This window comes from Trachypithecus francoisi, unplaced genomic scaffold (genome assembly GCF_009764315.1).
Source record: "Trachypithecus francoisi isolate TF-2019V2 unplaced genomic scaffold, Tfra_2.0 Lachesis_group8, whole genome shotgun sequence".
NCBI lineage: Eukaryota > Metazoa > Chordata > Mammalia > Primates > Cercopithecidae > Trachypithecus > Trachypithecus francoisi.
The window spans coordinates 45,734,261-45,871,353 of NW_022681473.1; the positions used below are offsets into that span (position 1 = coordinate 45,734,261).

At 42.5% G+C, this 137,093-nt stretch overlaps 2 protein-coding genes, 1 long non-coding RNA gene and 1 pseudogene across 6 annotated transcripts; 3 read left to right on the forward strand and 1 right to left on the reverse strand.

Annotated features, from left to right (window-relative positions):
• Positions 1–23,220: 23,220 nt before the first annotated feature.
• LOC117080219 lies at positions 23,221–72,880 on the reverse strand. Its single transcript, XR_004435760.1, has 3 exons — positions 72,034–72,880; positions 33,980–34,164; positions 23,221–23,731 (listed from the first exon to the last, which is right to left on the reverse strand). It is a non-coding gene; the product is annotated as an uncharacterized LOC117080219 (long non-coding RNA).
• Positions 40,336–41,431, forward strand: LOC117080218 (annotated as a pseudogene).
• A 351-nt stretch (positions 72,881–73,231) lies between the features above and the next one.
• E2F8 (E2F transcription factor 8) lies at positions 73,232–90,579 on the forward strand. Of its 4 annotated transcripts, none has more exons than XR_004435759.1 (13): positions 73,232–73,452; positions 74,721–74,844; positions 76,802–77,080; positions 77,464–77,620; positions 79,890–80,204; positions 80,427–80,588; positions 82,285–82,422; positions 83,831–84,034; positions 84,337–84,424; positions 84,679–85,213; positions 88,804–88,936; positions 89,124–89,447; positions 89,824–90,094. XR_004435759.1 is itself a non-coding variant. In XM_033205018.1 (13 exons), exons 2-13 carry the CDS (start codon positions 74,830–74,832, stop codon positions 90,004–90,006), a joined length of 2,604 nt encoding a protein of 867 aa, XP_033060909.1. In that variant the 5' UTR covers positions 73,237–73,542; positions 74,721–74,829; the 3' UTR covers positions 90,007–90,579. The 4 variants fall into 4 exon arrangements, 3 of the variants coding, with proteins under 3 accessions (XP_033060909.1, XP_033060906.1, XP_033060908.1); XM_033205018.1 differs by having other exon boundaries at positions 73,237–73,542; positions 89,053–89,447; positions 89,824–90,579; XM_033205015.1 differs by having other exon boundaries at positions 73,237–73,452; positions 89,053–89,447; positions 89,824–90,579.
• Positions 90,580–111,103: 20,524 nt separating this feature from the next.
• On the forward strand, positions 111,104–131,401 carry CSRP3 (cysteine and glycine rich protein 3). The gene is made up of 6 exons (XM_033205019.1): positions 111,104–111,252; positions 121,048–121,187; positions 125,162–125,330; positions 127,424–127,556; positions 128,730–128,823; positions 131,060–131,401. The coding sequence occupies exons 2-6, from the start codon at positions 121,076–121,078 to the stop codon at positions 131,134–131,136; spliced, it is 585 nt and encodes a 194-aa protein (XP_033060910.1). The 5' UTR covers positions 111,104–111,252; positions 121,048–121,075; the 3' UTR covers positions 131,137–131,401.
• The last annotated feature ends 5,692 nt before the right edge of the window (positions 131,402–137,093 follow it).

The window sequence follows — 137,093 nt, forward strand, 5'->3', positions numbered from 1 at the left end:
CCACTTCGATGGACCACTGCATGAACAAATGCCCAGGGACCCAAGAAGGACCAGGTGAGAGAAGACGCCAGAACAGCCTATGTCATCCAGGCTAGGCCACAGAGGCCCGAATCCTGTGGAGGCTCCTGCTGGCCCTGACCCAGCAGCACACTGCTCTGATAATCAGTCCACAGACATCACTGAGGAAGCTGAGAACTTCAGCGACAGATGCAGGGGTGCTTGGTTGGGGCAACTGGATGCCTGGAGGCCTGCAGCTATAGACCCGCTCTGTGTGACCTTGGGCAAGTCACTGCCTCTCCAGGCTTCAGTTTCTTCCTCTGTGAAACAACGGACTTAGAGGATACCAGTGATTCTTTAACCCCCAGGTTGGGGGATTACAAATCCCTCTGGTAACTTGAAAGTTACAGATTTGTGTTCCTTGGGGAAAAGAATGCATACATATTTGGCATAAAATGTCACGGATGTTTCCGCCACCATCCACCCTCCCCCAAAGGACCCCAGGTAACAACTGTTGAGCTAAGAGATCTCCAATAATCATTTTAGGTCTGGACAAGGTAGGTTGAGGTTCTATTTGTAGGAGGCCTTCAATGCCAGGTTCAAGCGGGGTTTAGGCTCTTAGGCTCAGGCCGTAGGAAGCCACAGAAGGTAATAAATGAGAAATGATATGCTCAAAATGTCACCAGTCCAAGTTCTGTGACTTCTTCAACAAGGACCTAGGACTAAGTAAGCCTGCAACAGACACAGAGATGCCCATTTGCTGTGGAAGCCGAAAGATTTGTTGTTGATCTACAGTGATGTAATGACCCTGAATTCCTAGAAGGATCTCGCTGAGCCCATAACAGCTGGATATATTCATCTCATAGGGCCCATATGCAAGCATGAACCCTAAGCCTTTTAGATGCAAGATGCTTCCTGGCTCTCTGGGCAGCTTGTGGACTCATATGCTTACCTGTACGTCCTGCTCAGAAGACATCTGTCACTAACTCCAGTCCAAGCTGCCAGTTGGCTGAAAGGGTTGGAACAGAAATTCAGGACCCCGCGGACATTGTGAGTTAGGTTTTACATCTCCTGCTTAAGACATCAAGTCAGAGCTAAGGTCTTGTCTTAGTGGAAACTCATCTCTTTTTCCACGTCGTGAGGGGAAGGGGCCTGTGAGTTGCAAGAACAGATGCAAGAAAAATTCCACGCATAAGCCGGGAGGAGGTCTCGGTGCACGGCTCTCACTCCTGGTTGCACATTAGAACAACCTGGGGAGCTCTCGAAATATACTGATGCTGGTTTCCACTTGGCCAGGTGAGTCAAGGCTCCCCAGGTGGTTCTAATGTGCAGCCACGGCAGGAAACCACCATCGTAGGCAGCCCACACCTTTAACAAATCAGCTACAGAGCTCTAAGACCAAAAGAACCCTGATGCAAAGCAGTCAGCAGTGAAGGGCAAAAGCCATGTGCAGTGTCTGAGAAAAAGCATAATTCTGACTTGGAGAAGGTTCCAGAAAGCTTCTTGGAAGAGGGGTCCTAGAGGCAGCAAATCTTCATCAAGCAGACATGGAGGTGAAGGGCACTCCAGAGAGAACAGCTTGAGCAAAGAAGATCCAGAGGCAGAAGAGTGCTGGGGAATCAAGTCCCTGTGCTTTTTCAGGGGAATATCTCACCAAGTGAACTCTAAAATGCATTTTATATGAAACCTGGCCCCACAGTTCCTGCATTCTTTGAGCCTGATTGAAAATGTTTCTGACTTTAGTGCTTAATTTTTTCTTCTTTAAAGGGCTGTTCTTAAACTTGAACTGGAGGTGAAAGAGGATGAAGTGATAGATTTCTGAGTAATTTTTAAAGGCTTTTCACAGCTTTTTAATTTGCTTCCCAGGAAATCATCCTTGGGAGGACGGCAAGAGAAATGTAACTGATTTTCTAGAGGAGGACAGGAACAAAGGTAAGTTCCCCACACCCAAGGCCACACAGGTGGGTACCATAACAGCATCCTGTTACCAATTTTACCAATTCTGCTTACGCTGGGCAGCCTGCCCTTCAGCACATAGAGCCCAGCTGGCTGGATCACCCAGAAATTTGGAGAGAGGAGCCACAGTGCTATGCCGAGGCTAGAGACGGCAGTGACAGAAATTCTCCATAATTCACCAGTCTCATCTGTTCATTCAACCAGGAACAAGAAACTAAGAAACCAAACAACAAAGTGAGCCTGGCTCTGCTGTAGTTTGATAAATGGGGAATCAAAGTAATCTGTGTAATCTTTCAGTATCCAAAACTGCAGGCATACCCAACACATGCTTGGATGTCCATACCCCAGATTATTATCAGCCATTTAAAATGATGCTTTTGAAAAAAAGTATTGACATTGAAAAATGCTCCCTCTGTAATATTAAATAAAATTACATCTGATGTCATGGCATTGTGAATTCATTCATTCATTCTGTAAATGTGCCAGGTATTGTTCTGGGAATTAAGGAACTTGCAGTGAACAAAACATGAAATCCCTCATCTTGTCAAGCTCCCATTCTAAAGAAGGAGACAATAAAAACCTAAGTAAAGGACAGTGTTAGATAGTAATAAGTGCAGTCGAGAAAAATGAATCCAGAATGAAAGATAGGAGAAATTTTTTATCCTTTATGCTTTAATGTATTTTCTAACAATTTTTTAAGAGATGGGGTCTTTCTATGCTATCTAGGCTGGAGTACAGTGACCCAATCATAGTTCACTGTAACCTCAAACTCCTGGACTCAAGGGATTCTCCTGCCTCAGCTTCCTTGAGTAGCTCAGATGTGTGCCACTGCACCTGGCTCAGAAAATATTATATTTAGGATCAGAAAGCATACATATTTTTTAGAGAAAAAAAGCAATACCAAAAAAGTTATTACATTAAGAAGTTGGCTCACAACTTGGACCTAAGCTGGGATGTGAACATGTGACTCTTTTGGTAGACTGTTGTCCTACTGCCAGATGAGGGAAACAGGCACTGGCTAAAGAAGGCAGGGCCCTGGTCTGCAGTGACCCAAGAGATAAGGCATTTTGTGAGGCAGCACCCTGAGTCCTAGATCCAGGCTTGGATTGAGGAATGTGGCATTAGTGGAGTTCTTAGAATCAGGATGGTACTGACAGCAAGATGCCCCTGGTGCCAATATCCCCAAGCCCATCCCAAAAGTTTCAAATATGCTTGGATGTGCTTCCCTAAATAAGGCCAGGATTGATCTCTGAGCCCAGGGTAGAGCTGAGGCTGATGGAGGTGAGGGGCATTCTAATGTGACCTTCCAATGTGACATAATTACCTCTCACAGTAGGCAGATAAATCAATGACTTCCATAGTGAGTACTTGAACATTCCATACAAGTTTCTGTTATCTTTCTTTTTGCCTTTTTCTGGTGTTGTTCGACGCTAGCTACCTTACCCCGGCTCGGCCGACGATGGTGCATAGACCTGTGAGCCAGTGAACTGGCTAAATCTAGCAGGAGACTCGTGGCCATCAGGAGACAGTAGTCCGTACTAGAAGGACCATTTGCCTTCCCTTGGGTCCAGGACACCCCCCAAGGATGTTCTAACTCCAGGTGCACCTTTCTTCCTCCTTCCTGGAAGGGCACCATAACACAGAGGGCAGAACAGGTAAGGGTCTAAAATGTGGTTTGCCCCTCCCTTAGTCATGTGATCATGGACAAGCTATTTAACCACTCTGGGATCCTGTTTTCTCATCTGTAAACTGGGAGTTTTCCCACCTCAAGCAGTCTTTGAGAGAATGAAAGCACCTTAACAGAGGGCCTGGCACCCTACAGGGGCTGGGGAATTGTAACTGTTGCTGTTAGCATTATTATCTTCCTTCTTGTTCTCAGAGCAGCCTGGCATCCAGCACAGGCTTTTCTCCACCTGAACCCCAAATAAAGTCTCCCTCCAGCCTTTCTTGCTGTGCCCTTGGACCACATCACTTGTGGGGACAATAGTCTCAAGAGTGAGTCCACATGGATTCGGTTTTGAGGAAAGAAGATTGGAAGTTTTCCTAGGTCTGGGTCAGCCCACGCCTACCAATTCTTCTCTGCTCTCTGCTGCCCCCTGTTGATTCCAAGCCTGAAGAGCCAGTTGCCCGCTCGTCCAGTGTTACACCTCCTGTGGAAATGAGGGTGAGAGAAGAGAAACTGTAAGCAGTTTAAAGAAGACAATTAGCAAACAAAAAACTGGAAATTTGTAGACACGCATCCCTGAGCCTGTCCTGCTCTGCCATTGGGATACTAATGGCTCAGGTGCCCCTGTGATCTGAGGCTTTGACAAAAAAATTGCAACCAGTCTTTGCTTTTTACTCATTTGGGTGGGGGTGGGATGGGTGGGGTCCTTATTGTATCTCTAAAGAAAATGAATTTGAGAAAGTTCTGCAAAAACCTGGCAGGAGGGTTACCCTTTTCCCGATTCTCAGGCCTATATCAGGCATTACTGAACAATTACTTCATTTCTTTGCTGCTGAGTGAAGACCCAGCCTCAGAATCCTTCTCACTACAGCTGTACTTCTAGCAGCCAGTCGTAGTCATTGGTCAGAGTTGTTGTACAAGAGCTGAGGCCTGCAGCCAGAGAGAGGATGCGAATCAAAGCTTCCTGCTGTGTGCCTGCTCTTACATCAGCTTTCTCCAAGTGGCCTGGATACTTCATAGCTACAATAGGGCAGCACTGGGCTTCAGTTCTCAAAATATACAATCGTTCCTCAGTATCCACAGGGTTCCAGGGCTCCCTGCAGAAACCCGTATCTGTGGATGCTTAACTCCCTTAAATAAAATGACATACTATTTGCATATAACCTATGCATATGCTCTCATATGCATTAAATTATCTCAGGATTATTTATAATATCTAATACAATGTAAATGCTATGTAAATTGTTGTTAAAATTTTTATTGGCTTTTATTTCTATTATTATTATTGTTTTATTGTTCTTTTCCTTCAAGTAGTTTCAATTCTTGGTTGGTCGAATTCGAGGGTGCAGAACCCATGAATATGAAGGGTTGACTGTATTAGCTATTTTATTTAGAAAATCTATAAATAAGGTATCACTAAATTGGGACTTAAAAGCATCACTGAGCCACAGGGTGTGCTGGTATTTTCTTGAGGGAGCTGAAAAGATTGCTGGTAGGCAGGAGTATTGCCCAGGCTGACTCACCTGAGAATGGCAAATAAGTGGGTACTTGGATGATATTAAGTTATGTATTTTCCTCCAGTATCTCTTGTTATTCCCTTGGAGCTGCTAAACTGGACCATGAAGCACCTGTTGCCTCCTGATTGGGTGATTACAGCAGAACAGAGCAGAGTTGTAGAGCTTAACGCTTGGCATTTAAGGCTGCAAAACCTTTCCGGACTCTTGAGCTCCAAGACCTGGGCTTTTGAGCTTCAGATGCCTGAGTCCTGGAAGCAACCTGGGCATGAAGTTGATGCTGTAAACAACAGACCTGGAAGAAACTGTGACTGGTCTGAACCGCTCCTTATCCCTCCCCAGACGAAATAAGAATTGCAAGTGCTGTTGTGAGAAGAGGAGGGACAAGCAAAGCAATGATCTCCAAGGCAGGGAGACCTCTGAGGAGGAAGCCTGCACATTGTCCATCCCCAACCCCTGATCCAGCCAGGCCCCAGGGCAGGACAAGTTGGGCATTTGAGAACAGATGAGACTGAGGCTCACTTCCTGGGTAAAGCCTGGGCAGGTGACAAGTCTGACTGAAGTTTACTTCCCAGAACCCAGTAGAGAAAGGAAAGTTAAGCAGAAATGGTTGCAAGAAATGTGACCTTCTGTATTTTTGTATAACACCTGGGAGAAATCTAATCTCGGTCAATTTAATAAGATATTATTTAGTCCGGTGTTTCACTAGCTCTCATCCCTTGTGGGGGTGGTTTTCTTTTATTCTGTTTGAGGTTGCCAATGCAAGGAGGAGGGAGGGGGAATATGTTCTTGATCATCACCTGTCCCCTTCTCATCCGCAGAGCCGTCCTGGCCTGCCTGGTCTCTGGGCTTTAGTTTGCATAAAGGGCTGCTCTAGTTACCTTGACCCACAGCCTGCTGAGTCTCCGTGTCCTCATGCACAAGACCACATTCTATTGCTTTTCATGCTTTGTGTGGGCATGGGAGGGCCCTGGGAGACTTCTACTTATTGCTAACTCACAATGTTAGCTTAGGCAAATTACATAATTAGATAACTTATCCATGACTCAGTCTCCTCATCTGTAAAATGGGTATAATAGTAGTACTTAGTTCATAGGGCTGCTATGAGGATTAAACAAGTTAACATATGTTAAGCGTCTAGAACACTACAAATGTGTCAGTTTATATTATTATTTGCTACTATTAATAAAGGGGTGAATGTAAAAATGACTCTATATACAAACACGAAATATTTAATACTCATCACAGGTATTCTGATGTGCCTTCCTGGGTAGGAGAAAAAAGGAAGAGTTACAACCAGGGCTTTAGGAACAGCACATCGTACTGGAAAGTGCTGATATTCTAAATCAGAACCAACAGAGGAGTCCTAGAGGTGCCTCTGTGCCAGGCATGACCCCTTCAATTGCTAGATGGTAAAGAGCAAGTATTGGAACGAAAGGGCAGGTGGCCAGGCAATAGGTGGAGTGGGAGGGGTGGGGACCTCCAGGGGATCAGGGTACTGGCTCTTTAACCAACCAATGTTACAGCACTTTACTCTTTTAGCAACCAGTATTGCCTTACCAGTCTGAGCTGGCTGACTCGCCCCCACGCTCCAGACCTGGACATACCCACAGTAGCATCCTATGCATGTGAGCATCATTCCTTTATTGTCATGAGACTGGACCCACTCAGGTGAGAGTAGGAAGAGTGAGGAGTGGGCAGAGGGGCTTGTTTGGCTGCCCCTTGGCCGGTTGCTTAGCCAGGGCACCTAGGAAAGAAAGGGCATAGGCTCGAATCTAGTTAATACCAGATGTCCTGCCTGACCAAGCACCTTGAAGCCAGTTTACATGTCCTCTTTGTGCAGGGCCAGCATCCAATATGAATAGCCTCCTGGAAACCAGGCTCTGTCCTAGGCCAATCCAGATTCAGCTAGCCTTACCCTACATATATAGCTCCTGGATTCTGCAATCCTCAGACTCTCTGCCTGGCCTGATGCCTGAGGTACTTCATTGGCTAACCCTTACTTTCTGCACATGGATTTCTATCCACAATGGTCCCTTGGGTCATATCTGCTTCTAGAGCAATGTCTCAGCCCAACAGCAAATAAGTATTATCTATTGTGCCAAGTTATTAGAAGCACCCACCTGGAATTCCATGCTTGAAAAGTGGCCCACTTGGAGGCTGGAGGGTGAGAGGAGCGGACGATCACTTAGCCTGTCTATCACAGGATCAGGGAGTAGAAGAGACAAGAAGCATGTGGTCTGTTGGTCTTCCCTACCCCAGGCCCATCAGCCCAAATGTGAATTCTTCAGCTCTTGTGGGAGAGAATTGAGCACATGGATAATTAAGAAGAAAGGAACAGATCTGGGCTCTGAGAGACTCATGAGGTGGATTCACCAAAATCCGGAAGCAATCACCAAAACATCCTAGGGAACCATTAGCAACTTACTGAGCCATGGCCTAGGACCGCCTGTCTTGTCCCATCAGTCCTTACAGGTGGGGTTACTAACAGTCTCACTCAGCCTGGGACTGTTTCCGTTTCAGCACTAAAAGTCCCACATCCCAGAAAACCCCTCAGTTTCAGGCAAATTGGGACAGTTGATCACCCTACAGACAGAAGACACATAAGGCCTTACCTGTCCCTATGCCCAGAACTGATGCTGCAGCCTAGTAACCAGAAGAACACACTCCTCTTCAGAGCGAAAGATCCCTGCAAGCGCCTGACTGTGAGGATACTCAGTGGGTCTTAGATAAAATATGTGCCCAGGATCCCACGGACTTTCAATTCCCCTGGTGCCTTTTTGTGGATGAAGATGAAGCATGGGGGACTGTGGAGAGAGATCCATCTGGAGCCAGGGGACTGAGTGGCTCTTCCCTTCTCCAGGAAATAAAACCTATGAGACTGCATTTGCACAGCTCATCTGCTAGCAACTGACTAATCACAAGGAAAGCAGAGAGAAAACGCAAGATGCTCTGACTACAAGGTAGGGCAAGCATCTCTCTCTCGCAGAGGAAAATACACGTGGAGTCATACTAGTTTCACCCTTCCAACTCTTATTTCTCCAGCTCAGCAAATCACTAACGAGTACCACCCCTCTTTAAATTCCTAGTCAACTGCCCTCGCACAATAAGCTACCTGCAACTAGGAAGAAAGCTATTTAGGTGTCCCAGAGATTCCTGGAAACAAGAAAACATTCCATCTTGCTTGTAGAAATTTTACTTTTCAAAGCTAGAAAAAAGGAGGAAACAGAAGCAGGGCACACAGTAAAATCATTTGCATTGGTCAAACATCCAAAATGAGCCATCCAAAGGGAAGGAGGAAATTGAAAATTAACTGCAGCTCCCTGGTTCATGTCCTTTCTGCCTTCAACTTGCTAAGAAAAAAAATATCCATTTGCACTCAGCTATGTCTGCTCAGGGGGACATCTGTCAACCTGGAAGTTTAATTGTTGGTAATAGTATTTCCCTGTTATTCGGGCACCGCACAAATAGCATAAATATGATTTAACCACCCTTGCCAGAAATCACAAATTTGTGTCGTGCATGCTGAACGCTAAGGCTGATTAGCACAAAATTTAATTTTCGTTAATATCAGCCTAGGACAAGTAGAGCATGAAATTAACCTGATGTGTTAATATTGTGCTTCACCATTCTGACTGTATCCTGTAGACGCTGTCACTGGAGACAGGTGCTGCTCTGCATGGGAAGAACTCTAGCAATCGGCACAGCCTGGCGGTTGCAGAGCGAGCTGGCTCAGGAGGTGGTGTTCCCTGCAGCTGTAGGCAACCAAGGAGGCATTGGATGACAATCTCTGAAGCACGGGATAGCAATCGGATGTTATGGTGGGAACTAAGGACTAGTAGCCTTTGAGGCCCTTTCCAATCCTGAAGTGCCGAGATTTTAAATCTTAAAAGTTCCACAGGTCAGATGCTGTTACCCAAGAGAGGAACTGGCAAACTATAGCCTGCAGACTGAATCCAGCCCACTGTCTGTTTTTATACAGCCTTCAAGCTAAGAATAGTTTTTACATCTTTAAATGGTTGAAAAAAATCAAAAAAAAATTTCATGATGTGAAACGTATATGAAATTCAAAGTTCACTGTCCATAAAGTTTTACTGGAATTCAGCCATGCCCATTCATTTTTGTATTGCTTATAGCTGCTTTTTGTACTACAACAGCAGACTTGAGTAGTTGCAACAGAGACTATATGAACTGGAAAGCCCTAAATATTTACTGTCTGGATCATGGCTGGAAACATTTGCCAACCCCTGATCTAAGACAATAATGGTTTTCAAATGGGCACTTTGGAGAAGGGACTAGGACATTAAGAGAGAGGAAGGGGCTTCAGGCTTTAGCCAAGGCAGCTGCCCTTCTATCAGTTATACATAATGTGCTTTTGTTTGAAAAGGGATTGTAGCTAAACAAGGTCCAGGACACACATAATAGTTCAAAACACATTACCTTTGGAGAGGCATATTGTGGTTTGAAAATGCTGGGCTACAAGGTGGCTTCAGGAGAGCTCCAGGAAATTGAAGACTAGTCCAAAATTCAGCTGAAACCAAATCTACATGTGTGCCTGCATGCATGCATGAACACGTTACTCCTATAAACAAGGGGTCTGAGGCCAAGAGCAAGTACACAGTGAAATATATTATAATCCTCATGGAACACATTTCAGGAATTCTTCTCTGTAAGAGGCTTCCCTTCCCTCTTTGCCTGGCAAACACGTACTCATTTTAAAATAAACATGCTCATATTATTAATCTATTAAACCATTCATGGTAGACCAATATCTACCACAAATCCCTAGAATCTGTGCTCATCAGCTTATTTCGGGAAAGGGTCCTTGCATGTGTGATTAAGTTAAAGACCTTGAGATGAGGAGATAATTCTAGATTATCTGGGTAGGCCCTAAATGCCACCACAAGAATCCTTATAAGACAGATACATAGAATACAGGACACGCAGAGGAAGCGAAATGACAACAAAGGCAAAGATTAGACCTGCTGGAGTCTGGAAGTCTGGCCTCCAGAACCCTGACAGAATACATTTCTCTTGCATTAAGCCACCAAGCTCGTGTTAATTTGCTGCAGCAGCCTCCAGAAACAAATCACAGTTACAAAAGGGTTTTATCATAAATGGTTCCACAATTCTGATACAATTATTTTCATTACTTTGCCACACTCAAAAGTATCACTCAAAAGCCCAGTTAAATTTCCTTTCATATACTGTGAAAAGAGTATGAGGTAATTTAAAGCACCTGGCACATACTAGAGACTTAATAAATAAGAATTTCTTTATTTTTTAGAGGCAGAATGAGTTGCTCCAACCTTTGAGGTCACATGACACGACACTTTATACATCTTTTAATGAGCACTTACCTTTCTCAACTATACTTCTGTGTTCTCGATGTCAATCGCCCCTACTACAAGGCTATAAACTTCTTGGGGACAATAATCATAATTCATTCTTCTTTTTATTGTAATTTACTTTTTATTGAGTTTGACTTACTGCTGTGGTTTGGATGTTTGTCCTCTTTGAATCTCATGTTGAAATGTGACCCCCAATATTGGAGTGGGGGCCTGGTGGGAGATGATTACATCATGGGGGCAGATCCTTCACGAATGGCTTAGCACCATCCCCTTGGTGATGAGCAAGTTCTCGCTCAGTTTGTTCACATGAGATCTGGTTGTTTAAAAGAGCCTGGGACCTCCCCCTTCTTTCTCTCTCTCTCTCTCTCTCTCGCTCTCGCTCTCGCTCTCGCTCTCGCTCTCGCTCTCACTGTCTCCCTCTCGCTTCCTCTCTGGCCATGTGATGTGCCTGCTCCCCCTTCACCTTCTGCCATGACTGTCAGCTTCCTGAGGCCTTCCCAGAAGCAGATGCCAGCACCATGCTTCCTGTATAGCCTGTAGAACCGTGAGCCAATTAAACCTCTTTCTTTATAAATTACCTTGTCTCAGGTGTTCCATTACAGTGATGCAAAAATGCACTAACACACTGATATACAGTAAAGTGCCCATATCTTAAGTATATATCAAAGACTGTTTACAAGTGTTTACTTCTGAGCAACTATCACCCAAGTCAAGAGATAAAGCATTTCCTGAACTCCAGAAGCTTCTTTCATGCCCCCTTCCAGTCAATACCTCCTGTAAGAGTGACTTCTATTCTGATTCTTTAGACGTTAATGAATTTTGCCTGCTCTTGAATATATATACATTCTGTTGAATATGGCCTGTCTCACTCAGCATAATGTTTTTGACATTTATCCATCATTTTACTGGATGGACTCTGGAAAGTTTCCAGTTTGGAACTATTACAACTAGTGCTGCTAGGAAAATTCTTGCACTTACCCTGCCATCGAAGAAAGCACTCATTTCTTTTGGATATTTATAGGAATAGGATCACGGGGCAGGTATACAACCAGATTTAGTAAATAATGCTGAATAGTTATCTGTAGAATTTAACTATGGGCATATCTTGTTTTATTGTGCTATATTTTATTGTACTTTGCAGTTATCGCATATTTTACAAATTGAAGGTTTGTGGCAACTTTGCATCAAGCAAGACTATTGGGACCATTTTCCCAACAGCACGGGCTCACTTCATGTCTTGGTGTCACATTTTGGTAATCCTTACAATATTTTAAAGTTCTTCATTACTATTATACCTGTTAAGGTGGTCTGGGATCAGTGACCTTCGATGTTGCTGTTGTATTTGTTTTAGGGTACCACAACCACACCCATACAAAAATGTGAAGATAATCAATAAATGTTGTGCGTGTGCTGACTGCTCCACTAGCCAGCTGTTCCCCTGTCTCTCTCCATCTCCTCAGGCCTCTCTATTTCCTGAGACACAACAATATTGAACATAGCCCAATTAATAACTTTACAATAGCCTCTAAGTGGCAAGTAAAAGGAAAAGTCACACATCTCTCCCTTTAAGCTAGAAATGATTAAGCTTAGTGAAGAAGACCTGTCAAAATCTGAGATATGCCAAAAACTAGGCCTCCTGAACCAAACAGCCAAGTTGTGAATGCAAAGGGAAAGTTCTTGAAGGAAATTTCAAGTGCTACTCCAGTGAACACATGAATGATAAGAAAGTGAAACAGCCTTTTGTGATATGGAGAATGTTCTAGTGGTCTGGAAAGACAAACCAATCACAACAGTGTCTTAGGTGAAAGCCTAATCCAGAGCAAGGCTCTAACTCTCTTCAATTCGATGAAGACTAAGTGAGGTGAGGAAGCTGCAGAGGAAAAGTTTGAAACTAGCAAAGATTGGTTCACGCGATTTAGGGAATGAAGCCATCTCCGTAATATAAAAGTGCAAGGTGAAGCAGCAAGTGCTGATGGAGAAGCTGCAGCAAGTTATCTAGAAGATGTAGCTAAAATGATTGATGAAGGTGACTACACTAAACAACAGTTTTCAGTGCAGACTAAACAGGCTTCAGTTAGAAGAAGATGCCATCTAGGACTTTCATGGCTAGAGAGAAGTCAATGCCTGGCTTCAATGCTTCAAAAGACAGGCTCACTCTCTTTTGAGAGGCTAACGCAGCTGGTGGCTTTAATGCTCATTTATCATTCCAAAAATCACAGGCCGCTTAAGAATTATGCTCAGTCTACTCTGCCTGTGCTCTATAAATGAAACAACAAAGTCTAGATGACAGCACACCTCTTTATAGCATGGTTTACTGAATACTTTAAGCCCACTGATGAGATCTACTGCTCAGAAAAAAAGATTCCTTTCAAAATATTATTGTTCATTGACAAGGCCTCTGGTCACCCAAGAGCCCTGATGGAGATGTACAAGAAAATAAATGTTGTTTTCATGCCTGCTAAGACAGCATCCATTCTGCAGCTTATGGATCAAGGAGTAAATTTGAACTTTCAAGTATTATTTCAGAAATATATTTCATAAGGCTATAGCTGCCATGTATAGTGATTCCTCTGATAGATCTGGACAAAGTTAATTGAAAACCTTCTGGAAAGGATTCTACATGTCTTCAAGAACATTCTTGGTCCATGAAAGGAGGTCAAAATATAGTGGAAATTTGAAAGAAGTTGATTGCAACCCTCATGGATGACTTTAAGATCATTGACTTTGGAGTTCAAGACTGCAGTGAAGGAGGTAACTGCAGATGTGGTGAAAATGGCAAGAGATTTAGAAGTAGATTCTGAAGATATGACTGAATTATTGCAACTTTATGACAAAACTTGAACAGATGAGGAGTTGCTTCTTATGGATGTGCAAAGAAAGTGGTTCCTTGAGATGGAATCTATTCCTGGTGAAGATGCTGTAAATATTTTTGAAATTCCAACAAAGGATTCAGAATATTATGTGCGCTTAGTTGATAAAGCAATAGCAAAGTTTGAGAGGATTGACTCTAATTCTGAAGAAGTCTACTGTGGGTAAAATGCTACCAAATAGCACCATGTGCTACAGAGAAATCTTTTGTGAAAGAGTCAAGAAATTACCACAGCCACCCCAGCCTACAGCAACCACCACCCTGATCAAGTCAGCAGCCATCAATGTCAAGGCAAAACCTCCACCAGCAAAATGATTACAACTCATTGATGGTTCAGATGATTGTTAGCATTTTTCATCAATGAAGTATTTTTAAATTAAGTGAATGTTTTAGACATAATGCTATTGCACACTTAGTAGACAACAGTATTGTGTAAACATAACTTTTATATGCACTGGGAAACCAAAACAATTGTGTGACTCACTTCATTGTGATATTCACTTTATTGCAGTGGTCTGGAACTGAACACTCCAATATCTCTGAGGTAGGCCTGTACTTATGTTGTACAGTTTTTCATTTTCATTAGCAGTGTTTGAAATTTGGAGCAATGTGTCATATCCTCACCAACTTGTCAGTCTTTTTAATTTTAGTCATTCTGGTGGTGGATAATTTGTCTTTATATTCCTCATGTACAAGGTCAAAATTTGTAGTACGTGACCCTACCTTCCTTCCTAGCCATAGGGATCAGGTACAGTTATCTAATCAAAGGCCAGGTAAACCACAAACCAGCTACCATCTGATGCTGCCCTGCAAGAAAAAAAAAATGAGTTGGATCAATTAGATTTTCTCTCTCAGAAATAAAGCAACCAAATGAAGAGAATAACACAGCCTTCAATGGGAGCAAATAATGAAATGCTGTAATGGCTATGATTCATCAATACAATACAAGCCAAAGATACGGGAAAAACGAAAGAAGTAGAAGCTATAACAGAGAAACAATGCAGAGTGAAAGAAAAAGAAGCCTGCTGAGACCAGGACAGAAAGAAGCAGGCACTGTGAGAACAGCAATGAACCAGACCACAGACCCCAAGGCCATGTTCTGAGGCCACTGGAGTGATCCTGTGTCAATTATACCTTAATAATGCTATTTTTAAAATGGAAAAAATAAAGGCAACATGATTTAATTTATATGACATTCTTGAAAATAAGGCCTTAGGGTAGAGCCTGTTCTTGAATCTCCATGATATTCTATATCCTGTTCCTCTTAATAAACATCCTTGCCATAAGCCTCTCTTCACTTTAGCTGAAATAGCTTGAGTGATCTTCTGTTTCCTGAACTAAAAACGTTCAACTGCCATGCCTGGTATATAATATCAGTGATGTGCTAGTAAATGTTTAACAACCAACCATCTAAGAATCAAAGGCCCTGATTTGAAGCATTTACCAATATCTGTGGTGTAAATACTCCTCTCATGGCCAGTTTCAAGCTATCAGTTTGACATCACCAAACACAAGAGATGGGAAATAGCATATGATTATATAGTATTTTCACTGCACAGATGCAATAAATATAAGTAGCCTCAAAAATATAGTTAATAGTAAAATAATTAGTTGAGTATTTATACTCAACTTGAGTATAATGATTTATTGCCTTTGTCTTTAATATAATTTATTTAAAGTGTTTTTTTTATAATGATGGTGTTTAATAACTGACTTACGAAACTCCTACAAATTTAACAATCATCTCTTACAAGCTGATGCAACTGAGTCTGACACACCACTGAAGTAGATGTCCATTAAATGTCTGGATCCTTTCTTGCCTTCTCTGCATTTTCACAGGCCCCTCGTTGTGTGGAGTTCACTGTCTGGCTCCACAGCCAATGGCACATCCAAATATGAGCAAAACAAATCATATGATGATAGTGTTGTACTCAATTTTCCACAGTAGATTCCCAATGGTGATATTCTAAACCATGGAAATAGACATGTCATGGCTGTATTTACCCAGAAAAAAGAGTGCAGCTTTTTGGTTTGGGAATTTTATTTGTTTTCATATCATCTAAGAGCGGTACACAAGCAAATGTGTAGTATGTTAAGTGGTCACAGGAACTTTCTGATTCACTGAAATGGTCCCTTGATCAAAAGCCCAACAAATATCTGAGCTCCATCCACAAGTCCATTACTGTGAGCACAGTGAGAGTTATAGGTTTTGCCGCTAAAAGACTTTCAACGGGTCGGGCGCGGTGGCTCACGTCTGTAATCCCAGCACTTTGGGACGCCGAGGCGGGTGGATCACGAAGTCAGGAGATCAAGACCATTCTGGCTAACACGGTGAAACCCCGTCTCTACTAAAAATACAAAAAAAAATTAGCCAGGTGTGGTGGCGGGCGCCTGTGGTCCCAGCTACTCGGGAGGCTGAGGCAGGAGAATGGCGAGAACCCAGGAGGCGGAGGTTGCACTGAGCCAAGATCACACCACTGCACTCCAGCCTGGGTGACAGAGCGAGATTCTGTCTCAAAAAAAAAAAAGGCTTTCAACGATAATAGTACTGATGATGATAGTAGACATTTATTAAGTGCTTACTGTATAACAAGATTCTTTTCTAAGTGCTTTATGCCGATAAACCCAATTAATCCTCACAAGACCCTTTGTAGTAGATACCGTATTGTCTTCCTAATTTTACAGATAAGGAAAATGACACAGAGAGAGGTTAAACAGGAGCCTAAGGTTAACTGTATGAACCTAACTATCCAACCCCAGAGACCACACTGCTAAACACTGGGCCACTCACCTTAGGACAGTAAGATACAACCACTGTTATACAAAGAAAGACCACAGTGAGAGGTTGTCTATAAGTACATTAGGAGCAAAAAAGGAAGTAGCAAGTGTGGGCTGAATTATTCTCAAAGGATAACTTTAAAGGACCCTTTAGACATTGGGTGGTGGGGAGGGCTAAAGCGTAGAATTGAAGAATGGGCAGGATTTGGAGAGATCAAAAGGGCCAGGTGGTAGCTTAAGGGAAGGAAAGCCGCCTGAAGGAGGGCGTGACAGTGGGAGTGAGCACTGTGCCTCAGGGTGCATGCAGAGAACCATCAGTTTGCTGAAAAGCAATGAGAGCAGAAGTTGAGGACACTTTTAGGGTGATGGGTATATGTTCACTGTCCTGATTGTGGGGATGATATCACAAATGTATACATAACCAAGACTTATGTGTTGTATACTTTTGTATGTACATTTTATTGTATATCAGTTATATCTCAATACTGTTGCTTTTAAAACCAAAAAAATAAATAAATAAATAAATAAAGGCAACATGATTCAATTCATATGATGTTGTAGAAAATAGGAACAAAAACCAGGTCAGTATTGCCAAGGGCTGAGAATAGGGGAATGGGTTGATGACAGGAGTGTGAGGGAATTTGGGGGTGAAGAGGTCATGGAAGCATTCTATGTATCGTGTTCTCTATCTTAATTGTGGTGAAGATTACATGATTGTATTTTTTGTCAAAACTTAGAACTGTACACATAAGAAGGATGAATTTTACTGTAAGTAAATATATATCAATAAATCAGACTTTAAAAAAAGTTAAAAGATCCACACACACACACACACACACACACACACACAAACACCCATATGACCTGTATGTGTTTGCTTGTTAAAAGAGATCAGTAAATAGAAAGTAAATCTTTCTCCTCCTGCTGGAGCTGAAATGCTGGAAAATCCAAAGCAGGCTTCAAAGACTGACTTCCCATCTATGTACTGTCTTTTATACTTTTTAAAGTCTTTTCATACCTAATATCCATCTGATCCAGTTGCCAACCCTAGAAGAAAGGGAGGGGAAAGGGATACATACTGATTGGTGAATGAGGAAACTGAGGCCAGGAGGGTTAAAGACTCTCACTCAACATCACACAGTTCAGAAGCGGTGAAGTCAGGACTAGTGCCGGACAGACCTGGCTTCCAGTCTGTTGCTCTTTCGATGTGCACCACTGCCCTACTCCACCCCATCTCCAGCTTTGCAGGGTCCTTCTTGATCAGCAATCCATGGTCTTGTATATCCAGAGGGAAGGACTCTGAATCAAGACCCTCATCCTGTAAGAGGCTTCTCAGAGCCTGCCCTCTGCCTTCAAATCATGGTGGAACCACAGGTAAATCATGTGGACAGCACCTGGGTACATCCCACAGGCTGGGATGAGAGGACACTTCACCTTGATGATCTTCCTCCCAGAAACCCATAACCGCAGTCTAATCATGAAAAAAACACTTTGCAAACCCAAATGGAGGGACATTATATAAAGTACCTGACCAATACTTCTCAAAATTATCAAAGTATCAAAATAAGGAAAGATTGAAAAATTATAACTAAGGAGACACAACAACTAAATGTAACCTGATATGCTGGATGAAATCCCGGAACAGAAAAAGGGACATTCATGGAAAAGCTAGTGAAACCTGAATAAAGATTACAGAGTTTAACTAACAAGAGTAACATGCCAATGTTTGTTCCTCAGTTTTTCTGAACGTACTATGGTGATGTCAGATGTTAACAACAGGGAAAACTAGAAGAGGGGAATATGAGAACTCTTCGTATTAATTTGTAAACTTTCTGTAAAAGTGAAATTATTCCAAAATAAAAAGTTTATTTTTTAAAAATCTCAATGGAGACATTAGATGCTTTTGTCCTTCCTGTTGAATCTTCTCTGAAGAAGCAAAGGGAATATTTTGTTTTTAGCCAGGATAGTTAATTTTTAAGCCAGGGGCAGGAGCTTCTCTGCTTTGGCTCATAAAACCCCATACCAGGTCGCCTGGTGGTAAGAGCCATTCACCTCTTCCCATCCAGAGTCACTCTGCCTTCTCCCCATCAGCAGCACCACCTGGCTCTTTGAACTCAATAAAGGCATCCTGGTCATGTGTGCATCCAGAGAGCTGAGGGTCAGAAGGCAATGGCAGCCTCATCCACTGCTCTCTTGAAGCCTCGCTGGTCAGATCCGCTCTGGGCAGGACCACTGCTGGGGCAGGATTTCCAATGCTCCTAGTAGATAAAGAAGCGTGTGTGTGTGTGTGTGTGTGTGTGAGTCTGAGTGAGAGAGAGAGAGGGGAGAGAGAGAGAGAAAGAGAGACAGAGAAAGAAAGAAACAGACACACAAACGAAGAGAGACAGACAGACAGGGAGACAAACATAGCTGATCACTGAGTGAGGAGGTTATGGTGAGTGACCTGAAACAGGCTCCTAGAAATAATCTCTCAGCAGGGAAGCATCAAATCCCTTTGGAAACCAATGAAGCAGGAAAGTGGTGTGGACCAACCTATTGTGCAGGCCTTTTTTATTATCAGTAAACAATGAAAGGCTGAAACTGTCCTATTACCAAGACTAATAGTCTCCGTGATTCTCTCCCTCTCCACACCCCACCCTCTGCTGGCTTTTGGTGACCCATTTTTTACCCTGCATTCTGCCTCTGATAACACAGTAGTCCTTTCTCTTCCAGGCCTCTCTCCTTCTATCCTCCTTCTTCTCTTGGTCTGTCTTAAAGGATTATTCTGCTTCCCAAATGTGGACACTCATATTGAGGTCTCATCCCTGAATGCATTCTTGGAAGCAGCCATAGCCCACAAAGCACTGTCCCCCCAAGCCATGCCTCCAGGGCATCTTCAGGGCCCAGGTGGTCTGCTGGCTCCGGTACTTCTACAATAAGTAGAATTATACAATAAGGACAATCAGGATAAAGACTAGACTCCCAGCCCTCTTCCTTCAGAGTAACATTGACACATTTACTCACAAAATGAATCTTCCCTTCTCAACTGATTCTCAACTGATTCATTTAGGGAAGGTGAAGTTTCCACTCAGGAAACAAAAATAACATCAGAAATTTTAACAGAGATAATTTAGTGTAAATTATTGTTCACCAGGCATTGGAGAACTGAGATGGCTGAGAGGATAATGCTGAAGTTTCACAGACATAACTACAAAGTGGCTATGCCACCACGGCTGGAGGAACAAAGGGAAGAGTCTAGGGCTACTAGGACCTAGAGACATGAAGGAACCCTTCACAGAGATGGAGGCCAGACCTCTGAGGAAGCCATGCCAACAGGCCAAGGCTGGGATCTCCAAGGAAGGACAAGGGGACTGGTTCTCAGAGTGTGGGAAAAAATGAAGACTGGAGCCAGCTGCTCTGCTGAAATGAACTGCCACTGCCAAAGCAAAGAAGCATTGCTGGAGTGATGCTGGCAGGAACTGGAAGCAAACAGGAAGAAGCATATCCCTTTTCTGTCTTCCAGGAAGCAGTCTCCACATAGCACCTTCTAATAGCAGAATTGAATGTGGATCCATTTGGCAAAAGCAAAAGGGGTTTGCAGAATCCCATCTCAGAATCACAAAGCTGAGTATTAAAGAGTAGGTGTGAATTTGAGGCACAGTAGAAAGAAACCAATGGAAAGAGAAGGAAAAAGAGGTATAAATGTACAACTTATCAACTGACTGTTCCATAGCTAAACTATGTGAATGTATATTCATGCATGAATACATCATGTTTTAATGGTAACCCCCAATTTCATATAATAATAATATCTAATATTTATCGAGACTTTGCCAGGTAACAAACAAATGCTAAACTCTTCACATGAATGATCTAATTTACAAGAACCCAAAAAGGTAGATACCAAAAAGAATCTTAATTTTAGAGATGTGAAAATTAAGACGTAGAGAGGTTAAGTTGCATATGATGCTCAGAAAGTAGCAGAGCCAAGACCAGACCCTGTAAAGTTCATGCACAGCCACTGCATCACCTCTTATCTACTGAGATCCATAGCTACAAAGTCTTCCATCCTTTCCTCTCTCTTCCCACTAATATCGTCAGGACCTCTCTAGCAAGAGGGCTAAAAGATTCCTCAGTGCTGTGTCTTCAGATGTGCTATACAACTCCAATTTCATGTACATCAAAATGCAGCATTTCACAGAATTCGAAAAAAAATAGTCTGGCCAGGCACAGTGGCTCACACCTATAATCTCAGTACTTTGGGAAGCTGAGGTGGGCAGACTGCTTGAGATCAGGAGTTCAAGACCAGCCTGAGTTACATAGCAAGACCCCATCTCTACTAATAATACAAAAAATAATAATAATAATAACCAAGTGTGGTGCTGCATGCCTGTGGTTCCAGCTACTTGGAAGGCTGAGGTAGGAGGACTGCTTGAGCCAGGGGACAGAGGTTGCAGTGAGCCAAGATCACGCCACAGCACTCCAGCCTGGGTGACAGAGCGAGACCCTCTCTCTATTTTTTTAATTAAAAAAAAGAAAGAAAGAAATCTGAAATTCATTTGAAACCAAAAAAGAGCCCAAATGGCTAAAGCAATCCTATGGGGAAAAAAAGAATAAAGCTGGAGGCATTATGCTACCTGACTTCAAACTATACTACAAGGCCACTGTAACTAAAAAAGCATGGTACTGGCATAAAAGCAGACCACAGGGCAATGGAAAGGGTTAGGGAACCCAGAAATAAAGAGGCACACCCTCAACCATCTGATCTTTAACAAAGCTGACAAAAGCAAGCAATGGGGAAAGTACTCCTGATATGGTTTGCCTCTGTCCCCACCCAAATCTCATCTCATATTGTCATTCCCACATGTCGAGGGAGGGACCTGTTACGAGGTGATTGGATCATGAAGGCAGTTTCCTCCATGCTGTTCTCCTGATAGTGAGTTCTCAAGAGATATGATAGTTTAAAAGGGTGTGGCTTCCTTCACTCTCTCTCTCCTGCCACCATGTAAGACATGCCTTGCTTCCCCTTCACCTTCCTCTATGATTATAAGTTTCCTGAGGCCTTCCCAGCCATGTGGAACTATGAGTTAATTAAACCTCTTTCCTTTATAAATTACCTAGTCTAAGGTAGTTCTTTATAGCAGTGTGAAAATGGACTAAAACAACTCCCTATTCAATAAATGGTGCCAGGATAACTGGCAAGCTATGCAGAAGATTTAAAACTGGACCCCTACCTTTCAGCATAAACAAAAATCATCTCAAGATAGATTAAAGATTTAACATAAAACCTAAAACTATAAAAACCCAAGAAAAAAATCTAGGAAAAACCATTCTTGATGTTGGCCCAGGCAAAGACTTCATGACAAAGACTACAAAAGCTATTTCAACAAAAACAAAAATTGACAAATGGGACCTAATTAAACTAAAGAGCTTCTGTATACCAAAAGAAACTCTCAACAGAGTAAACAGACAACCTACAGAATGGGAGAAAATATCTACAAACTACGCATTTGTCCAAGGTCTACTATCCAGAATCTATAAAAAAAAAAAATAAGTAAAACAAATAAACAAGAAAAAAAACAAATAAACCCATTAAAAATGGGCAAAGGATATGAACAGAGCCTTCTCAAAACAAGACATATATGCAGCCAACAAGCATATAAAAATGCTCAGTATCACTAATAATTAGGTAAATGCATATCAAAACCATAATGAGATACCCCCTCACACCAATCAAACTAGCTCTCATTAAAAAGTCAAAAATAACAGATACTGGTGAAGTTGCACAGAAAAGGGAAGGCTTATACACTGTTGGTGGGAATGTAAACTAGTTCAGTCACTGTGGAAAGCAGTCTGGAGATTTCTCAGAGAACTTAAAATAGAACTACTATTCAACTCAACAATCCCATTATTGGGTATATGCCTAAAGGAGTATACTTTCTACTATAAAGACAAATGCATGTGTATATTTATCACAGCACTATTCACAACAGCAAAGACACGGAATCAACCTAGATGCCTGTCAACAGTAGACCAGATAAAGAAAATGTGGTAAACATATACCATGGAATACTGTGCAGCCATAGAAAAATGAGATCATGTCCTTTGCAGCAACACGGATGGAGCTGAAGGCCATTGTCCTAAGTAAATTAACACTGGAAACAGAAAACTAAATACCACATGTTCTTACTTATAAGTGGGAGCTAAACATTGAGTACACATGGACACGAGGGTTGGAAAACTACCTATTCGGTATTATGCTGATTACCCGGAGGCCAAAATTATCTGTACACCAAACCCTGGGACACACAATTTACCCACATAACAAACCTGCACATGTCCCTCTTGAACCTAAAATAAAAGATAGAAAGAAAATAATAGCATTAAAGCATGACCAACATTAAATCACATATACACAACCATACACCAAATGAAAAGCAGAAAAGAATGTTCCCATACCAATACAATAGTATCATATGCAGCCAAAAAAATAATGATGTGGCAATACATGAGTTAACATGGAAAGATAATCATAGCTAACATTTAACAAGAGCTTCCCATATGCTGGGAACTGTATTATGGAATTTTTTTGGCATTAACATATTTAACCCTCACAACAACCTATAGTTAGTATATTCCATCATTATAGTTAGTATATTCCATCATTATCATATAGTTAGTATATTCCATCATTATCATCCTCTTTTCACAGATGAGGAAACTGATGCACCATAGCAATTATATAACTTGCCCAAGGTCATACAGCTAGTAATTGATAGAGTCAAGATTTCAAACAAGACAACCAGATTTCAGAGCACATGATGTTAACCACCACACTATTCTGATTTCGGTAGAGTATAAAAAGTTCATAACATGCTTTTCAGTGAAAAATAAAGCAGATTAGAGAATAGTGTGTATAGTATTATGCATGTCTAATACACACACATGGATATATATATACATATGTATTTTTTTATTTTAGTCCATAGGGAAAAGTATGGGAGGGCTTATAATAAAATATTAACGATGGTTATCTCAGAGAGGTGGTTTGATGCTTTTTTTTTTTTTTTGCTTTCTTGTATTAAAATAACTATGTGTTCTGGTTTTTCTATAATAAACACATTCTTTGTAATATAATTTTAAAGATTTTTATAAATAAATAAGCGTCATCTTGGAGAAAATGATCTGGCAATTTGAACAGCTTTTCAATATTTGGGGTGAAACAGAAGAGCAAACATGTGTTCCCGCAGACATGCACAATAGAAAGAGATTCAAAAGCATCTACTTCATCCTAGCAAGACAATAAACCAGTCCCTGACAATCATTCCCATATCTGAATAAGCCCAGGAGCCAAGTCCCTGGAATTGTCTTAAGCATGTTCCCTTTTCCACTGCACTGTGAAGAGAATTTGCAAATTTATTGAACATGAGATTATTCCACTTTGAAACTCATACCTCCACGATTCTAATCAAGATGACTTGGTCCCTCTGAATATCCGACATTTGCACACTGGATAGCATTGTTGTGGCAGCCGTGATGTTATCCCTTTCCATTGGGAGTATTCTCTCCATTTTCCCCAAACCATGTGCTGCCTTGGAAACATCATGATTCTTATAGAGATCTAAGCAAAGGGAAATAATAAAAATAATAAAATCTTACACTTAAAGTCTATCTTTCATGCCACCAAGGTGCCTTGCTAAACCCTTCCTCTAGATAAAAAGACAGACAAGCAGAGTGGCCTATACCATGTGTCATCCTGATAACTAACAATTAGAGAAAACACACCGATCTCTGCTCTCTGGATAATTCAGGTCAGAGTAGTTTTCCATCTGAATTAAGCAGATTGCCAAGGCCACTATTTTCATGAACAGAAAGATTGAGTTGCCTATCTAAAGACGCTGACATGAAAGAGGCCTCTGTGAGAGAAAGCAATGCGGCATCTTACCACTATGGCATCAACTCACATGAAACAAAGGTCTGTGGTAATCCAGGGAATCTTCCCTCTAAAGCAAAGTTTCACAGATTTTTCCTACAAAATGCCAGATGTAAATATTTTCAGCTTTGCAGACTGTATGATCTCTGTCACAACTACTTAACTCTGCTGTTGCAGGGTGAAAGCAGCCATAGACATTGTGTAAAAAGAAATCAGCATGACCATATTCCAATAAAACTTTATATAAACAGATGGTGGGTCAGATTTGACCCGTGGGCTGTAGTTTGCTGAACCTTGCTCTAAAGTATAGGCTAAGGATCCTTATGGTGTGTCTGCAATATTCAAGGCTGCCTCTGAGGAAAACTATAAAGTTGGCAATATTGTTCTCATTGGTTTATTCAACAAACGCATTGCATACCTTAAGCCAGGGCCTGGCTTAAGCCTTGAGAATCACAAGTAGAAAAACAAATAAAATCCCTAGCGTTTACATTTAGGAGAGGAAGTACTAAGCAAGTAAACATGTAAACAAAAAAATTTTCTGGTAGTGGTAAGTGATATAAAGATGATAAGTAAAGGCAGTGGGTTACTTGCGGGGGCAGGGGAGTCCCACTTTAGATAGGGTGGTCAGGGAAGACTGAGGAAGGTACTTTGGAGTTCACATGAGAGTAAAGAGTAGGTACAAATGCAAAGATGTAGGCAAAGAGTAGGCTCTCAGGTATTGAGAACCCAAATGCAAAGAGCCCTGAGGCAGAAAAAGGTTTAGTGGGTCTGAGAAGCAAAGTGCCCTGAGGCAAAAAGACTGCCAGTTGGAGAATTTCTTGAGGTAAGGAGTTTGAGACCAGCCTGGGCAACATAGCAAGACCCCATCTCTTAAAAAATAAAATAATAAATTAGCCAGGGGTGATGTAGTCCGAGGAGGCTGATGGGGGGGGGATAGCTTGAATCCAGGAGTTTAAGGCTGCAATGAGCCACAATTGCACCACTACACTCCAGCCTGGGTGACAGAGCCAGACTCTGACTCTAAAGAAAACAAAGTAAAGAAAGTACAAGGCAGGTCGATGTCAAGGAGAACTAACTGATGGAGTCCTCCATCCTCTACAGGTCTATAACCTGGACCACTGGTGTGAGTATGGCTTGCCCTGCAGAGCCACCATCACTTCATCAAGGGTCTCTCCTGCAGTCCTTGAAGTTTAAACCCAGATGGGGCCCTGAGGTTAAGGGCACATCAGAGAGAAAGGACAGCAGCCAGGCAAGGAAGGCACCAGAGGAGGAGGGCCTTGCCTTCACCTGCGTCTTTGCCAGGTTAGCCTTTCCTTCTGAGTCTACCAAGTGATTCCAACGGGCTTCAGCTCCTGCTATGATCCAGGCTCAAATCCCAAGATTGCTTCTCTTTGAGATCATCAAAAGTGCAAGCAGAGAGTGACCGTGGGGTTCTTAGCTTGGTGTCTGCTCTCTCCTTATGTCTGCTGAGGCATATTTCAGTCTTTTCTTTCCACTCTGGTGGTCTTAGAGCACAATAAAAAATCTAAAATATTTGTATTCCATTTGAGTTAATACCACGTTTTCTGTAATTATTCCCGCTGCTAAAATCATTTTGTTGTGTGCTTTTAGAGTGAGAGGGAGGGGGTGGGGGATCAAATTCATTCTTTGGCAACAAAAATCTAATTAATCAAAAACTGTTCTTAGTCATTTAGAGCCTCTTCAGTCTGTGGAAACTGCAGCCAAAAAAGAGTAAGAACACCTAGTTTGGTAGTGAAAAAAAAATCAGGTACTTTTTAAGATACCAGTTTTTATGAATGTGCAAGTGGGAGGCTGGGTAGCAAAAGGAGAGGAGGGTTTTTGCAGTCAGTCTGAGCTGGGTTTGAATCGCCTATCTGCCATTTCCTGGCTGTATGACCTTGAGCAAGTTACTTTGTCCATCTGGTCCTCAGTTTTCCCATCTATGAAATGGAAATAATAACGTCCTCTCTTAGGGTCAGTGGAGAGATTGAGATGATGTCTGTAAAATCTTTACGGGTGTTTGTCACATGGAAAGCACTAAGTGTTAATGATGATTTATTAGCATCCCCAAGCACTGATGCTATTAAGTAAATTACAAACTTTGGGAGACAATTTTTAAGCTTTTTCAAAAATATTCTTTAGGCTGGGCACAGTGGCTCATGCCTGTGATCTCAGCACTTTGGGAGGCCAAGGTGGGTGGATCGCTTAAGCTCAGGAGTTGGAGACCAGCCTGGGAAACATAGTGAAACCCTGTCCCTACAAAACATACAAAACTTAGTCAGGCTTGGTGGTGAGTGCTTATAGTCCCAGCTACTCAGGAGGCTGAGGTGAAAGGATCACTTGAGTCCGAGAGGCAGAGGATGCAGTGAGCCGAGACCCCACCACTGCACTCCAGCCTGGGTAACACAGTGAGACTCTCTCTCAAGGCAAAAAAGTGTTTTAATATATATACATACATACATATACATATATACACATACATAAATATGCATGTTGTGTATATATATCCTTTAACTAAATGTATTATTGTTTTAGAAATACATACTGAGGAAATAAGAGATAAAGAGATTTAGCTGAAGGAATGTTCATCATGCTGTTGATTCTAATAGAAAATCAGAAAACCTAAACATCCTAAAATAGTAGAGATCAGTAAAATAAATCATGCTACACCCATAAAATGGATAATCACTCTTCATATCACTGTCAAAGAGGAATGTTTATTGATGAAAATATCTGTTCATATTTAAATCAGGGGAGGCACAGGAAGCCAGTTACCTGTTTGTAAAGTATAAACCATATTTATTTTGTTAAAAATATTTTGTACCTAGGTATGTGTGTATATACAAACTCACACACACACACTGAGAGAAAGAGAGAGAGAGAAAGAGAGAGAGAGAGAAAGAGAGAGAAAATGTTCTAGAAGTATGACCAAAGGTTATTTTTTTAATTTTTAATCTTCAACTTTTAAGTTCAGGGGTACATGTGCAAGATGTGCAGGTTTGTTACATAGGTAAACGTGTGCCCCGGTGGTTTGCTGCACAGATCATCCCATCACCTAGGTATTAAGCCCAGCATCCATTGGCCGTTCTTCCCAACGTTCTTCCTCCTCCCACTCCCCATCTGGCTCTACCCATCCAGGTAAGCTGCCGGATCAGTGTACCTTCTGCAGCAACTCCCAGCAGCAGCACACTGAACAGTAAGATGAAGGCAGGGCTGTGATTTTTCACAGAACTGGAGATCAGTCTGGGGAGTAGTGAGCTACAAACAAAGCCAGATTGCATTTTGGAGAAAGAGAGGCAGGGAAAAGGTTACAAAAAAGAAGAAAAAAGGAAAGACAGACAAAAAATACATATATTGGCAAAGGATCACTATCCAGGTCTTATCCATATTCTCCCTTTATGATTGAAGCCTATACTTATTCCACAACAAGCCCCTAGACTACAGTTGCAGGATCCTCTGTCACCTCCATGCAGAGTCTTTGGAAATTCCAAGGGGGAAAAAAACATGCTTTGAGCATGGCTGGCCAAGGCAGAAGGGTGATGTTGTTCTAAGAATTGAAGGCTCTGACGGAAGTTTGAAGACATGTCTTTGAGATTTTCAAGAGCATTCCTACAGACTCCTGCAAAACACGAAGCAAATGCCCATAATAAAATGGTATCCTGCTGGACCCCCGATGGAAGAAACAAACCTTGAAGCAAAAGAACCTTTACATTAGATGGAACATTTCAGCTTAACGGTAAAAGAGAAAGCAGTAAATGCAAAATTGGAAGAATAATAATAAAATCCTCAGAATAGCCTGATTTGGACAATCTGTATTTATTCGTTTAATTCAACAAATACTATGTGTGTCTTAATATGCTGGGCCTATGAGAGTTACCAAGAAGTCTAGGACAAGGTCAGTCCTCACGAGCTCACCACCTAATGGATATGTTTCTTCAGGTTCCTTCATGCAGCAGATTGACTTTTCCAAAAGTAATCAGCCACATAATAGTTCTGATCACACATCTTTCAAAACCTTGTTAATCCTCTATCAAAAAGGGAAGTCTATTTCCCCTCCTTCAGTGTCTGGAAGGGAAGTCTATTTCCCGTCCTTCAGTGTCTGGACGGGCCTTTGCGACTGCCTTGACAAGCAGAATGCAGCAAAACCGATGCTGTACATCTTCTGAAGCTGTATCTTAAAAGATGGTGCTTTCCACCTGGTTCTTTTTGGAAGAACCCTCACTTGCAGGTTGGCAGAGGCAGTGCCATCATGCTGTGAGGAAGCTCAAACTAGTCCATACAGAGGGACTTTTAGAGAGAACTATGTGGAGAGAAACTGAGGTCCCCAGCCTCAAGCCAGCCTCAGTCACCAGGTATGGGAGTGGACAGGCCTTCAGATGGGTGTAGCCTTCAAGTCTTCTGGCTGAGGCTCTAGACATCATGGAGCAGCAACAAGTCATCCCTGTTGTGCCTTGTCTGAATTTATGACCCATAGAATCTATAAGCTTGATAAATTGTCTTCTCCTAAATTTCAGAGTAATTTGTTACTCAGCCATAGTAAGTGGAACATCTTGGTCTCTTGAAATTTAGGGTTTTAGAACTAGGCAGACCTGTGTTTAAATCCCAGCCCTGCCATTTTCCAGTTGCAGGAGCCTGGCAAAGTTATTTAATCTATGTGAGCCTCACTTTTAGTCTCTGTAAAATGGGTGTAACATTTCTCACATGGATGTCTTGATGAATAAATGCTACAACGTGTATAAAGCAGCTAGCCTGGTACTGTAGAAACAGAGAGAAACTGCTGTGGGGAGAGGAGTCATCCTTAAGGACTAGAGTTGTCAGATAAGCATCCTTGAAACAGGTCAGATGAGCATGACCTGGAAGAGTCTGGCCAGGAAGAGAGGAGGTGCAGGGCTTCCAGGTGAGCCCAGAGAGGCATCCCCCTGGAGGGATCCCCTCCCACCTTGTGGGCCAGGTCTAGATGGGCTTGCCTGGCTCCCTGCCCCCAAGCCTTTCAGTCTCTAATCCGGGGCCACTTGATAGTCATTTGGAGCCTCTGCTTTGTTCTGGAAACAATTCTGGCCCAAACCAGGGGAAAAGTAATTTTGATGTCCTAGTGACAGCTCCTGCCCACTCTGTCCAACTTCTCCAGGAAACAGCCGATCAAGGCAGCTGCTGAGAATCCAGGAAAAAATCCTGGCAACTGCCCAGGGACTCTCCAACCTGTCTGACCTCCCACCAGCTTCTGACCTGAGCTTTGCCCCACTTCCATCCCTGTACATGCTCTGCGCATTTGTGGAAGGATCTTGGCTTCCCCAGCCTGAACTTAAACGTCCTCTGAGGACTCTGGCTCCTCCCCAATTTTCTGGTTCTTCCTGCCTGACCCTACCCTCAAAACCAGCCTAACCATACTAATAATAAGTAGCTACCATTTATTGACCACCCATGCCAGGCAATTCCTCACATTATCTCCTGTAAACTCCAGCAGCCTTCTGAGGCTGGCATTAGTAGTCCCATTTAAGATGAAGAAACAAATGTCACTCAGAGAAATTAATTCATTAGCCCAAGGACAAAAAAGGTAGTGATAAAGTACCTGCATCCTCCCAGGTACCCTGGTTGTTGGAGATGAGGGTCCTGGCTGCCAAGGCAGCAATTAAGACAAGCAGGCAGTGTCAGAGGAACAGTGTCCAGACAGCTTCCTGCAGGAAGATCTGGGATCTCCCAAATCAGCATATTCTTTTTATATTTATTTATTTATTTATTGAGATGGAGTCTTGCTCTGTCACTCAGGCTGGTGTGCAGTGCTGTGATCTCAGCTCACTGCAACCTCCGCCTCCTGGGTTCAAGTGATTCTCCTGCCTCAGCCTCTCATGTAACTGGGACTACAGGTGTAAGCCACCACACCCGGCTAATTTTTGTGTTTTTAGTAGAGACTGGGTTTTGCCATGTTGGCCAGACTGGTCTCAAACTCCTGACCTCAGGCGATCTGCTCACCTTGGCCTCCCAAAGTGCTGGGATTACAGGCGTGAGCCACTGCGTCTGGCCCAAATCAGCATATTCTTAACCCTGGTATCACACTCGCGAACTCAGTCTACTTAGCATGCACACACTCACCCTTCAGCCTGCAGTTGTACCACATCATTCTTCACTGCCTCCTCCCACCTCTGGCCTGAACTCCTTCCCTAAGAGCCTGCAGGAAGCTGTCTGGACACTGTTCCTCTGACACTGCCTGCTTGTCTTAATTGCTGCCTTGGCAGCCAGGACCCTCATCTCCAACAACCAGGGTACCTGGGAGGATGCAGGTGCTTGAAGTGGATCTGCTGCAGGTGATGGGAAGAAGATGGATTAGGATGGGAGAACTACCACAGTGTCTCAAGAATGTAGAGGCAGGCTCTGGGGGTTGGCCTTCCCAGTCCTGGCCTTTCCTGAGATGTCACTGCAGGGCATCTGGTAATCAGCCAGACCTGTAGATAAGACCAGCAGCCCAGAAATTCTCAGATTCATGGTTTTTGTGGGGTGGAGAAAGTATCCCTGACATTCCAGGCTGTCCTTCTCAGTTACTGCTGCTAATTATCAAAATAATTGTCAAGCTGTTTATTGGAAACTGCCCCCCTCAGTACAACTAAGTTAGAAAGTTACCTCCAACTATCAGGAATCTGAGACAACTAGACAAAGTAACATGGAAGGTGTTCAATAACTATTTGAATGAATGAATGAATATGTGAATGCATGCATGCATGAACAAGCTCACTGCAAGCTCCACGAGGACAGATGCCAGATCTGCTTTGCCTGTCTCTATACTTCCAGTTTCCAGCACTGTCTCCTGTAATAAATTCTTTGGGGGATGGGGATTATTATGGTCTGGGGTGAACTGATGAAGACCGGTCCTCAGGGGTGGCAGAAGGAAGGGGCAGATGAAAGAGGCCCTGAGAAGGGAAAAAAAAAAAAAGGCAAACCAGATGACAGATTTAATCATGGATGGCGAAGGAAAAAGAAAAAGCCTAGGATGTCCCTGAGTTTAGAGCATAGAATACCAGGAGACACAGGAGACTCTGGCCCATCAGGCAGGGGAGGAAAGGGGACGATGACTAGAAGGAACACTGACCCAGTGTCAACATCAGTGGATATTTGTCAGAGGACAGGAAGGAAGGTACGCTGAGCTCCAGGGGCTGTAAGTATCTCACAGGACAATGTCTAGCAGGTAGCTGACTAGAGAGGGCCACCCCCCAGGGAGTCCTCTGCAGAAGTGATAATTGAGGCTGGCAGAGAAGGGAAGGGAGGAAGGAAGTCACTGGGGAGGAGGAGGAGGTGAAGCGCCAAAGAGGTGGGCACGTTTAGCAGAAGAGGAAAATGCTCAACTGGCATGTGGTGACCATTTTCTGCGAAAAGAAGAGCTTGCCATGTGAGGGAGGAGACTGGCATGATGCTGTGAGGGGCCATTGACCAAAGTTGCAGAATTCCTAACTAAAGCTATACAGACCCCTAGACCACAGGAGCAAACAGAGACTGTGGGAAGAGACCCAGTGGGTAGAGGAAGGGGAGTGTGAAAGGCAGTCAAGTCAGAAAGGCCAAAAGCAGTATCAAAAGATCGAAACCAGTCTGGGAAAGAAAGGAGACCTGGGTCAGGGAATTTGAGGGCCAACTAAGAAAGGCTGGACAACTGCCTAGGGTATAGGGGCTCAAAAGACCAGAGAGGACAAATGGCCTCAAAGAGAAAGACCAGGACCAGGGAGACAAAACCATAGGGATGCAAATTCCAGCCCAGCAGCAAGTATTTTTTACATCCAAAGATGGGACAGAGTAACAAATACGTGAATTTCCCCCTCACTTGGGGTATTTGACCCAAGGCTGGATGCCCATTGGAAGGGATGCACAGAGCACACTGGCTAAATCTAGGGTATTGAATAAAGGACCTTTAGGGTCTGTTCTGCCCTGAGACTCAAATTCTCAGCAGCCACCCTGTTACTCTTCAGTATGTCTATCACCTTTCCTTCATGTTCAGCACTGCCTTTTCACCAGCTCATATCTTCCTTTTTGCCTATTAATTTATAATCTCACTCCCCACCTCCAGCCACCATATTATCTATTGCCATAAAACAAATTGTTATGGACTGCTTATTTATTTGTGTCTTCCCAAAATTTATATATGGAAGCCCTAATTCCCAATATGAGGTGGGGCTCTTGGGAGTGATTCAATTTAGATGAGTTCATAAGGGAAGAACCTCCATGATAGGAGTAATATCCTTATAAGAAGAGAAAGATGGCCAGGCGCAGTGGCTCATGCCTTTAATTCCAGTACTGTGGGAGGCCAAAGCAGGAGGATCATATGAGGTCAGGAGTTAGAGACCCAGCCTGGCCAACATGGTGAAACCCATCTCTACTAAAAATACAAAAAAAATTAGCAGGTGTGGTGGCGCACATCAGTAATCCCAGCTCCTCAGGAGGCTGAGGTGGGTGGATTGCTTGAACCCAGGAGGCAGAGGCTAAAGTGAGATGAGATCATCACATGCACTCTAGCCTGGGCAATGGAACGAGACTCCATCTTAAAAAAAAAAAAAAAAAAAAGAGGAAGAAGAAGACACTAAAGTTCTGTGTCTTTTGCTCATGTGAGGACACAGTAAGAAGGTGGCTATCTATAAGCCAGTAACAGGGCCCTCACCAGACACTGGATCTGCTAGTTCCCAGCCTCCAGAACCATGTGAGATAAATGTTTGTTCTTAAGCCACCTAGTCAATGGTATTTTGTTTTAGCACTCAGACCTGACTAAGCCAGAAATTGCCCCAAAACTTAATAACTTAACATTAAAAACATTTACTATCTCACAGTTTCTGTGGGCCAGGAACCCAGGAGTGGCTAGCTAAAGCCTATGGTTTTGAGTCTCGCAGGCTGCAATCAAGGTTTTGACTGGGGCTAGAAGTGCCCTCAAGGCTCCACTAGAAAGATCTGCTCCCTAGCTCATACCTGTGGACAATGGAGTGAGGCTCAGTTTCTCATGAGCTGTTGGTCAGAGGACACCCTCAGTTCTTTGCCATGCAGGCCTCTCCATAGAGCATCTCACAACAGAGCAGCAAGCTTTATCAGAGCAAGTGAGAGGGCAAGAGACAGAGAGTGCCATTGAGATAAAAGGCAGTCTTTTGTAGCCCAATCAGGAGTGACGTCCCATCACTTTTGCCGTATTCTATTTCTCAGAAGCAAGTCACTAGGTCCAGACTACATTCAAGAGCTAGGCTGTGACTGCCAGGAGTCATGGTTCTTATTGAGAACCACATCAAAAGCCTCACGCCATGCTCCTGCACCCACCCATCCCCAAAGGTAAGCTCTATGACAGCAGGAACCTCATCTGTCCTTTCTCCACCCAAAACCAGTACCTCACTCCGAGTAGATGTTTGCTATCTGTTTTTTAAGGAATAAACAAAGTAACCAAACTATAAGCTCAAGGAGCTCCCAGTATTGCACCCTTGAATACATGCCTGTATTTTTTTCAAATTTTATTTTTAATTGACAAGTAATTGTATATATTTATGGGATACAATCTGATGTTTTGATATATGTACACAATATGGAATGATTAAATCAAACTAATTAACATGTCCATCACCTCATATACTTATCATTTTGGGAAGAGTGTGAACAATTAAAATCTACTCTCAGCAATTTTGAAATATACATTACTAAATGCTTGTTGAATGAATGAATGATCTAAATGTCCTTTGGTGAACATTTGACACAGTCCCTACATCACTAGATAAAAAAATTTAGGAGACTGGGTGGCTTCATGAGTACCATGAAAAATAAGAGTTTTTTTAGATATAATTACCCATAAATCCTCATTCCCCACACATGTCCATGGGGCCATTTTGCAGATGCTTAAATGACTTAGGAATCTCCCTGGAAGATATGTGGGAAGAGAGCTTGCTGTCACTAGCAAAAGGAATGGAAAGCAGACCTTCATCTTCTTACCAGGTTGTGGCAGGGGCTCCAGAGAGTTTACATTTTAAATTTGCATAATTGTTTCCCCTTGATTGGCTCCCCTTCCTGCTAAGGCTGGTGTCCTGGAGATGCATGTCCAAGTGATAAGTATATTGCCAACGCAGATCAGATCTGTGCATCGCTGCTGCGCTGCTGCCGTCAGCTGATCGACAAACCTATTAAAATACAAAGAAAGCCCCAAATGAGCAACTTTGGGGACCTGGAGGAGGAGGCTGGTAAGAACATATCTTCTCTACCCCCACACCACCTCTACCGCAGCTGTTAATTGCAAAGGGGAGCCTTGATAAATGAAACTGAAAACAGATACACAACTCGACCTGTGTTTATTAAAGAAATAGCAAATGGCAAGATGCCAGCACGGATAAGCTTCACCATAATCAGTGTATTTATTTCACCAAAAAAAAAAAGCTCGTCTGGTGCTTTTAAGGCTGATAAACTCATTATGCAAAGTTTCAGCCTCCATAGAACTGAGGCTTTTCTATATGTTAATTCATTTCAGTAAATAATTATTCTGTTTGGCTGAGGAAACACATGTCCCCATAATTTAATAATTGGGAGGGTTATTACATGTGATTAATAGGAGTCATAAACTAACACTGAGAGTTTAAAACCATTTTGTTTTTTCACTTTGAACAGATATAATAAAGAAGGTTGATGGGACGGTAGGAAGATTCTCCTCCCCTTCACCCCCACCCCCTTCTCCTTTTCTTTTTAGAGTTGGGAAAGCAGTGCTCAGAACAGGAGAGGTTGTCTTTCTTCTCCACCTCAGGTCTAACTCTGATACATGGCCTGCTTCGCTTTGGAATTTTGAAATGTGCCTCGGTGTGTCTAAGTGTGTCTGTATGTAAGAGGTGAGAAAGAAAGAAGAAAGAGAAGAAGAAAGGGGAGAGGACTAAAAAGAGAGACAAAGAGAGAGGAAAGAACTTGAGTGACTGGTTCCTCCAGGCCAGAGGCTCCCAAGTGCCCATGTGAGCTCGGACCTGTCTCTTCACTGTGGATTAGTGAAGTTTACCCCAATCCTCAGTGAAATGGGAAAAAGATTAGAACAATGTAGTAACTTTTTCATAGAACCAATATGTATCCAATGATTTAAAATTCTAGGATCACCCTTCACACAACTGAAGTGTTTAAATGCCCTTTTATGAAATAACACTTGTTGGTAATATCTTTCTCCACCTCCTTACTTGGAAAAATGAAAAACTGGCAACTTTTAACCACTTCCCCACAATATTTTTTGGTATTTTCAGTTTAGAAATGTATTAATTCCAAATCTGTAAACCTTCAAAGTCTTAGAATCAGAGAGAACTATTTGGTCTCAAGAGTAAAACCACCCTGAGCCAGATTTCCAAATCTGATTTTTCTGGGTTACTTCCTTGTTCAGTATATGGATGAAGTCATTAACCTACATATTCATCCAGCAATTCAAAAATATTAATTGAGCATCTACTATGTAATAACCACTAGTCTTAGCACGGATGATAAAGCAACTGATGTATTTTAGTAAACAATCATCTATTTTGTTGAAGGAGTGTTAGTTACCTCTATAAATGTAGAGATTGCCTGTATGTGACTGCTATAGTTTGGATGTTTGTCCCCCAAACCTCATGGTGAAATTTGACCTCCAGTGTTGGAGGTGGGGCATAATGGGAGGTGTTTTTGTCATGGGGATAGATCCCTCATGAATGGCTTGGTGCCCCCTTGAGGTAATGAGTTTTTTGTTAGTTTCCAGGAGGCACTGATTGTTATAAAAAGCCTGGCACCTCCCTCCCCTCCCTTGCTTCCTGTCTCACCACATAATCTCTGCACACACCAGTTCCCCTTCCCCTTCTGCAGTGAGTAGAGACAGCCTGAGACCCTCACCAGAGGCCATCAACAGATGCCAGCTCCATGCTTCTTGTACAGCCTGCAGAACGGTCAGCCAAATAAACCCCTTTTCTTTATAAATCATCCAGGCTCAGGTATACCTGAGTCCATAGCAACACAAACGGACTAAAGCAGTGACTGAGGCAACATCTACAGTGCCTGGTTCTTACACAGGATCAACACATATTTGTTGGCTAAATGAATAAACATACTACACATGGTTGTTATGAGATAGCAGATATGTAGGATCTTTACATATTACAATATTGTTGTCGTTTATCCTGCCAAGAAATGGATCTTTCATGCCCAGGTAGGGCCAGCAGAGAAGTCCTAAGTATCAACGGCTTACAAGAAGCCACCTTAACTGGCCCCCCATCATCATTCCAGACACATTGGCTACTCTATTAGTCCATTTTCATGTTGCTGATAAAGACATGCCTGAGATGGGTAATTTTTAAAGAAAAAGAAGTTTAATGGACTCACAGTTCCAAGTGGCTGGGGAGGCCTCACAATCATGGCAGAGGCAAAAGGCACATCATACATGGCAGCAGACAAGACAGAATGAGAGCCAGGTGAAAGGGGTTTCCCGTTATAAAATTATCAGATTTTGTGAGACTTATTCACTACCATGAGAACAGTATGGGTGAAACTGCCTCCATGATTCAATTACCTCCCACTGGGTCCCTCCCATGACACATGGGGATTATGGGAGCTACAATTCAAGATGAAATTCGGGTAGGGACATAGCCAAACCATATCAACTATCCAGCTCCCCTAAATGCCCACCAAGGACCCATTGGCTCTTCCCAGCCCTAGTCCCAGCCCCAGATCCCTGTCTTGATCTTTGACCCCTGATGTCCTGATCTCAGCCATTCTCAGTCCCGATCTTTGCCAGTCCCGCCATCCATGTCTGCTCTGGCCAGAGGGATGCTGGTCTACCAGTCCACCATCCAGCTTAACTAGGATCTGCTTCAGACTGGGACACGTTGGTTTTGGCAGAGGATGGGGGACTGGGGCTGCATCTTATCCAATGTGCCTCCTCTTTCGTAAGGATATAGTGAATCTAATAAAGTACAAGCTCTGCTACTTTGTAGGCACTAGCATCCTAGGCCAGGATCACTCTTCCTGTGAAAGTAGCACACCTAGAAGCTTCAGAGAGGTAAAAGCTCCAAACCATACTAACTCATTCAAATGCATTTAATTTGTATCTCATATGCCTAATAAATGTGAGTCATCATGCTAGGCACTGGGCATACAGCAGTGAACAAAGCGGGCAAAGATCTCTGGCCTTGTGATGCTTCATTTCCAGTGGACAGATAGAAATGCATATACAATAAAATGCCAAGGAGTGATCAGTGTTATGGAGAAAAACAAGGAAGGCCACGGGGGCAAGGTGGCAGAGAGGGCCTCTCTGAGGATGTACATTTGAGGTAGATAGTGGGGGAAAGGCATATCAGGCAGAGGGAACAGCAAGTGCAAAGGCCCTGAGGCCTGAGTATGCTGGAATGTTTTAGAAATGGCAAAAGGCAGCCAATGAGTGACATTCCATGGGCTACACAGTAGAAGAGAGAAGATAGTGGGCAGCCTGCTCACGTGGCACCTTATGAACCATGGTGGGACTTTGGATTTATTCTCAATATTTAGGGAACCAATGACAAATTTTCTGATAAGTTAAAAGCAAGGAAAGGCTTGAGCCAAAACCTGGCCTGGCCAACATAGTCATGAAAGAAGCAGCCCATCTTCAGAGAATTCCTTCCAGCCCTTTCTTCCTCCTGCGCCCTTCAGCCCTGAGCTGACACCCTTTGCCCTCGACCCAGGTCTCTTGTCTCTCCTTTGCACTATTCATTTGGTCACTGACTCTTCAGCAAATAATCCTGGAGGTAGGGGATGAGAATCATGTGCTAAGCACCATGCCACAGCCAGGATTGGTTACTGGGATATACACAACCCAAAGGCACCCTGGCTTGAGATCATACTGGACATGGGTTCAGAGGAGCTGATTCTATCCAGCTTTGCCATTTAACAGGCTTTGTTTTTAAATAGAACTGCAATAACTGCTCTGCTCTCATGCAGTGCTGAGGAACCAGTGATGAAACTGGAGTGGCAGCACTCTAGGTAAACTATAGAGTGAGGAGCCCATGTCAGCTGCTCATGCCAAAGTGATTATAGTCATTAAGCCCTAAACCTGCCTACAGGACTGGGCCCCAGAAATGTCACACCTCCATTCCCTCCTTCAAACTCCCCTAACCTCACTGTTATTCAGCTCTAGCAAACACTGATCTTTCAGATCCCAGAGGTCACAGAAAACCTGCACAAGTGTAGGGCATGGCCTCGTGTGTGACACACCCAGCACTATCCTAGCACCTTCTGCAGACACATACCTCCACAGTCTCACCCACAGAAAGAACACACACTGCACCAAAAGGGCCCTTGGGCACATGCATATGCACTGCTTAGCTGATCAGCTGATCCATGTAATGGGGATGATGAAAAAGCATTTGTTTATTTATTTACTCATTCATTCATTTGGTGAGTCATCAAACATTCCTTCAGAGGCTTCTCTGGGTCAGCTCTGTGGTAGGTCCTGAGGCTCCAGCCATGACCTCTATGGCCTGGCCCTGGCATAGGGAGGCCTGAGATCTACCTGGGACAGACTCTGGAAGACTGCTTTATGGCCGTGGCCATCTCATCAGCAAGTAGGGAGCTATGGGAAACTGCATCCATCTGAGGGGTCAGCAATGGCATGGCTGCCTCCAAGGTATGTCTGTGTCACCTCTGTTGAAGACTATGTTTGCCACTTTGAGTGGCCCATGGGACAAATTGTCTTTCTCCATAGAAGGAGCCACCTCTGCAGCCCTGTAGTTGATAGTAAGTCAAGTGAGCAGGGATTTCATTCTGCCCTGCCATGCAATGTCAGTTTATGACTTTGGATACAACGCTTCTGCTCCCTGGGCTCTGGGTGCCCATCTATCACAGCAAGAACTACAGAAGACAAACGTTCCTACAACCTTCTCTTGTACTAGACCCATCCTCATTACGTTTGCCCTATACTCCCCTGCCACCTTGATTTTCTGCATTTTATTTAACATTTACCTGTGTGATGCTTAGTGTGAGCTGGGACATGTTGTAAGTGCTTACATGAACTAACTCATGAAGTGGGTACTACTGTTATTCCTAAAGATAAAGAAACCGCAGCACAGTGAAGTATTTACCCACTGTCCCTTAGCTGGTAAGTCTGGTACTGGGAATCTGACCATGCATCTGTCTTCAGAGTTCATTCTCTTAACTACTATACTATGCTGCTTCTCTTAACAATTTTCTTTAAACTGATTCACTTTTTTTTTTTTTTTTTTTTTTTTTGAGACAGAGTCTTGCTATGTCACCCAGGCTGGAGTGCAGTGGCCAGATCTCAGCTCACTGCAAGTTCCGCCTCCCGGGTTTACACCATTCTCCCGCCTCAGCCTCCCTAATAGCTGGGACTACAGATGCCCACCACCATGCCCATTTTTTTTGTATTTTTTAGTAGAGATGGGGTTTCACCGTGTTAGCCAGGATGGTTTTGATCTCCTGACCTCGTGATCCGCCTGTCTCGGCCTCCCAAAGTGCTGGGATTACAGGCTTGAGACTGATTCACTTTTTTAACATTATTTTTAAAAAACCATTATGACCACTAATTGAAAACCTATATGACTTGCCATAAATAGAAGAGACATTAAAATGCATGACTATTACATTTAAAACCCAATATTCCTCCAAGTGACTCCTAAGATCATCTCTCAGACCACTGGGGACACTTGGGGACACCTGGGCAAGAAGCACTAATGGTTTTTCTGACAATTTAGGTACCTGCAGGCCTTCCAGGAAGAAGCTTGGGGGCAGACAGTCTTTATGCCTCTCTGGCCCTCCTCTCCTGCTTACAATAGTGCCACTCAGCAATATGCAATGTAAAGGCTTCAAGGAACTTGGTTACCACCAGCCTGGGGCTTCAATGACTCACTCTCAATCCCTGGGCATGATGTATCCACTCAGGGGCTGGTGACAGCCTAGCCAGAGGCTTCTTTTGCTCTCTGGTTTCTGGAGCGACAACCCACTGGAGGTATGTCCAATCCCTGCCAGAGTAACGGACAAGTCTCCACTGTCTCCAGTGATGCCAGCAGAAACTGCAGGAGCAGGAGGTGGAGTGGGTGTGGATCCCAGCATGGCTCCTGGATTTCTGCCAGGAAGGTATTCTGAGGATAGCAATCTGTGAATTCCACCACTCATGCTCCTGAACCCGCACCAGCTCTTCATTAAAAAACCAAGACTTGATTAAACAGTTGCAGGCATAGTGGACTTGTATCATCTTTCGAGGTCTCAGCCTCTTCCCACTGCATTTGCCCATTTGCTCTGAGCTTCATAAAGCCAAAACTGGCTAGACCTTCTTCCGTTGCACCTGCCTGTAGCCATGTCATTGTGACTCCACCATGTTCAAGGTACGCCTGGTCCAGGGCTCCATCCTGAAGAATGTGTTGGAGGCCCTCAAGGACCTCATCAGTGAGGCCTGCCAGGACATTAGCTCAAGCAGCTGAATGTGCACAGCATAGACTCGTCCTGCATCTCCTCGGGGCAGCTCACCCACTGCTCCAAGGGCTTCAACACGTGCTGCTGCGACTGCAATCTGGCCATAGGCATGAACCTCACCAGTATGTTCAAAATACTACACTGTGCTGGCAATGAAGATCTCATGACGTTAGGAGCTGAAGATAATGCAGACACCTTAGCCACTAGTATTTAAAGCACTAAATCAGGACAAAGTTTCAGATTGTAAAGTGAAGCTAATGGATTTGGATGCTGAACAACTTGGAATTCCAGAACAAGAGTACAGCTGTGTAGTAAAGATGCCTGCTGGTGAATTTGCGTGCATATGCCGATATCTCAGTCATATTGGAGATGCTGTTGTAATTTCCTGTGCAAAAGATGGAGTGAAATTTTCTGCAACTGGAGAACTTGCAAATAGAAACATTAAATTGTCACAAATAAGTAATGTTGATAAAGAGAAGGAAGCTGTTACCATAGAGATGAAAGAACTAGTTCAGTTTACTTTTGCACTGATGTACCTGAACTTCTTCACAGAAGCCATTCCATGCTCTTCTACAGTGACACTCGGTATGTCTGCAGATGTACCCCTTATAGAGTATAACATTGCTAATATGGGACTTTTCTTTTTTTTTTTTTGAAACAGAGTCTCACTCTGTCACCCAGGTTGGAGCGCTTTGGTGCGATCTCGGCTCACTGCAACGTCCGCCTCCCAAGTTCAAGCGGTTCTCCTGCCTCAGCCTCCCAAGCAGCTGGGACTACAGGCATGTGCCACCACGCCCAATTAATTTTGTAGTTTTAGTAGAGACAGGATTTTGCCATGTTGGTCAGGCTGGTCTTGAACTCCTGACCTCAGGTGATCCATCCTCCTCGGCCTCCCAAAGTGTTCAGATTACAGGCATAAGCCACTATGCCCGGGCAATATGGGACATTTAAAGTAAATACTACTTGCCTCCCAATATTGAAAATGAAGAAGGATCTTAGGCATTCTTAAAACTCAAGAAAATAAAACTAAGCTCTTTCAGAACTGCTTCTGAGATGCCAGTATATAGTAAAGTCTTTTCTGTCACCAAATTTATGCTTCTGAGTACATATGTAAGTATAATTTTCTGTAAATAACCTATTTTTCTCTATTTTCTATAATTTCTTTTTTTAAAATCATACTTTAAGTTCTGGGATACTTGTGCAGAACATGCAGGTTTGTTACATAGGTATACATGTGGCATGGTGGTTTGCTGCACCCATCAACCCGTCATCTAGATTTTAAACCATGCAAGCATTAGGTATTTGTCCTAATGCTCTCTCTCTGCTTCCCCCAATCCCCCAACAGGCCCCAGTGTGTGATGTTCCCCTCCCGGTGTCCATGTATTCTCATTGTTCAACTCCCACTTATGAGTGAGAACATGCGGTGTTTGCTTTCCTCTTCCCGTGTTAGTTTGCTTAGGATAATGGTTTCCAGCTTCATCCATGTCCCTGCAAAGGACAAGAACTCATCCATTTTTATGTCTGCATAGTATTCCATGGTGTATATGTGCCACATTATCTTTATCCAGTCTATCATTGATGGGCATTCGGGTTGGTTCCAAGTCTTTGCTATTGTGAACAGTGCTGCAATAAACATATGTGTGCATGTGTCTTTATAGTAGAATGATTTATAATCCTTTGGGTATACACCCAGTAATGGGATTGCTGGGTCAAATGGTATTTCTGGTTCTAGATACTTGAGGAATTGCCACATTGTCTTCCACAATGGATGAACTAATTTACACTCCCACCAACAGTGTAAAAGCTTTCCTATTTCTCCATGTCCTCTCCAGCATCTGTTGTTTCCTGACTTTTTAATGATTGCCATTTTAACTGGCATGAGATGGTATCTCACTGTGGCTTTGATTTGCATTTCTCTAATGACCACAGATAATGAGCTTTTTTTCATATGTTTTTTGGCCACATAAACGTCTTCTTTTGAGAAGTGTCTGTTCATATCCTTTGCCCACTTTTTGATGGGGTTGTTGTTTTTTCTTGTAAATTTGTTTAAGCCCCTTGTAGATTCTGGATATTAGACCTTTGTCAGATGGATAGATTGCAAAATTTTCTTCCATTCTGTAGGTTGCCTGTTTGCTCTGATAATAGTTTCTTTTGCTGTGCAGAAGCTCTTTAGTTTAATTAGATCCCATTTGTCAATTTCAGCTGTGGTTGCAATTGCTTAGGGTGTTTTAGTCATAAAGTCTTTGCCCATGCCTATATCCTGAATGGTATTGCCTAGGTTTTCTTCTAGGGTTTTTATGGTTTTGGGTTTTACGTTTAAGTCTTTAATCCATCTTGAGTTAACTTTTGTATGAGGGTGTAAGGAAAGGGCCCAGTTTCTGTTTTCTGCACATGACTAGCCAGTTTTCCCAGCACCATTTATTAAGTAGGGAATCCTTTCCCCATTGCTTGTTTTTGTCAGATTTGTTGAAGATCAGTTGGTTGTAGATGTGTGGTGTTGTTTCTGAGGCCTCTGTTCTGTTCCATTGGTCTATATATCGGTTTTGGTCCCAGTACCATGCTGTTGTGGCTACTGCAGCCTTGTAGGATAGTGTGAAATCAAGCAGCATGATGCCTCCAGCTTTGTTCTTTTTGCTTAGGATTGTCTGGGCTATACGGGCTCTTTTTTGGTTCCATATGAAAGTTAAAGTATTTTTTTCTAATTCTGTGAAGAAAGTCAATAGTAGCTTGATGGGAATAGCATTGAATCTATAAATTACTTTGGACAATATGGCCATTTTAGCAATACTGATTCTTCCTATCCATGAGCATGTAATTTTTTTTCCATTTGTTTGTGTCCTCTCTTATTTCCTGGGCAGTGGTTTGTAGTTCTCCTAAAAGAGGTTCTTCACATACCTTGTAAGTTGTACTCCTAGGTATTCTCTTTGTAGCAATTGTGAATGGGAGTTCACTCATGATTTGGCTCTCTGTTTGTCTATTATTGGTGTATAGGAATGCTTGTGATTTTTGCACATTGATTTTGTATGCTGAGACTTTGCTGAAGTTGCTTATCAGCTTAAGGAGTTTTGGGGCTGAGACAGTGGGGTTTTCTAAATATACAATCATGTCATCTGCAAACAGACAATTTGACTTTCTCTCTTCCTATTTGAATACGCTTTATTTCTGTCTCTTGCCTGATTGCCCTGGCCAGAACTTCCAATACTATGTTGAATAGGAGTGGTGAGAGAGGGCATCATTGTCTTGTGCCAGTTTTCAAAGGGAATGCTCCCAGCTTTTGCTCATTCAGTATGATATTGGCTGTGGGTTTGTCATAAATAGCTCTTATTATTTTGAGATATGTTCCATCAATATCTAGTTTATTAAGTGTTTTCAGCATGAAGGAGTGTTGAATTTTATCAAAGGCCTTTTCTGCATAATCATGTGGTTTTTGTCATTGGTTCTGTTTATGTGATGGATTACGTTTATTGATTTGCATAGGTTGAACCAGCCTTGCATTCCAGGGATGAAGCCAACTTGGTTGTGGTGGATAAGCTTTTTAATGTGCTGTTGGATTCAGTTTGCCTGTATTTTATTGAGGATTTTCTCATCAATGTCCCCCAGGAATAATGGCTTGAAATTATCTTTTTCTGTTGTGTCCCTGCCAGGTTTTGGTATCAGGATGATGCTGGCCTCATAAAATGGTTAGGGAAAAGTCCCTCTTTTTCTATTGTTTGGGATAGTTTCAGATGGAATGGTACCAGCTCCTCTTTGTACCTCTGATAGAATTCGGCTGTGAAGCCGTCTAGTCCTGGACTTTTTTGGTTGGTAGGCTATAAATTACTGCCTGAATTTCAGAACTTGTTATTGGTCTCTTAAGGGATTCGACTTCTTCCTGGTTTAGTCTTGGGAGGGTGTATGTGTCCAGGAATTTATACGTTTCTTCTAGGTTCTCTAGTTTATTTGCATAGAGGTGATTATAGTATTCTCTGACGGTAGTTTGTATTTCTGTGGGATCAGTGGTGATATCTCCTTTATCACTTTTATTGTGTCTATTTGATTCGTCTATCTTTTCCTCTTTATTAGTCTGGCTAGTGGTCTATCTATTTTGTTAATCTTTTCAAAAAAACAGCTCTTGGATTCATTGATTTTTTGAAGGGTTTTTCATGTCTTTCTATTTTCCTATCTCCTTCAGTTCTGCTCTGATCTTAGTTATTTCTTGTCTTCTGCTAGCTTTTGAATTTGTTTGCTCCTGCTTCTCTAGTTCTTTTCATTGTGATGTTAGGATATCAATTTTTGATCTTTCCTGTTTTCTGATATGGGCATTTAGTGCTATAAATTCCCCTTTTAACACTGCTTTAGCTGTGTCCCAGAGATTCTGGTATGTTGTCTCTTTGTTCTCACTGGTTCCAAAGAACTTATTTATTTCTGCCTTAATTTCATTATTTACTGAGTAGTCATTCAGGAGTGGGTTGTTCAGTTTCCATGTAGTTGTGTGGTTTTGTATTCTCTATAACTTGTTTAAAGAATAAAGTCTAAAGTCAAATCTGGTCTTGTTAACCTAGAACCAGTTTTGCCTTACTTAGAAATACATCTTGTGATTTTATAATACAAAAAGGTCTTGACTCTAAACGCAATTTTAAGAATTGTTTTTGAATTTAAATAAAGTTACCTGAATTCCAAATGTCACAAGGCAGTGCTTTCATTTGTACCAGGACTGTTGCAAGTATCTACTGAATTATCAGCTAAAGCTACCATTTCATGTAAATGCTTTTTTAGTCTAGAGCACCCTGGTGAAGATCAAAAATATTTCAAACACAGTAGGGTACCAGTTATCTGGGGGGATCTGTCAAGTTTATTTCATTCTAACTGTGCTCAAGTAACAAACAGGGGAGAGTAAAACAAATCCTATGTATTTCATCATTTTGTCATGTTAGTTAGCAAAAGTTAACACTCTTCAGAAGCCTAGTGTACCCAAAGTCTTGTGGACTTTATAAGACTATAGAGGTCACATTTCTTTTCAGCCTAGGGCGTCTTTTACAAGAGCTTTGGAAGTTTCAGTAGATGTGTGATGGGGCCCGAGGAGTATGGCTGTGAAAAAATTTCTCTAATATAAATACCCGTTTTTTGGGACTTCACTCCCTTAAAGGATGAAGATGTCTTAAATTCCATGTATATTGGACCCAACCAAGAAAGCAAAAAGGCCCTGAAGTTGTAAAGAAAGACTTTAAAACATCCCCAGTAAATGCTGCAAGGTATATTTTGTGTTTGGTAGATTAAATGACTGGTTTCTTTCTTGTATTACTTGGACTGAGTTCTAGTTACTAGACATTACAATTAACTGTATTAAGTAGCTGGTATTCATTTACCTACAGTGTGCTTGTGAGTAGGGAAGGAGGGCTGCAAAGGGGCTCAATGAAAATTTTTAGGGTGATGAAAATATTTTATCTAGATTGTCGATCATTCCAGGAGTGTATGCTTTTTTCAGAATCCATGCAATTGTACTTCATTGTGTGTAAAATATACCTTAATAAACCTGACTTTTAAATAACCAAGTTTTTTCTTGCATTGGCAGTGGAGGGAGGAAAACTGAGGAACTGGCACAAGACAAAACAGTCTTCCATTAAACAGTTTTCTTTAATTTGCACACATTCACTTAGGGAAGATGCTTGGGGAACCAAATTATACATGTGCCATTGAGCAGCAGGCTGGGTGCTCAGAAGGCATGGTTGAGTCATTGAGGTAAGAGAAATCAAGCTGGAATCCCCCAAAATAAAGTTTGAGTCCTGTCTCCAGCACTTGGGCAAGTGTGTGTGTGACCTCTGTGACCTCCTCTCTGGGTCTCCATGTCCTTATCTCTAAAATGGGGATAATATCCTGGGCCCACCCAGCTCACAGGGCCATTTTTGGAACTGAGTGAGAGTGGCTCTGAACATGCCGTGGAAACAGTGAAGTTCCCTGTGGATGGAGGCATCTGAGATGATAAGGAATTAACCACCCTCATGTGGTGACACCAAACCTGGTGCCAGGGACAAGGGCAGTTAGTTTTAGGTCTGCCCTCTGAAAACAAAGGAGTAGTCCTGCCCACTTCCATGGCAGTCATTTGATCCATAAGATAACCAGACTCACAGAAGGGCAAAATGCCAATGAAATGAAGTATTGGTTTCGCAGGAATAGAAATATTCTTAAACTTCTTATTTTGTTCTGGAATAAAATATAGGCTTGATTTCCACTGCAACTAATTTACCAAGTAAAATTTGGCCAGGAGGCATTGGAGGGTGTGGTTCAGGGAGGCAGGGAACAACTTTAGCTCGGTTGGAAAATTCAATAGATGACAGATACTCGGTTCAGTTCAGGTTCCAAGCAGGAGAGTTGTTTGCCCAGTTTGGGTTTAGAGGCTGTTACATTTGCAGTCCACTGGCCTTTTGTAATGGGGCTTGGATGAGCAAGTGACATTCATCATAATGTGCTTTTTCAGTGTTTGCAAGTCAGAATCCATTTGATGGATGACATTCAGCTTTGGCTGTAACCACTAAGACAATAAGTTGGCACAATGGCTTGCCCAGACACACAGGGGGCATCTACCCACCACTTCATTCATTCATTCAACAAACATTTATTAAACTCCTATTATGCTAGGCTTTCTCCCAAACAATCGGAAAATGAAGATATTTAAGATTTAGTTTCTGATTTCAAGGAGTCCACAGTTGAGTAAGATATAAGCCTGTAGAGAGATATATTACCATATAGGGATGTTAACAGTTATAGTCAATGCCCATACCAGGAGCAGGACAAGCACAAAAAGTCTAAGCATCAGTTCATGCTTCACAGAGGAGGTGGCCTCTGGTCTGGACCTCAAAAGAAGAGTAGAAGTTCACCAACTAAATGACACTGCATTCTGATTCTTATTTGTTTACTAGTGAATGGGTGTATTTATTTCTGCATACACACACACACACACACACACACACACACACACACAGAGGCCATTAACTTTGTCTTCTTCATTGCTAACCAGTGAGAAAAGACTCAGCAAGAAAAGGACCATTGATACCTGATATAGTTTAGATATTTGTTCCCACACAAACCTCATGTTGAATTGTAATCCCCAATGCTGGAGGTGGGGCCTGGTGGGAGACGTTTGGGTTGGGGGACGGATCCCTTATGGCTTGGTGATGTCTTTGTGATAGTGAGTTCTTATGCGATATGGTCATTTAAAAGTGTGTGGCACCTAACCTCCCCACACCGCCCCCACCTATTCTCTCTCTTGCTCCTGCTTTCGCCATGTGATGTGCCTGCCTCCACTTTACCTTCTGCCATGAGTAAAAAGCTCCCTGACCTACCCAGAAGCCTAGCAATGTCGGCACTATGTTTGTACAGCCTGCAGAATAATAAGCCAATTAAACCTTTTTTTATAAACTACCCAGTCTCAGGTATTTCTTTGTGGCAACACAAGAATGGCCTAATACAATACCACACATAATCCTTCTTCCCCTGACAAGCCAAGGCCCTGGGATGGGCTGAGGTGACAGTTACAAGCAGGGAAGGTCATTCTCATAGAGCTGCCACTTGCAATGACAGCAAATAAGCAAAGAAAGTTCATTTCGGATTCTACTGTCTTAGGATGGGTAGCCCCATGACAACTAAATAGCCTTGATTTTGAGGAAAAAGCAAGAAGTCGAAACCTAATACCAGTTCCTATCAAGACAAAAAGGTAATTATGGCATTTGGTCTGCAGGTGTCAAAGAGCAAAGTAATGTTTGACCTTGCCAAAGGGCAGGGATTATGTCATGAGGATGTGTTAGACACTCACTGTACGCTCTACTACTCAGTATCAGAGGAGCTGGGGAGGAGGGAACTTAATTCTCCCAGCGAGCAGGGAAGGCTGGCAGAGGCAGCATATTCAGTAGCCAATTGCCCAAGGTGGCTGCAAACAAAAAGATTAGACTTGCCTAACTGTTCAAGCTGCAGAACAACTCCCGAGGAAGACTTATTGACTGCAGCTTCAGAAACGACAGCAGAGAGAAGGAGCAAGGAGGAGGGACGAGGAACACATGTGTTGATCCTGCTCACACTGGCAGGCAAAAGAGGCTCCAGCCAGAAAACAAGTCAATGCAGAAACACTGGCTGAAAGTCACTCATTCTGGGGAAACTAAGAGAGAGGTGACGTTCAAAAAAGGTAAAGCTGGCTCACGCCTGTAATCCCAGCACTTTGGGAGGCTGAGGTGGGCGGATCACCAGGTCAGGAAATCGAGACTATCCTGGCTAACGTGGTGAAACCCCGTCTCTACTAAAAATACAAAAAAATTAGCCGGGTGTGGTGGCATATGCCTGTAATCTCAGCTACTCGGGATGCTGAGGCAGGAGAATCACTTGAACCCGGGAGGCAGAGGTTGCAGTGAGCCGAGATCACGCCACTGCACTCCAGCCTGGGTGACAGAGCGAGACTCTCTCTCAAAAAAAAAAAAAAAAGTAAAGCATCAAGTGACGGCATCAAGATGAATTTGTAGATTTAACCAACCATGAAGATGCACCTCCTAAGTAAGCTAAGTCCCCTAACCCACCACTCTTCCTCTTAAATGGTCACAGACTAGTAGCTGGCAGGTGCTAGACAGGCCTCCAAACCAAATCCTTCATTTTATACTAGAGGCATTAGGGGTGGTAAGAATATCAATGGACTGTGATCAAAAGTCCTTCCTCTCACTAGCTACAGGATCTCAGACAAGACACCTCAGCCTGTAAGCTGCAATTTCCTCATCAGTGTAATGGGAACATTAAGATGGATGTCATTTGAATGTTGTGAAGACCAAATAAGACAAGTGAGAATGCATCCTAAGGGTTAGGTATATTTTTAACCTGTGAATACACCGCGGTTCCAAAAGCCAAAGTGATTTAAGTCCAAGAAATTAGCAAATGGGATGCAGAGCTAGAATTCCTGACACCTCAGGTGATGTTCTTTCTGCTAAGCCACGCCTGCCAACATGGAAAGAGTTTCATTTCAAGGGTGCAAATCTTGTCTCCCAGGCAAGCTTGTGTGGGACAAGGATTATGTATTCTCCATGCCCCACTATGGTTTTTGGTACTTAATAATAACAGCCAACATGCATGGAGGTTTTACAGTGTGCTGGGCTTTGTTCTAGGTGATTCGCATGTGCTAACTCATTTTATCCACGTATCAAATCTATGAGGTAAGATGGTGTTATTATCATCAACTCCATTATTACAGATGAGGAAACTGAGCACTGGTTAAAAAAGTACCCAAGATCACACTGCCTATAAGTTAGTTATATTTATTTTCATATCAAGGCAGTCTGACCCAAAAGCTCTACTCTAACTACTATGAGGAGAAGCGCTGATGTTGGAGCTGGCTGCGTTATCCCAGGGAAAAAGTAACCTGCTTGGATATAGAAGATTGGCACAGGGCTTGTACACACCAGGGACTCAATCAATTGTTGTTTCCCTTGACTTAATGGAAGTCCTGCAATAAAATAGCTTGCCATATGCAGCCATGGTGCTGGCTTCTTACCATCAGGATGACCTGGAAGTACTTCAATCCTTTCTGCCTCTCACATAGGACTCAAGGAAATTTGTCTTGTATGCACTGAGCCTGAACTTCAGCCCACAAGGAGAAACATTCAACCTTGCTGACAGTCAAAAAACACACATTAGAATTACATACTTTTAGGCTGCGTGCAGTGGCTCACACCTGTAATCCCAGCACTTTGGGAGGCTGAGGCAGGTGGATTGCTTGAGCCCATGAATTCAAAACCAGCCTGGGAAACATGGAGAAACCCCGTCTCCACAAAAAAAAAATACAACAATTAGCCAGGTGTGGTGGCCCATACCTGTGGTTGCAACTACTCAGAAGGCTGACGTAGGAGGACTGCTTGAGCCCAGGAGGTCGAGACTGCAGTGAGCCATGATTGCACCACTGTGCTCCAGCCTGAGTGACAGAGAAAGACCCTGTCTCAAAAAACAAACAAACAAACAAAGCCTACATACTCTTTTCACCTATCAAATTAGAAAAAAATTAATGATAATATTTAACGCTTTAATGCTGGCAGATGTGGGGTAAAACTGGTATTCCTAGACCCTGCTATAACAGTATAAATTGTACTTCTCAGGAAAAGTTTACCCTCATGTAGTTGACTCTTGTTATTCACAGTGGTTATATTCTATAATGTCACCAGTAATACTGAATTAATGAATTCTGAACCATTGCTTCTAGGGGAGACATGGGGTTAGGCTCCTGTGATCCTCTGGTCACATCTTCATCAACCAATCAATGCATAAGCTTGTTTTATGTGTGTTTCTGTTTAAAGACACGTTATTTAATATACTATATTCTGTTGATTAACACTGAATTCACAGCCAACAGCGCTACAACTCAGGCCTGAACAGTGCTCAAACATACATATTTTCTCTATAAGGCACATCACAGCCTTCTTGCACTTAGAAACATAAGACAGCACATCAACACTATGATAGGGGGTCATTTTCAACATCAAAATCATCCACATAAAGCACAAAAATGCAAAACCATAGCACTAACTAAACTGTAAAAAGGACACTCGTTTATAACTGAATCAGGAAGGTAAGTGTCACCTTGCTGGACCTCAGCTGTGAATGTGCATGACAGGTGCCTCACTTGCTCCCACAATGTACATGTCCAAGAATGACCATGAAAGCACAGCCAGTATTGATTTGGGAGTTACAAATAACTGTCAGCATGCAGATCAATTCACAAACTCAGAATCTGTGAAAAATGAAGACCAACTGTATATATTAAGAACCTAACAAGCTTGTGCACATTGAAAGGCACGGGTGACAGAAATCTGGATTTGATTTCACAAGCAGCTTTTGAACTGATCTTATTTCAGCTGAAAAAGATCCATCTGAGTCTAGAGTGTGGGCTCGACTGGTAAGAACCACTGTTCAGTTCAGGCTGAGCATTGCAACAAGGAGAGTTAAAGGCCCCAAGCTTGGATTTGGGGATGAGAAACATCACATGTATGTTCCCACACATGTGATGGGAAGACTCAAGGCCCTGGCCTCCAGGGAGAAAGCTTCCACCAAGAACCAAGCCCTTCTCCAGTGTCTGCTGCATCCACGGTTCTAGGGACAGCCAGGAGAACAAAGCCCCTTCTGCCGCTCTGACTCATTTCTGCCCCTCTTCACCTCTCTGATTTGTTTGTGGTACTGTGGTACACTGGCCTCCTTGCTGTTCCCCGAACACACCAGGCAGGCTATGATCCCACCTCAGGGACTTTGCACTTGCTGTCTGCCCACCTAGAACACCCTCTAGACATTTGATGGGCTCCCTCCCTACCTCTTTCCTCTCTGCTCAGTGAGGCTTTCTCTCCCCTCTCTGCCTTCCCTGTTTTGTCTCCATAGGAATTATCACCATCTGATAGATCATTTGTTTTGCTTGTTCATTTATTATTTCTCCCCCATGTAAACTGGGAAGAGGGAGGTTTTATCATTCTTATAGTACCCCCATTCCTAGAAGAAGGCCTAGCACATAATAGGCACTCAGTAAACTGTACTATTTGTTAAATGAATGAATGAATGTAAGATACTAGTAATAATAATAGTGGGAATTAACATTTTTGCACCAGTCACTGTGTCGGGTGCTTTACACAGGTTACCTCATTGAAATTCCAAAGCCTTAACATGTGAGCACTGTTATGCTTATTTTGCAGAAGGAACCAAGGCACTGGGAGATTATGCAACTTATTTAAGGTCAACCAGCCAGTAAAAGATTGAACTGTAATAAATCTCAGCTTTTTCTGACTCGAAAGTCACTATACCAATTTTTAAACTTTCTGTGGTTAAGGACCAGTTGGATTTTTTTCTTCTTCTTCTTCCCAGTCTATCATAGATTGATAACAGAAAAATGAAATGGGGGGAAAAGTTACAAAACACAATATGCGTTTGGAGGTCATGGTACTATCCAAGTTTTTAAACACTTTGAATGCTTGTACTTATCTCCCCACAGACAGGTAGAAACAGTTTGGCCCACAACGCAGTTCTTTGAGTATACTGAGCTCTGCAGTACACCCAAGGAATCAAATACTGTCGTCCTGAGTTTCTGGGTCATCTGGAGACTGAGGTTGAGGCTCCAGGAGAAAAGTCCATGATCTCTTTTACTTGTAGGAAACTTGAAAATGTCTCAAGTCAAGTTTCCTTCATTTGACCCTTTACAGTTGTTAGAAGTGGGTCCTCTCACCCTCAATTTTCAGGTAAGAAAACCTGTTTTTCCTCTGCCCAGAATGCCCCTCCTCTGGGCTCTTCAGGGGGTCACCTCCTTAGAGTGACCCTCCCCAACCAACCATGCAAATAGCATTGCTGACCGTCTCTTATCACACAGCCTTATTTCCATCACAGCATTTTTTACCATCAGAAATTATCTTTTTCCTTGTTTACATATTTACATTCTCTCATCCCTTTTTATATTAATAATACAAACTCCAGGAGGGTGGAAACCTCAGTTCATCAGTCCCTCTACCCAGCAAAGAGTTTGGTCCCTTGAAGGATTAGTTGAATAATGCAGTAAGAAAAAAGAAACACAGAATGATTAAATAGCTTACCTAAGGTCAAAAGCAGGTTAAGGGCCTGAGATGGAAATCACATCCACTCAGTTGTTCAACAGATAATGTTTCAGTGTCTCTTTCTCCAGCATGGGCATGGAGCCGGGCACTGGGGTCTTGGTGGTGGATGAGAAAGGGTAGGCTCCTGTCTTGATCAGGGCCCACAGGACTAAATCCCAAGCACAATGGTTCTCCTCCCTGCCTTTCTAGCCCTCTCTATGTTCTTTCATCTGCACATACTATTCTGTTTTCAAACACTTTCTCACAAAAAATCGTGTTATTGTGTAAGCAGGATATTGTATTACACCCGCTTTTAGCATTGCCAGATAAAATGCAGTTACATTTAAATTGCAAATAAACAATGAGTAATTCTTTAGTATGAATATGTTCCATGCAATGCTCAGGAAATACTTATACTGAGAAACTGTTCATTGTTTTTCTGCAACTCAAATTTAACTGGCTCTCTTGATTTTTTTATTTCATTTTTTTCCCCAAAATATGGCAAGCCTACACATTTTACAGATTAGAAAAACTGGGGCTCAGGGAGGACAGAGAACTCCAGTAACTTGGCCCTAAAGGCAGACACCCAGCCAGAGAGCCAGAGCTAGCCCTATCCACCATAGAACAATGAAGTCAATGTTTCTTGAGTCAGAACACCTGACCCCACACAGCTCCTTTTACTTCTTTCTTAAAGAGCCAGTGCTTCTGAGCCCAGGCCAATTCCAGCATGGCTGTCCAAATCCATATCCCCTGAGGATTATCTTGTCATTGAAATGTCTCCCTGGCCTCCAGCAAAGAAGCAGTTGCCATGTCTATATTTAATTACTTTTAGTAAATTTTCCTTCTGATGATAAAAATACCTGCTTGTAATATATTTACAAAATGAAACACTACACATCAATGAAAAAGGAACAGATGCTGCTACATACAACAGAACAGCTTGGTAAGTTTTTATATATTTATACACATCGGCCTAAAGAAATAGCACCGAGTAAAAGTCTCGACGCGAAAAAGAAAACATCTGGTATAAGCCCATATATATGAAGTTCAAAAATAGTCAAAACTAATTTGTGGCAGAAGTCAGAACAGTGGTTTCTGAGGGGTGGGGATCATTGGGAAGGAACATGAGGGAACTTTCTGGGGTTTTGGTAATGTTCTGTATCTTAAGCTGGGTGATGGCTATATGTATATATAAATATATCTTAAAACTTACGTGTTCACTTAAGACTTCTGTACTTTTCCAGTTGTAGATTATACTTTAATGAAAAATTTAAAATAAACAAACGATACATGCTGATTGTAAAAAAAAATGCCTAATGTAGACAACTATTAAAAAAAAATTAGGCCCGGAGTGGTGGCTCACGCCTGTAATCCCAGCACTTTGGGAGGCCGAGGTGGGCAGATTACGAGGTCAGGAGATCGAGACCATCCTGGCTAACATGGTGAAACCCTGTCTCTACTAAAAATGCAAAAAATTAGCCAGGCGAGATGGCGGGCGCCTGTAGTCCCAGCTACCCAGGAGGCTGAGGCAGGAGAATGGCGTGAACTCGGGAGGCGGAGCTTGCAGTGAGCCGAGATTGTGCCACTGCACTCCAGCCTGGGTGACAGAGCGAGACTCCGTCTCAAAAAAAAAAAATTAAAAATCGTCTGTATTACCACCACTGGGAGATATCACAACTAACATTTTAGCGTGTCTCCTTCCAGATCTTTTTCCACTAGCATTAACCTTTCATGAGTATTTCCTAAGAGAGGAATTCGGGACCTAATGCCAATCAGCGGAGGTGCTAACTTACTTAGGAGTCTAAATTTCCTGGACATGACTTTCACTTACCCAGAAAGCCCTGACACGACTAGATTTAATTTGACCATTTTTAGAAAAGCATGGAACAATTAACAGCAAATAAATGGAATTTAAATCAAATTGAATACAGCTTTTCAATGATATGTCTTAGAATTTAATTTTAAGCACAGTAATGAATAGAAAATGAAAGCTTGGCTTTGGAGGAACTCATGAGCCTTCTGGGACCCCGAGTGCCACCTACTGGTCACGGCCTGCCATGACACATCCCATCCTCTGTGTCACCCTCCTTAATTAAAAGCCCCAACTATGATGCCTCCTATTCTCGTAAGTTTATACATCTCCTCCAAGAGCTTTCCAGACATCTTTGTTTCCCCAGTGCATCGTATGCGTCCTATAACATAGAATTATCTTAATAAATATTTGCTCAATGAATAAAAGGATGGATGGGTGGATGGATGAGTAGATGGGTGGATGGATGGATAGATAGATAGATAGATAGATAGATAGATAGATAGACAGACAGACATTCTTGTACCTCATTGTGAAATAAGAGAATAATCCCTATCCTACTCACCTCAAAGACATTTTTCGAAGCACAGATAGCCTCTGGTAAAGACCATAGGGATGTGAGTGAATATTATGACAGCCAATGCTAGGAGATTGTAGGAGTCAAGTGGTGACCATGGTAAGCAGTGAAGCTAGAGACAGGTAGAGCATTAAAAACAGGAAACCTAAATAAATATGAAAATATCTTGAGCCAGGGACTTAATAGGAACTTGAAAACTGTTACCTCTTTTCCCTTTCTTTTGTCCCCTTTTACAGCCCCATCTCACACATTCTTTCTATAGTATATGTGGAGTTAAGAATGAGGATCTGACCGGGTGCAGTGGCTCACACCTGAAATCCCAGCACTTTGGGAGGCTGAGGCATGAGGATTGCTTGAGCCCAGGAGTTTGAGACCAGCCTAGACAATATAGAGACACTTCATCTCTATAAAAAAATAAAATTAAAAAAAAAGTTGCTAGGCATGGTGATGCATGCCTGTAGTCCCAGCTACCTGGGAGGTCAAGGCTGCAATGAGTCATGACCATGCCACCGCACTCCAGCCTGGGTAACAGAGCAAAACCCTGTCTCAAAAAGAGATCTGTCCTTTCCTGGGCTCATTCAGAGGTAAAGTGATGTTCAATGTTTGACTCCTGTCAGTTTTGAAAGAGGCCAAGATCACTGTGCTTGTAATGTGAGCTGGCCCATCAGAACCCCTCTCAGTTAGGAAAAGTGGTTTCTGAAACATCACTGTCAGTCTGGCTGATTGCGAGGTGCCCATCTGAGCGTGTCCACTGTTGACAGCATTTGACAAGCATCATGTTGGCCTCACTTCTAGATGCTGCACAGTGGGGGCTCTGTTCTGCATAAAGGCTGCATGATGTGGCAGAAAGAATACAGACAAGAATTAGTAGGACTAGGATTTGCCACTCACTGGCTGGGTGACCTTGAGCAAGTCAGCTTGCCTTTTGCCAGTATATAAACCACTTCATTAGAACAATGTAACAAGATAATGCCTGGGAAAACACTTTGTAAACTAAAGCACTGGACCCAGGGTAAGATGTGGCTATTAATAGAAGCCCAAGTGGGCCAGGCACGGTGGCTCAGGCCTGTAATCCCAGCACTTTGGGAGGCTGAGATGGGCGGATCACCTGAGGTCGGGAGTTCGAGACCAGCCTGATCAACATGGAGAAATCTTGTCTCTACTAAAGATACAAAATTAGCTGGGCATGGTGGTGCATGCCTGTAATCCCAGCTACTTGAGAGGCTGAGGTAAGAGAATCACTTGAACCTGGGAGGCGGAGGTTGCAGTGAGCCAAGAGCGCACCATTGCACTCCAGCCTGGACAACAAGACCAAACTTCCATCTCAAGAAGAAAAAAAAAAAGGAATCCCAAGTGAATATCTGCCCCAGAGGTGGCCTGACCCAGCTCAAAAACCACAGTCCCAGCTACTCAAGAGGTTGAAGCAGGAGAATTGCTTGAGGCCAGGAGTTCAATGATGTAGTGTACAATGATCGCACCTGTGAATGGCCACTGCACTCCAGCCTGGGCAACAAAGTGAGACCCCATCTCTAAAAAAAAATTTTTTTTAATAAACAAAACTACAGGTAGTGTCACTTGCACTGATCTGGATCAGACTTCTACTGATGAACTTCAACACTATTTTAGCAGCTACATGACAAACTTTTTCATGTTGAGCTTACGGTCCACTAAGACCTACCACTGATGGCTTTTTAAAAATACGGACTACACTCCTTCATATTTCACCCACTCTTTGATTGGGTAATTGACATTTTTAAAGCTAAATATAGACTTTGTGTTACATTTCCTCTAGGTAAATTTAATATTATTGCTTTGGTCCATCCATCTAGGCTATTAAAATATTTTTATTGCTACTTTGGCCATTCCATACATTACCTTTCCCTGCTGACTTGGCGAGAGTTGAACATTTCAACAGTGTCCAATCCATCCATTCATCCATTCAACCTACATTAACTGAGCACTTACTACTCTCTAGATGTTACATAGGAGCCAAAGATGCAGAGGATATATCTGACAGAGGATGGCAAGTACTGTTGTAGAAGCAAGCCATGGGCTCAGAGAGCAGGGAATCTCTACGGCTGCCAGCAGCAATAGAAAGGTTTCCCATGAGACGTGACAGAAGCCAAGACCCAGTCTCTTTTTCTTTCTGAGCATACTGCTGGGCTGTATTTTCCAGGCCCCAATGATTCTTGGTGCTTCCACATTAATCACCAGGTCTTTCTTCCTGGGCAGATAAATGGATGAAAGTCCATTGTGGTAGGACTTTCATGATTTCCTCTGCCTTCCAAGCAAAAAAAAATCTGCAGGTGGCAGTAGTCTGTCCTTATCTTTCTGACCTCATCACCCTACCTTCATCCCCTTGCTAGTACACATGTCTACTCGGCAAATATCAGTAGAGTTCCCAAAATGGGCCAGTCACTGTGTTAGGTTCCATTGTATTCTCTTAAATCCTCTCTGAGTTCAAAATCTCCACACTGGGAAGTGGTGTCTTCCTCATCCTGGTAGGTCCCATTCTCCTTTGCATCCTTTGCTTTTGCATCCTAGCTTAGATCAAGGCCTGGGCATCTGCATCCATACACCCTTGCTTAGCACTGGGCATCCAAGCCACTGTGTAAAGGTGCTGCATGAGGGAAGGAGAGGACAAGGAGCACTTTGTCCACTTAGTCTCTTGATTTGTAGAGTACTGTAGTAAGAAAAACCTGGACATCAACTAAAGAGACAGGGGCTCAAGTACCAAACCTGTGAGCAACCAACTCTGTGATTTGGGACACGCCCTTCTGAACTTTATTATAAAACAAGCTAAATAGACTTTCAGCTCCAATATTGATTCTTTCTAGACCAATTCCTAATTCCTGGTTGAACCCTCTACTCTGTTCTAATCTAGATTTACAATAAAACAAACAAACAAACAAACAAACAATAATTTTAAGAGGCAGAAGAAAAGGAAAAGATTTTAGCCAGCCTTCCTTATACCAAAACGTCTGCTGGCAACGTGCAGCCCAAAGCTGAAAAACAATTGCTAAGGGTTATAATTCCAGAATATCCTCAGATTTGTCCTTGCCTATAACCTGATTTCTTTTAGGCCCAGACTAATTGCGTCCAGACTCAAGCTCCATGCTAAGTCAGGACTGACTTCAATTATTCATGGAATTTCCACACTGGGATGGCTTGGGAGATATTCTTTGCAGATGTGTTTATCCCTTCACATCTTCAGGAACTCTTAATAATGAGCTATTTGGATAAGCAAGTCCCTTAACTTCCTTGAGCCTCCATTTCTTCACCTGTCAATAAGGAACACAGTTCCTCCCTTGTCTTTGGCTCTCGAATATCTTTGGTTCTGTGATTGCAGGTGCCTCAGCCTGAGATTTCACATGCAGCTCACAATCAACAGCAAACCACATAGACATTAAGAAAAAAGAATGCCATATGATGATTAAACTCAAAAGGAATTATGCAATTAGCAAAGGACGTTGATCACACAACATGTGAGTCTAATTGCAGTGCATGCAAATGTTTGCTAAATTAGATAAATATGGGTTTGCAGGCACTCTGGTGCACAGATTGAGTTGTAAAGTTAAGGAAAATATAAAAGTTAATTATAAGATGGGAGTGATAAACACAGGGTATGTGCACTAGGCCGACAAGGATTATTAACCAAGTAATCACCTCATGCTAAAGGTGTAGTGTTATAGGAGTCCTGGGCCCATACTCTGACTACGGTGTAATGAAGTTGCCATGTTTTATAGAACATGAAAAACGTGCTTCATTTTCACACAGCACCTGTCATCTGCGAGAACCTCAGCACTTGGAGGTGTTTCCATTCTCTCACCATTTTGCCTGATGCACATTGCCAAGGTGAGCAAGACTTCGTGTACTGGCTTAGGGAAGAAATGCTGGATGCTAACCATTCTCAGGCCCTCAGGAACCTGCCACGAATGAGAAATCCATAAGCCCGCAAGGCAGCTCTTATAGGAGTACACCTATTAGCCTGCCAGGACCTTCTACGTAGAGGAAAAAGAGTCCTGGAAAGGTACCTCCAGTGGAAGTCTAGGTCCTGGAGGCAGATTGCTCAGATTTGAATCCTAGGTCAATCACCAATTCTTTGACTAGCTCAGCTCACCATGCCTTCGCTTCTTCATCTCTATATCATCTACTTCTTAGGGTTATTGCAAGAATTAAAGGAATTATTACTTTGAATAGCACTAAGAATACTGTCAGACACAAGGGAAACAATAAATGACTTATTTCTTACTATTTGCTTTTCACTGTTCATTAGTTTATTCATCCAACAAAGGGCCCACTACATATAAGGCACTATGCTAATGACCACAGTGGGGGATACACACACATGGGTTCCATAATCACATTGGTATATAGGGAGGAAATGTTGGCACACAAATAATTACAGTGAAGCAACATATGAGAAGTATTGTCTAAGTGTTTCAAAGTGTTCCAAGGGGGGAATCATTCCCGCAAGGTGACTGGAGAAAGCTTCATTAAAGACAGGCCACTTCAGCCAGACCATAATGAGATTTTTAGCAGAGGGGAGGTTGGGTGGGAAGGTGTGTCACATTCTAGGCAGAAGATACCTCATGACCAAAGATGCTGAAGTCAGAAAATCCCAGGCAACATCAAGTTATTGCAGGAAGTGATGGGCAAGGCTGGAAAGGAGCTGATATGTTTTGGCCGTGTCCCCACACAAATCTCATCTTGAATTGTAACTCTCACAATTCCTATAATTCCCACATGTCATGGGAGGAACTGGTGGGAGGTGATTGAATTAAAGGGGTGGATCTTTCACATGCTGTTCTCGTGATAGTGAATGGGTCTCACAAGATCTGATGGTTCCAAAAACAGGAGTTTCTCTGCACAAACTCGCTTTTGCTGCTGCCATCCACGTAAGACATGACTTGTTCCTCCTTGCCTTCCACCACGATTGTGAGGTCTCCCCAGCCATATGGAACCATAAGTCCAATAAACCTCTTTCTTTCATAAATTGCCCAGTCTCGAGTCTGCCTTTATCAGCAGCGTGAAAAAGGGACTAATGTAGAAGCTTTGGGGTCCACCTGGGGACACTGGGGGGTGTTTCAGGTCAAGCACTGAGTCTTGACTTCATCTCGAGTCCCTGGGATGTTTAAAATGAAATAGGACAAAGCAGTGTTAAAGGAAGATGAGTCTGGCAGGGTGAGTGGAAAAGATGGAAAAGGGAAAGACTGGTGACAAAGGGAGCTGCCAGCTACGGCAGTGCCCCAAGTGTGTGGCAACGAGGGTTAAGAATGAAAAGAAAGGCAGGGGTACAAAGAGGGACAGTGGGCCAAAGTGACAAGACTCAGTGACAGAGCATTGGTACAGAGCAAGAACAGGGAAGAGAAGGAGAGGATGTTGAGAGTTTGAACTCAGGCAGCAAGGACAGAAAAGAAGTCATACTCGTCCTCCAGAGGTTCTGATTCCTGGTTACCCAGCACTTTATCCAGAGAGGATCTATGCAGTGAGAGGCAGCACAGGGCAGGATTTCTCAACACAGGCTTGAGAGTCAGACAGCTCAGGGTTTCCTGCTAAGCTGTGTTATCTTCAGCAAGTTTTAACCACCCAGAGCTTCCATTTCCTCTTTTGCCAAAGAGGGATTGAAGACAACATACTTCAGGGATGTTGTGAAGATTAAATGAGATCATGTGATGAAAAAGCACCTGCACATGGGGAAAATCCTTGGGCAGGGGAAGAGACCAGTGCCCCAAAATGTAGAATACCAGAAATGAACCAATAAAAATGAAAAACATTTTGCATTACAATTCTCCTGAACAGCGTTTGTTCACGTTTTAATGATTCAGAAGCTCTTTGTGAATCTTGCAGCACCATCAGCACCATCAGCGTCACCAGTATACTATCACTATGCTGAGGCCTCACGGAAGCGCTAGCTGACACATATTCAGGTCAGAATAAAGATAAACCAGCTCATCACACTGATCCGCAGCCAGAAAGAGGAGAGCAGTGATCAACAATCCCAGATCCTGCTGATGGGCTCAGCCTGTGAGTTTGGGTAAATTTCTCCCATGTTTTCATAAAGAGCCCAGTAGTTTTCTTCTCCTCCCCTTCCAGCAATGCTAGCTTCCACATGCCTTTCCCAATTTCCTGTGACGAAGGTTGTACAGACCATCCCAGGGGCTGCTGACCAGTCGGCTGGTGTGTGTGGACTTCAAAGGCCTATTGACACAGCTGCACACCACTGGGCCAGGTTCCAGGGGCAGGCCTGCCTGAAATGCTTTATCCACACCTTGACAGCAATACAACCCTCCCTAGTGGGACCAAAAAACCATCTCAGCTCTTGGATCACTGTTATTTAGTCATCAAAAATTCAACATACAAATGTAAACTGGTTCTACCAAATGGGCCACTGGAGTTTGGAAAGTATAGACCTGAATCTCTGCCTGATCTGTTTTCTGCCACCACAGAACTCTGCTCACAGCTGATGTCTTAATACAGACAAAATTGCCTTTCAGTCAAGCTGCTGTTACTTTTCAAAAATACCCAGAACATTCTGAGACAATCCTTTACGGGTACAGAGAGACAAAAAGAAAGCAAGCTGCGAAGCAGAGGATTAACCCCAATCCATCGGACTTCAAAGCCTGTGCTTTTTCCAGTTTTCAAGGAAAGCTCGGCATCAGCATAGACTTGTACAGTTTCAGGAAATTTAAGTAATCAATTCTACGCTCCCCATGTCACAGGGGAGACAAGTGCAGCTCCAAGGAGTTCAGTGACTTGTCCAAGATCACACAGCAAGTGACATCTCCTACTGTGAAAACCAATAAGCTAGCAAGATATTTGATCATATTAATAAGACTATGTGTCCTTGTAATCAAATAGCAATTAACATTTTCAAACAATATTTTTACACATGTAGCCTCAGTTGGTCCCATACCATCAATGAAGTCTTTATGCCATAGATATTACCGGCCCATTTCACAGAGGAGGAAACTGAGACTCAGAGAGGTAAGTGGCTTCCCTAAAGTTGCAGAGTTAGTAGGTGTCAGAACAAGGGACTAGAGTTGGAGTCTTCAGATTGTAAGACAGTTGGCAAGTGTTAACCAAATCTAATTCTATGCCTGGGCCTGTACTTCGAGCAATTAAGAAATCTCTGTGCTGGGAGCAGAGACAGGAAAGTGAAGCACAAGAGAGGTGATATTTACTAACAGAGCCAATAAACTAGACACAAACCCTTAAATTATGATGCATTGACTAATTCTAGTAATAGATAAGAACATGTTACCTTAACGTATTTTTTCCTCTTCAACATGTCTTTCTCAAGCCATTTCTCCTTTAAAAAAAAAAAAAAAAAAAAAAGAGACAAAGCAGGCTTCTAGTTGTAAGGATTCCAACAACACTGGGCATTCCCTCAGGTGAGCACTGAACATAGCTGCACCTGCAGCTGGGGCAGTGGAAGGTCGGGGAAGGGATGGAGGACACAGATTCTGCTGCTGAGAAGAAACAATTTCCTGGCCAAAGGTTCTTAGACACAGTCTAGCTATTGGGAATCTCTATGACGTGATTAAGAAAGCAAAAATAAACACAAAGACAGATACGCATTTCTCTGGATTGGTTTTGGATTATATTATATATAACAATATATAATAATAGCTATTAAGTACTTGCCATGTGCTAAATATTGTGCTAAGTACTTTGCATCGATTATCTCATCTAATCTTCATGAGAGCCCATGAAGATGTATATTTTAATTCCAATTTTAGGGAGTGGGGGGAAAGGAGGTTCAGAGAGGTTAAGTCATATGCCTAAGGATGCACAGCTATAATGATGAGATGGCCTTTGAACCAACCAAGTTCTGTTTCACCACAAAGTTCTAATTTTCATCCACATCTTATCCTAGCTCAAGGAAAGATTACAGACTAGAAGATAATTCTGTGTCCTCCAGACCCTGAGTTTCTTTAAAAGCGGCCATCTTAGGCCAGGAGTGGTAGCTCACGCTTGTAATCCCAGCACTTTAGGAGGCCCAGGCAGGAGAACTGCTTGAGATCAGGAGTTCAAGGCTGCAGTGAGCTATAATAACACCACTGTACTCCAGCCTGGGCAACAGGGCAAGACCCTGTCTCTAAAATTAAAAGAAGGAAAAATAATTTAAAAGTAATGTCATTTTGTATTCTTCAAATCAACTTTAAAATGATTTTAAATTGTTATCTCAAAGATTGAATCTGTAACAAAGCTTAGCACTATTTTATCTAATTTTTTAAATAAAAATGCTTGTTCCAATTTTTTTTTCAACTTCCATTTTAGATTCAGGGGATACATGTGCAAGTGTGTTATCTGGGTATATTGCAGGATGCCAAGGTTTGGAGTACGAATGATACCATCACTCAGGTAGTGGGTATAGTACCCAACTGTTTATTTTTCAACCTTTGTCCCCCTCCCTCCCTCCCTCTTCTCATTAGTAGTCCCCAGTTTCTACTGTTGCCATGTTTATGTCCATGAGTACCCAAAGTTTAGTTCCCACTTGTGAGAACATGTGTTATTTAGATTTCTGTTCCTATGGTAATTGACTTAGTATAGTGGCCTACAGCTGCACCTATGTTGCTTCAAAGGACATGATTTCATTCTTTCTTATGGCTGTGTAGTAGTCCATGGTATATATGTACCACATTTTCTTTATCCAATCTACTGCTGATGGGCACCTAGGTTAATTCCATGTCTTTGCTATTCTAAATAGTGCTTTGATGAACATGCAAGCACATGTGTCTTTTTGGTAGAACAATTTGTTTTCTCTTGGATATATACCCAGTGATGGGATTTCTGGGTCGAATGGTAGTTCTGAGTTCTTTGAGAAACCTCCAAACTGATATCCACAGTGACTGAACTAATCTACATTCCCACCAACAATGTATAAGCATTCCCTTTCTCCACAGCCTCAACAACCTCTGTTGTTTTTTAACGTTTTAATAACAGCCATTCAGACTGGTGTGAGATGGTATCTTATTGTGGTTTTGATTTGTATTTCTCTGATTAGTGATGTGGAGCACTTTTTCATATGTTTGTTGGCTGCTTGTATGTCTTCTTTTGAGATGTGTTCATGTCTTTTGTCCATCTTTTAATTGGGTTTTTTGGTTTTTGCTTGTTCAACTATTTAAGTTCTTTATAGATTCTGGGTATTAGACCTTTGCTGGATGCATAATTTGCAATTTTTTTTCCCATTCTCTAGGTTGTCTGTTTACCCTGTTGATAGTTTCTGTTGCTGTGCAGAAGCTCTTTGGTTTAATTAGGTCTCACTTGTCAAATTTTTTTTTTATTGTAATTGCTTTTGGGGACTTAGTCATAAATTCTTTCCTAAGGCTGATGTCCAGAGTGGTGTTCCCTAGGTTTTCTTCTGGGATTCTTAGTTTGAGGTCTTACATTTAAATCTTTAATCCAACTTGAGTTAATTTTTATGTATCTTGAAAGGCAGGGGTTCCGTTTCATCCTTCTGCATATAGGTATCCAGCTATCCCAGTACCATTTATTGAATAGGGAGTCCTTTCCTCATTGCTTATTTGTGTTAACTTTGTTAAAGATTAGATGGCTGTAGGTGTGTGACTTTACTTCTGGATTCTCTAGTCTGTTCTATTGGTCTATGTGTCTGTTTTTGTACCACTATTATGTTGTTTGGGTTACTGTAGCTTTATAATATAGTTTGAAGTTGGGTAATGTGATGTCTCTGGCTTTGTTCTTTTTTCATAAGATCACTTTGGCTATTTGGGCTCTTTATTGGTTCCATATGAATTGTAGGATTTTTTTTCCAATTCTGTGAAAAATGATGTTGGTAGTTTGATATGAATATCATTGAATCTGTAGATTGCTTTGGGCAGTATGGCCATTTTAATTATACTGATTCATCCAAGTCATGAACATGGGATGTTTTCATTTGTTTGTATCATCTCTGATTTCTTGAGCAGTGTTTTGTAGTTCTCCTTGTAGAGATTCTTTCACCTCCTTGGTTAGATGTATTCCTAGGTATTTGTGTGTGTATCTATTGTAAATGGGATTGAGTTCTTTATTTTGCTCTCAGCTTGAATGCTATTGGTGATAGAAATGCTACTGATTTTTGCACATTGATTTTGTATCCTAAAACTTCACTGTTTACAGTTCCAGGAGCCTTTTGGCAGAGTCTTTAGGGTTTTCTAGGTATAGAATCATATAGTCCATGAAGAGATAGTTTGACTTTTTCTTTTCCTATTCAGATGCCTTTTATTTCTTCCTCTTGCTTGACTGTTCTGGCTAGCACCTCTAGTACTATATTGAATAGGAGTGGTGAGAGCGGGCATGGCATCTTTGTCTTTTCCAGTTCTCAAGAGGAATGCTTCCAGTTTTCATGATGTTGGCTATGGGTTTGTCATAGACGGCTCTTATTATTTTTAGGTATGTTCCATAGAGAACTAGCTTCTTGATGGTTTTTATCATGAAGGGATGTTGGATTTATCAAAAGTTTTTTCTGTGTCTATTGAGATAATCACATGATTTTTGCTTTTAATTCTGCGTATGTGGTGAGTCACATTTATTGATTTGTACATGTTGAACCAATCTTGCATCCCAGGAATGAAGTCTACTTGTTCATGGTGAATCCACTTTTTGCTGTGCTGTTGAATTCAGTTTGCCAGTATTTTATTGAAGATTTTTGCATCTATGTTCATCAGGGATATTGGCCTGTAGTTCTCTTTTTTTGTTGTGTCCTTGCCAGGTTTTGGTATCAGGGTGATGCTGGCTTTGTAGAATGAGTTAGGGAAGAGTCCCTCCACCTTGATTTTTAGGAATAGTTTCAGTAGAACTGGTACCAACTCTTCTTTGTATGTCTGGTAGAATTAGGCTGTGAATCCATCTGGTCCAGGGATTTTTATGATTGGTAGGGCTTTTTATTACTAATTCAATTTTGGAACTAAATATTGATCTAGTCAGTGTTTAAATTCCTTCCTGATTTAACCTTGGGAGATTGTGCATTCCCAGGAATTTATCCATTTCCTGTAGATTTTCTAGTTTGTGTGCATAGAGGTATATTCACAGTAGTCTCTGAGGATCTTTTGTATTTATGTGGGATCAATCATAGTGTCATCTTTGTTGTTTCTAATTGTGCTTATTTGGATCTTCTTTCTTTGTTAATCTAGCTAGTGGTCTACTGATCTTGTTTATCCTTTCAAATAACCAACTTGGTTTTTGTTAATTCTTTATATGGATTTGGGGCCTCAATTTCATTCAGTTCCACTTTGATTTTAATTATGTCTCTTCTGCTAACTTTGAGATTCAATTGTTCTTATTTTTCTGGTTCTTCTAGGTGTAACGTTAGATCATTGAGATCTAACTTTTTGAGGTAGGTGCTCAGTGCTATAACCTTTCTTCTTAACTCTGCTTTTGCTGCAACCCAGAGATTTTGGTATGCTGTATTTCTGTCTTCACATATTTCCAAGAGATTTTTAAAATTCTGCCATAATTTCATTGTTTACCCAAAACTCATTCAGGAGTAAGTTGTTTAATTTTCATGTTATTGTGTGGTTTCTGAAAGATCACCTTGGTATTGATTTTTATTTTTATTCCACTGTGGCTGACAGTATGGTCGGTATGGTTTTGATTTTTTTTTTTTTTTTAATTTATGGAGACTCGCTTTATGGCTGAGCATATGATCAATCATGGACTATGTTCCATGTTAGCACTATTGTAAAAGAGTATATAGAACTATACATTTTGTGGGCACATTCAAATGCAATTCATTAATAACTATAACCACAGGTGGATTAACATACTCCAGTCAATTTCCATATTGATAACTGCTGTGAGCTTTTATTAAACTTTTTTTTTTTTTTTTTGAGATGGAGTCTCGCTCTGTCACCCAGGCTGGAGTGCAGTGGTGCGATCTTGGCTCAGTGCAACCTCCGCCTCCCGTGTTCATGCCATTCTCCTGCCTCAGCCTCCTGAGTAGCTGGAACTACAGGTGCCCGCCACCACATCCAACTTATTTTTTGTATTTTTGGTAGAGATGGGGTTTCACCATGTTAGCCAGGATGGTCTCAATCTCTTGACCTTGTGATCCGCACACCTCGGCCTCCCAAAGTGCTGGGATTACAGGCGTGAGCCACCACACCTGGCCTAAACATTTTTGATTAAGGCTAAGAGGAGAGCTATCTAATTCTTTTGGAAAATCTTAAGTTTTTTTGTCAAGAAAATCAATTTGTGTAGGTCTTATTCTGTCTCCATATTATACAATAAAGCAGTACAATGAGCAATAAAACTCTACCATAATATATCTGGGTATCATGAAGCATATTAGGTCAAATCATATCCTGAAAACTGTAACTTTAAGGGGTATTCATTAGTGCCAAGAAGTTGGAAGAAATCAGGTAGATTTCAGATTTCAGAGAGGAGTGGATTATTAGAATGTTTGGTGACTGCCTAGAATCTTACATGGGGGATGCCCCCAGCCTGACACAGCTGATTAAGAGCCTGCTCTGTCTTCCCAGTGCCTGAATTCACAATGACTGAGGGCCACTGAGGTGTAAGGAACCCACTTATGCTGACTTCAGTATCATTCCAGGAGAAATAGGGCATCCTCCAGTGACTAAGAGGCCGTAATCTTAAAGAACTCAGAGAAGCACACAATTTGTCCAGATGAAGTCCACATCTCTGCAGAAGAGGGATAAAGAGAGAGGGGGAGTGGGAGTAAGTGAAGAGATGGCTTTATTGCTGGGATCCCAAGGGCAGCCATCGTGTCCTGTAGCTGGTGCCTAGCAGAGTACCTAGACTTGGAGCAAGTGATCCAAACATATGGGCTGAAAGGAGAAGAAAAGAAAACTTGGGTTCCTAGGGAAGAAAAATACCTACAGAAACTTTTAAAAAGTACTATAGAGGTAGAATATTTATTTAAAAAAAAAAAAGTCATATTTGTTGAACTGAGGAATGGCAGAGAAATCTCACACTTACAGGAAAAAAAAAAAAAAAAAACAATAGAAGCTAACACTTTGTACCAGACACTTTCTACTGCTTGAATATAAACTCCAAAAGGGCAAGGACTTTATCTCTTTCACTCACTGTGTATACCTAGCACCTAATTCAGGGTTTAGGGGCATAGTATAGCACTCAGTATACTATTTTTCAGTGAGTAAATAAATAAAACCAAAGAACCTAGCTAAAGTAAAAAACCTGACATTTAAAAGGGAGTGGTAATTATGAGCTCATTTTCCTAGCATTATGGAACACCAAGTGTGTATCAGGCACTGAACTCAGTACTGAAGATAAAGAGATTAAAAGACAAGGTATCATCTGAGGTTGGTGGGATAACATTCTAGAGTAGAATTTTACTCCATCAACCAACATCTATCAGGCCCCTGCTTTGGGTCAGGCACCTGGCTGGGCACTGGAAAGACCAAGAGGTGAAGAAGTCCCTCTCCCTGCCTTAAGGAGCTCACAGTGGTGTAGGTGGGAAGCATCCATAACAGAGGTGCCTATATAGGGGGATGATCAAGAACAGGATGTGATAAATATGCCTGGAGGGGATCAGCACAGTTACCTTTCACTACCAGCTTTAAGCAAAGAGCAGCAATCATTTATTGATCAGGAAGGTTATAGGATTCCTGCATTGAATGGGACTTTTTTTTTTTTTTTTAGACAGTCTTGCTCAGTGGCCCAGGCTGGAGTGCAGTGGTGCAATCTTGGCTCACTGCAACCTCCACCACCCAGGTTCAAGCAATTCTCCTGCCTCAGCCTCCCAAGTAGCCGGAATTACAGGCACCCACCACCATGCCCAGCTAATTTTTGTATTTTTAGTACAGACAGTGTTTTACCATGTGTCCAGGCTGGTCTCAAACTCCTGACCTCAAGTGATCCACCCGCCTCAGCCTCCCAAAGTGCTGGGATTACAAGCATGAGCCACCACACCCGGCTCCAGGGGGGCTATATTTTAGGTAATAAATCCCTGAACCCTATTCCTAGGAATCTCTACATATACATTAAAGAAGTATATGTAGGAAATAGGGAAAAGCAGGTTTTTCCAACCCACTGATAAGCACTGGATTACATGACATTATGACAATTTTAAGATTATATGTGCAATAATAAAATGAGAACAGAACTCAGACTCCAGCTTCACATGAGGACTCTCAGTATTTTGTGTTCTATTATCCCCAAAGTATTTTAAAATTTTAGAAGCTGGCAGGCGCAGTGGCTCACGCCTGTAATCCTAGCACTTTGGAAGGCCGAGGCGGCCAGATCATGAGATCAGGAATTCGAGACCAGCCTGGCCAATATGGTGAAATCCCGTCTCTACTAAAAATACAAACCTTAGCCAGGTGTGGTGGTGCGTGCCTGTAGTCTCAGTTACTTGAGAGGCTGAGGCAGGAGAATCGCTTGAACCCGGGAGGCAGAAGTTGCAGTGAGCCGAGATCACGCCACTGCACTTTCAGCCTGGGTGATAGACCAAGACTCTGTCTCAAAAAAAAAAAAAAAAAAAAAAAAAAAAATCAGAAGCAGTAATTGCTCAATAAATGGCAGCAACTGTCACTGCTGCAGCTGAATCGCGGGCTACAAATGTCTATATAGGGCACGTCAGGATAGATCAGGGCCCATCAGGAATTTCCCACAGGAGGTCACAGGAGAGTCTGAGGGGATTTCACACACAGCCCTGCTGCTGCCTGGGACATACTCTGACCTAGTCTAGCTCCACAGTCAGCACAAGCCAGCTCCAGGCATGCCCGCTTCCTGGGTCCTTTGCTTGTATCCATCCTCTTTAACCCTGCCCAGACTGGACCCAGCATGATTCATTTGCAGGCTCAGTACAAGGACCAGGAATAGCTGAGATCTAGTTGTAAGCAGCCACATCCAACCCAGCACATAGGGATTTGTGCAGTTTTAAGCTCCAGACAGCTGTTTCGTGGTATCTATGACAACACGTACTGCAGAAAAAGCACAAACCCAAATTGCCCCACTAGGTCAGGAAGCAGAGCTGGTGATACAAGCACCTAGGAGGTGGGGCAGCAAGAGACAAAAAAGGTCAAGAAACCCATTAGCTAGAGCTCATTCCTTAGCCCTTCATCATTCCCTGCTCAGAAGGGGAAGGTCTTGCCTGTCTTTTTGGTGATTATGAAAAGGGACACACTTCAGGAATCCCAAATGTTACCTTTGAATGTAGGTGCCTTGGTGGCGCCAATCTTTCCCCCTTACCTTTGGTATCTTTTTTCATAATACTTTATTTAATGCTGAATGTGTTACACAACATATCAGCCCTCCAAGTTGTGCAATCCAGAAGGGTGGCATCACAGAGCAGAAAAACTGGTCTAACTTCAGTGAGACACAGATTACACAACATGATGAACAAAAGGCCAGAAACAAATACACAAATATTCCCTTGGATTATGTAACTAATAAGTGGAAAACATATTTGATGGGAAAATTTTTTTAAAAAAGATTTCAAGCTTATGTCCTGATCCTTCCTTCTTGGTTATGCAGTAAACATAAAAGTTTTCAGTAGTCTTTTCTCTCCTTTACATTCATGCTGCATTTCAAACTGATACTCTACACGGCGCTGAGTAGAATTGTTTCACCTTTCTTTCTTCGTTACCTTTCATTACATGAAAGGGTTGTTAAGACTTCAGAACTGTATCATTTCACTCTTAATAAAACCATTTTTCAACATATTCAATGAGTTTGACTACAATTTCACTTCCTTCAGTAAGACATGACAACTATCAGTAAGCAAGAATTACATTCTCACCTTCCTGTTTTTCTGTGTGTTTTGGGAGGGGTTGAAATGGTTAAGGGCTAGCCTGAGTTGGCACTAACATTGCTCTCATAGGACCTTTCAGAGGCAGTGGAATGGGATGTATGAACTTGGAGCAGGTAGACCTGGATTCTAATTCTTGCTCTGTAGCTAATTTGGCCATCAGTTTAACCCTTTTGTGCCTCAGTTTTCTTCTCTATAAAATGGGACACAACTATCCTATGAAGCAAGTAAGGATGAGCACCCCGCACAGTGGTGAACACAGCTTTCAGTGGAAAGTTCTGAGGCATTAAACAGCCTTGGCTTCAAATCCCAGCCCTGTTAATTACAGTGAGACCTTGGGGTTGTCACTTTAAAACCCTGCTTCCCTCTCAGAGTCATACCCCATGCTTCCACACCTGTGCTGAGTATGAAATGAGAGGCCATCTGTCAAGTGTCACCAGAGGTGGCTGCTCCCTGAATGATGTGCCTTACAGGTAATTGTCACTCAGACATCTGCAGCATGAATGGCCCTGTAGATCACAGATTTGAACGAATTAGTCACTATCTCTGAACACAGGTGCATGAGGCAGACTACTTCTAAACAACTCTAAAGGGGATTTATGGCCCACAGGACTCCCGGGCTGTAATAACTTCGGGTACATTGGGCATAGCCGAACCTATGCACTCTTAGGAGTGCTGACCGTTCAGGGGATTGGGGGAGATGACAATCTGGCCAACAGCTAGTGGCTAAAGCAGAAGCACCAACTCTCCACTTTTTGTTCATACATTTAGAACCCAGCCTTGCTCCAAAAAAGGGGTCCCTGGGCTTAGTAAGAACCAGTGCTCAGTGCTAGCAACGGTGGAACCCTGTATAGTGACCTCTGCTTTATTTTAAATCTGGGAGCTACAGGCAGCTGACCCTCTGCACAGTACCTGAAAGGCCCGCTTTCAGTTCGAAGCGCCTTCTTGAGCAAGACCTGCGCCTCAGCTGTCGACGAAGTGGGGACAGGTACACGACGGTGCCAACATTCCAGGGCGGTCACCCCGCAAGCCTGCGGTCGCGTTTCGGGATGGGGGGATGAGCCTTCGCTCGACACGGAGACCCTTGGCTCTGTGGCCGGCAGCTGCTGCGCTGTGACCCCAGCCTAAATATCATAGCATCCTCGCCCTCATCGCGTTCCGCAGAAAATAAAAATGCCTCGCCCTGCTAGTCAGCAATGGGAGAGTCACTGATCCCCAACTTAGCGGTGGGAGTGGGGAAGCGTGGCCCCGGGCTCTGCTGGAGCTTAAACACGCGCGATTACAGAAGAGGAAGAGACAAACCGAGTCCAGATCGAGAGACCGGCGCCCAGATCTCGGCGCCTCTGGGCAACACTCAGCACCCATCCGCAGAAAAGTCTAAGGCAGAGGAGAGCAAAGGGAGCCAACGCGGGCGCAAATGATCCAGGTGCAGGCGAGGCAGTGCCGCCGCCCCGGGCCTCGGTGTCCCGTTCTGCAAAGTGAGGACGGAGGATGGAAGTGTCTCCCCACCCTGCTAGGGCTCCACAGTGAACCAGGCTAAAGCTGACTTAGGCTCGGAGACCGGAAAAAGAGGGAAAGACAACAGGGAAGAGAAAGGGAGGAGTGGGTGGGAGACCGAGAGGAAAGACTGCGGGGACAGGCTTGGCGGGTTTTCCGCCTTCCTCCTCTCCTCCTACACCTGAGTTCTCACAGCGGGGCCAAGGCCCCGCGCCCACGGAGCTTAGGCACCAGTAGCCAAGCTTCTCCCTCCTCACACCAATTTCTGCAAGGCACGGGGCAGACGGTGGGCAGCACAACCGTGTATGCCAGGGGTGCAAGGGGGAGAGGTCCGGCTGCAGTCCGAGGGCAGGTGAGCCGGCCTGGAGCTGGGCAGGGGTGAGATAGCCCCATGCGGGGAATCGCAGGGCGCCTGCGGCCCAGCCCGCTAGCCCCGGGCGGGCCAAATTTTATTCCCCAACTTTGAGCAAGGGGAGGGGGTGTATGTAAAAAAAAAAAAAAAGGAAAAAAAAAGTTGCTGAACTTTTCCCCCAACTCTGCCGTAGAGGCGGGAGCGGAGGGCGGCGCCTGCACCGATTCGCCGGCGGCTACGGTCAGGAGGCTCGGATTGGAGCGCGGGGACCTGGGCCGGAGCTAGCGGGCGTGGGGGAGGGGAGCGGCCCTCCCCGCCCGCGGGATCGGCTCGCGCCGGGAGCGGGTTAATTTCAAATCGGGGGCTTGGCTGCTCCTGGACGGTCACGCTCCCTCTGCCCGCCAGCCGGCCCGCCTGTCCCAGTCCTGGCGTCTCTCTCCGGCACCCACCTCGGCGCTGCGGAAAGACTGACTGACTGCCAGGTACGCGGGCTCCCGGGCCTGAGAGGGGCAGCCGTGCTGAGGAGTCCCGGCTCAGCCCTCGCCGGCTCCCGCCGTGAGGTGGATTGACAGGTCAGCGGGACGCAGAGGGGCGGCGCGGCGCCCGGGCGACGCGGCACCAGGAGAGGGCTCGGGCGGGTGGCCGTGGCCGCAGCGGCGGCCGTTTCCCGCCTCCCGCTCCGCCGGGGGCCGTGAGGGAGGAGCTGAGCTCCCGCGCAGAGGGGCGGGGGCGAGCGAGGGGGAGGGGCGGGGATGCCGTAGTTCCCGGCGCGGGTTTGCCCGCGCTCAGGCCCCGCGCAGCTAAGGGGAGGCGCCGGCCACGGTCCGACTTTCCGCGCCAAATTTTTAAATCGAAGGCGGAAGGTCCGACCCCGCCCCTGGCGCCGTCGGCCAATCGCAGGCCCGCCTCCGGCCCTCTGATTGGTCGGAAGTTGTTGTCCTGGAAACCACGATGATGCTGTCCGGGAACTGTCGGGCGGGCGGCGGGCAGACAGGGCCTGGGGGAGGGGCCTTTGGCTGAGAGGAGGGGGAAGTGCACGGAGCTAGTGGCTGCCCGGGCGCTGTACCTGCTTGCCTTATTGGGCAAATGCCGCCTTCCAAGGTGGAGTCTAACGCCGTGGTGTGAACTGGCCACCCGAATAGGGACTAAATAGTGCTTTGTATCTTTAAGGAAGCCCTTTTTTTAAATTAAAAAGAAGTCTTAATTATAAGACTCTTTAAATGCCCAGCTGTATGCTTGGAGCTTTGGGACTGAATTTGGAACTTTCCTGTCAAGCAACCTCCCATGACTTTACTGCTGAGCCTGTGCACGTGTGTGTAAGGGGAGAAATCCAGGCATCTAGATGCAGACTTGTACCCAGTTACTTGGAGTCGCGTGCGCTCAGCCGGGACTTGGGCTTGTGCGCTCAGTCCGGAGCCCAGATCTGCGAACAGGTGGGTGCTTGCTAAAGTATTTGCTGGGGTCCAGAGAATGGCCCGCCTTTTCTACAGATGGGAGAGGGCTGTCACTAGAAATTCTGTGGGTTGCCTGAAGTCTTAGGACAGCCGATCCGTTTGCTGAAGGAATTTACTGGCATTTGTTGGCGTTCTCCGCCCAGTGGGGCGATCGCTGGTCGAGAATAAAATGTAAATATAGTTTGTCATTTTTCGTTAGTCTTTGTTTCCGTAGCCTGTTGTCCGTGAAGGAATTTTCAACAGATTTTTTGGTTCTTGTTTTTCTCTAACTTTTTCTATTCCCTTTTTTCTTTAAGGATATTAAAACTTTTAGTCCAATTGATTGGACTACTTGAACCATCGGGATTTGGGGAGGAACTCCAGATTTTTCATTTTTAAACTCTAAATGTATGAGGAATTTACAGAATGGAGAACGAAAAGGTACTTTATAATTTCAGTATTCATCACTGCAGTTTTAAATTCAGTATCATCCGGATTTAACTCCATAATTTTTCCCTATCCAATATATCTTATTAATGCCACATCCTTGGTTAGCCTCTGTAATAACCTGGAAAAAATGAACCTTATCTTATAGTTTCAAAAATATCTAGTTTAAAATATATACTAATTTAATTAATATAGTTTAAAAAATGAAAATTATCTTAATTCAATCTCCAATCATGTCGAATGCCCTTTCTGAATTCCAGTTGTTCAAGAATCCTCAGAAATGTAATGAAACTGACAAATTTTATTATTCTTAAAAATATATTTTCTCTACATATGTCTTGGAGACAGCTACCAAATCATTAAAAACTAGAAAGATTGTAAAGGGGCAAACCTACCCCTCTTCAAGAATTCGTTAGTTTCATTACAACATTTCTGAGGATTCTTGAATAACTGGAATTCAGAAAGGGCGTTTGACATGATTGGAGACTGAATTTCTTTTTAAGATAATTTTTTACCAAATTGGCAGCTTATTTACGGGGTCTGCAAAATGCTCTGTTTAGGGGGCAAATATTTTGTAAAATTACAAAAGAATTGTCTGTGTGGGGTGTCCAACTACTGATAGGTTAAAAAAAAGTGAACTTACATGCACATTTCTTAGTAGTTTTAGATGTTAGTCAAATAAGAGAATTACTATTGCTTCTGATAATGTGAGGCAAAGAAAAAGCCTATTCTCAGATCAGCACATCTCAGACGCACATACTGCAAGGAGCTCCTGTTGGGTCCACCACACTGACTTCCATGTAAGAAGAGCACCATACTTGGAGTGAGAATATCCAGGTTCCAGTCCTGTGTGACCTCTCTCAGCCTACGTCTTCTCTTCTGCAAGCTAGGAATGCAGGATTCCATGAACATACAAACGGAAAAGAGCTTGATAAACCCAAGATGTCACAGCAAGTCCCTTTAATCCATGTTCTTGGTTATTTAGTCTGCCTATTATTTTACTTATTGCTCTTCCAAGCATTTTCTTTAAAATAGATAAAGATGAGAGTAGTGTGTGAAGTCCCTGGTGTCCAAAACTGGAAGGAACATAGTCTCCTTTAGCCTTATTTATGAACTGCTGTTAATTTTCCCTTTTGTCTCAGTGGCTATCCTGCCTCTGCCAGGATCTAGCTTTGTGGTCTTAGGTAGCTGTTATGTTAGTGCAAATGTAATTGCTGTTTTTGCCATTACTTTCAATAGCAAAAGCCACATTTACTTTTGCACCAACCTAATAATTTTACTTTTCTGGGCTCCATTTTCTCTCTCTGTAAAGTGAGGGAGTGTGTGTTCAAAGAGCAGACTTTTCTGGTCAGAAATCCTGCTGTTAGACACTGGATTTCCCTGATAAATCTGACCATATGCTATCCCTCACCCTTGTCTCCTTGTCTCTCTGACTCTTCAGTGGTATTTTATTTAGCACCCATTGCATGCAGCCATTATGTTAGGTGGATAAGAATTTCTGCCCTGTAGGCCTTTACTTATTACCGTACCATGAGTAAACAAAAGTCATTTCTAGGAATTTGAGATCATTTAACATTGTCAGTCCAATTAGGGGAAGCTGAGTGAAGAGCATTTGGGAACTCTATACTGTCTTTGCTACTCTTCTTTAAATCTAAAACTATTTCAAAATACAACTATAAGTCCTAACTAAAGTTGTTTTTTCAGTGGTTGAAACATAAGGTGAAAACATTTAGGCCTTATTGCAAAATTAAAAATGGGAAATGTAATTATTAGAATGGACAATACACATCACATGACCATTAGAATACAGTTATTAATTTCCTCAACTCTACAATCTCATTAGACATTTTTTCCTTGGCATGATTCTATTCATTGTGCAATTTCTGGAATCCAAGCTGTCTGATAAATCCTGTTTTACCATGGATTTAATTATTTACATTTTTTAAACCAGGAAAATCTCTTTTGTGAGCCATATAAAAGGGGACTAATGAAAACACCTCTGAAAGAATCCACCACCACAAATATCGTGTTGACAGAGATCCAGCCTGACTTTGGCCCTTTAACCACACCCACCAAGCCCAAAGAAGGCTCCCAGGGAGAGCCGTGGACACCGACAGCCAACCTGAAAATGCTCATTAGTGCTGTGAGCCCTGAGATCCGCAACAGAGATCAGAAAAGGGGGTTGTTTGGCAACAGAAGTGGATTACCTGAGGCCAAAGACTATATACACGTAGGTTTTCACGACTGGTTGGAGACGGGGAAATTTGTTGGGGGGGTTGTAGCTATTGGAGAAGTGCCCGCAGTTTAAAGCATCACCACCTGAAGTCTGTTATTAACTCCCTTTAGAGCACCAGAAAGGTTTGAACCCCAAGAAATATAGCACTGGGAATTCTGAATCTTTGCATTATTTTCGTTTCAGGCTTTCCTTTCAGGTTTGCCAAGTGTTTTGTACTCCCCCCCAACCCCCGCCACCAACCTTTTCTCCCACCCAGAGTTTGCAGCTGTTGAAGCTAAGCGTGTGTAAGTTGGTGTTAGTCATCGAGCACAGATGCCCCTAATAAATCTGTCAAACTTTATTTTAGAATAAGACATTGTTTACCTTTTCCTTTGTAGGAACACTTATCTGGAGATGAATTTGAGAAATGCCAGCCAAGTCGAAAAGAGAAAAGTTTAGGATTATTGTGTCATAAGTTCTTAGCACGATATCCTAATTATCCCAACCCTGCTGTGAATAATGACATCTGCCTTGACGAAGTGGCAGAGGAACTTAGTAAGTATGCAAAGAACTCCCTGAAAGAATTAATAATTAAAGTGGCTTTATGGACTTAACTCCTTCAGACCCCGGCTCATCTAGCCAGTGTTTGTAAAGGACACAAATAAGGCGACATGGAAATTTTCTATCCCTAAAGCCCTCTTCTAATTTAAGAATGAAGGCAAGTAGTTGCAAATTTCAGCAAATCTTGGAGGCAAAAAAGTGACAGTGGAGGTTGCTTCTGCCTGCAGTTTTCTCTGAAGCTTTAAAGAAAGGCAATATTGTCTTATGACTTGTTTCACAAAGTTACAACTGTGAACTTTTGCCTCATTGCTCTGCCTTCCTGTTCTTGAAGAATCAAGCTGATGAATGGTTATCTTCCTAGTTGACGCTGAGGATCAGCTTCTGTGAGTGGGAACAGGACCTGTGCACTCCTGGACCTTCAGCACTATTCTGAGGACTAGTTTTCTGAATGTTTTGTGTTGGGCACAAGTTATTCCTCCTGCCCCTTTTTACTCTTCTGTTCAAATACCTGAATCTATTTGGAGCTAAAAAGGGGCCTGTGACAAATTTGGGGTACCTTTGGAGTCATGTGGGTATCTTAATCTAAACCTGTGAAGAGATGTGCTGTGCAAAATAACATGTTTTACTACAAAGCAATCACCCCTTGAAGAAAAGTTGCCCTTCTAATACATGTTTGTAAATATCAACTTTATTTCACATTTTAAGAATATGCCATTTAGATTCATTTACTCTTCATATATGCTTAATGGTAGCTGGGTAGGATGTACCTGTTAATTCAGCAAATATCTATTAATCTCCTACTACTATGTGTCAGGCAATGTTGTAAGAGCCTGGGATACATCCATAAACAAAAAGGGCAAAATCTCTTCTCTCTTAGAACCTATATTCCAGTGGGGCAATAGATACTGAGTAAAGGATATAGGAAGTAAGTAAGGATGATACATGCTAGAAAGTAACACGCATAGTGGAAAAAATAAATTGTAGATCAGGCTCAAGTGATCAGGAGTGCTGGGGAGGTGCTTTGCCATAAGTGGTCAGATCAGGCTTCCTTGAGAAGGTGACATCTGAGCAAGGACTTCAAAGAAGCAAGGTAGGGAGCTGTAAGGACATCAGGGAGAAGGGTTCCAGGCAGAAGGAACAGCTACTACAAAGCAAGTGCATATCTGGCAGATTCTAGGAACAGCAAGAGGTCAGTAGGATCCACCCTTATTAAAACAGTGTTTTATTGATCACTTTTCCAGAAAGCCTGATCTCGTCAAATATTTAAATTGAAATTAAGTTTCTCGAACGAAGAGAATTCTAACATTACAAAATATTGAAAACCCAATTTAAATAGATAGATGAGAGTTACAGAATTACTAATATCACATTGTTAATGATAGCTAGAAAGTAAGCAAAATTAGACCCAAAACGGGATATTTTATTTTTATGTGAATTTTTAAAAACTACATCATGGTTTTTGTACTTTTCTGAAATCTCAGCATTTTGTTTCTATCGTATGATCATTATAGATGGGGGTGTGTGTACCTGTAGGTATTGGAAGGGGTTGGAAAGTGTGAGATGTAGAGTTTTAAAGACTTGGTTTGCTACTTGCTAGCTCTTTGCGGGTGAGGGTGAGCTACTTAGCTGGTCAGAGCCTCTGTTTTCTCATTCTTTTTTTTTTTTTTTTGAGACTGAGTCTTGCTCCTTTGCCCAGGCTGGAGTGCAGTGGCGCGATCTCGGCTCACTGCAAGCACCCTCTCCTGGGTTCATGCCATTCTCCTGCCTCAGCCTCCCCAGTAGCTGGGACTACAGGCGCCTGCCACCACGTCCGGCTAATTTTTTTATACTTTTAGTAGAGACGGGGTTTCACCGTGTTAGCCAGGATGGTCTCTATCTCCTGACCTCGTGATCCGCACACTTCGGCCTCCCAAAGAGCTGGGATTACAGGCGTGAGCCACCGCGCCCAGCCTTTCTCATCCTTTTTAAAGTGAAGATCATAATACCTACTTCACAAGTTTAGGGTGAAAACTTCCTAAAGCTGTGTAGCACATCTTAGGCCCTCATTAATTGTTGCCTTTCTAATTCATATGATTTGTACCCTTGGAAAGCAAAGACATGTCTTTCTCACCTTCACAGTATTTGTTGAGTATGTGCACTTACAGTACAGTTAGGAAAGTGATATTATCCGGGACCTACTGACTAATAAACCATGGAAGAAAACGCTATTCAATTCTAAACAAGTTACAAAAATCTGTAACACACAATTGCACGTTCTTTGTAGATGTTGAACGTCGTCGCATTTACGATATTGTGAACGTCCTAGAGAGTTTACATATGGTGAGCCGCCTCGCCAAAAACAGGTACACTTGGCACGGGCGACACAACCTCAACAAAACCCTTGGCACCTTGAAGAGCGTCGGGGAGGAGAATAAGTACGCCGAGCAGATTATGATGATCAAAAAGAAAGAATATGAGCAAGAGTTTGACTTTATTAAGAGTTACAGTATAGAGGATCATATCATCAAATCAAACACTGGCCCAAATGGACACCCAGACGTGTGTTTCGTGGAACTCCCTGGAGTGGAATTTCGGGCAGGTGAGAGATGGTAGTGAAAACCCCAGGCTGCATAGCATTTGTCCTCTGTCTAAGGAAAAGGTCCTGTGGAGAATACGGCTCTAAAGCTACTGCTGCCTTTAATGTTCAAATGCCGCAGTTGTCAGCTGTATGATCAGGTGGTGGTATTTTTAGACTTGTTACTTTAGAAGTCGCTTGTCCCTTTATGAATTTTAATTCTCTAATCCTCATCCTTCTCTAAAGCTTCTGTAAACAGCCGCAAAGACAAGTCTTTAAGGGTAATGAGCCAGAAATTTGTGATGCTGTTTTTGGTGTCAACGCCTCAGATAGTAAGCCTAGAAGTTGCCGCCAAGATTTTAATTGGGGAGGACCATGTGGAAGATTTGGATAAAAGCAAGTTTAAAAGTAAGTGTCATGACTGCCATGGATTTTTGAACCTATTCTTAAACAATAAAATTTCAGTCGTAAACTCATTTCCAAATTAGGAAACATAGGTGCATAAACAGATCTTCTCTATTTATGTTTTTATATCTTCACTTCTTCCCAGAAGCCATGGTAATATTGATTTAGCTAACTTGTTATGATACATAGGTATCACTACTCTTTTTTTTGTTTGTTTTTTGTTTTTTTGGTTTTTTTTGAGACGGAGTCTCGCTCTTTTGCCATGCTGGAGTGCAGTGGCATGGCCTCGGCTCACTGCAACCTCCACCTCCTGGGTTCCAGCGATTCTCCTGCCACAGCCTCCAGAGTAGCTGGGACCACAGGCACGCACCACCATGCCCAGCTAATTTTTATGTTTTTAGTAGAGACAGAGTTTCACCGTGTTGGCCAGTAGGGTCTCAATCTCTTGACCTGGTGATCCACCCACCTCGGCCTCCCAAAGTGCTAGAATTACAGGCGTGAGCCACCATGCCCGGCCAAGTATCACTACTCTTATTTGACACATTGCTTCATTTGATATTTTAATATTGTTCTCATTAAAAGTAAACACTGGAAGAATCTGTTCTGTGTAAGCTCTAAATGAGAGTGAATTGTAAAGTGGATCTGGACCCCAGGTCTTCTTCCACTGATGCTGATATAGAGGGTTTATAAATGACTCATAAACTTGTCCCCAGAAGTGACCTGCAGCACAGGTAGTCTGTCATTTTGAAAGAATGGTTTTAGCTAGATTACTGGCTCAAAATTCGGAGGGGACTGTAGACTCGATTCCTAACAAAAGAGCTACACCCTCACCATTACACCAGACTTTGCAGGAAGGGTGTGGAAAGAAGTGCTCAGAGGATGGGGAGGGGCACTTGGCTTGGGAGATCTGCAATTTCAGAAAACACGTCCTGATACTACTGAAGGGTTACTTGCCTTTTGTGAGTCACCAGATAGTTTTCATCTTTGTTTCACTGGTTAGTCATAGCCTTGAAAACTATTCCAGGAACTGCAGAGGTGTAAGTTACTGAATCCCCAGGGAAGTCAGAACCTTCTGGTATGGCTAGGAAGGAGACTCGATTTGTAATTTGTACTATCAGGATGGCAGTAAAAACAGACTTTTTGTAACAAAACTCTTTAAGATATGTGAGATTTGTCAAATTCACAGATCTATGTTTTCCATATTACATAAAGACAATATTAAAAAATTACACATGTTGATGGGGTACAAAATTTTCCATGCTGCGATAATAAATACATTTTGTTATAAACTATTGCAAGCAGAAAAGCAAGACATTTGTCACTGATACTTTTACTCCTCTGTTCATAAAGTTCTTCTGAATCCTCATTAGAAGATACCCAGGAATGGTGACTTTTTATTTTTGAAATAGTCTGTAACATAGTTTCAGATAGAGTGATCTCATCAAGTCATTTTTTCTTTGTCAACATATGCTATTGTCATTTCAGCATTGAGTACTAGCAGTAACTGAGTCTTTTAAATATTTAAAACTTTTTTATGGCAATTAAAGCTGTATCACCAGAACTTAAAAGGAGGCAGATGTTTCTCTGTCTGACATTGATGGTTAAGACAGCTCCTAGAATATACATGAAGTCTTTCTGAAGGAAAATTCTTTGATCTTTTCATTATTCCATTAAGTGGTATATATACTTTTTTCCCCAGCAAAAATTAGGAGGTTGTATGATATAGCTAATGTTCTGAGTAGCCTGGATCTTATCAAGAAAGTTCATGTTACAGAGGAAAGAGGCCGAAAACCAGCTTTTAAATGGACCGGCCCAGAAATCAGTCCAAATACCAGTGGTATGTATTTTTTTCTTTCACCCTTTGCTTTATTATTTGTGTGTGTGTGTGTGTGTGTGTTTTTAATTTTTAATTTCTAGTGTGTGATGTTCCCCTCCCTGTGTCCATGTGTTCTCATTGTTCACCTCCCACTTATGAGTGAGAACATATGGTGTTTGATTTTCTGTTCCTATGTTAGTTTGCTGAGGATGATGCTTCCAGCTCCATCCATGTCCCACAGAGGACATGATCTCATTCCTTTTTGTGGCTGCATAGTATTCCATGGTGTATATGTACCACATTTTCTTTATCCTACTTCATTATTTTGAATTAATGCACATTGGGAGATATTTTCCCTTCCCCTTCCTACTCACAGCCCCACATGGAAAAGATTTATATGATTGAAAAGATGATTCAAGATGAATGGCAATATAGAAAGTTTGGCTACTGGCTCTATCAGCAAACCAAGATCCATAACAACCTCCCTCCCTGTGTTCAAGAAGTAGAATCTGTATGTGAAAGCATTCGGAAAGTTGAAAGCACCACAAAGCATAAAACACTATTGCTGCTATGCGGCCCAGTGACCACAACAGAACCTGTGCCCATTGAGAATATGAAATGAGTTCACTCTGGTATCAAAGTAGATATTTCTAGTCTTCATCTTAACTCTGTGATGCTGACATTTTGCATTCTACCAAAGATCCCTGTCCAGAATCATTGAAAATGACAAGAACGTGGGCCATGGAGACAGAGGGAAACTTAGGTTCCATTCTAAGCTCTGCCACTCTGGCTTTGCGGCCTGAGGCAAGTTACTTCTTCGAGGCTTAGTTTTCTCATTGGTGAAATGGGAAGAACAATGGCACCTCAGTGGAGTTACTGTGATTTTGGTATAATCTCAGAGAGAGGTCCTTTGGTGCAGGAATTTGGAGTGCAAGTTCTGGGGCCATACTGACCAGGTTCATATCCCAGGCCCACATGCTCCCAGTTGAGAGACTTTGAGCCAGTAGGTTAATGTCTCTGTGGGTCAGAGCTCTTATCACTGACACGGGGCTACATTTCTTGAGGAACAGTTACCTCATGGAGCTGTGAGGATCACCCTTATTTCATTAGATCTAAGACTCCACTGATTGTAAGATGCACAATTCTTTCTATATCACTAAGAAAGAAAAATTGCTAATAACTACCCTCTAGCACACCACTGGTTATAAGATATAGTGCAGTTTCAGAAATGCTAATATAGGAAATATTGTGTCTCAGAATTCATTTAATAAGATAAACAAGGTTTTCTCTGTAAAGCCCTTAGAACAGTGATAGGCACATGGTCGGTGCTCTGTAACTTGCCACTTTTATTCCTAAAATTGTTTTATTTCATATCCCAAAGGGAAACTGAGCCATCCAGGTTTTAAGACACAGATGTTTTCTGTTTCAGGCTCCAGCCCAGTCATTCCTTTTACTCCCTCTGATTTGGAGGTGAGACGGTCTTCAAAAGAGAACTGTGCCAAAAATCTCTTTTCCACACGTGGGAAACCAAACTTTACTCGACACCCATCTCTTATCAAATTGGTAAAGAGTATAGAAAGTGATCGGAGAAAGATAAATTCTGCTCCCAGTAGCCCTATCAAGACCAACAAAGGTATGTTTTCAGGAATGTCAGGGATCTGCTAGGAAAAATTCCCTTTTATCTCAATTTGTTTAGCTTACTTGATCCTTGCGATAGTTGTCAGAGAATTATTTCAATATCTATATACCCAAACTCTCTTGAAGCCTAACTAATGTATAAATTTAAAAAGTCATTTGTGGGGCTTATTGTTTAATTGCTATGCAACTTTGAGGGGAGATGCAAATTTCTGTTCCTCTGACTTCAGTAAGGTTTCATCTGTGTGAACATTTGTTCTTTAGCTTTGACTGATGCTCTCTTCCTTTCTATTTTACCAGCTGAGAGTTCTCAGAATTCTACACCCTTCCCAAGTAAAATGGCTCAGCTCGCAGCTATTTGTAAAATGCAGTTAGAACAGCAATCAAGGTAGGTTGGCAATGCTCTTTAATAACAGGATGAATTACTTTTACATTACATTATTAGGATTACTTATTTTATGTGAGAAGAAGCACTAGCCTTGAAAACTGGAGAGCTAATCTTTTCTGTATCTCATACTCACTCATTACAGAAATTATCTGCATGTTCCATAAAAGCATGTCTTCAATATGAGGCTTAAAGCTGTAGAACAGTTCAGAGAAAATGTATATCCATCATGTCGTGTATTAAATCTTGTCTTTTAGTGAATCCAGACAGAAAGTGAAAGTACAGCTGGCAAGATCTGGACCCTGCAAACTAGTAGCCCCTCTGGACCCCCCAGCGAATGCTGAGATGGAGCTGACAGCACCATCCCTCATCCAGCCCCTGGGAGTGGTTCCCCTGATCTCCAGCCCATTGTCATCAGCAGTGCCCCTGATCCTACCTCAGGCCCCTTCAGGCCCATCCTATGCCATCTACCTGCAGCCCGCTCAAGCCCACCAAAGTGTGACACCACCCCAAGGCCTGAGCCCCACAGTCTGTACCACCCACTCTTCTAAAGCTGCTGGAACAAAAGACTCCACAGATGCCACCACTGAGAAGGCAGCCAATGATACCTCAAAGGCCAGTGCCTCTACCAGGCCTGGAAGCTTGCTGCCAGCACCAGAGAGTCAAGGGGCAAAGAGCCGAACCAGGGAGCTGGCTGGAGAAAGAGGCTCAAAGAGGGGAAGCATGCTCGAGGACAGTGGTTCCAAAAAGAAATTTAAAGAGGAACTAAAAGGACTTGAAAATGTCTCCACAGTAAGTACAGCCTTGAACTGCACAAAGCTTTAGGAATTCCCTAGTCTATTACAGGAAGATTGGTGACTGGTGAAATTTACCGAAGAGCATTCTCTCAGAAGACAAGGAACTATTCCTTAGCATCCCATAATCCAAATGAGGCCCTCAACAACTAATCCCCTGGCTGGGATGACAGCAGGGACATTTTTAACCTTTGGAGGAAGGGATTATTTGCTCTCTTTAAAGTACCATGGGTGGTTGTCCTTAAGTCCATTTCTCCATCACACACTGGAATGCAAACACCTGTCATGAAAGTCATAAATAATTTACAAGCGGACGTAAGCCCAAATGAACAAATGGATGCATAGGGTTCCTGTAACTCCTGCTTTCTGAGTCATTACCTAATGTTTGTTTGATGTCATGTAACTGGCATCTGTTGCCTAGAAGATAAATTGCTCCCCGTTTTTACTTTCTACGTAAAATTTAAATCATAATTTCTATTTTATGTAAATAGAAAAATCAAACTGATCTTGGCAAATTGTAGATATAGTTCATGTATTGGTTTCTGGAGATTTTGACATGCAAGATAAATTTTTTTTCCTAAGTGGAGATTAGTTCAGGAGGGAATTAATATTTATTGGATGCCTACCCACATATAGCAGACACAACAGATATTAGGCACTTTTACATACAGTATCTCATGTTTCTCCCTTAGGACAATTATATATGAAAGACATTACTGTATCATCCAATAAATACCACTAAATGTATAAGTAAAAGTTAATCTCTCATTTTGCCCCTGCTCTTAATACAAGGTATTTTACTTCTCTATGTCTTATTTTTCCGCATCTGTAAAGAATTTATTCCAGCAGTTTTTCCTCATCACCTACTGGGTATAAAGCACTATGCTCTGGATCAAATCTAACCCAGTACCTGCCTTTGGTGGCAATTGCTTTTGGGTACTTGCCTGTGGGCATATTATAGTTTTTGTGGGGTTAAGTGAATTTATTCCATGATGATACACATAAAAGGGTTTGATCCTTTTAAGACGTGGTATAAGCTAAATGGTATTATCTGTTACTGTTGTTATTAAAGAGGAAGCTTAGAGTTTGACAAATCTTCCCTGAGGATGGCCTCATGGTAACCATTCAAAACATCTATTATCTTACGTAGTATCATTTTGTATTTAATGTATATGCTAAGGGGGAAATCACAAGACTTTGCTTGATTCAATATTCTGGGAGGTCCATAACCTCTTTTGGCCAACGGGTATGATTTAATAATGGTCTCCTGTTGCTTACATAGTTATTCAGGATTAGGGTTTTCAGTGGATAGATTTTCCATACACTCCTGCTTCTTTTTTATATGTCTGCAACTTTAACCATTTCTTTTTTCTTTTGAGACAGGGTCTTACTCTGTCACCCAGAATGGAGTGCAGTGGCATGATTTTAGCTCACTCCAGCCTCGACCTCCAAGGCCTAAGTGATTCTTCAAGTGGCTTAGACTACAGGTGTGCTGTCATGCCTGGCTAATTTTTTATTTTTGTGTGGAGACAGGGTTTCACCATGTTGCTCAGGCTGGTCTCAAACTCCTGAGCTCAAGCAGTCTGCCCACCTTGGCCTCCCAAAGTGCTGAGATCACAGGCATATGCCATCATGCCCAGCCCACTTTTAACCATTTCTTTTTAGTATGACCTGAGCAAAACAAAGACAATGAGAGATTCATGTGTTAATTCATTCAACAAATTTTTACTGAGAATTTACACTTCTAGGGGTGGAAAGAAGATAAGTATGCAAAAAATCACAAACATATCAGGTAGTGAATGATAGGAATGAAGATGGCATGATAGGAGGAAGGGGTGGGAGGGCTACCGTAGGCTAGAATAGTTCAAGCTCAAATATGTCAGATTCATTCTGCAATTTAATAGTTCTAATTTTTTTTAAAAAAAGGGGAATTGGCATTATAGGTTAAAAGATTTTATAATGAATGTAGTTGGTTGGAAATTTTTAAATTATTATTCTATTACTATAGGTTTTACTGAAGACTTGAAAGAGTTAAACCAGCAATCAGAATAATTTGTACCATGAGAGAATATAACTAAAGCTAACAGAGAGCAGCTCTGTCGTAAAGCACCTAAATTTGCCCCTTAAAAATTATCTCTTCCCGCAGTTTTCAAGGCACCTACTAGTAGAGATTTTGAGTGGTACCAAGTACCTAAGAAACAAAATTAAAAACTTGTGGTATACTTTTAGCTTTGTGGATTCTGAATTCCCTTGTTCCCAAGGAAAAGACCTATTAACAACTAGATTAAACTGTTGTTTTCACAATAGAGAGAAGAAAGGTCTGAAGGAAGATAAAAGGAGGGCCCTAGTTTAATAAGAGCAGTTTTTAGCTTTTGCCAGTCCTAGTTATGGTGAGGCTAAAGCAGACTTTTCATGCAGTTCAGCCACCCATGTAATCTTTTTCTGTTTGGTAAAGTACAGTGATCTAGCAGGCATGTTGGGAGGTACATGCAACCCTATCCTTAGGCCTTTTCTATTTGTGATATAACTTTATTGTCTAAAGCTTTTGCTCAATGGCATGTGCGTCTCTAATATGAATTAATTCTCTTATTTGTAATTTTTTTTAACTCTGGTGTACTTTGTGTATTTTAAGACTGCTTATTATCATTAGAGCCAGCAGTACTAGAAAGAAATCTTTACTTATATAATTTCTGTTTTAAATCAGGGGCCAGCAAACTTTCTTTAAAGGGCCAGATAGTAGACAGTTTTTGGGTTAGAGGGCCATATGGGCTCTGTTGCACCTATTCAACTCTGCCATTATAGCAGGAAGGCAGCTATAGGCAGTACATAAATGAATGAGTATGGTTGTGTTCCAATAAAACTTTATTTATAAAAACAGGCAGGGAGTGGGAACTGGCCCATGGCCCATAGTTTAGCCCCCTTTTCTCTAAATCAATGTCATTTAAAGTTGCCTTAAAATACTAGTCCTCCTTAATTGCCTACTGAAAATATTGTTGCCATATAGTTTGGGAAATGCTACCTGCTGTGTGCCCCACTTGGAGATTTTTAATGCATGCCACCGTTAAAGTCTCTTGGAAATCCTCTAATAAAGACACGATTTGACTTTGTTTAATTCAGCATTTTCCAATTATATTTGACCATGAATCAAGTAATGCCTATTTGCAACCCGCGGACCTAGGGGCCCTCAGAATGCTCTTTGGGAAATAGCATTCTATATAATTCAAGAACAATCAGTTACTACTATATCATACCAAGGAGTCCAGTAGCAGGAGTTAGGTTATCAGTGTGAGAGTGGTGTGCTGGATGAATCCTTACCCCTACGCAGGGTAACTGCCAGCATCCAGAGGTGTCCTAAGACCACAGGTGGCGTTTAAGAAACATGTTCTGTATCATTCGGGGCAAGCATTGGAAAGGGTGGGAGGGGATTCTCCTCTAGGAGCCAGGTGACCAGCCTGCCTGCAGCCCACACCACTGGAGGCTTTGGTCCAATGAGGCAACCACCCAGGGATATTAGTCCTGAAAGAGGCACGTGGCTGTTTTTCTTCCTGTATTTGTGTGTAAAATAAACCCTTCCTCCTTGTTTTCTAGACCTTGTTCCCATCAGGATACCTAATCCCTCTCACCCAGTGCTCATCCTTGGGGGCAGAGTCCATTTTGTCTAGTAAAGAAAACTCAGGTGCTCTTTCCCCAAACCACAGGATTTACAGCTCCCCAATTGCAGGTGAGTGCACATAAAACACTAACCAGATGTGGGCCGGTCTCAAGTTCACTTAAGCCTTGTCAACTTCTTGGATAAATGCCTGTGCTTTTAAGATATCTTCCCCCTTTTCTTTCCAGGTATTATTCCAGTGACATCATCTGAACTCACTGCTGTTAATTTTCCCTCTTTTCATGTAACACCTTTGAAGCTAATGGTCTCACCAACTTCCGTGGCAGCCGTACCTGTCGGGAACAGCCCGGCTCTCGCTTCAAGCCACCCCGTTCCCATCCAGAACCCAAGCTCAGCCATTGTAAACTTCACCCTGCAGCACTTGGGACTCATCTCACCCAGTGTGCAGATGTCTGCCAGCTCTGGGCCTGGAATCGTTCCTGTGTCTCCAAGAATAGAGGCTGTTAATGTCGTACCAGAAAATGCAGGCACTCAGCAAGGAAGGGCCACCAACTATGACTCACCAGTCCCAGGCCAGAGCCAGCCAAATGGACAATCAGTTGCTGTGACAAGAGCACAACAGGTGAGAGGCTTTCTACTTAATTTAATTTTTCCTGGAATTATTAAGTCCCAAGTATCTGTGTCATAAGAGACTCGCTTTTGCTTTCCCTCTTTGGAAAGGGAAAGGATGGGAGTCAGGAGACTGAAGGCCTATGTTACTTCCAGAACCTAGGAAGAGTGTCCAAGGCATCCATATTATTGGGTTATCGTGAGATTTTTGTCTCTCCCCTAACAAAAAGAATTGAGAATGTAAAACTCATCAAAGCTTCCCTCGCCAATTTCCAGATACGCCGGTTTCCCAGTGTGCAATATATCCATCCAGCCCAATCTTCCTAGTCTGGTAAGATTAGGTATCTGTGTGGTTGACTTCTTTTGTCCATTCTTCTCTTTCCAATCAGCCTGTTCCTGTGACACCCAAAGGGTCACAATTAGTGGCTGAAAGTTTCTTCCGTACCCCAGGTGGACCCACCAAGCCAACCAGCTCATCCTGCATGGATTTTGATGGTGCTAAGAAAACCTCCTTAGGAACTCTCTTTGTCCCACAACGAAAACTGGAAGTCTCAACAGAGGATGTCCATTAATCAACAGATGTTGGCTTAGTTTAATTTTCTAAAGAGTTGTTTAATAGAGAAATGTACACAGACTGATTTGGAGAACACGTTCTCTGAAAATACTGTAAATACGTTGGGGATTTGCTCAATGTGAAATCAGATACTTGTTTTCGTACATATATATATATACACACACACATATATTTGTATAAAGCTAAGTTTAGCTTTCAGTCCTACAAAATAAAAGTAAAATGTTGAACTCTAAGATATATTAACTTCTAGGGGGAAAAAATCCATTATTTTAGCTGTGCCTATACCATTATGCAAAGTAACTGTATTAAAGTTTACTTCCCTCTGAGTAAATATGTTTGACATGCCTAACACAGCATTCCCTTAAACATTTTGCACAAAGAAAACGCTGTGTGATGTATAATGTTGTATTTTTAAATAGGGGTATAGCTATATTTTTTGTAATTTCTTTAATCTGTTGTGCAGTATATCTTTTTGTAAAGTTTGCAACAATCCTCAATCAAGTCTATGGAAAAATTATTTATAAAATGTATTTTTAATCATAAGTTGTTCAAATTAAAACTTTTCTAAAATGTAGTTAGCATTTTCATTTGGCCAGTTAGGGCACTGTTGGGAGAAAATTAAAATGTACCTAATCACAGAGGCAAATTCTCAGTAAAGAGTATCCATCCTGGGTTCCGTTAGCTATGCAAAGTTTATAGAACGTTTCTACATTCTGTCCCCCATTTTGACCCTTGGGATTGCTCCACTTTTGCAGAAGTAAAATTGGCTTTGGAGAGGCTGTTGCTTGGCCAGGGACACCCAGCTAAGTCCCATGTGCTTCCTACCACACTCCGGGAGATTAGAAATGAAAAGAAGGTGCCTAGGGGCCCTGACGTGACCAGCATCTGTGCCACGCTTCCTGCTGTATGCAGAGGTGGGACTGTACCCGCTCTCTTAACACACTTCTTGGATGGCCCAGCTCCAGGGGTGTGAAAACAGGAGTAAGGATTCTAATGTCCGCCACACCTGGAGAACTACTGTACCAAACCCCCAGGAGCTCCAAGAGAAGGAACAAGTTCCAATGTGTTAAGTGTACATCTCTTTGACCCCCTTATGGGAAGAATTGCACCTTGAGAATTGACAAGCGCTTTCCCTGGTCAGGGTCTTAAAGGAGCATCATAATATCGATTTCCTACATGTTTACTATATGTAGACAGGGTTACACATTTTAAATGTATCATATCTATGAGCTACAACTGAGGCTCACAGGGATTAAAGCAACAAGTCCATAGTCACACTGCTAGCGTATGCAAGTATTCAGCTCATGTCTATTGGACCTCATTATCCATTGCCCATTTACTTCTAGAGACATGCCTAGCAGCTCTAGAGAACCCATATGAACTATTTCCTCCAAAGTACCTTTGCCTTTGTTTTTATGCTTCTTAGAGAACAGGTGAATGGTCTCTGATTTAAGAAATGGCCCCTGCCTTCAAGGTGCTTATAGTTGGGAAAGATAGTATGTACACATGAATAAAGCATTTCCATGCAATAAACGGTAAGTTGCCAAATGGTAGATATAGACGAAATATATAGTTCTGTAGAGACTACTAGATTTAATCGCTTACACAGAACTATGAGAGAAACACCAAGACAGACAGCTGCTGTGTCTCTCAGGAAGTTCTTACATCTGCCTCCCCCTCCTCTGTGGCTGAGCTAGAGAGATTGGAAACCAAGGTTTTGTTTTGTTCCCCTCATCAATTCTCCATGTGAAGAATTACCCTCCCGGAGAAATTTGATGCATAGGAAGAAAGGAGGTGTTAGATTTCCAGGCAGCTCTGGACACTGTCCCACCCAATACTGCTTCTCTGACAGGTTTGTGAGGTTACCCCTTGATCCCCACCTCCTGGTGTTCACACCCTTGTGTTCTCCCCTCCCCTTGAGTGTGCCTAGGACTTGTAACTTGCTTCTAACCAATAGGATACACTAAAAGTGATGGGATTTGTGATTGTGTGTGTGGTTTTGTGATCACATGTCATAAGACTGTGATGCCCATCTTGCTGTAGTCTCTCTCCCTTGCTGGCTTTGAGGAATCAAAGCAGCCATGTTGGTGGGGGGCCCAAAGTGGCAAGGACCTGTGGACAGCCTTTGAGCAAAAGGCAGGCTGCAGCCAACAACCAGCAAAAACCTGAAATCAGTCCTGTATATGACCACAAATTCTGCAAACAACCTGAGTGAGCTCAGAGTGGCTCTTCCCCAGTCAAGCCTCAGATGAGACCACAGCTCCCATCTCCACTTTGATTGCAGCCTTATAAGACCCTACAGAGGACCCAAACTAAGCCATGCATGGATTCCTGACACACAGAAACTATGAGACAACAAACGTATTTTAAGATATGTTTGTGGTAATACTGTTATACAGCAATAGGTAACTATTACAGCCACATAAACCCCCATTGTTCACAAAAGTCTTCCAGTTTGTCCTGTTATTGTTCATTGGTTTCATAGGCATTCATAGACGGAAACATCCCTAGGACGTGGTAATTCCAACACGTCTCTCTTTAATGGGAGAAGCACTCTCCATTTGTTTTCAAAGCTGGAAGCAACTTTAAAGATACTAGGTAGTAGCACAGTAGTGGACAAAGTCATCTGGTCAGCATGCAATGGGAGAAGTTTCTTTTCCCAAATTGCCTCCCTATTTCCTCTTAGGAATGACATTTTCCATGTTGGATGGAGCCCAGTGGACTGTAATTGGGAACCCCATCCATGTCTAGCAAGAGTGGACTTGTCATCCAGCCTGGGCCAGTCCCCCGGGATTGGATGTTCCATCTCATCCTAGCAGTGTTGTTCTTACTGTCTGTTCCTGCTGCAACTGTTGCTGAAGCTCCTGCTTCCCAGCCTCTGAAGTGGCCATGGCACCGGCCCATCTTCAAACCTGATTTTCAGACATCCGCTGAGTCTGTGGGCCTTTGCTATCCTTCCAAGAGTTTCTTTTACTTAATGTTGCCAGTCATTTCTGTGGCTGGTAGCCAAAGGGCTCTTACCAGATCACAGAAGGAAACCCAGAGCAAAGGCTTCCTAGTTCTCAGACTAGTTGTTCCCTGTTACCTGGGCCTGGCAAAATTCAGCCAGAGAATGAATAGAAAAGGCCTTCAGAAATGCTTATCTCACCAGAAAATGCAAGTAACTCATCTATGCTCAAGTGGATCTAAAGTACAATTTCAGATACTAGAAAGGGAAGTAGTTGAATTAAGAGACACAAGAAAGCCAGGAAACTCAAGCAATAGAATTTGATGGAAAAAAAAATTTTTTTAATCGACTGAAACAAGTTCTTTCAGCCTTGTCCTTCCCAAGTGATTAGTATTCCTGCAGATAAATGATAAAGAGATTTTCAGAACTTAAAGCAGATAAGCCATCTGAGCAATCCTACTAATTATATAAAAGAATGTGAGTTCACTGCAGATTCTTTACAGTATTTATCAGTAGTAGTTTTCATATCTTGAGGGCTTAAAATAAGAGATAAGCTCAAAGGAAACGTGTTATTATTTTAGGCTGAAAAAAGGTATCAATCTCTTAGTCAACTTTTTAAAAAGCAGTTTTGCATTTTAGTATCCCATCTGAGTGAACGCAGGCCAGTAACTAGCTCAATCCAATCAGCGGCTAAATGAGGACTTGGTATGATTGTCAACATTTTGCAGAAAAATGTAGGTAGGGAATATATTATCAGTGTCCTCCAGCAGTCAAGTAATCAAGTGCATTTTTTTTATTGGTTTAATTATTTTTTTATTATTTTTTTTTATTATACTTTAAGTTCTAGGGTACATGTGCATAAAATCAAGTGCATTTTTAAAAGGCCCTGTGTACACTGAATTATTTTTCAAGTACTTACCAGTTTTTACCATATGATCGGCACTGTGTTATGCAAAACAATGCCTATGTCATCCTACTTCTTTGTTTAATAAAAGTATCCTCTATGTGTGAATCTTCTAGAAGTTCATCCTAAGAACAATTTTATTTGTTACTATGAATTAAAATCTTTCTAAAATGATAATATAACTCCCTATTTCCTAGAGAACTGTACTTTGACTATAATTTAACCTTTTCTTCACATTTCAGAAATGCGTGAGCACTGTTGCTTTGTTAAATTCAAATTCAACAAACACAGTTTAAGCCACCTATGATACCATAATGCCTTCAGGGGCTAATCAATGTATAGGTCTACATCCTCTTCAAATTAATGGCTTCAGAATATTATCCTTTTCAAGTTCTATTTTTTCTCTGTGGTTGTGTGACTCCAAATTTGATATCAGCTTCTACTTGTCTTGCCCCTCTATCCTAAGTATTATTTATATCTCAGATAGACATGTACATGTATATATGTTTTTTATATTACTTTAAGTACATATGTCTACTAATATACATAGTATCTCTTTTGTTTTATATGAATATGTATAGATATGTATTTATATGTAAAGATTCATGAATATATATATGTTTGCTTCCCTCCTATATGGCAAAATACCTTTACAGAATGGTGATTTATCTCTTCTGACCCAGGAAAATTGAACGATCCCCAGGGAACTCATGTCACCAAACTCACTTTTCTAAACCAATAGATCTTGCATGTCCAAGTCAATGGATTTTGGTCTAATGGCCTAAGAAGGGCTCCATCCCTCTCCTGCAGGAAAAGGCCATAAATTGATGGCAGATGTTTCCCTCGCCAATCAGTGGTTTTTTACACTATCCACACAAACTGGAACTTGTTGATACTGGCAATCTAGGACCATGATGAAATGCCAGGAATGCGAAATACGAATTACATATCTACATTCATTATCAAAATTCAACACTTCCAGCAGTGTCTAAGGGGAAGAATACACTCATGGGTTCTTAGTTTCTATTTCTAGTTGAACCAGTAAAGCCCCCTTCTCATCCCTCTTTTCTGCTTATCACTAGAGACAGAAACTAAAAAAGCATAGCTTCAGGCTGCTAAAAGCCTAAAACAAAACAAAGAAAAACAAAAGAGAACAACAGCAAAATAAGGCGGGTTGAACAAGTTTGAGTTTGATCAGGTCATTTCTACCTGGAGAGATTAACAGGACAGGTCCTAGATGACCCAGGAGAATAAGTGGCACTTGGGAGAGAAAAGGAATAATTTTTATTGAGCATCTACTATTATATCTACTTCCAAAGAATATTGCGAAATAGTTTTTATTGGCCCAATTTTGCGGAAGTTAATATCAGAAAGCTTGAGGGACAGACCCTGTGCAGCGCCAGCGTGTGCATGCAGCTGTGACTGGAGCAGAGGCCCGCGCTCCAGAGCTGGGGCCGCCTGGCGCCGTCATGCGTGTTCAGACTGTGGTGAAGCAGGCTGATTCCAGATTGTTCACGGCAAATGAGAACAGCGCTTCCATGGCATTAGTCCCAAGGCATGACCGCTGTTGCTATTTCAGGCTCTATACTTGAGGTGATTTATTCTGTATCAAGTTTCTTAAGCCGGAACAACGTTTCACAAAAACCCCTTCATGTTACGGTTGTGATTTTGAGCCCCAAAGAGCAGTTTGCACATCATGTTGAAGAGAGAAAGGAAACAACCACCATTCCTCTCAGAAACGCCAGGGCAATGTGATACAGTGACAGACACAAAAGTGCCCCTGACTCCAGCTGCCTGGCTGTCCTCCAGGTTTTATCCACCGCCTCCTCCTGAGGGCGGGTCCTGCTGATGAGCAGCGGCTCCAACCTTGTCACCAGAAGCTTCGATGCAGACCCACAGAGGCACCAATCCCCCATATATTCCTCTACCACCAGCTCCTCCCCTACAGTCCCTCTGTGGTGGCTGGACAGGGTTGGCTTCTCAGATTATCCGGTTTGTGACTCCAATCCTCCAACAAGCCCTTTCCAACCTTTACTCCCCCAGCTTCTCTCACAGTTGTGTAAGATCTGATTTCTATAAGAAATTGTTTACTTCATAACTCATAGAGATTCTGCTTCACTTGATTAAACCCTGGCTATACAATACCATGTGGCACTTTTGAGAGGAAATGGGGTGAAAAAATTTCCAGAAAGAGCCAAGGGCCATCCACTTCCCAGTGCCCAGAGAATAGGATGTGCCAGCAAGTTGGCACTTTGCAAGTTCTGAGCCATTTTAGTTGCCAGTATTTTCATAGCTGCAAATCTAGGAGCTGAAACATTCTTAGGTGAAAGCACCCTTTACAAATGCATTGCATGGAGCTCAGCCACTGCCAACTGCAGCTATCTGACCTGTTGTTAACATGCGAAGAGGCTCTGCATCCAACATCTCACTTGACTCAACTCAGAGAAGTAGGACATCACATCCTAGGAGCCAAAATCTGGTTTCAAGCCCCAGTTCAGACTCCCTAATAAGGCAGTTAACCTAATAAGGCATCCCCTAATAAGGCACTTAACCTGTCAGGGCTGGTTTCCTCTTCCATCCTTACAGAAGTAAGCCCAAGGAGATGATTTCTGAGGTCCTTAGAAATAAATTTTTACGAAAAGCAAATTCAAACTCTCTGGTGATTCCTAGCACATAAGCAGAACCTGCACTCAACCAAAAGAATTTTGTGAAATGTATGGGAAAGAGCTGATCCTAGGGAGGAAAGGAGGCTCTTAATGAAACCACTAATCTTTGGACTTGAGTACACATGATATTCCTCTTGGCAAACACTATATAAAGCAGATTTAAATTTTATTGCCGCTATTATTGCAAGAAGTTGTTATTTCCATGAAACTAATCTTACAGACTGGGGAGTCTATCCATTCTCCTGTCGGTTTTAATACCTTGACCTTGCTATCAGTTACATGTTTTTGTTTTGTTTTGTTTTGTTTTTGAGACGGAGTCTTGCTCTGTCACCCATTCTGGAGTGCAGTGGTGCAATCTCAGCTCACTGGAAGCTCCGCCTCCTGGGTTCACACCATTTTCCTGCCTCAGCCTCCCAAGTAGCTGGGACTACAGGTGCCCACCACCATGCCCGGCTAATTTTTGTATCTTTAGTAGAGACGGGGTTTCACTGTGTTAACCAGGATGGTCTCGATCTCCTGACCTCGTTATCCGCCCGCCTCGGCCTCCCAAAGTGCTGGGATTACAGGCGTGAGCCACCGCGCCCGGCCGCTATCAGTTACATATTTTTAATCTTCTCTGGGACTTTTGTCAAGATGACCTATGTGATCTACAGCTTCAGTTGAAATTTTGAGGGAAATGAATAGAATGGCGCCTCATTAACGAGCATCTTTGTGAATGGGATATTCTGAATAATATAGAGCCTGAGGATCTCAGGGCTGGAAAGGGCCTTGGAGATTGTCCTATCCAGGAGTTCACAAACCTCCAAGCTTAACCTTAACTTTGGGCCCCCAAATCAGTCTCAGGTTGACTGTATTAGAAACACCAGAAAGCATCTTTGACAGATGGTTGGGCTTCTAATGGAGATTGGTCTAGGGTGGAACTCTTAAATCTATATTATTTCACGCTTCCCAGGAAGCCAGTCATGGTGGCTCATGCCTGTAATATCAGCATTTTGTGTGTCCAAGGCAGGAGGATCACTTGAGCCCAGGAATTTGAGACCAGCCTGGGCAACATAGTGAGACCCCATTTCTACAAAAAAATTTTTTAAAATTACCTGGGCATGCTGGTGCATGCCTGTAATCACAACTGCTCAGAAGGCTGAGGTGGGAGGATCACTTAAGTCCAGGAGGTAGAGGAAACAGCGAGCCATGATTACACCATGGCACTCCAGCCTGGGTGACAGACTAAGACCCTGTCTCAAAAATAAATACATAAATAAGCAAACAAAGTGTCTCTGGTAATTCTGGTTTGTTGCCAGGTTTGATGACTAATGATCTGGGAGAATTGCTATCCAGTATATAAATTGTCATTACAGAACTAGTGCTGGACAAGACAAAGTAAGCCCATTACAGCCTATCTCCTCCACTGATTATAACTAAAACCTCTGGGCAGAATACAAACACTATTACCTGAGAGAAGAATAGCATGTATGCCAGTGAGTTTAATGGGTTTTTCTTTCCTTCTTTACCTCTTGGCTTTGACATTGGAACCACCGCCCTCAGAAGGCAAGACACAACTTGTGGTACGAACCTAACCAGCCTGGTTGCCTACCAAAATAAACAAAAGTCAACATTCTCCAGATGATTTTAACAGCACCTTTGACTTGTTTCCAGAACATATAACAAACTCTCAAAACTCCACAATAAGAAAACAATCCAATTTTTTAGATGGATAAAAGATTTGAACAGTCACTTTACTGAAGAAGATGTATGGTTAGCAAAAAAGCACATTAAAAAAATGCTCAACATCATTATTTATTAGAGAAGTACAAATTAACGTCACACTGAAATACCACTACACATCTGGTAAAATGGCTAAAACTTAAGAAACAGCAAAATGAGACTGATCACAGCAAATGCTAATGAAGATGCAAAGCAACTGGATGTGGTTGGTGGGAACCCACAGGCACTTTGACACATGATTTGGGAGTTTCTTACTAACTTGCCCATGGACTTAACATATGACCCAGAAATTCCACTCAGATATTTACCTTCAAAAATGAAGAGTTTTGTTTACAAAAAACAATGCTGTGTATTAATATTTGTAGCATATTTATTCATAATTGCCCCCAAACTGGAAACAAACAGAATAACAGCCCTTTATACTGCATGGTGTTCTCTGAGCTTCCTGTATTTGTAGTTTGGTGTCTGACATTAATTTTGGGAACTTTTCAGTCTTTATTGCTTGAAGTATTTCTTCTGTTTCTTTTTCTCTACTCCTCTGGTATTCTCATTGTATGTTTTTAAATCTTTTCTAATTTTCCCATAGTTCTTGGATATTATGGTCCCCTTATCACAAGTCTTTTTTTCCTTTACTTTTCAATTTGGGAAGTTTCTACTGACATAACCTCAAGCTCACTGATCCTTTCATCAGCTGTGTCCAGTTGGCTAATAAGCTCATCAAAGTCCTTCTTCGTTTTCATTACAAAGTTGATTTCTAACATTTATTTTATATTCTTTCTTAATATTTTCATCTCTCTGCTTACATGACCTATCTGTTCTTGCATAGTATCTACTTTTTCCACCAGACTCCTTAATATATTAATCATGATTGTTTAAAATTCCTGTTCTAATAATTCAAACATCTTGTCATATCTGAGTCTGGTACTGATGATGCTTGCTCTGTCTCTTCAAACTGTTTTTTTGCTTATTAGCATGTTCTTGTAATTTTTTGTTTAAAGCCAGCTATAAATTGGTTAAATTAACTCAACACTGGCTCCCACTGAAATTTCTGCTCCAATCAATTGCGGGTTATTTGATCTACTGTCTGCCCAAATCAGGTAGAGCAGTTTGTCCTGTGATTTCAATTATTTCATGGAGCTAAGAAGAACTGTTTGTTCAGTTTGTTCAGTGTTTTACTTGTTAGCATAAAGTGACTTTTTTTTTTTTTTTGAGACAGAATCTCGCTCTCTCGCCCACACTGGAGTGCAGTGGCAGGATCTCAGCTCACTGCAAGCTCCACCTCCCGGGTTTGTGCCATTCTCCTGCTTCAGCCTCCCAAGTAGCCAGCCACCATGCTCAGCTATTTTTTTTTTTTTTTTTTAAAGTACAGACGGGGTTTCACTATGTTAGCCAGGATGGTCTCGATTTCCTGACCTCGTGATCTGCCTGCCTCGGCCTCCCAAAGTGCTGGGATTGCAGGCATGAGCCCCTACACCCAGCCTAAAGTGATCTAATCTAAAATGTTGGGCTAGAAGCCAGAAGTCCCCCGAGTATTCTTCAGCTGGTGAGTGAATGGGCGTGGTGGCACAACCATACAATTGAATACCACTCAGCAATAAAAAGAAACAAACCACGGACGAGCCAACTGTGTGGATGAATCTCAAATGCACTAAACTAAGTGAAAGGAACCTTATTCAAAAGTCTAGATACTGTGTGATTTCACTTATGTGGCCTTCTGGAAAAGGCAAAACTATAGGGATAGATAGCAGATAGTGTCACTTTGTAGAATGCAAGAGCTTAGGAATGGGAATAGGTGTGACTACAAAAGGGTAGCTCAAAATAACTTTGGGGTGGTGGTGGAACTGTTCTGTGTGTTGATCATGGTGGTGATTATGTGAATCTGTGCATCTGCCTGAACTTACGAAACTATAATAAAAAGTACATAGATTTCAAAGCATTTTAAAATTGCCATTACAACACCCCCATCCAGGTTGTTTCCAGACTCTCCTTGAAGGGTTCCTAAGGTGGGGAATTTACTATGTTCAGAGACCAACAATCCCATCAATGCAGAGCTTCCCAATCACTGTGCTGGGAATGGGTTACAGGTTGGCAAGATATTAATCATCTCAGCCCTTAGGCAGGTGGGAACCATTGTGCTACTCTTTTTCACCATGGACTGTAAACATTATTTCATTTTCCAATTGCTGTGAAGTGAAAAAGGATGCACTACCTTCTCAGACACAAATTTTCTTTTACATTGAAACAATGTCGGTCTATCTATCTGCAATGTCTATTGGTCCTAGTTTCTCCCTTTCTTGGAACAAATTTCTTCCCTCCTAATATATATGACAGTTCGTCAGATATTTGAAAGTTTGCTGAAAGTTTTCATATTCCTACCATCACCAATTCATCTTTGAATAAATGTGCCTGGTCCTTTGGACTATTTCTCACAGACATGTATTTAAGATTATCAATCCCTGGAACATGATCTTCATTTTCAATATTTCTTCCAATTGCCATAATAGAACATACTTGATTTTCCTAGCCTATGCTAGGAAAATTTTTGTAATGAAGCTTATTTCATGATTTCTGCCTTCACAGGTCTAGGTCTAGGAGAGTATGCATAATGCAATCTTTCTTTACAGACTGAAAATATTATAGGGCCTGATGGTTATCAAGTTTTGTGGTCTATGTGTACTGGCCCTATAGCTTCTGGAACTTCTTATTGCCTTTTCAAATTCTAGCATTTGGGGACAACTCAGTAGAAGAAATTCATACAGAAACATCACCAAACAAGTCAACAATAACTATAACACAGCTTCCAGCACCATATCTCAGCCTCTATAAAAGGGTCCATGTCTATAAAAAGATCCACAGTTGTCATACTATATACTTGGCCCTTTCCAGTACCATGTCATCCTTTGACCAGAGCTCCTTATTGCCTTAACCACTTTCTCACAAATACTCATGAGGCAAAATCCTCCCATATTCTAGGAGACAGGAAACCTTTCTTAGGTTCCAGCTAATCTTCTCAGGAAAGTGTTCCTCACTCACACATACACACTTAGTTCCTCAGACTAAGCATCTCACCATCTACTTAGTCTACATTCCAGCTGGCGAACGTTGCCATAACAGTAAGCATGCTCAGTAAGAAATAAATGTCATCTCCTATGGGTTTATGGGATATTAGTTGAAGTCCCTTAACCTATGGCATCAGATATAGCAAAATTTAGGAAACAGAGTTGAGGTCTGCCACCTCAAGATATTCCCTCAATGAATATTTGAAATGCACATTCAAAATTATAACTCAAATTTGAATACAGGTGATTTTTCTAACTTCTATTTCTACTACTTCATAAGTTCAGGAAGTACAAATAAAACAAATCCTATCTCTGTGGACTGGAAAGACATTTCTGGATAGTTAATATTTCTGCTAAAGCAATTTAAAAGTAGAGTTTAGCTTGAAAAGGTATATTTTAAAAAGGAAGAACGTTTTTACAGTGTTCTGCAAAAAAACCTGCAAGAGATGCTATCAAGAGAATGGGAAGACAAGCAACAGACTGGAAGAAAATATGAAAATATGCAAAAGGCCCATCTGATAAAGGACTGTTATCCAAAATGTAAAAAGAACTCTCAAAACTGAAGAATAAGAAAATGAACAACCCAATTTAAAAAATGGTCAAAAGACCTAAATAGACACCTCACCAAACATATACAGGCAGCAAATAAGAAAATGAAAAGATACTCAATATCATATGTGATCAGGAAACTGCAAATTAGAACAACAATGAGATACCACTACACATGTATTAGAATGGCCAAAATTCAAAACACTGACAACACCAAATGCTCGTGAGGATGCGGAGCAACAAGGGCTTTCATTTATTGCTGATGGAAATGCAAAATGGTACAGTCACATTGGAAGACAGTTTGGCAGTTTCTTACAAAACTAAATGTACTTTTATCATATAATCCAGAAATCAAACCCTTTGGTATTTGCCCAGATAAGTATTGTCTGCACAAGAACTATGTCCTCATGAAAATCTGCACACAAACGTTTATGGCAGTTTATTCATAATTGTCAAAACTTGAAAGCAACCAAGATGGCCATCCGTAGTGGAATAGATAAATAAACTGTGGCACATCCAGGCAGGGCAATATTACTCAATGCTAAAAAGAAATGCACTCTCAAGCCATGAAGAGCCATGGAAGAACCTTAAATGCACATTGGTAAGTGAAAGAAGCCAATCTGAAAAGGCTACAATCCTATGTGATGTCAACTATATGATACTCTGGAAAAGGCTAAACTATGGAGACTGTAAAAAGATCAGTAGTTGACAGAGGCTAGCGGAGAAGAAGAGATGAATAGATGGAGCATAAAGGATTTTTAAGGCAGTGAAATTATTCTGTGTAATAATATAATGGTGGATACATTTCATTACACATTTGTCCAAGACCACAGAATGAACAACCATAGGAGTGAACTCTAATGTCAACTATAGACTTTGGGAGATAATGATGTAACATTGTAGGCTCACTGATTGCAATATACCACTCTGGCACAGGGTGTTGATAGTGGTGGAGGCAATGCATGGGTGGGGGCAGGGGAGATACGGAAACTCTGTATCTTCCACTCAATTTTGCTGTGAACCTAAAATTGCTCTAAAATATAAAGACCAACTTTTTGTTTTTGTTTTGTTTTGTTTTTTGAAACCGAGTTTCATTCTTGTCACCCAGGCTGGAGTGCAATGGTATGATCTCTGCTCACTGCAGCCTCCGCCTCCTGGGTTCAAGAGATTCTCCTGCCTCAGCCTCCTGAGTAGTTAGGATTACAGGCATGCGCCACCTCACCCAGCTAATTTTATATTTTTACTAGAGACCGGGTTTCTCCATGTTGGTCAGGCTGGTCTCAAACTCCCCACCTCAGGTGATCCACTCGCCTTGGCCTCCCAAAGTGCTGGGATTACATAAGAAATTGGAATACAGCACTTCAGAATATTGGGGGACTCTCAGATTTCTTCTTATATAAGGGGTAATTGTCACAGCATCCAGTAAGGGACACCACCTTGAAGATTCTGATTCTCTTTGGACCTGTGTCACTTTGTAGAATGTCTTCCCCGAGGACCCGAGTTTTAAACTCGACATGCAAGCATCTCCTTTTGCTCCGAAACATCTTTCGGGGGGCTTGACCACTTTATTCTCTCCTTCATCTTTGTGAACACAAAAGATCAACTAATCTTTCTGAGGTTCTTTTCTTCTCCTGATGTGAGGCCTTCCAACTTCAAAGGAGCAGAGCTCTGATGTTTTAGCAATAAGGAGTTTTTTTGTTTGTTAGCTGTGTCTGCCTTTTTTTGTGTTTGTTTTTCCCCATAGCAAGAGATCTCACTCATAAAATACCTTGTATCATTTCTAATACCCACATTTTTGGGTAATAGGGTCATAATAGGACAAAGATGTTTTTATGACAATGTAGAAAGTTTACTGTTTGTTGATTAAGGTCCATCATGCTCAAAGGGAAGTAAAGACTTAGTTTTCCTAAGTGGAAAATAAGAATTATCAAATTACAGAATTAGAAAGCACCTTAGAAATCATTTGCCTCACATGAATATTCCGTAAGTAAGGAACTAGAAAGGAGAACTGACTTGTCAGAGGGCACACAGCTAATTAATAGTAAAGCTAAGACTAGAAACCCATAACTGTTCATTCTAATCCAGTGTTATTACAATATAGACACAGCACAAACTTACTGGGAAAGCCAAAAAAAGGCTCCCAGCTATTATAAAAATGCATCCACTCTTTATGTTTAGATGGAGTGTCCATAGACTTAAGTAAGTAAATTTCTTTTTGCTGAATTTGTGCTTTATCTCTTGCAGCTTATCTCAGATATAGTAGGAATTTAGCCCTTTCAAGACCTCTCAAAATTATTCATTTACATGAATAAATTCAACTTCAACTTCTAAATGCCTACTAGGTGCTAACATTGAGGGCCCAAAAGCGAATAAGACGCTCTCTTTTTTAGAGGATTTCACCACCTGATGATCCAAAAAGACACACGTACAACCAGACAAAGGTCCCTATAACAAGAGCATGTTTTAAGGTCCCAGCGCAGAGTATCACATCCTACCTGGAAAGGTTAGGGATGGAGGCTTTCCCTGAAGAGGCCATCTGGGCTGTTTATTGAAGGATGAGGAAGATTCCACCAGAGGGAGGAGGTGAAGGAGGCAGAGGACATTCCAGGCAGAGGAGGGAGCATGAGCAAAGCGTAGAGGCATGAAAGTACTGGCTATTTTTGGAGAACAGTGATTAGACTGAAGAGGCTGGTAGATAGGATAAAGGAGTGTGGGATGGTGGGAGAAGAAGTGGGAAAGTGAATTTGGAGCAAGACAAAGAAATCTGAAAACGATGTCAAAAATTTTAACATGATCTCATAGTAACGGGGCACTCACGGAGGTCTGCGAGCTGAAGGGTACCATCATCAGATCCAGGTTTTGAAAGATGACTCTGGTGGTGGTGTAACAAATGGAAGCGAAGTGGGAAAACTGGGCGGGGGGCTTCTGAAAAAGTCTAGGCAATACATCTGAACTGGGGCAATAAGAAGAGGAGGAACAAAGGAAGGGCTAAATTCAAAAGACATTGAAGTGCCTGTTGTTGACACAGGTGAAGAGTCATAAAGACTACACAGACCATGGAAACACCTCCGAAGACGATCCCACTGATGCACTCTGAACATCTGCAATTTGATTTACATATGTCGATTTGCTGGCCCTGTGATACCCACTTCAGGGACTTGTGCTGCTCCAGGCTTCTCCTAAAGGCTTTGTAACAGCTGAATAGCAAACGTAGGCACGGCCTCTTCTGAATCTGTCATACTGTTTCTGTAAAACCCTGCTAATCTCTCAGTGCAAGATAAAGTTGAGCTGGTACTTTGGCTCTGCAGGTGCTCAGCCCCACCGTGTTCTCTCTCCCATCTACATAATGCCAACTAGATCAAATTCTGACTAGAGCAATTCCACTAGTTAAAATTTCCATCAGAGCATTGACTCTGGAACAGAGAATCTGGGTTAAAAGTTTGTCTTTACCATATACTAGCTGTGTAACCTAACTTGTCAAACAAAGTTCTTCATCTATAAAAAGGGGATAATAACACCTGTATCTTCCCTTTGATTGGGAGAGAGGCAGAAACAGAGATAAAGGGACAGAGAGGAGAGAAATTGCACCCAAGAGAGAATCAAACACATCATAGTGCTTTTCAGCTGAAAACACTGTTATCACAGCAAGCAGTGAATGGCCATGAAAACAAGGAGGCCAGTTTTTAAAAATCTGGATGATGTAAATAAATGAGCCATTTATTTCATCAAGTCTCACTTCATTTCAGTAAAGATGACATTTGTTTTTATTTCTTGGAAAAAAAGAACCATCTTGATGCACTTATATGTTGCTTTGCCCATTTCCAAGCCTTTCACAGATGGAACGCGTGGTCAGGAGCAACCTCTGAATGGTAGGTTAGAGTTAATTCTCTTTTTGAAATAAGAGCCAATGACAAATATCAGACCACTGGTGCACTGAAATAGTGAAAAGTCCTAGTTACTCTAAGAATGTGGCTGACATTGAATACATTATGGTCCAATTACGTTTCTTTTCAGAGTGGTTTAGATGAGCAGATAGAAGCTGAGATTCCCAAGCCTGCAAGTCCCTCTTACAAAATGTTCCCCCTTTTATGTGGCATGGTTTAGATCAGTGGTTCTGAGAGTAGGAGGTGGGGAGCCCCCTGGGAAACATGTGAAATAATGCTAGAGTATGAGCCAGAAGATTGAGACTCATATTCTATTTATTATCTTTTTAGTGCATTATTGTGAATATGTTTTATAGAAACCTGTGTGTGTGTTTGTGCATGTGTGTATTGCTCAAACATTTTTTATGAGGGGACCATGATCAAACAAATTTTGGAACCACATTGTGGAAGTGTTTTGGGTTAGATCTGGGTTTGTGTTTCCTCATCACCTTTGTGATGTGTGTTTCCCCATGACTTAGTAATTTTTAGTTATCTTAGGGAATACGAATGAGGAAGCAGTGGATTCGAGTCCTAACATAGCCATGAGCTTCCAGTTGACCTAACCATGTGGCGTGAGAGATTTAGTCCATTTTTCGTGGACTGCATGTATTTCATTCTTCATTCATACCATGGGAAGAATAATAATGCCTTCCCGACAAAGTTTTTGTGATGATTAAATAAATCACTGTTTCTAATTGAGCTCTCTTTTTCTGATTTGGGGTATAAAGGTAGTGTTTTAAGGCATGTGTTTTCAGGTCACCCTCACTGTCCTGCTTCACGCTTTTGCCTGGTCTCCTTCATGCCCTCTGTTTCTCAATGGTTCACTCGTTTATGGTAATTCTGGGAACAATGAGGCAGAAACAGCGGGGTCCAGTCCCAGCACCACCAATTCACTTACCACTGAGTGGACGTTCAGCTGGTACTGATTGAGCACCCTGCTATGTGCCCAACACGGGCTTACTGTCATCTATTCCTCATAGCATCTCAAAAGGGATTTAGGAATTTCTTCACTTTTCAGATGCAGAAGATCTAGAGCAGTGCTGTCCAAGAGGCCTTTCTGCAAGCGATGGAAGGATTCTATAGCTATGCTGTTCACTGTGGAGGCACTAGTCACATGTGGCTGTTAAGCACTTGGAATGTGGCTTCTGTGACTGAGAAACTGACTTTTATACTCTACTTACCTTAAATAATTTCAACTTAAATAGCCACGTGCGGTTATGGCTACTGTGTTGGACAGCACAGTGCTGGAGAATGCCAACAGACCCTAGAACTCCAGAAAGTGATTTAAAAGAAAATAAATTAGAGAGAAGACTGAAAACAACACCATGAAAAGAAATGTCCATTAACAAGTGAGGAACTTCGAAGAATTCCAGAGAGAAAGCAGAAAGCTGTGGATTAACAGCGAGAAGGCCTGGCCACAGGCAGTGTAGCAGCGTGTGGCAAGGCAGGAGCTGTCCTGGGACATCCCAAGCTTGGAATCAGAGGATGTGCAGAGTGGGAGGCACCCTGGGCTATCACAAGGTTGATGGATAAGAAGATGGGTCCAGGGCTAGGAGCTTTCCTCACTTTCCAGTGTGGCTCAAGACTAAGGGGCCAGAAATTCCAGGGAACTTCCCATAGAACCAGTGACCTCCACAGGGAGTGGAAGAGCCCACACAGGAGACACACCACCACTGCACACACCTGGTAGCAGGCTCCATCCCTGCCCCACAGTCCCTGCGGGAAAGCTCCTTTAATCAGAGGTGGTATCCACCAAAAGGAAAACAGAAATTCCCAAATGACATGGTAAACATATAACCAAAAATCCCAAATATAGTTGAAAAACCAGCACTAAGAAGGTGAAACACCAAACTCAACACAAAAACAAACAAATATCCAAGAAAACAGAATTGGTAGAGTAGAGCAAACAAAGACGACTTCCCCCAAGTTAGTATAATGAATATCCTCAGAGAGATACAAGATGATATGTCATTTATAAAGCAATGATGGGCTACATGAAAAAATTAGCTATCTTAAAAATTATAAATGTAATTATTTTAAAATCAGTAGATGAGCTGAGTAGCTCAAAACGGGACTGTATTTGGAGGTAGGGTACTTAAAGAGGTAATTAAGTTAACATGAAATCATATGGGTTGGGCCTAATCCAATATGACTGGTGTCCTTGTAAGAAGAGGAAATGCAAATTAGTTCCATGTAAGATTGAGCTAAGAAATTCTCCTTGAATAAACATACAAGGACAAAGAAATTCTAACTTCTAATGAGAGTTTCAGCAAGAGGAAACAGATTAAATAGAGGGAGGGATTAATGAGAGAAATAATAAAAGGAAATTTCCTAAAGCTAAGAAAAGTGAGTTTTCAAGTTGAACTCATCCACTAAATTTCAAGCAAAATAAAATTTAAAAGGCCCTAATACAGAAAATTGTCATAAAATTCAGAGAAGATCCTAAAAGTTTCTATAGGAAACAAGTCAATAAAGGAACATGAATATGACTGGCACCAGAACTGTCATGTACGTTACTAAAAATAATTGAAGAATTTTTTCAAAGGTCTGACTGAAAATTATTTTGAATAGAGATTCCCAAATTCAACCAAACTAGCATTCAAGTGAAAGCAAAATGAAGACTATGAGGGGCAGAATTGTGTCCCTCCAAAATTCATATGTTGAAGTCCTAACTCCCTGTAGCTCAGAACGGGACTGTATTTGGAGGTAGGGTTCTTAAAGAGGTAATTAAGTTAAAACGAAATCATATGGGTGGGTCCTAATCCAATATGACTGGTGTCCTTCTAAGAAGAGGAAATTATGACACAGATACACAAGGCAGACCACGTGCAGATACAGGGAGAAAACAGCCTTCTACATTCAGAAGAAACCAACCCTGCCAACACCTTGGTCTTGAACTTCCAGACTCTGGAATTGTGTGAAAATAAGTTTCTGTTGTTTAAACCAGCCTGTCTATGGCATTTGTTACATTATGTTATGATTCGGTAAGTTTACGGCAGACTCTCTCAGTGAATTCATCGAGAATGATTTACCTCACACACACACGCACACATGCACACACACAGAATTAAAAATGTAAGATACAAAAAGTAAATAATAGTAATTGGGAGGCTGAGGCTGTTGGATCACCTGAGGTCAGGAGTTCAAGATCAGCCTGGCCAACATGGTGAAACCCCATTTCTACTAAAAATACAAAAATTAGCCAGGCATGGTGGTGGGTGCCTGTAACTCCAGCTACTTGGGAGGCCGAGGCAGGAGAATCACTTGAACCCCAGAGGCAGAGGTTGCAGTGAGCTGAGATCATGCCACTGCACTCCAGCCTGGGTGACAAGAGTGAAACTCCATCTCAAAAAACAAAACCAAATGAACAAACAAACAAGAAAACAGTAATTGAGTGAAGAAAGCACTAAAGTTTATCATTCGGTTTAAGTAAGTACTAATCCATAATGAACAAAACTAATTTCAATCCAAAACTAAACTACACATCATGTTGTGGGCAGGTGTGTAAAGGCAAGTTCAGAGTGTGCAAAGAGGGCAAGGCATGATGGTGAAAGTGCACCATTCATCTCAAGCAAGGAAGCTCCTTTTATTTTTTAATGCTTAATTATAACTTTATTTTTTCCTTTTTTCTTCTAAAAAAATAAAACGGGATATGTATGCAGAGTGTGCAGGTTTGTTACATAGGTATACATATGCCATGGTGGTTTCTGCACCTATTGATCCATCCTCTAAGTTCCCGCCCCTCACCCATCCCCCACCCGACAACAGGCCCTGAAGTGTGATGTTCCCCTCTCTGTGTCCATGTGTTCTCATTATTCAACTCCCACTTATGAGTGGAAGTGCCTCTTTTATCTGCTTTATATACTGATGTTCCTCTTAAGATTGTCTACAGAAAAACGTTTTCTAATGCAAACACTCACACAAAAAAATTTAAAACTACTATTGGTTGGCCAGGTACAGTGGCTCAAGCCTGTAATCTCAGCACGTTGAGAGGCCGAGGTGGGCAGATCACTTGAGCCCAAAGTTCGAGACCAGCCTGGGCAAAATGGTGAAACCACATCCCTACAAAAAAATTACCCAGGAGTGCTGGTGTGTGCCTATAGTCCCAACTACTCAGGAGGCTGAGACGGGAGGATTGCTTGAGCCCAGGATGTGGAGGCTGCAGTGAGCTGTGATCATGCCACTGCACTCTAGCTTAGGTGGCAGAACGAGATCCTTTCTCGAAACAAAGAAACAAACAAACAAAAACCACTATCCTAGACGATTTCTAAAGTCCTTTGTAGCTTTAACTTTCTAAGATCCTCATGATAGCCTCATCTCTACGATGAAGATGCCATGCAGTGAAAACACAGACCGAGGATATCTCATAGGAGGCTATACCACGGCCGTCTTTGTGAAATTGCCACAACCTTCTTGACAGTGAAATATTCTGTCATTCAACCAATTGCTTTGTGAGCAGGTAACCGAAGGGTGAATATCAGGTGTGAGGGCTGGATCAAAAACCTCCCAGTTGGGTTCTACATGCACCTTACCTCAATATCCGGGTCAACATGAGTGGAAGGTGCTCGATGCCTCAGTTTCCTCATCTATAACATGAAGAATTGGTCTTCACATCTCTGAACTTCTTGTCAGCTTTTCAGTGCTATAATTTATATCAGTCCCGGTGCTTGATCAAATCTAAACTGTGTGAATTCCAGGCAAAGAGAAATTAGACCTCCAAAGAAAATATGGGTCTACAAAGACATGTCAAGACGTTATAAATATAATGTGATGATGATAAATATGCACTGCTGTATCAAATTCTTAAACAGAAAAAGATAATAACAAAGTAACTCAAAACATTTTAGAAAAAACTTCGTTTCCTGGGATAGATGGAGCGACAGGTTCCAAGTGATGTGCCAACCTTTTTTTCCCCAAGCTTCTTTGAAGAGATTATCTAAGTATCGTTTCAGACACCCATCACCCTTATTTTTAGCTCTGAGTTCTCTTCACGAGTGTGGTGACCTGTGGCTCTGAGTTCCAGAGGCTCCCAGATATGGCACATGACTCACTTGGAGGTACCTTGCATTGATTTCCAGGAAGGTCAGTGAGGTGGGGGCCTGGAGAAATGATTTTCAGTGTTAAACCCCTAGCTCTTGTTCCTGTTCCAACCACTTGATCAGAAATGACACACTTCATAAATTGATCCCTTGGTGCCATAAGCAATTGGCAGTGAAAATAGAACCCAAGTGATATGGTTCTCCAAGAGGCTCACAGCTGGCTGGGGGGTTGGGGGAGACAAAACTCAGGGCTTTGGTCACAGGCTATTTTCAGCCTCTGATAGCAGTTGTGTTACTCACGTCTCATTCACCCTCTCCCTCGGCCTCCCTCCTGCCCTTCCCCCAGCAGGCCAAGGCTGGTGACAGCCTTCATATATTTAAAGAGAACAAGAGCCCCTCAGACTCAGTTGAGCTGAACGGAAACCACACAGGCAGGTGAGTGGAGCAAGGTAGACATTCGGGCTGGAGGTGGGTTGGTTCTGTGGTTGGTTTGGACTGCAAAGGGTCCTATAGAGTAAGGGCACATCTTACGCCTCAAGCGCCAGCACCCTCTCTCGTTCTGTACAAAGAGATTCAAGCTGTGCTTGACTCTGGTGTGGACCTAGCAGGTATTAAAAAATTCCTGCAAGGATGGTTAGTATTTGGGGGTCTTAAGAGACCTCACAGGCAGGTAAATGAGTAAGGGATTATTCTCATTATAAAATTACTTATGTGGTGGAATTACGTTTCCTGTCGTTGTTGTTGAAACACCTGGAAAGCGGGAGGAAATAATGCAAAGTCTGCTGACCTTCTAGTCCTACAACCACCACATAATTCGTGGATGACAGACTTTGAGAAGGTTCCTGCCCTCAGGGGCTTGGTCTCCTCTTCTGCGAGGATCAATGTAAATTGGCAACATTTTTCCTAAGTGTAAAGTACCGCACAGATACAAAGCGATTAGCGATTGTACTAGATGCAATATATCAGACAGCTTTCCCATGCTCAAATTAGCCGGAATCGTGTTATTCAAAAGGTCATGGTGAATGACTGAGATTTTGGCCTTGTTGATTTTAAATCAATTTTTGTATCCCAAAGATGTTCAGCAACAAATTTGCTTTTAATCATTTGAAATTAATCAAAACTGGACCCCAAAAAGACATTGCTATGTTAAAATATATTAAAAGCTCTATTAAATGGCAGGGATAGTTCAGCCAGTGGTGAGGATTCCCACTGTTTCCTCTAGGTTTTAGTCAAGGACTTTTTAAAATATCCCAGTGAATGACAGACATAGGTGTGATTGAGAATAAGAAGTGGTATTAAGCAATGGTCTGAGTGGAAATGCTGCTGAAAGATCCAAGCTACTGCCTCTAATTTCTGCCCTGTTCCTTAGCCAAGGTGGTGACTCCTCCAAGAAGGAGGACTTGAGTTACTGGTCTGAGGAACCTTGTCTCTGCTGTACAATTCAATGTAATTTAATAAGCGTGTATGGATCATCTCCTATGTCACGGCTGGAGGGAGGTAGAGGCAGCTCTATGCAGGGAAGGGTGAACATAAACAGCAAGAAGAGTGGAGAATTGGGGATGGCCTGTGTCTTCAGTTTATATCTGGGATTGAATCTTAATGCTGGGTACATCCAATTCGTCACAATGCATGTAGAACTGCTTTACGACCCAGAAAATGTGAGGGTGTCTTCTGACTTGGCTTTGGTCCCTTTCTGAACAACTCGGTTGTTTGTGGTCGGTGGCAATGAGCCCAGGCTATTGGGCAGGAGGTAGCTGAGTCCCTGGGGTTCAGGCAGACAGGTGCTCTGCAGCCCAGACACATAAGTCATCCATCAGAGAGAAGAGACACGGGGCAGGGGGCAAGGAAGAGAGGGAGGGAAGGAGAGAAGGAGGGAAGGAAAGAGAGAAGGAGGGAGGGAGGAAGGGAGGAAGAGAGGAGGGAAGGAAGAGGGAGCCGCAGCAGCATTCAGCCGGCAAATAGCCAAAATCCCCTTGGAGGCAGTGGAGACAGAATCTTGATAGAATACAAACTCAGAAATCCTGGGAACTTCAAGAAGAAAATAAAGATAATTGGCGATAGAGCCAGTTCAAATTATAGCTCTGAATATCACTTAACTTCTCTGAGTTTCCATTTTCTGAACAATAAAATTAAGGGTAGGCTATCTCTATCAAAGGAATGTGTAAGAATTGAATGAGATAAAGTACAGGAAAGTACTTTTGTAAAGTTTAATATAACCGTACAATTATGTGAGGCCGTTGAGAAAAGGCATACAGCCAAACCCAGTGGGTTTGGGGAGGGTTTCCTGCTAAGTACAAGCGTGCTGATAAAAGTCCAGAGGTCAGAGTGGGTAAGAAGCTGACCAGGAGTTAGAAGATAATTAATTTGTTTTACAAGAGGGAAGACCCAGAGCTAGGAATATAATACACAGGAAATATAAGTCCCGAGGCAGGCAGACTTCCAGTTACAAGTGTGCTGTTCAGATATCTGTGAATAAATACTGTATAGAGGGTTGGGCTTCATGGTCAAAGAGAAATGTGATGCCTGCAAATGTGAAAAACTGCAGTTATTCATCCCAGTGAAGAATGGCAGGAAGGGAGACAGTAATGATCTTGAAGGGCATGGAGGATGGAGCCTTTTCTGAGCTTTACGGTGGGAAAGGGTTGATCATGAGCTGATGGTTGTTTCTGGTCCTGGGCAGGTGTGGAACAAGTACTGCCTTATTTAGGGGTCACAAAAAGTTCTGCAAAACTCATTTTTCAGAGGAAGAAACTAAAGTTCAAGAAAGCGTAGGAATTGCCCAGCATCACATGGCTGAGAAAGCGGCAGAGCCAGGAGGTAAACTGGGATATGATGTGATCTTTAAAAATAAATTGTGGAGGTCAAAATAGGACAAAGAGTGAATTTTGGGGAGTAAAAGTTGGCCACACTTCAGATATGATTTCAGAAAAGGTGTAAGATGCCCATGTTCTACAGCCTTCATTTAATGTGTGTCTACCATGTCTGAGTTTAAAAGGAGGTGACAACCAACAGTCGGATTTATTTCCATGCTGGCAATGAGCAACCTGTGCTTCCTGGGCTCTGTGAAAGGGCCTCTGGCTGGAGGACATCATATATCTGGGTTCAGAAGCTCAGGAGGAAGCAGCCACTGACCTTGAATGTCCCACACCGAGAACTGAAGGGCATGAGCTCCCCCGGGCCACAGGGCTTCTGGCTGGGCATGCTGCCTCCAACCCAATCCAACCATGCAACGGGGCCAGCCGACTCTCACCCCGACCTGGGCACACCTGTCCCGGGTCATGGCACACTCCAAAGGCTGGAAAACAAACCTGATTCACAGTCTGAACCAGAAGGGCCATGGAGAACAAGCAGGGAGTGAGTTGTTTATTCTAAAATAACGGACTTGAAAACTGGAGATAGAGTAATAACAACAGTAACAGTCATGATGCAAGTAACTGCAATTATTCAGTTCCTGCTAGGTATTAAGTAATTCTATATAGTGTCTCAGCCATTATTATCTTCTTTAACCTGAAAACAACCTTCCCAGACAAGCTTTCTCATATTGTCTTTACATGAGAACATGTGTTGAGGACACTGGGTCAGAGAATTTGACCAACTTGCCCAACATTCAACAGTTAGTGTTTCTGAATTTAAGCTTGGTTCTTCCAAAGCCCATGCTTTTTCACTATGGCTATGTCATCTTTCTTACCTAAATTAAGAGTGAATAAAGGAGAGGGTTTGAGAGGGCACCCCACTGGGCAGATTTTCTGCAAGGTGAGGTTTCAATCACTTTTCAGATCCTTAAATCTGTCTCAGAGCTTGAAGGACCCTTGAAGGGGCTTTACTGTATAGCAGCCACTTGGATGTCCATCCCCACCTGCGCTGAAAATCGATAGCACGGGAGAACTCTCCAGTTCCAAGGAAGCCCTTTCCATGTTGAACAACCGTAACTCAGAAAGTCATTGATTTCAGTGAATGAATTCACTTTCCCTGTTAGTCCCACTCTTGAGTATCCTCCGTGTCCCATGGAGAGACAATGGATCCGTCACATCTCAATTCCCATCAACTGGGAAGTATGGGTAGTGGAGGTGCTGACTTTTGTCTTCTCTCCAATGTTATAAACAGGAGCATGAGATACAGAACCAGCTTAACTGGGGGTTGCATGGCAGCTCTTCCAGTTACTAGCTATGTGATCTTGGAAAAGCTACTTAAGCTCTCTGTTCAGTTCTCTTATCCACAAAAATGGAAATAAAATTTGCTCTGGGCAGCTGTTGTAAGTATTAAAAAATAACATACTTAAAGCAACTGACAAATAGTAAATGACAAATAGTAACTAATATTAATGTAAGAACACAGCTTTGGAGTCAGAGAAACGTAAGTTCCAATCTACTCATGTGACACATATGAGTCCCAAGAACTTGGACTAATGTAATTTCCCAAAGCCTCCATTTCCTCAACTGTAAAGTAAATGTTATAATAGTACCTACCTTGAAGGCTGTTGTGAAGATTAAACGATACCCAAGGGCAGTGCTCCAGGCATGTTAGATTCAATAACACAGTTAGAAATGACTATTAATATTACTTACATTCCATATATGTGTTCCTATGATCCAAAATCTTTGCTTCAGCCAGTGTAGACAATTTAACTCACTGCATGAAATCAAGCATCTAGTAGGATGACCAACTGAGCCAGCACTGAGCTGAAAATGGTGGCATTGTGGCACTGTGGCTTGAGGTCTCTGCCCAAAGTCATGGCCTAAAGTTCCCTTCTGGGTGCTTATTTTATGTACCCACCACTTTTGCCCTAACTCATCATTGTTCAGTTTTACAGTTGGTAGTGAAAGAAGAGAGAGAGAGAGAGAGAAAGACAGAGAGAGAAAGAAAGGAAGAGAGAAAGAAAGAAAGAAAGAAAGAGAGAGAGAGAAAGAAAGAAAGAAAGAAAGAAGAAAGAAAGAAAGAAAGAAAGAAAGAAAGAAAGAAAGAAAGAGAGAGAGAGAGAGAGAGAGAGAGAGAGAGAGAGAGAGAGAGAGAAAGAAAGAAGAAAGAAAGAAAGAAAGAAGAGAGGGAGGGACGGAGGGAGGGAAGAAGGGGGGAGGAAGGGAGAAATAGTTGGATTAGGAATAATGTGCCCAAGATACACAGTTCAGTTATTCTTTTGAAATTTCAGATTGATAAATGACAACTTAAGGTTGTGGCAGAACCTAATTGACTCTTACATTTTATACTACGCTACAATTTACAGAATGATTTGACAGTACTTGAACTGTCCTCCCAGCAATAGTGAAATAAAAAGGACTAATGCCCCCATTCTAGCGTGGACACTGAAGTTCAGAGAGATTGAATGGTTTTTCCCAGATCACACAGCTTCGAAGAGGCAAAATGGAATTAGAACTCCAGCCTCTGGCACCTGATCCAGTGCTTCTCCCACTGCCCCACTGAAGCACATTCCTGGTAAAATCTCTCGTATGGTGTTGGTTAAACCTTAGTTTAAAAGTGGGCACAAGGTAGTCTCTCACTGGGATCTGAGTATCCAAATCTGGAGTCCAGCCTCTTCCAAGTTGATGTCACAGGGCTGTCCATTCTATCTCATCCTTGCAAATTCCAGACTGTCCCCCATTTCAATCTTGACCCACAATTTGTCGGTGACAACATAGTCATCTCAGGGACTGGCCCGGAGAGTCGTGCCAGGTGGCGTGATGGAGATTGTGACCCAGGTGACAAACAGGGCTGAGTGACGGGCAAGCCTATAATTGGTATCCCACCTTCAATGACCCTTGCCAGTACCAGGCAACGCTGGTAAACAAATGGCCCATCCCTTGGTACCTGGCCAGGGTAAACTCACATTCTGGGACTGTCTAGGGCAGTGTTGGGACGCAAGAATTCCAAAGCAATGTGGGAAGCTGAAAAGGTTATGTTCATAAGCCAGGACCTAAACTGGGATTTCAGATCGCAGCGCCTTAATTAGCACATCGGTGCCATTTGAGTAACCTAAAGCGAAGTGGGCAAAAATGACTTCTCAATACTGCTTTAAATTCCATCATATGCCCATGACCTTCACAATGGTCCTGTCCAGGAGATACTATTATCAACATTTTTTACCTGAGTTCAAGGTTGAGATTAGAATCCATGTCTCTGGAATGACTTTTTTTTTTTTTTAGACAGAGTCTCATTCTGTCACCAGGCTGGAGTGCAGTGGCACAATCTCGGCTCACTGCAACTTCCACCTCCTGGGTTCAAGTGATTCTCCTGCCTCAGCCTCCCGAGTAGCTGGGACTACAGGTGCGTGTCACCACGCCCAGCTGATTTTTGTATTTTTAGTAGAGATGGGGTTTCACCATGTTGGCCAGGATGTTCTCGATCTCTTGACCTTGTGATCCACCCGCCTCGGCCTCCCAAAGTCCTGGAATTACAGACGAGCCACCGTGCCTGGCCTGGATTCAGGATGCTTTAAAATATCCTCTGCTTTTTGATCTGTGAGACATCTTCTGTTTAGCCTCCATGGTTACATTCCCGTCTTCAGAAATGGAACTAAGCATCATTATTAGAATACTTACAGATTTCTATTTTAAATTTCAAGTCCTGATGATACATGTATGTCAGATATTTATCATCACTTAAAAACAACCAGTGCTAGGATACATTAGTTTGTGAAGGAGGTATTATCTGTAATCTTATTCTCATTTTGAAAAGTATGCCAAGGCAATGAATACACACACACATGCGTGCGCGCGCCCAGATATATATGTATTTTTATCCCCCAAGAGGTATCTCTGTCTCCTATTAACTTGCAAGACATGCCAATGAAATCTCCACTGCAAATCTGAAATGAGAAATTTGACCTAAGGTTGTTTTCATTGAAAATTTCTATATCATTAATTTTACAAGTGTCACTGCCATATTCCTGGAGGAAATTTATTACATTTCTCCTCTATTTTACATCACGCTGAAACTCAGGATCAAAATGAACATGAGCAAAATTATGTGAGTCTATTCTTTTCTAGAAAATGTATCATTTTTAATGAGAGAAGAATGGATTGTATAAAAAGAAGTTGGCTAAGAAAAATATCCCTAAATGCTTACTTTTGAAATACATCTTGGTTATAAATGAGAGGGTCCGGCAATCTTAAAAATCTATTCCAGCCCTGAAAGTCTATAGTTTAAATGGAGTCCAAAATAAACAAATCTGGGCTCTTTTAGAGGCTATTTAGACCTCTATGCTTTTCTGCTTGCTCTTTTTTCTGCATGATTTCGTTAGCATTATTCCTTCCCACTTTTCTGTATCTGGTGAACTCCTATTCACCCTTCAAAAACCCATTTGAATGTGATCTCTTCTGTGACCCTCCAACAGTTCACTGCCTTCATCCCCAGTCTAAATGTGGGGAGCCACTCCCTCATTTGAGTTTCCATAGCATGTCTCATAAGACTCTTCGCTGGTACACAGCATTCTGAATCTTGTCTATTTTTCACACACAACATGGGCTTCTCAATACCAGGGGTCACAAATTACTCATTTTTATAAGTTTTCCCCCTTTTGTCACTGAGTACCTAGTGCAGTGCTTGACACATGATAGGCACGTAGTAAATGCAGGGTGAATGAATGAATGAACGAATGAACGTGAGTTTTAATTCTAAACCTTTCAACTCAAAATCCATTACCCTTTATAGTTTCCTAAACCACCTGAACTATAGAAATAGAAAAACTACATGCTTCCATTTTTAAAGAAATTCTTATTTATTTTAGAGGCAGGACCTCACTCTGTCACTTAGGCTGAAGTAGAGTGGTGTGATCATAGCTCGCTGAAGCCTGGAACTCCTGAGCTCAAGCAATTCTCCTGCCTCAACCTCCTGAGTAGCTAGGATTGAGTATAGGACCATGCCACCACACCAGGGTAATTTTTTGGGGGGGTAGAGACAGGGGCCTCACTATGTTGCCCAGGCTGGTCTCAAACTCCTGGGCTAGTGATCCTCCTGCCTTGGCCTCCCAAAGTCCTGGGATTATAAGCCTGAGCCACCATGCCCAGCACAATGTTTCCTTTTTTAAATTTCTTTTCTAAAATTTTACCGAATTAGCAGAAGATCCTACTTCTGTGAGAGGAAGGATAGGATGTTCCTGGCTAACCTCACAGTTTTTCTAAGCAGGAAAAGATCTTTGGGGGAATATTTAGACAGAAACATTCCTTCTAGACCTAGTATCAGGTTCAGCAGTCTGTTTGCTATTTACTTTCTGTTTCTTAGCAAAAAACTGCCTTTGTTATGAGACTGTGAGACACAATCCGGACCAGTTGACCCAGGAGGGCTTAGTGTTAATCGCCAACTATTATAAGAAGGTGACTGGCTTCCCAGAAGGGAAAGTGAAGGTCAGAAGCAGCCACTCAGAATGGCTGGATAGTGCTCCGTGTCTTGACACACCAGGCTTCTTAGAAACCAGAAGATTCCAGTGAAAATTCAGCTCACCTGGGCAGCTGAATTTCAGAAATTTCATTTAACATCAATGACTTATTTTAGTTCTGCTTTGAGGAAACTGAAAACTTGGATTCATACTAAAAACATATGCAGATAAGGACAATTATTATTACTATTTTATTTATTTATTTTTTGAGATGGAGTCGTCACTCTGTTGCCCAGGCTGGAGTGCAGTGGCACAATCTCGGCTCCCTGCAACCTCCACCTCCTGGGTTCAAGCGATTCTCTTGCCTCAGCCTCTCAAGCAGCTGGGATTACAGGTGCACACCAGCACACCTGGCTAAAAATTTTTGTTCAGGCTGGGCACGGTGGCTCACGCCTGTAATTCCAGCACTTTGGAAGGCTGAGGCGGGTGGATTACTTGAGGTCATGAGTTTGAGACCAGCCTGGCCAACATGGCGAAACCCCATCTCTACTAAAAATACAGAGGACAATTATTTTTTTAAACAGTTTTCTTTAGTTAATATCTCTTCAATGTAATTCTGTGGTGCGGAGACAATGACAGTCCTGGGGCTGTGGCTATCAGCAGCTCCTTATAGCTGAATGTCTCCAAGAATGCAAGAGGACATGTCAGCACCATGGTCTTGCTCCTGTTGAGCACTGTGAACTCTGTGGGACCTTTCTGCACATCATGTCATTTGATTTTCTAAAGGACACTGAAGCAGCAAGGAAAGGAATAACTGTATAGGTGAGAAAACAGGTATAAAGTTAAGCTATATAGTTCATCCTGATATGCTCAGCAGGTGGAGGGTAGCCCTGAAAGCAGAAAGCAGGTTTCCAACTACTGACCTAGTGTAGTGCCAATATATCTTATAGCCTGGGCAAATTATATTCTTTTTTTTTTTTTTTTTTTTGAGACAGAATTTCACTCTTGTTGTCCAGGCTGGAGTGCAATGTGCCATCTTGGCTGAGTGCAACCTCCGCCTCCCAGGTTCAAGCAATTCTCCTGCCTCAGCCTCCCGAGTAGCTGGGATTACAGGCATGCACCACCACGCCTGGCTAATTTTGTATTTTTAGTAGAGACGGGGTTTCTCCATGTTGAGGCTGGTCTCAAACTCCTGACCTTAGGTGATCCACCTGCCTTGGCCTCCCAAAGTGCTGGGATTATAGGCGTGAGGCACTGCGAGCCTAGGCGATTATATTCTTAAAAAGGAATGTACGGATATGAGGAATAACTCTGAATAGGAGGTTTTATATATTATTAATATACTTTTCTCTCAGCCAGATAAGCTAAGAATTTGCTACCCAAAATGTAGTCCACTGCCAGCAGCATGAATATTACCTGGAGTCTGTTAGAAATGCAGAATTTCCTGCCTCTCCCCAGATCTACCAAACCAGAATCTGCATTTAGCAAGGTCTAAGGTGATTTGAAAAGCTCTTAGCTAGACAAGAAAATACCATCTTCATAGATGATTCCCAGTTCTGATGGGATAATTTTTTAAACTTGAGATGAAAAAAAAACAGCATTTGTACATACTTTTATGTGCATGAAATCAGCCTATTCATTCCTTCCAAGAGCCTTGTGAAATACATAGGAATAGATGTTATTGAAATTTAACAGGAGAAAAAATTGGGTTCCCAAGTACTAAAGTGATTACCCAAAGCCATTTAAGTGTCTGAGCTTATTTAATGACTAGGGCACAGTAGCTGTTTGCTAAATGAATGAATAAATGAAACACTAAAAAAAAAAATTGGGCTGGATCCTGGTCTTCAGACCTCTGCACCATTAGAGACTGGCTCACTCCTGGGGCCACGTCAATGTAGAGTATTTGCTTTATGTCCCCTTAGACTTGACCTTGACCAGATAGTCTTCAAGATGCCAAACTGGGGCGGAGGCGCAAAATGTGGAGCCTGTGAAAAGACCGTCTACCATGCAGAAGAAATCCAGTGCAATGGAAGGAGTTTCCACAAGACGTGTTTCCACTGCAGTGAGTTGGGTGGACACCCTGGGGGCCCCTCAGCATCCGGACAGCATCACAAAGTTCACATTGAATCACAAACACTGTATGTCAGTAGTTCTCACAGTGTGGTCCCGGGACCAGCAGCATCAGCATCACCTTGGAACTGGTTAGAAATTTAACTCTTGGGCCCCACCAAGAAAAGATGGTGCTCTCCTGAACACCTTTGCTTTGACTACTTGCCCAGCTCAGAGGCCATTCATTCTCCTGTAGCTCAAAGTCAGAGCAAACTAGCCTGTCACTGCTCTCTGTAGGGAAAACTTTGACCCCATGGCGACATTGACAACATGTGACTTGGCAGAGAAAGGAAGTCAGCACTTATCTGGAGCCAGGATGGATTTGGCTGTCTATGTTGCCCCTTCTGGTCAGCTGTGACTGAAGCCAGCTGTGACTGGTCTTGCCTGAGAGAGAACCTATGTCAGGCAGGGGGGCAACACATGCCAACTCTGTATGTAAGAGTCAGAGAGGGAAGCATTTCAGGGCCTGGGCACCAGTAACTACATGAAAGGAATCCTGACCATTACCCGCTAGACAACTGACTCACAAATGTCAAAAATGGGGAGAATCTTGAGACCTTGTGGTCCTCTGGGAGCCTGGCCCTGCCTGACTCATGTGTCTTTGGACAAGTCATTTCTCACATCTAAGCCCAGGTCATGTGCATCTGCAGTAGAGCCTTATACATGCATCTCTACCTTTAGACTCCATGTCCAGTGCTCTTTGACATGACTGCATTCTACACTGTTTCCTGGCACCTAGTCCTGTTTGGGAGAAAATTGGCCTTGGTTTTGAAATGGCCACTTACCTTCTCTGCTGCCCTCCAGGAGGTCTGGCTTAAGGGCTAGCTCTGCTGGATATTTGGCAAGCCCCCTCCCCAACTAGTCCCCACTGCCACACCAGCACCCCCAAGCTTCAGCCCGGTAGCTGCAAGGCATCCATGCAATTGAAAAGAACTCCAAGGGCTGGACTCCATCTGTTGGAGCTTTTGTCCAAAGAGAGGTAGCATTCTTTAAAAAATAGGATTAGGAATATTAGAAAGAATACTAGAATTAGAGTAAAAGGGACTCAGGTTTGAGTCTGGGATCTGCCACGTACTCACTGAGATTTTGGGCAGGTCATTTCACCATGGTGAGCCTCAATTTCTCCATTTATAAAGCAAAGATGATTATACCTACTGCACAGGTTGTTACAAGGAGAAAACTGGGGGGTCTTGATCTAGAAATCCAGCCTTCTAGGCCTGTATTCTCCTTTGATCAACTTTGGTAACTGAGTGGGAACAGGAAATTGTAGGGAAGCTTTCAATAGTAGGGGGTGTCTTGTCTTTCTCAGGTAGCAGGAAGATGCCTTGTTCAAAGGAGTCATAGTAGAAGAGATTTGAGCACTTTTTTAGTACATCCCTTTTAACCCTTTGATATTTCCTGAGAACTCGTTGATGGGATAAGGATTTGAGCAGCATACATTTCAGGAATGATGGATAGAAGAGCCCCAGAGAGGAGCACACTTTTCTATTTTATTACCACAAGATAATCGCCTGTCTGCAGGCAACTCTGTAGCTGCTGGAAATGGTGTTCAGAGACGCAGGGTCTACCTTACATTGTGCCCAGGACAGTGTTCCCCTGACTTCTAGATAAATCTTCACAATTACATCTCTAGACTAATTATGAAATCTAGAAAGGGAGTTTGCTGTCCAAAAGAAATAACTATAGTGCAAGCAACATATGTAAATTTAAATGTTCTAGGAACCATAGTTTAAAAATAGTACAAATAAACAGACGCAATTAAGCTTAAAACATTTTAATTAACTCAATATATCCAAAACATTATACTTTCAATGTATACTTCAATATACAAATGATCAGTGGGATATTTTACATGATTTTTGCATTTGTACTAAGTGTTTGAAATCTGATGTGCATTTTGTGCTTATAGCACAGCATGTGGCTGTGGCCACAGCATTGGATAGCACAGTTCTCCTTTGTCTGTTCACAAAAGCTCATCAGAAGCCAGGGAGTGGCTACAGAATTGGCCAGGGCACGATAGGGTATAGGCAGTCTTGGAGTGATGGGAATGAGCACTGGACTAGGAGTCAAAAGAGCTGAGGTAAGCTGTGGCTGTGCAACTTACTATTGTATAATTGTGAACAACTCACTGATTTACACTGACACATGCATTCATTCATTCATTCATTCATGTACTCAATAAATGTTTACAGAGGACTAACTCTGGCCCAGACCTTGTGCTAAATTCTGGGAATATTAAGACAAAACAGGTTTGCCCTCAAGGAACTCAGAGTCTAGACCATCAGCAAATATGTAAGCAGTTGTGGAGGTTGGTAACTGACAGTAACAAGAAGGGTAGAGACAAGTATATACCTTCTATGTCTCAATATAAGACATTCTCCCCCAAATTAATCTTCATAAAAAAAGATATGCCTTGTGTTTAAAGCCTTATAAAGTCTCTCCTGCTATAAGACATTCTTCCAATTATTTTATTTACTGATTTAAACTTTTTTTGGTACAGATTTTTTTAACACTTACAATGTTGACAGAAGAGTCTAATAAAGTACCAGAATAAACTCCCTTGCCCCACACTCATCAGCCCCTGGCTAATCCTACCTCATCTACAACCTTATCTTCTTCCTCCACTCCCATATTCAATTACTTTTTTTTTTTTTTAAAGAAAATATCATTTGAAGAAGGGATATTAGCCTGAAATAACCTCATTCAATGCTGGATTGCTTATAGGGATCATTTGATGGAACTGTTTTTTTTTTTTTTTAAAGGCAAATACATTTAATGTTGCATATTATTATTCCTGGGATATTATCTCACTATTATAAGCACTGAGCATCACTATAAACAACCTTTAAGAATCATTGTTGCAAAGCAATATAGCAAGTCGTTACATGGTGGAAATCTTGTATCTTTTAAAAAATCTGCCCTAATGCTATGCTAATAGGTCCTTTTTGTTGAGATGCAATTTCTAGGTGACAACTTCTACTCAGGTATAAAACAGGGCTGCCTCTTAAAATGTACGGACAGAAGTGAAGGTGAGCTGCTCAGAAAAGCTGGGCCAGCTGCCCCCAGAAATGATTCTGGTGGTGAGGGAGATGCTGATGTTGAAAATGCAAAGACAGAACTGAAGACAATTATTCCCCAAATTTATGTGAGATTAGAAAAAAGTAACCTTTCCAAATCAATATGTTGTTGATTTATATTACTAAATTAAAATTATAAGTAGATATTTGACATTTTTATTTATATTTTTAAAAGTTTCTTTTTAAATTTGCAAAATAAATCTTTCTATAAATCCTCTCTTTGGAAAAATGAGGGCGTGATTGCCTTATATTTGAGGATACTTTACATTAGATAACATACAGTAACCGGGAGCTTGAGCCAATAGAAGCCTAAGGAGTTAATAAGGCAAGTCTACCCCCTTCCCCACCTGCTCTGCTTCCAGAATTTGACTAAAATTAGCCTCAATGGCAATTGTCTGCTTGAATATCACAGCGTCCTTCAAAGGCCATGGTAAGTATAGAAAATGCTCAATCCCGATTCTTTTATAATTAAGAAAAAAATAAGTTTCTCTCCTACCTTAACCCACCCACTGCCAACACATGTGCACGCACACACACACACACTTCCCTGATGTCATTTAGGAAGGTTCAGGGATGCATTCCTTAGCAGGTCTGACACTATATATCTCGTTCTAATGCTAGCTTCCACCCTTTTCCAGCTGGGAACCATTGAACCCAATTTCGTCATCTGTGAGATTGGGACTGTCTTGGAGTGTACAACTCAGGACAGATGATCCGGTCGGAATCAACATTGTATTCCTGGCTCAGGGGCCCCTCGTGCTGGGTCTGTGGCCCCGAGCATGGCATTGGGAGTGTAAGAAGGGGAGAAGGATTTCAACTCCAATCCCATGACCCTTCCTTTTCCTGGCAGTGGCCTGCAGGAAGGCTCTTGACAGCACGACAGTCGCGGCTCATGAGTCAGAGATCTACTGTAAAGTGTGCTATGGGCGTAGATATGGCCCCAAAGGGATCGGGTATGGACAAGGCGCTGGCTGTCTCAGCACGGACACGGGCGAGCATCTCGGCCTGCAGTTCCAACAGTGAGTTACTGCCCTGCTCCCCCTTGCCTGTTAAAGTCTCCAATTATCAGGACAGTTCATTTCGTTCCCATAGCAACGTTTTCTGGAAGTGGGAGAATGGACCCTATTGTTGACTTGCCAACAATAGGAATACTCAGTCTGACCAGTTCAAACAATGTGTCATCTCTCCAAAGATTCTCTTTAAATTATCTGCCTTTCTAAAGGGCAATTACTTTTACACCATGGCTCTTGGTTTGCATGTCAAGAGAAAACCCAGGATGTACAGATGTTCCATTGTTTGACCTTTGCAAAACTGCATGGAGTCTCCTTTCTTCCCCTTTGAGAGTTTCCGTGTAAATCACATAAATATGGCAGGGAAGCAATGGCCATTCTTTGTGTGCCTGTCATGAAAAGATTTCTTCCCTTGGATTGTAAGATGACAAACATCCACATGGCAGGGGGAGTGTGTCTGCAGGGATGGGCTGTGCCTCAGAGTAAACAATCAATCATGATTGGTTCCCTGGCTGCCTGTTGCCAATACAGTGCTAGAGTTCCCACCACATTATCCTAGGGAAGCTGGGGCATCACTCTGGTCACCTCCATCCACCAGTCTGGTCCCCTGGGTCCACTTTCTTGATAATCACACTGACCTCCAGCCCAGAATTGAGGAAATTTTGATGGCCACTGGTCTGACAATACTGTCTGGCCAGCTGACCTCAAGGCTCAGCTCTGCACTGGGATTGACCAGAAAGGCCCAGCCCAACCAAGGAAGTGTCCCATGGAGGGCCTCCCCCAGAGAGCACTTAGGCCATCTGAGGAATCAGCTGATCCCTTCAAAAAAGAGTAAGCCACAGGAGAGCCTGGAAAAGTGGAGAGATGTGTGATTAGTCATCTTAGAGAGAAGACTTCTTTTGTTAATTTTTCTTATTACTCAATCTCAAATGGAGACTCTTGTTAAGGAAGAAAATATGATACCAACTGCATTCTCTGTCTCGCCTTAACTGAAGTTCACTTTTCAACATTAGGGCTTCCTAGTGATGCTGCGCAAAGAGTAGCAAGGTCTGAAGACCTAGGATTTCCTGCTAGTTCCATCAGTCATGAGCTGCCTGGCCTTGGGCAGTCACCCTCTGATCCTCACTCTCCTCCAACCAACCCTGCCTACTTTATAGGGTTGTGGTACAGCTCAATTGATATAATATACAAGCAAACACCAAAAGATACAAACACATGAGAGGCTATTATTATGCCTCTATTTTGGACATTGTTCTTCTGGGACAGGTGACCCCTGGAGGCAGGACGACAGCCTCGCTTGTGATAAGGAATGCATCAGCTCATGAACTGTGGTTCATCAAGAACTGATTAGCACCCACTGTCAAGATCCTGTCTTACTCTGTAATTTTCACAACTCTCTTTAGAAAGGAAGCAAATGGCCTTGCAAATGGTCCAGAAAAAACATAAGCATAGTAGTAATAACAACACAACAACAACAATAACACAAGCTAACATAACTAGAACATTTGCTAAGTGCTTTACAACAAAAAGGAAAGCTCTAAGCTCTAAACCCATTTTAGCTAACTTTTTTTTTTTTTTTTTTTTTTGAGACGGAGTCTCACTCTGTCACCCAGGCTGGAGCGCAGTGGCGCGATCTTGGCTCACTGCAAGCTCCACCTGCCAGATTCACGCCATTCTCCTGCCCCAGCCCCGCGAGTAGCTGGGACTACAGGCGCCCACCACCACGCCCAGCTAACTTTTCGTGTTTTTAGTAGAGATGGGGTTTCAACATGTTAGCCAGGATGGTCTCAATCTCCTGACCTCGTGATCTGCCCCCCTTGGCCTCCCAAAGTGCTGGGATTACAGGCATGAGCCACCACGCCCGGCCTTAGCTAACATTTATTAGCCCTTACTACATGCCAGGCCGGCACTGTTCGAAGTGCTTTATGCATGTCACCTCATTTAACCATCTCAACAACACTGTGAGGAAGACACCACAATTATCCCCATTTTCCAGATGAGGAGTCCAAGGCACAGAGAAGTGAGGTCGCTTACTCCAGGCCACACAGCTCTTGTACTGTTTGCCAAGGGAAATCTACATGACATTGGTCTATTTCCAACAGGTCCCCAAAGCCGGCACGCTCAGCTACCACCAGCAACCCTTCCAAGTTCACTGCGAAGTTTGGAGAGTCCGAGAAGTGCCCTCGATGTGGCAAGTCAGTCTATGCTGCTGAGAAGGTTATGGGAGGTGGCAAGGTAAGAGCTTCTGTACGAGCCAGACAGAATTTGCTCATCTCCACCAGGCCATTCAGAAGGAATGAGAGAAAACTTGGGAACTGCAAGCAGCTGTCATTCTCTCTCTAGCTTCCATAACCACTTTACAAACCACTCATCCTCAGCCACTTTCCCTGGCTGGGGCTGTCTGTCATCTCGCATTGCCCCTTGAAAGCTGGAACTGGTACAGTTTGATGCAGCAAGCATTATTCTACTAGATGGAAGGCACCCAGCTGAAAGTTCTGGGATACAAAGCAAAAGTCCCCCTACCCTCCAGTGTCAATAATCCCTGCAAAAGATGTCAGCCCCAGACCCACCCACCACTGCCTAACTCAACCTGTTGCTGCCATCACAACCAATGGATATAGCAGATGCCTCACAGCAGTGAGAAGCATCCTCACTTACAAACCTCCTGGCTCTCAGGAAAGTCATCAGATGTCTGAGACACTCATGCATACGTGCTCTGCAAGTTCCAGTTTCAGGCTCAAAGCCTGGGTACTCACCAAAGGAGTCAGACCCAAGGAAAGAGAAAAATTCTGTTGATACCACATGGTGGGAGGAAGGGCCGTGGAGAGTATCTAACTTCAAACACAAGGGGAGGCTCCACCCTAAGACTGGCCATTTGAAGACATAGGAGAAGCCCTGGGCTGTACCTGATAGACATGCAGATGTGCAGGAGGATGGAGATCTAGAACATCTAAATTATGCAACTCTGCCATCAGAATTACACAGAGGAATTAAACCAGAGAGTTAAAACAAGGTTGAATTCCCTGGACAATTGCCTGATGTATTTTTTTCCTTCTTTAACTTTATATCCAACATAAACATCACTGAGTGCCCCCGCCCAAGTCCTTCTCTGACCAGTTCCGTTCCTTGGATCTTTTTGGCCTGAGGAAGCCCTTTTCTGTTTAGTCTATTCTGAAGGAAAACATATGCAAATCACCATGACAAATCCATTTACAGGCTTCTGAGAAGTGCTGGCTAAGGCCACAGCAACGCATTTTCTCCAAACCCCTGGAGAAATCATGGGGGCCCATTAGGTAAGCAAATGGTTAAGATGTGTCACTCCTCTGGATGCTGCTAGTCAGGGACTTGAAATGGAAACAGAATGTGTTGCCTACCTCACTAAATATGCAACTTTTCTGTGCCCCTCAGCCTTGGCATAAGACCTGTTTCCGCTGTGCCATCTGTGGGAAGAGTCTGGAGTCCACAAATGTCACTGACAAAGATGGGGAACTTTATTGCAAAGGTGAGTGATTCTGGAGACTTTCTTGAAATATGTTTTCCCTAAAAGGGCCTTTGGGAGGGGAAATTATTTCACACCTGGAGGTCTTCCTGTGTCTTTCAGGAGGTATGGCTGCTCAGCCTGGGCAGCATTGGGTTCTCAGGATGGGGAGCAAAACCATCTAGGGGGAGGGAATCTCCCACCTGACCCAGCTCTGGTCCTCTCCAGTGGAGCACCTGGCAGAGACCAGATGCTTTCAGACGCTCAGTGGTTGGCGAAGTTAGGCACCTGGGGGAGTGAGGAAGAGGAGGAAACAGTGCCCTGCTTCTGGTCTTGGAAGAGGCCTCAGGCCAGGACAACTAACACCACACCCCCTTCCAAAAATTGAAACACCATCTTTCTGTTCACCTGAGTGGCAGAAGGGGGTGACTGGAGGAGGGTGAACTCAGTTTGGCCTCCCTGGAGTTTATCACGACATATCTATCTCCCTCCTGCCTAACCCCATTAATAGTTCTGTTGTTGATGTTGCACATTACTGAGTGATCATAGGGACAGATCTGGTTTTCCTCCTGGTCCTTGCGGCTCTGCCCCTCGCTGTCTCCATAATCTGTTGGTCTTGTGGAGAAACAGGAGAGGCTTAGCTCCTTCTTGACACTATCAAAGGAAGGGATGCACTAGGGCCAAGGCAAGGTGTCCTCCACCCCTGAGCCTAGGCCTATTCGTTGCTTAGTGGAGTTTCACCACTTAATGATGGTGTCTCAAGAATCTCCAAAGGAGTATGTTGGAATGAAGTAAGAGGAGCAGTGGAAAGGGCGTTAAGAGGGAAGACTTTATAAGTCAAAACTGTAGATTGCTGTATTAGTCTGTTCTCATGCTGCTAATAAAGACATACCCAAGACTGGGCAATTTATAAAGAAAAAGAGATTTAATGGACTCACAGTTCCACATGGCTGGGGAGGCCTCACAATCATGGCAGAAGTCAAAGGAGGAGCAAAGTCACATCTTGTATAGCAGCAGGCAAGAGAGTAAGTGCAGGAGAACTGCCCTTTATAAAACCATCAGATCTCGTGAGACTTACTATTATGAGAACAACACGCCCCCATGATTCAATTATCTCCCACTAGGTCCCTCCCACAACATGTGGAGATTATGGGAGCTACAATTCAACATGAGATTTGGGTGGGGACACAGCCAAACCATATCAGCTGCCAACGCTTTTCCTGTGATGACACAGGATGGGAACTAGCCCACTATCTGACAGATGGTTGCCGTCTCCTGGCAGTAGAAGACATAGGGGGTCCTCAGCCTTCATTGCTCATAATACCCTAAAATATTGCTGAAGTCAGTAGTGAAATGAACATGTAAATGAATAATTGCATTTCAAAGTGAAAAAAAAGAAGCTATAGTGGAGAAACATTCACAATGCAGTCACCTAAAAAGAGGAAAGGAACCAGCTTGGGGTAATAGAGAAAGCTTCTCACAGGACTTGCTTCCTCTTCCTCTGAGGCTTGATGGGTGCATGTGGGTTTGGGAGGGAGCATTCCAGGAAGAGGGATCATTGATTACAAAGACACTTAAGCTGGGACATCATGGTTCATTCCAGGAACTGTAAGTGGTTCTGTGTGCCTGGAATGTAGGAAGGGAGGCAGAGGTGGGAGGCAACAGGGGATGAGGCTGGGCAGGCAATCCAGAGGTTGCTGACTCAAATGAGAAAATATCTGCAAACACATTTAGTAAAGTGGCAAGAAGTGTAAACAATTTTTATTAACAGATCTAAGATAAGTATTGTTCAATTTATTTTAAAAAGTTAACTCATGCATACATCTTTTTTTATTATTATTTTTATTTTTGAGACGGAGTCTTGCTCTGTCATCCAGGCTGGAGTGCAGTGGTGAGATCTTGGCTCACTGCAACTTCAGCCTCCCGTGCTCAACCGATTCTCCTGCCTCAGCCTCCCCAGTAGCTGGGATCACAAGTACACGCCACCATGCCCAGCTAATTTTCTGTATTTTTAGTAGAGACAGGATTTCTGTATGTTGGTCAGGCTGGTCTCAAATTCCTGACCTCAGGTGATCTGCCTGCCTCGGCCTCCCAAAGAGCTGGGATTACAGGTGTGAGCCACCCCGCCCAGCCAACTTATGCATAAATCTATCAAAAGGATGTCTCTAATACTTAAAGGACTGTGCCCAGACAGAAGATCCTGAAAAAAATGGCACTAACCAATGCATTGTCTCTTCCTTTATCCTCTTCTCATTCACAGTTTGCTATGCCAAAAATTTTGGCCCCACGGGTATTGGGTTTGGAGGCCTTACACACCAAGTGGAAAAGAAAGAATGAAGAGGTGCACCATTTCTCAGATTTTTTGCGAGCCTAAAACACTTGCCCAGTAATCCTGCACAGATGGATGCCTTTCCCCAAATAGCCTCTCCTTTGTAGTTGTACATTATTGGTTTCTCCTCAGAAGTGATCACGGCCTTCACTGAATGTTAGAAGAGGCCTTTGGAAGAAAATTATGTAAAGTTTAATCTATAACAAATGCTTTATTATTTATACTGCATGGAATGGGAGAGGCAATAAATAAATGTTTTAGTGCTATCTTGTATGGCTTTGGATATTTTATTTGAGATAGAAATTTTCAAAAAACATAAAGCTAGTTCAAAAAACGAGCTGCAGAGAATGTAATAAATTTGAATGTCAACTGAGAAAGGAGTGAGAAGGAAGAAACAATGGGCAAAGGAAAGCAGTCTTTCAGAATCTGTCAGCCAAGTGTCTTTCTAGTTACTGCTAATGGAGAAGAAAACGGGGGGTCTGGGAGAAAATAGAGAACATGATAGCCAAATCTAAAAGGAAAATCAAAACTAATAAAATTGCTGAAGAGTTGATCCTTTTGTCCTGTCGTGGGCTTTGCAATGTTACACATCTCGGGAAAACTCAGAAATGACAACAAAGCATGGCACTTGCCTTTGTATTATAAATGACATGAGGATGATTTGCTTTTATTCTAGGACAATTCCCTGGGGTTTAGTAATTTTCTTAAGACTTCTACGTCAAATTGCCAGCCTCGCAAATGAAATGCAGCCAATTAGAAATGTCTTTCTCTGCCTCTTCAGCAAGTTTCAGCAGCTCAAGCACTTCTTGGGCTTCTGCTTTTAACAACCACAGCACTTCTCCCAGCACTGTGCAATTCAGAATTATTTGGAATACAAGAAAGCAAGTGAAAATCTAGTGATAAGAACACTATAAAATACTTGGCTAAACTGTGGGTTTTTCCATGCTCCAAGTCCCCTGGGAAAGGCTTTCTTTGAAATGAGCATTTATTCAGTGCTGTTTATGTAGTGTCTTGGACAAGGCCCTTCATGAGCTATGAGCTTTAAAACAGTATGCGATCTTGGCACTATGCTTGGAATTTCCAGGTTTGCTGAGGGGTAAGACACATTTGAGAAATGACCACAGGACAATGCAACCTCCTCCTCCTCTGCTGCATTTCACAGTGACTCGCCCCACCGTTCATCTACCCAGGAAATCTGAAGCTAAAAACTTTAGCCATCCTTAGCTTTGCTCTCTTCCTCACCCCACTTTGCCTCACTTCTCAAGCCTCCTGGATTCTGACTTCAAATGTCTCTAGAATACATCCCCTCCATCCCTCTTTTTAGGATGTGTAATAGTCTGTTAGGGTTGCCATAAGAAAGTATCACAGACTGAGTGACTTAATAGAAACGTATCGTCTCACATTTCTGGAGGCTAAAGTCTGAGATCAAGGTGTCAGCAGTGTTCGTTTCTTCTGAGACCTCTCTCATTGGCTTGGGGATGGCTGTCTTCTCCCTTTGTCTTCACGTGGTTTTTACTCTGTGGGTGTCTGTGTCCCAATCTCCACTGCTTAGAAGGACACCAGTCATATTGGATAAGGGACCACCTGAATGGCCTCATTTTAACTTAATTACCTCTTTCAAGACCCTATCTACAAATGCAGCCATCACATTCTGAGGTACTGGGGGGTTAGGACTTCAACAAATAAAAAAATTTTGTAGAGACACAGTTCAGCCCATAACAGTGTATCACATAAAGACTTTCACAAATTGGCCTCGGCCTTACCCCTTCAACTTAGCTTTAGACAATCTCTTCCACACAAGTTCCAGCTACACTCAAAGACTTGGAGCTTTCCAAATATGCCCAGAACCCTCACCCCATCATGCCTTTGCTAATGCTGTTCCTTCTCCCTAGAATTCCTGGAAGATGGGAACCTCCCCCCATCTCTACCCGCTAAATCCAACTTCTTAGCCTGGTGAACTCCTATTAAGCAAGTCACAGGTCAAATGCCATCTCCTCTGCAAATTGTTCCTGAACTACCCAAGCAGAATTAATCCACCTCTGCACTCCCATAGCCAGTATGTAATTAGCATAGCGCTTATGTCATTGTATTGAAATTTTGAATTCCCATTTGCCTGCTTGTTAGAATGTGACATGTCAAGTCATTCACAGTGCTTGACACACGGTAGACACCTAATAAACATTTGTTGAGTGAATGAAATAGGGGAGAGTATAGGCCAGGCTAAATGCAAATTCTGTTAGAATCTAAAAGTTTATTACATACTGGATTGAATGAGTTTAGAAAAAAACAAAACAAAGGAAGAAGCTTATTGTGGTTCAGCAATTGTACTTCCCCTCCGCTTCTTGGGCATGCTGTTCCACTACATTTCCCAGGCTCCCCTACTGTTCACTGAGACACACGACTGAGTTTGGCCAATGAAGTCCTGGCCTCCATGACCTTTCAGGAGAGTCTCCATTCTTTCCATATGTCTGTCTGCAGAAGTCCAGTGGATACTGAGGCCCTGGGAAATGGTGGAGCCACTAGGTGGGAAGCAGCTTGAGTCACTGCATGGAAGAACACCTGCTAACAGCTAAACAGACCATAACATGAGAAAGAAACACTGTGAAGCCACTGAGATTGGGAGGATATTTATTATTGCATGAGCTCCCATGACTACTACACACCTGAAACATAGACTGTGCTACATCCAAGTGATTCCACTCTCACGGCGCCAGCGTCCATCCTTAGTCACAGGGGGCATGATCAAGATTTTGCCTGATATTTGCAAAAGAGATTTAAATTTGTTGTCTCCAATGTGGCTATATAGATATTTGAAGAAAGGAATGAAGTTATGGCAAAATAGCGTAACAGTCACATTCCCCTGGCCCTGAAAAACATGATTGGGTTTGTCTTGGATTTAAAATAAAACAAAGACTAAACCTTGCTATTATGCCACAAGCTACTGCCTTCTTCTTTCTCCTTTCAGAGCCTAACTGTAATACTAGATTCCACTTAGTCTAAAGAGTCTTTTAGATTCTTTAGTCTTCCTTGCCCCTACTCTCCATCTTCAACCACCACTAATAACTGAGGTCACTAATAACCTCTTTTTTTTTTTTTTTTTGAGATGGAGTCTCGCTCTGTTGCCCAGGCTATAGTGCAATGGCACTATCTCAGCTTACTGCAACCTCTGCCTCCTGGGTTCAAGCGATTCTCTTGCCTCAGCTTCCTGAGTAGCTAGGATTACAGGCACGCACCACCACGCCTGGCTAATTTTTGTATTTTTAGTAGAGATGGGGTCTCCACCATGTTAGCCAGGCTGATCTCGAACTCCTGGCCTAAAGTGATTTGCCAATCCCCACCGCGCCAGGCCTTACTAATAACCTCTTAATCACAAACTCTTTCATCAGCTATTCTCCACTTCTGCTCAAGCCGCTCCTTAGTTCCTGCCAGTTGACTGCTTCCTCTCTGAAATGAATCCTCCCTTGATTCTATGACACTATTATTATTTTTTGAGATGGAGTTTCCCTCTTGTTGCCCAGGCTAGAGGGCAATGACACAATCTCGGCTCACCGCAACATCCACCTCCCGGGTTCAAGCAATTCTCCTGCCTCAGCCTCCCAAGTAGCTGGGATTACAGGCATGCGCCACCACGCCCAGCTCATTTTGTATTTTTAGTAGAGATGGGGTTTCTCCATGTTGGTCAGGTTGGTCTTGAACTCCTGACCTCAGGTGATCTGCCCACCTTGGCCTCCAAAATGCTAGGATTACAGGAGTGGCAAAGCACCTGGCTGACACTACTTTGTTGTCCTCCTACTTGATCTCCTTTTAGTTACTTCTTCCTTCTCTAGCTCCCTAAATCTATATTCCATAAGCTCTTGCTCCTGCCCTTCTCCTTTCTCTCACACTTTTTAGTCTGTTTGTTCGCATTAGTTCTTATCTTTGGTCTCTTTTTAGCATACCTCTTTCCATGTGAGGAAGGTGACTCTCCATTTTCATTTATTTTCTACCTCTCCCCTGTGACAATCTTATCCATCTACGCAGACGGTTCCCATCCATGCCCTGGCCTCTTTCCAGTCGCCTTCTAGACTTTCCCACTGGAGAGCCTGCGAGTACCTCAAACTCAGTAGATCCCAGCCACCAAACTCCTCACCTAGTCTCCCCACATTGTGTTCCTTATTTCTCAAAGTAGCATCTTCATCCTCTCATTCATTGGGTTCAACATTTCAAAGCCATCTTTGGCTCCTCTTTTTCTCCCTGCATCCAATCAGTGATCTGGGCCTGCTGGGGCTCCTCTGTGCCACTGTCATCGTCTTGCTTCAGGCCTTCATTACTTCTTGCCTAGACCATCAATAACAGCTTATTTCTAATATTCTGTATCTGTCAAGTTTCACCAGAAAAATAGAAACCACACTAGTTATTTTAATAAAGAGAATATAGTAGAGGGAATTAGCTAAACAGGTGCTGTTATTTTTGAAAAAGTAAAAAGGGAACACACTGATTTAATACAGAGATAGTAATTGCTAGAGGCAGCTACCACTTCTGGGGCTAGCGAAACTAAGAGAAGAGATGGGTTATCATAATTCAGATGCCCAGAGAAGAAGTCTCCCGGGGCAGAAGTCAGATGTCAAAGAAGAGAGCCCTGCCTGGTTATTGCTAGTGCTTCTAACAGGGCACGATGAAGTAGGTTTTGGGAAGAAGAACAGTTGGACACTGGTTCCAAATGTCATTGCAGGGCGAAGGGCCACCATTGGAGCAACACTGAGAGGAATAGCTGGCAAGAATGAAATAAGTCCCTTTTCTGCTCCTCCTTGCAGTCTACTGGCAGACTTTAGCGGGAAGTCATTTCGCAGGGAAACTGTAGCTTGCAGAATTCTAGCCCTAGAACATACAACACAGAGCACGGAAGGGTGGATTCGGTGCATTTCTCTACCTCTAGCTTATCTTTCCTGTAATCAGTTTTCTGTTAGACTTCTAAATTAATAGCCAGCATTTATTGAACATTTACTATATGCCAAGTATAATTCTAAGCACTTTTAAACATTAACACATTTAATTCACATAATGACATTTCAAAGTATTTACTATTATTATCTACATAATCCAAATGAGGAAACTGAGGCTCTAGAGATTTACGTCATTTGCCCAAAGGGATTAAAAGTAACTTATGCAGTAATTAGCAGGTCAAAGATTCAAACCCCGGGTCCCTAGAATCTGGTCTCTTTACCACTACAACTGCATACCAATTAAACAGTGATTCTCAAACTTAAAAAAATAACTTTTCACAATGTAGAGAATGGAGAATGTAAGGTTCCTTAAGTAAATGATTCTCAAACAGTAGTGTGCACATGTAAGAATCATTAGGATTCTAGCACTCTCTCCCCAGAGGCTGATGTGAAAGGTCTGAGATGGAGAAGCTAAATTTTAAACTGTGAGCCCCAGACACCCACCCTGGCCCTGTGACTCTGATTTAAAGTCTCTGGACCATTTGGATCACAATACTAACTTGGTAGGAGCTGGTAAGAGAAGAAGGGAGAAAGAATATACCTTGAAAAAGCTCTTCTGTACCCCACTTGAGAAGCACAGTCCTCAAACACAATTCTGATAGCTTCCTCTCTTGCTTAAAACCCTGAAATTGGTTCAACAAATTCTAATATTTTTTGAACAAATACTATGTGTCACACAATATTCTAGGTGATTGGGACTGCAGAGTGGCAGCCCCATTTAGTATCTCTGTGACCCTGGAGAAGATAAAAACTTCTTTGGCTTCAGTTTCCTTATCTGCATCTCTTATCTCTGGTAGAAGAAAGAATGAATCTTTGAAATGAAAGGCCAACATGATTAGAGTACAACGTGATCCACTGACAATGCTAAACAAAACAGGATCATATGCTTCAAGGCTTTGTAGGGCACAGTGAGAATTTCTGCTTTTACCCTAAGAGAAACAGGAACCCAAGGGAGGTTGTTCAGCAGGAAGGTGGCATGCCCA

Coding starts and splice junctions, on each gene's coding strand:
- E2F8 (XM_033205018.1), top strand. Junction 85,214..88,803: donor GACTTGAAAATGTCTCCACA/GTAAGTACAGCC, acceptor CTTGTTTTCTAG/ACCTTGTTCCCATCAGGATA. Junction 89,448..89,823: donor CTGTGACAAGAGCACAACAG/GTGAGAGGCTTT, acceptor CTTTCCAATCAG/CCTGTTCCTGTGACACCCAA.
- CSRP3 (XM_033205019.1), top strand. CDS start 121,076: ATGCCAAACTGGGGCGGAGGCGCAAAATGTGGAGCCTGTGAAAAGACC. Junction 121,188..125,161: donor CAAGACGTGTTTCCACTGCA/GTGAGTTGGGTG, acceptor TTTTCCTGGCAG/TGGCCTGCAGGAAGGCTCTT. Junction 127,557..128,729: donor AGGTTATGGGAGGTGGCAAG/GTAAGAGCTTCT, acceptor TGTGCCCCTCAG/CCTTGGCATAAGACCTGTTT.